Source organism: Canis lupus, chromosome 5, assembly GCF_048164855.1.
Source record: "Canis lupus baileyi chromosome 5, mCanLup2.hap1, whole genome shotgun sequence".
NCBI classification, from domain to species: Eukaryota; Metazoa; Chordata; class Mammalia; order Carnivora; family Canidae; genus Canis; species Canis lupus.
This window is the reverse complement of record NC_132842.1, coordinates 80,499,648-80,640,301: the sequence shown is the minus strand read 5'-3', so window position 1 is coordinate 80,640,301 and position 140,654 is coordinate 80,499,648. Positions and strand designations below refer to the sequence as shown.

Here is a 140,654-nt window from a genome sequence, read left to right as displayed (position 1 = left end):
TTAATGAAAAAATGGAGGTGGTTTTGAAGCTAGGCATGCTTGTGGGGTGCAGAGAAGGAAGGGGCTGGAAGGTATTTCTCTCGGGGGCTCCAAGGAGGCCCCACTCCATCAGGAGGGCTCGGGACCGGGGCACCGAGTCCCTTCCCACTTGCCGGGTGCACCGACCGCCAAGGTGTCACATCGGAGAGGAGTGTGCATGCAGGAGGAAGATCCTGACCCAAAAGACAAGTTGATGGGGGTTGGGGGGCCAGGGAGGAAGCGTGACTTCACTTCTCATCTCAATAAAATTTTACCAAAGGAGAAAGAAGCTTCAGGAAGCTTTGGGCTCCTTTTCTTTATTATTATTATTATTTTTGTAGGGTTTTGGAATTGTTTCCTGGGTTCGGAGTCTGTCAGCAGAATATTTATTGTACTTTATGGTGCATTAGTAACGAGATTGTCTTCCCTCTCCACAGCCGACTTCAACCCCCACCCACCCGACTCTCTGGAAGGAGAGTATATTAAGTAGGAGGATTTCTTTTTTGCCAAAGTCAGCAGCTGTGGCAGAGACGCCCCAAGTCCCGGAACTCCGGCTTCGGTGGCATCGCCCACGGGGCCTCGGGGAAGGGGGGGAGGCTCCCCGGCGGGGCCTGGCACCCACAGCCGCCCTCGTTCCTCTGGCCGCCACCCCCCAGCACCCCCACGGAGCACCCCCACCCGGATTCTTCAGAGAGCCACTGGGAACCCCAGCGCCCCCCCACCCCCAGCAGGGCACCACAGCCCACGATGGGCTCAGCACCGGTCACAAATTACAGCCCAGACGAGAGGATTTACCAGCAGCAGGATAGGGCCCAGAGGCGGGGAGGGCCGGGCTGGGGAGGTCACCCACCCAACCCCCTCCCGCAGAAGCCCAGGGACAAAGGGGCCCGAACAGAGAGGCTGGCCGCTCAGCCAGCTGCCCGGCCCTCACCGCTTCTCATACAGGTTTTACAGGTCTGCTCGAGAGGCGGGGAGAAACTGGCCACAAGCCATTAATTACAAATTGGTTCAGGGAGGGAAGGCCTGGAGAAGACCTTTCCACATCCCGGCTCCGATCTCCGATCTCCGGGGGCAGTTCCTGCTCTGTCCGCCGGGATGGGCCCCAGAGCCAGCGCTGGGCCAGCAGAGGGCCCGGCGCAAACCCGCGTTGGCTGGGGACGCTGCTCGGGCGGCCGCCTCTCGGGGCCTCGCTTTCCCCATCTGTCAGCCCAGGGGTTGGGCCCGGTCACCTCTAGGGATGTCCCGGATTCTGCTCATCACAATGACGACAACAAACAAGCACTAATGCGCCAGCTGCCGCGCACGCGACCTCGCGGAGTCCTCCCAGTGACAGCGTGGCCAGGACTATTATCCCCATGGGGCAGTGTGGGGCCAGGCCCCAGGAGGGGAGGCCGAGGAAGCCTCGCCAGCACCGGGCAGGTTAGCAGGTTAGTGGCGGTGCCCGGACCCCCGTCCCACCTGCTCCAGCTCCCCTCGGTGCCTCCATACCAACCACCTCGGACAGTTCCCCAGTCCTCGGATTATACATTCGTCTTCCAACTTTTCCTCATCAACTAAAAATAAAGAAATGTGTCTGGAATCCCAGGAGCTCCCGTACTGTGGCAATTCTCGTCTGGGCAGGGCCCGGCTGAAATGGGGAAAATCCAGGTCCGGGTCTTTATTCTAGGAGGTGGGCTGGGCCACCGAGCCCTGGTAGTAGAGGCCGCACCTGCCACAGACCGTATGATGGCACTCGCCGTCTTTCCTTTCCTGCCAGGACCCCTACCCCTGGGGGCTCCTCCCCTTCCACGGACCCCCTTCCCTCTCCCGGGCCCCCACCCCAGGGCAGGACTTCTCGGCCTCAGCATTGACACGGTGCACGGACAATTGTGGGCTGGAGCCATCCTGTGCTCTGTGGGCTGTTTAGCAGCAAACTAGGCCTCTGCCCACTACAGATGCCAGGAGCTCCCCACCCCACCCCAGCCGTGGAAAACCCCACGAGTATTTCCAGGTAGTGCCTAGGATTCTCTGGGGGACAAAAATCATCCCCAACTTGAGATCCACTGCTCTAGCAGTTAGAGGGACCAAATGTCCCCTCCTGCCACCTTTTTTTTTTAAAGATTTTATTTATTTATTCATGAGAGACAAGAGAGAGAGACAGAGACAGAGACAGAGGGAGACAGAGAGAGGCAGAGACACAGGCAGAGGGAGAGGCAGGCTCTATGCAGGGAGCCTGATGGGGACTTGATCCTGGGTCTTCAGGATTAAGCCCTGGGCCGAAGGCAGGCGCTAAACCACTGAGCCACCCAGGGATCCCCATTTTTCTAAAGGTTTTATTTATTTATTCATGAGAGACAAAGAGAGAGAGAGAGACCCTCCTGCCACTTGTAGTAGTATCATTAGGACACTGCTCAACTATCTAAGGTGCAGTCTCCACGCCTGTAAAATGCAGGTGATAGTGACATGCGAAGATACAATCCAGGGGTCCCATGAGGTGCACGTGAAGGGCTCAGCTGGCCCAGCATCCGGCAAATGTGTGCGACCAAAGGAAAAGGGAGTGAGTGGGGGGAACAGATGGTGTCACCTGGAGAAGAGGATCATCAATTTTGGAAGTCATTGGGGCTGGGGCCAATGTCTTCGTGAACTGAGCACATCAAAAGGTTAAGATTTACCTTTGGGATTTTGAGACCTGATCCCGAAGGCCCCGGTTGTCACGTGGTCCAGTCCTTTATCTGAAGATCCCACGTCAAGGTCTGTGTCCTTATATTAGGTCATCGGTTCTCAACCATGGGACAATTTTCACCCCCCGGTGGACATTTGACAATGTCTGGAAACATTTAGTATTTCTTTCTAATTTTTAGTTTTAGAGAAAGAAAGAGAGAGAGAGTAAAGGGGAGGGGCAGAGGGAGAGAGAGAATCTCAAGAAGATTGCACTGAGTGGAGAGCCCAATGTGGGCCCTATCCTGAAACCTTGAGATCATGGCCTGAGCTGAAATCAACTGTCGGACACTCCACTGACTGAGCCACCCAGGCTTCCCTGGAGATATCTTCGTCATAGCTGGGTGGAAGGCAGGTGACTCCGGGCAGGCTAAACACCTTACGGTGCACGGACAGCGCTCCACAGCAAAGAATTAGCCCAACATGTCAATGGTACCCAGGTTGAGAGACCCTGCATCAGATTGCTCAAACCCAGTTTGCTTTCCCTTTTTGCCTTGGCCACTAGGAAGCTCAGAGCAAAAAATTTTTTTTAAAGATTTTATTTATTTATTCATGAGAGACACAGAGAGAGGCAGAGACACAAGCAGAGGGTGAAGCAGGCTCCATGCAGGGAGCCCGACGTGGGACTCAATCCCAGGTCTCCAGGATCACGCCCTGGGCCAAAGGTGGCACTAAACCGCTGAGCCACCCAGGCTGCCCTCATTGCAAAATTTTATGTTCAACTGCCACAGCTTCTCTGGGATGAGGTTTCTGATTTAACTCTTATCCCCACTCCCATCTTTAATTATTCTATATCTTCTTTCAACTTTACTGAAATAGGCTTATAGATTTTTTTGTCTCATTTTAACCACGTTTTATTGTTATAGGAAGTGGGCATATAAACCGAATCAAAGCTTGTCCCTGTTGGGTTTTTTTTTTTAAGTGATTTTTTAAAAGACTTTTATGGCTTGCAGTTTCTTTTATAAGTTATACCATCCTCTCAACAGCCATAAACGGCAGGTGAGAGAGGAAACAGGCTCAGCCAAGTGTCTCTGTGAGTAAACGAAACTGGGACTTTCATGTGAATTAAACGAAATGGCAGCAACTAAGTGAATCCTATTGATGCGCCTCTGATAGGGAAGAGTAATAAGCCTTAGCACATTAACCAATGAATCCCTATGGCAACTCTTTCAAAAATGACACTATTTCCTTCTTAAAGATGGGAAACCTAACATTCCCAACCAGTGCGGATGACCCACTCCGTATCCTCATCCAGAAGCCAACTTGATTACTTCTGTGGTCTACACGGGCTAAGTTACCCAGATGGTTGGCACACTTGGTGCTCAGTGTCCACTGTCAGCCCGTCCCATCACCCCAGCAGCCCCTGCCCTCGGCTGCACCAGGTGCCTGATGGAGCCCTGAACTCAACACAGCAGAAGTGGTACAACCCAACGGTGGAACGTTATTCAGCCACAAAAAGGTGCGAAGAACTGAGTCATGCTACAACGTGGATGAACCAAGAAAACATCATGCCGAGTGAAAGAAGTCCGACACCCAAGGAAACATATTGTTGGAGTCCATTTGTAGGACCTAAAGACTCAGGATAGGTGGATCTAAAGACACAGGAGGTACATTAGTGGTTGCCTGGGGTTGGGGTCAGGGGCGGGAATGGGGAGTGGTTGCCGATGGGTGCGGCTCTCCTTTTGGACGGGCAAGAATGCGCTGGAAGTATGTGGTGTTGGGTGCACATGCCACTGTGCTGTACAGTGTAAGATGGTCAAACATGGTATATTTCATGTATGTGACTTTTACTATAATTTATTTATTATTTATTATTTTTTATTTATTTATTGGCAGATAAATTTATTTATAAATTTATAAATTTATTGACAGAGAGAGAGCGCAAGCAGGGGGAGCGGCAGGCAGAGGGGGAAAGAGAAGCAGGCTCTCCGCTGAGCAGGGAGCCTGTCTCGGGGGCTCAATCCCAGGACCCTGAGATCATGACCCCAAGAACTAAAGCAGATGCTTAACCAACTGAGCCACCCAGGCACCCCCACCACAATTTTTTTAAATGTATAAAGATAAATGAAAGAACATTTAAAAAGGGGGTAGGGGGGAAGGAGAGAGGGAGGGAGGGAGGGAGGATGGGTGGAACCAGTATGACTCTTCTGGGCTGGGAGTGTGCGAGCATCTTTTTCTTCTTTTCATTTCATCTCTAATATTGGGATATTGTTTGCCCAACAGACCAACCAAAAACAAAACAAAACAAAAAGAAGAAGAAGAAATAAACAAAACCCAGACCACTGGAACAGCTGAGTCTCGCTAACGTTGTGGAGAATCAACAGGTCAAAAAAGGTGATCTGATCGGTCTGTCAAAGGGTTATTTTGTCTACACAACACGGCACAGCTGGTTCGAAGTTTGGGGTTTTGTTTTCTTTTCCCTCGCTTTGACTGGCTGCTTTAACTTGGTGAATAAGCAATTTGAGAATGACTGGGGAAAAATAATATTTTTACTCAAGCCTGGGTTTCCAAATTGCCCAATTAATAGAAGAGGGAAAGTCCTTTCTTTGAAGGGTCTGGCCTCAGGGCATTTGGAGCTCACCAAAGGCAAGTGAGCTTTGGTCCCACTCCAAGCCATGGGAGAAAGGGCTCAGGGAGCCCACCGGGCTTCACTCCTCCCTGGGGTTGATGGGGGCGGGGGGACTTTTCTTCCACAAGTGTGCCGGAGACTCATCCCAGCATTTTTTATCCTGGGCAAGGGAAAAGCAAACACCAAGTCTCAAATGAGAGTCCTAAGGAAACTGCACTCTGTCCACACAATGGCATGTTATGTCGCTCTTAGGTCTGCCGCCTGCAAGCAAGCAAGCAAACAAAACACTAAGGACACAAAGATATATTTTCACACAAATTTGAGTAAAACCGCCCTCGAACCCACAGTATTATTGCAAATGTAGGTACAGAAGAACCACTCGAAGCAAATAGATGAAAATGCAAGGAATATTCCGTGATGGGCAGCCTTGACTTCCTTCTATATACTCTGCAAAGAACGAGTGTTGCTTTTATAATCCAAAAACTTTTCTTTCTTTCTTTCTTTTTTTCCAAACGTTTGCAGGGAATATCAAGGACCAGCCTTCCCTGAAATGGCTTCCAGCTTGCACATGGTCTAAACTCGGTCTTTGCTCTCTGGCTGTCACTGGCAGCTGCAGTGGGGGAAATCCAGATCACAGGCAAAGAAGCTTCTGGGCTGCGGGCTGCTCCTGGCCACCTCCCAAAGATGCAGCCTCGGCACAGAGTGATAGAGAAACCCAGCCAGAGAGAGAGGCAGTGGGGCTCTGGGGGACACACAGCCTCCCCTCTCCCCTCTCCCCTCTCCCCTTTTCTCCATCTCCTTGTTCTACCTGTGATGGGCTTCTTTCTCAGAGAAGGTGGGGAGCATCCTCTTAGATCTAAGATTGGACGGTGCTCCCTGACTTTTCCCTCCACTCCTGCCTCTGCCACTTAACTGGCTGTGTGTCCTTGGGCAAGTCATTTGAAGGGCAAGCCTCCTCAGAGGCTCCAACGAGCAAGTCCGCAGGGCCCTAATCCTATCTGTGACTTTAACCTTGTATTTAGGCCACTTGGGTCTGATTATTCGCCTACCCGGACAACCCTCTGAATCAGTGTCAACCTTATGCATGAGGAAACAGCAACCCAAAGTCACACAGCTGGAAAATGGAGACTCGGGATTTGAACTCAGATCCCTGGATGCAGGGCCCAAGCTCTTTTGAATGGTTTCTCTCTCTTTTTTTTTAAATATTTTACTTATTCATTTGAGAGAGAGAGAGAGAGCGCGCGCGCGTACAAGCAGGAGGCAGGGCACAGGGAGAGGGAGAAGCAGACTCCCCTCTGAGCAGGATGCAGAGCTCCCTCCCAAGACCCTGAGGTCATGACCTGAGCCAAAGGCAGACACTTAACCAACTGAGCCACCCAGGCATCCCACTGGCTTCACATTTTTTGTGTCCACATCGCTCCTCTGGTTACACAGCAGCTTGATCTGGTTCCGTAAATATTGGTGAAGAATCTAAAGAGTTGGGCAGCCCCAGTGGTGCAGCGGTTTAGCGCCACCTGCAGCCTGGGGTGTGATCCTGGGGACCCTGGATCGAGTCCCACGTCGGGTTCCCTGCGTGGAGTCTGCTTCTCCTTCTGCCTGTGTCTCTGCCTCTCTCTGTGTGTGTGTCTCTATGAATGGATAAATGAAATCTTAAAAAAAAAAAAAAGAATCTAAAGAGTAATCCTTCATCGGCAAACTACCGATTGTCAGCCACCGTGCTAAGTGCTTTTCACACATTATCTCATTTAATCCGTCAGCTTACCCTGAAAGGTAAGCATTGTTAATAACCCTCATCACACAGATGAAGAGATGAAGGCACTGCAAGGTAAATGGATTCACCCAATATCGCCTAGCTGGGAAATCGGAGGATCGAAACCCAAGAGCGTCTGCGGGGTTGGAGATTAAGATGACTGGCTCCGTGTCTTGGGAATTACCACTGGTATCTATATAGGACCAGGGGTAATGGATTCCGAACGGAGTGTGGGGGCTGGGGAGCCAATAGGGCTGCTGGCCATGGTGATCCCTGGCTCCGGCTTAGAGCGGGGCGGCAATGCCCAGGCCTAGAGCTGGTATCTGAGACGCCCAATACGAGGCGAGACTGCGTGGGCGCCAGCCAGCTGTGGACCGGCGGGCATCATAACCCAGCTGTCGGTCAGCAGATGCTAGCCAGCTGCAGGAGACCAGGTCAGATGCCCTTTTCCTTCCAGACCCTCGATGGGACTCCCTGAGAAAATGGAGGTGCTCACTCCCCAACCTCTTATACGTCATGGCACGCACAGAAACTGATCATAATAGGGATAAATAGGTGGCACCAGCCACTTGCAGCCAGGGGCAACTGGCTTAGGCCCCCACACCCCTGCACTCCCACCCCCAGATTTGGAGGGTGTCCAAAGCTTGGTACACAAAGTGGGAGGCCTGGTTCAGAAGGATCCCTCACTGCCTTCCCCCATCCCCACCCTTTATGATTTCCTTCTGCTTAGAAGCAAAAAAATTTGCTTCTAAAGGGTCTTTAAAGAATACACACACACACACACACACACACACACACACACAGCTCTTTCCAAGAGAGCTCTGCTTTAATGCAGATTCTCAGCTTTACGGTAAAACATTGGTGTCCGTGAGCACTTGAAAATATGTTTGACTTGATAATGAGCACGTTTGAACGGCCCATATTTTGCAATTCACAGCAACCTGGTCTCAGTCAACACTTTTCTGTGAACATGTCTTTCGAGGAATAAAGAAAACTAAAACCTATTCTTTTTATCAATATGCACCTTCCTTCCTGTGGTGTTGGGTGCAGACACACACACGTGCACACATATACACATACTCTTTACAACTCCGTGGGTTCCTTCCCTAAAATTAATCAATATGTGAGACACACTTCCATGAACTTTCTCTGGAAATTCAAGACGGAAGAAAATTTCCAGGTTTCAAATCACGGAAGCAAGTGTAAGGACCATCTGACCCCATAATTAAACAGAGAAGCACACTGAGACCCAGAGGGGAAGGGACTCGCCCAAGGTCATACAAGGAATCTGTGCTGGAGCCCAAGTGGGTACCCAGGCCCCCTGGCTCCCGGTCCAGCACTGCCCAGAGAGGTACAAGAATAGAAGTCATTGTCTAAATTAAAAGGAGACAAATACCACTTCTCCATCCCCGAGGAGAGCCAATGGAGGGAGTCTTTGCAGACACAATTGCCACAAAGTTTTCAAAGCCTTTCCTAACCTAATATATGTAAAGAAATCTTTGGAGAGTCATTCCCCATTAATCAGCTGTCAGCAGCGTTCTGAGGGAGGGGAGGGAGTGGGGAATGGAGAAGACGAACTCATTTTCCAGAGCCTGTCTCCAGGATTTCAAAAAACGAGTTTAGCAGAGCCAGTCACTTTGGGGGCGTCTGAGAAAATGAGAAACGGCTCTCACACCCTCGAACGCTCTAAACCTGCACGACAATCCTTCTGATCTGGTGACTCCCACGTTAGCGTGCCTCAGAGTCATCTGGAAGGCTTGTTTAAGCACAGATGGCTGCCCCCCACCCACCCAGATGCAGCGGGTCTGGTGTGGGGTCTGAGCAGTCGCATTGCGGGGCAACTTCCCCGTGATGCCCCTGCGGCTGGTCCAGTGACCACCCTAAGAATCCAGGCTCCGAGCCATCAAGACTATTTGCACGGCCCAGACAAAATGGTGAAAAAGAAAAAAAATTTAAAAACCAACTTTATTCATCTGGGGGCAGGATAACGTGGTGGTCAGGCGCGAGACCCAAAGCCGGACAGAGGTGACTGGCACCCAAGGGCACAGACTCCATCGGTGCTCATCGGTGCCTGGCTGGGGCCCACACAGCCCGGCGCTGCCCACTGTGGGCTTCCTGGTGCCCTGGGCTGTCGGGTGGAGGCAACTCACACCAGCGCCTGCCCATTGCCCAAGTGGAAAGAAAGAGACGGATGGCACAGGGTCTAGAGGAACCTCGAGAGTGACCCAGGAGACTCATTTCTCTGCCCTGATGTTGGGTTGGGGGGTAATTAGGTGCTGAGGCACGAACAGGGCCCCAAAGTCTGTTTCTTTTCATTGTAATATCTTCCATGTGGAAGCCTTCACTTTTTTAAAGGTATAATCCTCCTTAGACAACATGTAGAAAATGCCTGGAGGCAAACAGAAGAAAATCAGTTATCACCCATAATCTTACCCCATAGCAGCACTCAGCACTTGGCTATAGTCTTCTGGGGTTATTATTTTTTTTTAAGATTGTATTTATTTATTCATGAGACACAGAAAGAGAGACAGAGACACAAGCACAGGGAGAAGCAGGCTCCCTGCGGGGAGCCTGATGCGGGACTCGATCCCATGGCCCCAGGATCATGCCCTGAGCCAAAGGCAGGCGCTCAACCACTGAGCCACCCAGGTGCCCCTGGGGTTATTTTTCTACACATATGTATCATTTTGTGTTTTTAAGTAGGATCGTGCTGTTTTGGAAGCCTCCTATTTTTTTTTCACTCAATTTTCATGAACATTTAGCCAGATGATTAAAAATTCTGACATGTAGTATAGTTCACTGCAACTTCTACCCAGCACAGCATTCGGCAGAGACAGAAAAATGTCCTCCTGCAGGTCATTCAAGATGCACCTTCCTCTGCCCAGAATCATCTGTTCACTCAATTAAGAACACAGACCCTAGTGGCGCCCAGGTGGCTCAAGCATCTGACTCTTGATTTCAGCTCAGGTCATGATCTCATGGTCATGAGATTGAGCCCCATGCTGAGCGTGGAGCCTGCTTAAGATTCTCTCTCTCTCTCCCTCTGCCCTTCTCCCTACTCCCATTCTCTCTCTCTCTCTAAAAAAAAATAAAAATAAAAATAAAAAATATGGGATCCCTGGGTGGCTCAGTGGTTGAGCGCCTGCCTTTGGCCCAGGGCATGATCCTGGAGTCCTGGGATCGAGTCCCACATCAGGCTCCCTGCATGGAGCCTGCTTCTCCCTCTGCCTGTGTCTCTCATGAATGAATAAATAAATAAAATCTTTTAAATAAATAAATAATAAAAAAATAATTAGGAATGCCTGGGTGGCTCAGTGGTTGAGCATCTGCTTTTGGCTCAGGGTGTGATCCTGGGGTCCTGGGATCGAGTCCTACACTGGGACTCCCTGTAGGGAAACTGCTTCTCCCTCTGCCTGTGTCTCTGCCTCTCTCTGTGTGCGTCTCATGAATAAATAAATAAAATCTTTTTTAAGAACTAAAATAAAATAATTTTTTAAAAACTATATAGACTTGCAGCTAGATTGCCTGAGCTCACACCCTATGTGCCACTTACCAAGTAGGGAGCCAAGGACAAGCTACTGGACCTCTCAGTGGCTCACTTTCTTAGCCAATACAATAGAGGTGATAATATTAGTACAGATCTCAAACCGTCGTTGTGTGGATCAAATGAGCTAAGACGGTTGCTAGCACAGAGTAAAAGAAACATTACGCAAGTGTCACCTCTTACTATGTGTCCGTATGATGGTTCTAGAGGATTCCATTATATGCAGGTTTCATATTTGTCAATACTATATTGTTTGGGATTTTTTTCCCCCAATTTTCCTTGTTATAAAAAAATATTGTGATGAACATACTTATTTCTTTGCAGATGTGCGTGCTAAGTTCCCAGAAGTACAAAGTGATACCCCAAGGATGGTTCTAAACATTTCTAGAGCTTTTAAAACATACTTGGCAAGTCGCCCTTCAGAAAGCTGGCACCAGTTTACTCCACCACAAACAGTATATGAGAGTCCCAGCACCCAGAACCCTCAGCAACCCTGGATGGTATCGCCTTTCCCCTCACAAATGCCACTTTAATGGGTGAGCAAGCATGGCACCTCGTTGTCTTAATTTACTTTGCTTAGGTATCTGGTAAGATGGACAATTTTTCATATGCTTTTAGCCCTCGTGTATTAAAGATGTGTATCTTTAATAAATTGTCTATCCATGTCCTTTGGCCTAAAGATGGTGCATCATCCTTATTGATTTGCAAGAGCTCTTTATATAGCAAAGACATTGAAGTATTGTAAGTATTTTCTCCAAACTGTCATTTGCTTCTCAGTTTTAATTTGGGTGGGCTTTTTTCCTTGTGTGTCACTTTGTTCCCCCTCGGATCCACTAGTTAACCAACCAGAGGTGCCCCCACTGTGTCCCCATCGGTATCCTCCTAGCCCCATTCCATCAGCCTGAGGCCCTTTTAAGTTTGTAGCCTGGGGCAGTCCCTTTGATTTACTGCCCCCTACATAATGAAAAACTCAATTGGGAAGTGGTCTATCAGGTCTGTCCAGAAGTCCTAGACAACCCCAAATCTGCTGGGCTCCTACCCCTGCTGGCAGCCCAGGTCACAGGTCATCACGCCCCAGTGACCCCCAAAAAGGAATAAATCACGCCCCCTGGTGATAACCGCTGATGCCAGCCAACTGGTTTGGCTGCTTGCTTTCCTAAATTTCCCTGATAATTTCTGGAAGAATGCAGGTTATAGCCCAGGACCTCAAGAAGAAAAATAACACCAACCCAGGATAAGCCATAAAAACTGCTCCTTCCTGAGCCCTGCTAAGGGCGATCTCTCCAGCATTCCTCACAAGCTGAGTGCTACTGTGCCCATTTCCTAAATGGGGAAACAGAAGTTCAGTAGAGGTAGAGTCCCTTGGCCTAGGAAGCCCAACTTGTGAGGAAAGAAAGGGAGGGTTTCAAAGCCTGTGCCCTGTGATAGAGCCCCCCTCACTGGACCCACCTGGGTTTAACTCATGTGGCACCACCTGCTTGCTCTGGGACAGCAGGAAAACCACTTCACCACCCTAATTCCCATTTTCCTTCTTCTGGGGATGGCAATAGCCTGCCCGTGCACCGCACAATACGGAAGGGAGAATCGAGTTTGTAAAGACTGTTTTTAAAAGATGGTTTTAATTTATGTATTCATGAGAGACACACAGAGAGGCAGAGACACAGGCAGAGGGAGAAGCAGGCTCCCTGCGGGGAGCCTGACGTGGGACCCAATCCCAGGACCCCAGGATCACAACCTGGGCCGAAGGCAGATGCTCAACTGCTGAGCCCTCCCCCCCAAGGGCCCTGAAAATCCAGTTTTTATAAAGGACATGAAAATTCCATAACCTGTCAAAATGTCCAAAAAAGTTGACTTTGTATCAACTTGTACTTTCTTGTCCACTTGTATCAGCTTGTAGCAATCATCCAAAGCCTGGGACACCTCCAGGAGGATCACCAGCCCCTTGCCCACGCTCACAATCATGCTGCCACATTCAACCACACAGAATCCTGAGTTCACCTGGAACCAGGTCCCCACACCTCCCCCTGCCGTTCCCATGAGCCCCCACACATGGCAAATCCGTGTTCACAGAGTCCCTGTACCTGGGAACGCAGGGAGCACAAGTGCCGCAGAGCATGCAGCAGGGCGAAAGGAGACCCAGCAAGCCCCAGCTCTATCTGCCCCGCTAATTAGATCCTTTTTTCCCCCCTGCCTTTAAACCCACACTACCGGGGATGCCTGGGTAGCTCAGCAGTTGAGCCTCTGCCCTCGGCTCAGGGCGTGATCCCGGGGTCCGGGGATCAAGTCTCACATCGGGCTCCCCGCAGGGAGCCTGCTGCTCCCTCTGCCTGTGTCTCTGCCTCTCTCTGTGTCTCTCAAGAATAAATAAATAAAATCTTTAAATATATATAAATAAATAAATACACTCTAACACTTGGCTAAAACCAAGATGTCCCAGGACATGCTCTTGCCAGAGGCTCTATGGACAATCCGTTCCTCCTTCCAGCTTCTGGCCGCTGCCGGCATTCCTCGGCTTATGGCCACATCCCTCCAACCTCTGCCTCTGCAACCACAGCACCTTCTCCTCCTCTGTGTCAAATCTCCCCTCTTCTCCTCTCTTATTAAAGACATGTGTCATGGCATTTCGGGCCACCCAGATAATCCGGGATCATCTCTCCATCTCATGATCCTTCACTTGATCCCATTTGCAAAGATCCTATTACCTTGTGAGGTAATATTTACAGGCTCTCCAGACACTAGGACCCAGTGTCTCGGGAGGCATGATTCAGCCTACGACAGCATGTATAGAAGTGAAATGTGCCAAATTCGTGACTGTGGTGTCTTCTGGATGAAAAGAAAGGGAATGCTACAGGGGACGGGTGTGTCACAGTGTCAACTGTGTCTCAAAGGACCTATAATGCCTGTGTGAAATATTTAATAAGTTTAAAAAAAAAAAAAACCTTAAGCCCTCCCAACTCCTAGCTGTGTGACCTCGGGCAATTTATTTCACATTTATGGACTTCTGGCTTCTCATCTATATTATGAAGTTACTGGTGTCTACCTCATGGACGTGCACCGGCCCTCAATCAGAGACTGTATGCAAAGTGCCAGCAGGTGTCTGGCTCATAAGTACCGAGTCACCATTAATATTGATACTGTGTCTGTTTTTCTGAAACCGGGGAGCATTTTCTACAGCACACCCATGCACACGCGCGTGCGAGCACACACGCACACCCTTCTGCGCCACAGAAATAAGTTTTTCTGCTCCCAGCCCTGGTTTTGAAACTCAGCACTGGTAGGGGGTGGGGAGAACAGGCCAGCTGAAAACTACAATGGCAGAAGCGGGGGGGCGGGGGGGGCGCTTTGCAAAGGCACTTTTTTGATCTGCTCTAACTGCCACTATAGAGAATTAGATGGAATTCATTTTTATGATGAAGGAATTAATGGTTATGGAGAGAATCGGGTTCAGGTGGAAGACTTGAATCCAAAGAAGGGAATAAAGCCTTGAAATTCAAATGAAAAATTATTATATAAGCATAAAGGAAACCTATTTTACACCTGTAAGACTAAATGTATAAATATGAACCAACTGCTCCCTCTGGGAAATGGGGATTGTGCTTTTAATTCACCTAGACAAATATGCAGCGCACCCTCCCTTCTACCTATACATTTCAATGAAGACCTGGCACCTGCCAGGGGCTCCTGGGTACCCCCAGCCTGGCCACCTGCTCCCTCAGAGTGGGCACTTTCTAGGCAGGCAAAAGCCCTTCTGGCCTCCCCCAGAGCCCGCAGGAGGGAAGTGAGCTCCTGAGCAGAAAAGCCCTTGGCCAAGGTCATTTCAAAGTCTCCCTTACAGAGCCAGCATTCTCCAGTACTGCAGTCTCCCATCCCCACCCCCACAGACTCCCGAGGAGGCAGGACATCCAATCCTACGGTCATTAGAATGTTTCAGCTTCATTCATTCATTCATTCATTCATTCCATAGCATCTCTGAGCACCTGTCATGCGCCAGTCTCTGTGCTCTCTGCTGTGGACCACCTGGTTTATAAAAGGGGAAACTGAGGCAGCAAGCGACTCCAGGGGAGCAAGAAAGAGAGCAGACTTTGGAGCCAAGGAAACCGAAGTTAAAATCCCTTGCCTGCCACCTTGGACCAGTCTTGGTTTGACCTTGGACGTCCCCGAGTCCAGTTTCCGCCTCCGTAGAACAGAGATGCCGATTCCACCACACATGCGGGCCTCGAGATTAAACAGGCCTGCTGTTCAATGCCTGGCACAGGGTAGGCATTCAAAAATGTTAGTTATGAATGTTGGTGCTCAAGAGCACAAGGTAATATGATCATTCAACTTAGCTCTTTATCCAGCACCCTCTGTGTTCTTCCAGACACGGAGCTCAGCCCTAGAAATGTCTGCAGAGAGGAATGCAGGCAGGTCCCCAGTGCTGACTGCAGAGGGAGCGGGAAGCCAGGGAGCCAGCGAGCAAGAGCACTGAGCGCCCACTGCGGACCGAGGCTCACCCAGCTCTCTGCACATCAGCCGTGTTTGGGTTCCATCGGAGCACCTTTCACCCTGCTGCCATGGCTGGTCACCCCCCCCTTCCTCCGAGGGCTCCAGGAGATCTTAGCCACAGAGGCCACACCAGAGGTTCCATATCACTGCAGATCACCAGCCTCACAAGATTCAAGCCCAGGTCTCCCCGCTTTTCCCAAGTCCAGATACCCTGCTTGTGCTAGAATCATTCGTTCATTCAGTCCTTCACCCAATGAAGATTCACAGAGCATCTTCAGGCTTCAATTGCGAATACAAGAACCAAAGAAGGGGTCTTGTCCTAGGAGAGGAAAGACCCCTTCCTAGGGAGTAGGCCTCAGTAGAGGAGGGCGGTTCCCCAGGAGACCAGGAAGGAGGAGCCCAATTCCATCGGCCTCCCCTTAGCCATCAGGAGGTGGGGACCAGGCAGTCTTTGATTCTTTTGTCCTCATTCCCATCCCACCCCACCCCCCAAAAGCCTGGGGGCCTGGAGGGAAAGTTAGTCTGGGCTTGTGGGCTTCCCTGGAACTTGTGCGCAGCCAGGAGCTCCAGGCCAGCCGGAGCTGGGCGCCACCACCCCCCTTTGATTTGTTCAATGAAAATGCTTTGCCGGTTCCATAGATGCTCGGCTGTGATAAGGTAATTGTGCAAGGGCGCAGTCTACAACCCATTAACGCTGGACTCGGTACAAATTGATCTTGGAGTAGTGATCTAAAGGCGCCAGAGAAGGCAGCCCAGCGCCATCCATCGGACACTTGGTCTTTTGTTCAGGCAGCTGGGAGCCTGGGAGGAGACTTCCGTCCTCAGGCTCTCCGAGGGTTCCAGGAAACTCACATTCCTCGGTTGCACACACACCTCCAGCTCCTCCTATCTGCAGGTACGCAGGGCACTCTGGTGTGCACACCTGCGTACACGCACACGTCCATGCACAGGCATACTCACATATGCTCCTCTGCACTCTGACACGAGCACACACGTGCCCTGAGCCTCACATACGGCTGTGTGAACACTCACGCACATGGTCACGTCGTTCTCCCCTCCATCCCCTTCAGGCCCCTAGAGTGGAAGCAGCCTCCTCTCACTCCCACACCAGGAGTGAAAAGGAGACGGGGATGGCTGGGCAGAGGGGAAGGTTCCTACAGATATTAGGGAACACACTGTAAAGATGGCCTTGATTGCATTTCTGAAAACCCGTAGAAAGCAGCTGGCAAGAAAGGGGAGCCCAGAGGGTCAAGAGTAGGAGGAGGAAGAAGACAAGAGGAGGAAGAAGCAAAGAGAAGAGGAAGAGAGGGGAGCGGAGGAGGGTAGAAGAAGCAGGAGGAAGGGCAGAAAGAGGCTCAGGGACATCCTATTTAAAGGTGGGCCTGGGAAAAGCCTATTACTATTATTGTTGTTATTTACCTTGGGAACTGGAATCGAATGCGTTCTATTTCAGGACTGTTTTATTTTTCTGAGGAAAACAGAAATGTCAAGCCAGAAAATGTCCCAGTTTCCCTCTCCTTCCTATTCTGGTTTTGGACCGATATTTCAAGGCCGCTCTTCCAAGACTGGGACTCGTTAGGAGAGAAATCCTAATAGAGGACTGGGGGCGTGGGCGAAAGGTGTTCTTTTTCAAGGGTGCCCCTGCGCAGGCGGCTCTGAGGAATTCCAGCCTCCCAACCCGAACTGACTGGAGCCTCCAGAAGGTCCTTTGTTCATGGATATTCCATTTCTCTCCCCACCCCCACGCCCACCCCCTCCTCTCTCATTATCAAACATTTGAAGACTGAATCATTCCATTTGTTGACGTCTTTGGCCAGAGCCTCTGAAAACGCAAAAGAGCCCGCCGAAATTAAAACTCCTGGTTTTCAAGGTGGATTTATCACCCTTTAAAGGAAAATGCATTGGGTAATCGCTTTCACAAAGTGCTCATCGCACAGGGATCTAAAATAAAAAGAGTGTCCTGTCCCATGGGCTGGGGGAAGGGACCCCAGTCCCTGGGAGCAGGGAAAAGGAAGCCCCAGTTGTGGCCCTAAGTCTCTCACCCCCTAGACCCATCATCAATTCACAGGCTGGGGCGAGAACAGCCCGAGAAAGGCCACCTGCCCCAGCTGGTGTCAACCTGGGGTCTTTGCTCCTGATCCTTCAATGCCGCCCCCCCACCACCACCAAGTCTCTCTTTCCCATTTGGAGGGTTCATTCATTCAGGGGAACTTGGGAAGAAGAATTCCTATGAGCAGCGCTGTTGCCCTAGAAAAGGCGGAGTGGTGGGACAGAGGGTGGGAGACAGACAAGGATCTCAGAGCAGACAGGGAGAGGTGGACCTAGGGGACAGTCACCCAAGCCAGAGAGCAGGAGGACGGGAGTAATTTCTAGAGGGAGGGGGTACTAGAATCCAGCTGGGCTGGGCCTGAGGATGCTCCTTCAAGAGATAGCCCCAGGTGGATGCAAAGCAGAAGAGAGACCCTTCTGGAAGATCTTTGCCCAACCCCATCTGGGCCAAAGGAAGGGCTTTCGTGGGAAACAGGTCTGAGCTATAGCCTGGTGCACAACGGAGGCTCCTACATATTCCAGGACTCCATGAAGGGCGGGGGGGGGGGGGGCGGCAGTGCAGAGAGGAAGATCACAGGGGAGAAGTCAGAAAAGCATGGAGCAAAGGGGGGGGATAAAAAAGAGAGGAGCTCAGGAGACAGAAATGTGTGTGTGTCCATGCGTGTGCACATGCATATGCATAAGAGACAGAGACCCACAGAGACAGGCAGACCAGGCTGAGAGAAGAAGAGGGAGGGAGGAAGAAGCAGGGAGGGGGGGGTAGGGAGAGGGGCTGAAGGGAAACTTTCCAGGCCAAGTCCAGCCCACGACACACACAATGCAGACAGAGCCCCTCAGCGCTTCCACAGCGGCTGGAGGTCCTGGGAGTTGATGGATGTCTATGTGGGGAGTGGACGGGGGCAAGGGGCTTAGCCAGGGGAGCTGAGAAGAGAGGGAAAGAAGTTCCCCCCACCTCTGGCTGGGCCGCAGCCGCCCCAGTTCCCAGGTGAACCTCCCTTTACCCCCGCTGGATGTGAAATCGCCATTTCACCCTGCCACACTTCTTAATTGTTGCAAAAATCATTTGTGAAATTGGTCTCCAACAGGCGAGAACGGCCACGCTCATTCCGACAGACACCCCCCTCCCTCCACCTCTGCCTGCCCCGCGGGAGCCCACGGAATCCCCAAGCTTGGAAAGCTCAGGCTTGGTGCCTCCAGCAAGGGGTTCAGGGGGGGCTCCCTGGTGGCTGGACCTGCTGCTCCATCCTCTGCAGGACACAGGCAGCAGGCAGTGAGGACCAGGCCAAGGGGCTAGGTGCCTCCCCCCCAGACACCTGGGGCTCAATATTCCCAGGCACCAGCGGAACCCTGAATGGAGGGGTCTGGCTCTGCACTCGCCTCACTCAGCTCGGGAATCACAACAACGTCAATGGGGGAGGGTCTGAGTGTCCCCAGAGCTCTTTCCTGGTTGGGAACTGACCCAAACACACATTCACACCTTCCAATGGTGGCGCTGAGAGTTGCCCAAGGCAGCATGGAAGCGACCCCAAAACATAAACACAGACACAGACCCTTCCTTAGAAACCCATAGCTACTCAGACTGGCCCACAGAAGACCTCCCACAAACCCACCTTCACCCAGACACAGGCACAGATGCTCCCAGGTCCACCCACAAATACAGAGAATCGGTGCCTTAAATCCCTCCAAGCCAGGACGGAAATTACCGATGAATGAATGTACAACATCTTGTAACATATATGGGTATACATGTGTGTATTGTGTGCCTATCTGTAGGTGTACATGTGTATATTCATACATAAACATAAAATCCATAGCCACCTCTGGAGGTCAAGGCAGGCCAGACCCTCTAGCAAGACAAGATGTAAAGGGCCCCAAATCTAACTCATTCTCCCCAGACACACACACTGTGGCTTCAAACTTCATCTCCCTGTCCCTCTCTCAGGGCCTGTGGATACAGTGGGGTAGCACCTCCAATGAATAAAGGGACCCAGGAAAACTTGTAGGGCCCCTACAACTCAGGCTGCCTGGCACCCTGCCCTGGGCAAGGCACCCTGGTGTCCCGTGTCCAATTCCAAAGCGACGTGGCCCTCCCCACTTTTGAAGCCACCGGAGGGTGTGGGTTTAACTTGCTTTCCCATTGGCCCCCATTTCCAGAGGGCCTCCCCTCCAAGAGCCTGAGGAGCCCCTCCGGCTGGGAGTGAGGGGAGAGGAGGGAGTCGGTCACATGCTGAGAGGGGCAAAGGTCACAGGTGAGGAAAAGGGGAGGGGAAGGGGGCACACTAGGGCCAGCCCGAGGAGTGCCCCCCAGGCCAAGACGAGGCTGACCCCAGGACCCGGAGAGGGCGGGCAGGGGGCGGGCTGCGGGGTGGGGGCCGAGTTGGAGGGCTGGGTTTATTTTATTGTATTTTGCCTCCAGCACTGGGCCGGAGACACTCTTTCCCGGGGGAGACAAAAGGCCTGCTGTCCTGGCGTCCTGCCCCGCTGGGAGGGCGTTTCGCCCCCAGGACTCGTGTCCCGGGGCAGGGGCGTCTGGGGCAGGGGAGAGCGCAGAGTTGCCGGACCTCTGATCACTACCCCCCACTTCTGACCCTTTCAATGAGACACCCCCCGACCGCCCCCGCCCCTAAATTCTGAGCAGAGGAGCTCAGAACTGATGGGCTCAAGGTGGAACGAAGTGTCCACCCGCCTCCCTCCCAGGACACCCACTTGCTGTCAGCCTCAGGGCAGTGCACTGCCTGCTGGAAAGGGGTTCTGGGTGGTGGTCAGGGAGCCTGAAGAGGAAGATGAGTTTAAACCCGGCTGGAGAGATGGGTGAGGGGAAGAGGAAGAGGAGGGGAGAAGCGATAGTCCCTAACATTTGGCACACCCGGGTTTCTAAGCACTCGGGGCTTCTCAGGGCGGCAGGAGGCTGGGCAAGACCCGGACGCTGCGGCTCAGACATTATTTCACAGAGAAAGTCATAAACCTTTCCCTTGAAGTCACTCGAGGCCCATCTCTGCGGGCCCCGCTGGCAGAGATGTCAGAGTGCGCGAGGGACACGAAGGAGACATGCGACCAGCGGACTCTGACCCGGGGAGGCCAGAGAAAAGGCAAGAATCCAGAGGAGGCACCGACCGGAGGCAGACATTCCCCAGCAGCCGGGACTGCAGAGAGGGGCGGCCGGCGACCGGGGCCCGGGCACTCGGCAGATCTGGGCCATTCGTCAAAAGAAGACACTTGCACAAAGTTGGCCCCCTCCCCTCCTGCGCCCTCCCCCAGCCCTGGGCCTCGCTCCCTATGACTTAACGGGGCGGTTCAAATTCTCCCCCAAAAAACGAGGTCGAGCGGGGGGGGGGGGGGGATTAGAAAAGAGAGAGAGAGAGAGAGAGAGAACAAAATATTCGTTGGCGATTTCTTTTCGGGTATTGGTCCCCGCTCCTTCCGCCCTGGCCCTCTTCCCTCCTCATGAATAAAAGAAAAGTCGGAACCTATCAGATCTCGTGGGCTGCCTCCCCCCCCCCACCTCCCCGGACTCCAGTTGAGCACTTTTGCACAACTTACCCAGCGGATCACTCGCGCCCTCGCTTCCCCTCTTCTCCTCCCGACCCCGGGACCCCCCTGTCGCCTGCCCGCAAGCCCCGAAACTGGACCGCCACCTCCTCCCTCCCTCCCCAAGCCTCGCGGGGGGCGGGCGGGGGGCGCAGGCCGGTGCGCCGGGGAGGCGCGAGCGCGGCCCGGAGGGAGGCGTGGGGAGGGGTGCGGGGAGGGAGCGCGAGCAGCGGGCGCGAGGAGAAATATATAAATAAATACGGGAGAGGAGCCAGGCGGCGGCCTCTCGGCGCAGAAACTTTGGCCCGGAGCGCGCGGCTGGCAGCCCGAGCGGGGGCCCTGCTCCGGCCGCGACCAGCCCCCAGCCCTGCTCGGCCGCCCGGCCTCCCCTCCCGGTGCTTCCCGGTGCCTCGCGGTGCCTCCCGGCCTCCCCTCCCGGTGCCTCCCGGTGCCTCCCGGCCTCCCCTCCCGGTGCCTCCCGGTGCCTCCCGGTGCGTCCCGGTACCTCCCGACCTCCCCTCCCGGTGCCTCCCGGTGGCTCTCGGCTTCCCCTCCCGGCCTCTCCTCCCGGTGCCTCCCGCTGCGGCCCGGCCTCCCCTCCCGGTGCCTCCCGGTGGCTCTCGGCCTCTCCTCCCGGCCTCCGCTCCCGGTGCCTCCCTGTGTCTCCCGGCCTCCCGTCCCGGTGCCTCCCGCTGCTGCCCGGCCTCGCCTCCCGGTGCCTCCCGGTCCCTCCCGGTGCCTCCCGGTGGCGCCCAGCCTCGCCTCCCGGTGCCTCCCGGCCTCCCCTCCCGGCCTCGCCTCCCGGTGCCTCCCGGTGGCGCCCGGCGCATCCGCCCGCACAACTTCTGGCCCCGCGGAGCGCGCAGGGGCGGACTTGGGGTGGCCGCGTTTGTTTGCTTGAACTTCCTTGTCACCACCTTCCCTCCCCACCCACCCACCCACCCCAACCTCCGCCCCCACCTCGCCCCCCTCCCCAGCTTCTGGACGCGCCCGGCGGCCGCCGGGGGTGGGGGGGCGGGGGTAGGGCGCGTGTGTGCCGGGGAGGAGGGGGGGAGAGGTTAAAAAAAGAAGTGGAAGAAGCAGGCGAGGAGGAGAGAGCGGCGGGGGTGAAAGGGAGCGCACGGGAGCGATTTTGGCCGACTCTGGACCCGTCCCCGGCGTGCGCGAGCATGGCGGCCCTTCCCGGCACGGTCCCGAGGATGATGCGGCCGGCTCCGGGGCAGAACTACCCCCGCACGGGGTTCCCCCTGGAAGGTAAGAGCGCCCGGCGGGCCGCGCCCCCGCGCCCCCGCCGGGAGCCCCGGGTCTCCGCAGCGCCAGGGGCAGGGGCCGCGCCGGGGACCCAGGGTCCCTTCTCTTCTGGGTCCCATCCGGGCGCTGGAACTTTCCGGGACCCACTCTTGCCCCGCTTTTGCGCGGCTCCCCGGGACGGGCCACCCCGGGCTCCCCAGGGCTCCCCAGGGCTCCCCAGGGCTCGGGCCGAGCCTCCCCTCCTCCCCGCGCACCTCGACCCCTCGGAAATTTCAAGTCGGAGCCAATTTCAGCTCGTTCCCTATTTTCAGACACTTTCCCCCAGGTGGCCTTCCCGGCTCTCCGCGTTCCCCAGCTCTCGTTCTTGCACTATTCCTTTTTCCGCTCCCGGTAGGGTCCTCCGATCCCTTTTATTTCGAAATCCCGGCCGTGTGTGATAGTTCATCTGTCTGAACTAGGAAGGCTGTCCCTTTCTTCCAACGCACCAGTCAGAAACTCCTGCCTTTTGGTTTGGAAACAAACTGATTTGAAATAAATAAATAGCAACGATTTTCTCCCTCCCACCCCACGTCGCCCCCCCCCCACCACCACCAAAAAAAAAAAACTTTTCACTTGGGCCTGGGAACTCTGGAACTCTCCCCGGAGAGACGCTCCGGATGGGCAGACAAGGGGAGAGTGTTAATTCTGTAACGGGTCCTCCGTAAATATCCAGCACCGGGCTCCGCCGGGAGGACTGGCCGCGGACCGGGTCCCTGGGCTGGGGGAAAGGGTGGGAGCGCCCTGCCCAGACCCTCTCCTGCATTTTTGTTTTGTTTTGTTTTTAAACTAATGGAAGGCCTTCAACCTGTCAACCGAGGGATCACCGGCTTTCTGGGCTCTGGGCGTAGGTTAGCCCAGGGTGTCCTAAAGATAGAGTGGGAGATGGGTGCCACTTTCCTTTTTTTTTTTTTTTTTTTAAATCACTCTTCTTGGAATTGTATGAGCCCCCCGTGCCTGAGGAAGGGGAGAGAAGGCGGGAGGGGATGGATGGGCAGGCGGCCTGCGGCCTGGGGAGGGAGGGGTGCCTCTGGCAGCCAGGCGACGTGGGTCCCTGAATTAGACGGAGGCGAGGAGAGTGGCTCCGTGATCAAGTGCGCGCGAGCAGCCACGCAGGCGGGAGAGCGCCCAAGCCCGGGGATTTGCCGTAGCACTCTCCTGTAGCGAATGCAAGTAAAACAGGCGGCCGAGGACGCGCAGAGGATTAGAACAATATTTGCCCAACATGACGGAGAATACTGAGGAGAGCCGAGCGCCGGTCGCTAAAGAGGCTCTTGAATATAAAGTTGGGCGCTCGAGAGCTCTCCAGCGCTAATGGCATATCCCGCCACGGAGACCGAGTGACTCTGACTTGGCGACGCACGATTTCTGATTAAATCCGAGGGTGGCTTCAGACACCTACTTTTACAAAGAGAGGTGGGGGGGACCCGGAGCGCGAGGGAGGAGGCGGTAGGAACAGCTCGGCCAGCCGAGCCCCTTCTCGCCTCCTCCCTTCCAATTATCCCGGCAGCTCCCTCCACTCGGGCGGCTGTGAAATCGTTCTAATCTGGCACATCTCCGCAGCCGCCTGGTCCCCAAATTGGGGGGATGGAGGCCGGATTAGTGTACCGGGTGTCCCCCCCAACCTTCTGTGAGGAAATTGTGTAGACTTTGCATTAAGGCTTCTTGGGAGCTCTCCCCTCCCCAGCTTGCGGCAGGGGTGCCTCTCTCCCTGGTTCCCAAAGTCGCCCACCCTGGGAGACGGTGACCCATCTGTGTGCCACCCTCACAGAGCCTGCGGGGACAGATCGTGGATTTCTGAAGCCAAATAGGTATTTGCTATGGAAGCTCCCCGACCCCGGAGCGCCTCCCAGAATTGCCCCAAAACGAAATTAGAACTTGAAGGGGGGCTGGAAGCAAGGGAGGTCCCTCAAGGGACAGCCAGGTGACTCCAGAGGCAGCGACCAACAGCATCTTGTCACCAGCGCCTGGGCTGTTCAGTTATAAGCAGGACAGTTCTGCTGCCCAGGCCAGGGCTGTGAATACTGGGAATTGACCAGCCTTTTCTGGCCGCCCCCTCCCCCCCGCAAAATGGATCAGTCTCGACCACTTAGGGTATGGAACTGACCAGAGGGGCCACATCTCGCCCCCCATTGGCCTCTCTAAGAGGCTAGCAGACCTACATCCTGGGGGACAGAGCCGCTGGTCCCACAGACTCCAAGACTCCATCAGCCTCTTGCCCTCTCCCTCCCGTTCTCAGAAGCACCAGATCCTCCCAGGTGTGTCTTCCTTCCCCATAGAGTGACAGGAATGGGGGCACAGAGCATCTGGGTAGCTGTGGCAGCCAACCTGACTCCTCTCTCCATCCTTCCAGAACCCTCTCTCAGCTTTATGACGGTGTTTCCCCTGATCTCTGAACTGCCGCAGCTCCAAATGTGGGGAATTCGGAGACCCCCTGTTGGGAGTCTTGGGGCTCAAACACAACTGGAGTCAAGGGGTGTGCTCAGTGTCTCCTCCCCATCCTCACCCTGTGCCTCTCTCCTTCCTCCCCTCCCTTCTCCAGTGTCCACGCCACTTGGCCAAGGCCGGGTCAATCAGCTCGGTGGGGTCTTCATCAACGGGCGACCCCTGCCTAACCACATCCGCCACAAGATAGTAGAGATGGCCCACCACGGCATCCGGCCCTGTGTCATCTCCCGCCAGCTACGTGTCTCCCACGGCTGTGTCTCCAAGATTCTCTGCCGCTACCAGGAGACGGGGTCCATCCGGCCTGGGGCCATTGGCGGCAGCAAGCCCAGAGTGAGTGTCTTTGCTGCAGAGCTCGAAGTCGGCCTTCTCAGGGTTGGGGGATCCTGGCTGTGGCCCCTCTCACTACCCTGTGTCATCCAGTACCACTGGGCTGTCTATATGCTCCCTGTGGAAAGTACAAGAGGAGAGTGTCCTCACCCATAGATGTTCTCCTAATTATTTAGATTTCTAGGGGCTAGAGTAGCTGAGTTTCCAGGTTGTCCAGGACTCTGAAGCCAATGAGTCATCCCTGGGCTGTTGCTACATCTGTTCTGAGCCCCCAGCATCATCCCAGACCAGGGAAAGTCTTCCCTGTCTTGCCTGAAATAGTGAGGGAGGGAGTCCCAAGAGTCCTAACTAGGTCCTATCTTATTACCTGTCACTACCCTATGCACCCAGCTGCCTTCCTGGGAGCCAGGAATTAACCAGGTTTTATGAAAGAGTAAAGCCAATCTCGAAGGGGGTGGTGGGGGGGACATGGGAACCAGAGCCACCAGCCTGGCCCGGGGCTCTTGGGAGTTTGATATTAAAAGTGTCTCCCTCCCCCTACCCCATCTTTCCACTCCTGCTCTCCCACCTCCACCTCTGAAGCAGGTGGCGACTCCGGATGTAGAGAAAAAGATCGAGGAATACAAGAGGGAAAACCCAGGCATGTTCAGCTGGGAGATCCGAGACAGGCTGCTGAAGGACGGACACTGTGACCGCAGCACCGTGCCCTCAGGTGAGAAGGCAGCTGAGCCGGCCAACGCAGCAGAGTCTGGCTGGGACTTGGGGCTCCGGCTGTGCCGCTGTGCGGGGTGGGGGGCTGGAGGCCCGAGGGGACCGGAGGGGATGAAGAATGGGGAGCTCCAAGGAAAGTCGGGAGGAAAGGGAGCAGGAGTGTCAGGAGAGTTAGGGCAAAGGAGGGAATCAAAACCGAAAGGAAGATGGAGGGAGGGAAGAAGGAAAGAGAAGAGAGAAAGTTAAGAAAGAGGAGAAAGAGTGGAGAAAGGAGGGAGAGAAGGAAGGAGGGACAGAAGGAGCAAAAAGTTATCTGATAAGGCTGAGTGATAACCGGAGCTCCCTTGGTGCATTCTCAGAAAAGTGGCCCTAGAGAGATGGGTGCGTCCTAGGAGGGTTGATCTCCGTGACCCCCCTGGATCCCTTTCCCCAAGTCATTATTTTTTCTATTAGTGGCACCAGCCAGCAGTGGGTCCCAAATGTGGAGGCCTATGAGACAGAAAGCGGCCTGGGGTGGACGTGCACGTGTGCACGTGTGCATGGGCCTCCTGGCGTACGGGGCGGGGAGGCACACCTGGGTGTAGAGGGGACAGCCACAGGGGCTGGAGGGCCTCTGGAAAGGTGTGGGTGTGGGTGCATCTAGGGGAGGTGACGGTGTAAGGCACAAGTGTGTGCATGGAGGAGTATAGGAATGCTGCTGTCAGAGTGCCCCAGGTGAGTCGGCCTCCCTAGTGAGGACTGTACCTGGATGTAAATGCTTAAATGGGGCGGGGGGGGGGGGGTGTCAGTGTGCTGGGGGGGAGGGACTGCGTGGCTCTCTTCCCCGGGCCCAGGTGGCCGGGCTCCGCTGCCCCAACAACTTATACTTGCTCTTTTGCCTTTGAATTTCTGAGGTTTAGTGAGTTCGATTAGCCGCGTGCTCAGAATCAAGTTCGGGAAGAAAGAGGAGGAGGACGAAGCGGACAAGAAGGAGGAGGACGGCGAGAAGAAAGCCAAGCACAGCATCGATGGCATCCTGGGCGACAAAGGTAGGGAACCTCCGGTGGCGGGGGAGGGCGCCACTGCCGAGCTATGCATCCCCGCGGGAGCGCGCGGGCCGGTGGTTCGCTTCCGCCGTCCAAGGCTGGCGGTGGCACTTTTGCAGGGGGTGGGGGGACTCGTAGTGCTCCCCCCACCGCCCCCGGGGGGGCAGCCAGGAGCCCCTCCGGGTTTGCGATAGAGCGCCTCCTCCGTGCGCCCCGGAACCCGGGGCAGAGCTTGCCGAGCCGGGGCGCAGACAGCCTCCACGTCCCGGGGGAGCCGGTTGCAGGTTGGTGCACTGCGCGCCGCTGAGTGCGCAAGCCCTTCGCGCAGGGTCTGGCTGAGCCGTCAGGGGCGTGTGTCCTGCGGGGCTGGAGTCTTGGCTGGTCCCGGTGTGGATCTATTATTTATAGGACACTTGGACAAGGGGCGGGGGGGGCGAGGAAGGAGGAGCCGGCCCGCGGCTCCCTAAATGAATTTGTTAACCAGACCCGCACACGTTCTCTAAACGGTCCCTTGAAACCCTGCCTGACAGTTGACTGACCGCTGCAATCAATAAAAATTAGCAAGGGCCGCGTGGGCCGCCGCCTCACCCTCAGCCCCGGGTTGCCAGGGCTCGAGCGGAGACGGTACCGAGTGGGTGCAGTCGGGCGCACCAGTCAGGCACTTGCCTCTGGCGGGGCCAGCAGTTGAGGCCAAGTTCCCAGAGGCCCGGGATGGGAGGATCTCGGGCGGGGAGAAAGATTCCGACTGTACCCACACTCGGCCCACTTCTAGCGGCTGCCAGGCTGCTGGAGGCCGAGCCTTGCGCCCCGTTTCTCTCCTGGTCTGCTAGGGAAGGCATTTATCTTTCATGCGCCTGCACGCCCGCCCTGGAAAGGGGAACCTGCTTTTGTTTATTGACGGGGGAAGTTTCGGGAGAAGGGAGTCTTCCTCATTACCCCCTCCCCTAGTAGTTCTCTTTGAGACTTGGTGAATGTGTCCTAACTTAGTTGGGGGGGGGGGAGAAAAATAGAAATTGAAGGCCCAGAGTCACAAAGAGGGGCTGGGAAAAAGAAGCGAGCCCACAAACGGGCTGGCCTGCGGGGAGGCAGCAGGCAGACAGGAGGGACAGCGGTCACGCAAACCTGCACGGCGGTAGCTTTGGAAAAAGTGAGGGAGTGCCCGAGACCTGGAAACTTGTTAGCACATTTTGCTTGAATTTCTTTCCAGAGGTTTCTCGAGATACCCCACTCCTGGCCTCCCGTGAACTCCAGGCCCGGGTCCCTCTGCAGTTGTCTGTACTCTCTCCCAACCTTGAAGATGAACTTCACAGACAAAGCCCGCTTCCAAAGACAACACCCGGGGAGGCCCAGCCCCCACAGGCCCGGTGGAGGGGGAAGGTGGGAGGAGGGGCAGGGGCAGCCCCTTTGAGAGCGGCCTAGAGCTGGGGAAGGGGCGGGCTATTGACATTCAGGGCCCCGAGTGGAGCCCGGTCCCGCCGGGGACAAAAGGGAGAGGGAAGAAAGGGAGCGAGCGGTGCCTGGCACCCCGCTGTGCCGGGGCTGTCGCCGAGCCTCGGGTCTGCAGGGGGAAGCGCCGGTGCAGCTTGGGAGCCCCCGGCTGGGCCGAGGCAGCCAGAGCCCTGGGACCCCTGTGTGTGCGTGGGGGGGGGGGCCCACTCCTTACTTCAGTTCGTTTCAGAAAGGGACTTGGTTGGACTTGGTGGGGCACTTTGAACTTGAAATGATCTTTGCCGGTGAAATACCACACAGCAGACAGGGTTTCTGAGAAGTCTCCGGGAGAGGCAGGAGGAGGTTTGGTTTTATTTGGAGAGACTTTAGGGGTGTGTGTGTGTGTGCGTCTTCTGAGAAAGAAGGAGAAACGAGGAAGAGGCTAGAAAGTGCATTTTGGGGATCCCTTGGGCCCCAGGGAGTTCGGGTGCTTCTGGCGTTGGTCAGGGCTTGCGAAACCGGCTCACGGGCCACTTCGCTGCAGAGAGGATTTCCCTGCAGCAGAACCAGGAAGCTCCAAATCTCCAAGGGTTTGTGAGGAGCCTGGTGGTTCCAGATGGGGAGGCAGAGAGCACAGGAGTCTGGAGAAGAGCTGCAGAGACGAAATGGAATCCGTGGGTCTGGAATCCACAGAGCCTAGCAGTTTGGGGGTGACAGTGGGCACGTCCGGCGCTGAGACTGTGAGCTGGATGGCTGTGTAAGCGTATGTGACTCTCCGGGTGGCTGTTTGCCCAAGGGCCTTGGGATCACTGTGCCGTGGGTCGCATTCTGTGCGAGTGGGGTCCTGTGTGGGTGTGCAGGGGCACCCTACGTGCGTGTGAACGGGCAGGACAGTGGGGATGAGAGAGGGTTGCCTGTCCCTCTGGGGACAAATCATGTCAGCCCCCTGAATCCCAGGGCCAGGAGGCGGGCATCCCAGTGAACCACCCAGCTGGAACCTCTCCTCTCTCTCCCTGGGCCCCAGCCATCAGTTTCATGGCCAAGTTAAAGGTGAAAAGACCTCCTAACCTCCACCCAAGTCGGCCAGGTGGGGCGAGGCAGAGATGCCTCCAAGGACAGAGCGGGGGACGGGGCGGGGAGGGGGGTGCACACCCACAAACTTTGTTTTGGTTTCTTGCTCTCCACAAATGCTTTCTCCCGGGGGTTGCCCCTCTCATGGCGGGGAGCCTTCGAAGAAGGGGTTTAAGAGCTCTCCTCTTTAAGCGCTAAAGAGAGATCCCTCCCTGAGTCCGTTTTTCCCTATCGTCCGCTTGGCATTTAATAATGTTAAGACTTATTAGAGCTGGTAATGAAAACTGGGGCTGCTGAATAGGAAACTGTGTTGCAGAAGGGTGTTATAGCTCCCAGGCATGGTAAGAAACTATTTATCCCCAATCAGTCCTCACTCTCAGAGTTTGAAGCACAAACGTTAAGTTGAAGGGTTTTAAAGCAGATTAAATTGAGCTTTTATTTCTGTGCACTTTCATCTCTGAACAGCTCACTCCTGCTCCCCTTGGGCTGATATTCATGAGGCTGTTCATATTTTTTTTCTCTTATCCTTGTTAAGACTGAGTTATTAGGATTGTTGGTTGTGAGAATTTCAGACCACGGCGGATAGGGGCTCCAGCCGTGCTCTGCTCACCTGGAGAGGGAAATGGACAGTTCCTTGCCCTCATCCACTTGGACTCTCTTCTCCTCACCCCTTCTCCGAGGATCAAGGGAGAGACAGGCCAGAGACCCAACCGGGAAAGGATTTGAGGAGGGATAGGAGAGAGAAAGATTTTCCTAGCTGGAGCTCAGGGAGTCTCTGGTGGGAGATTTGATAGGGGGTTGCAAAAAGTCAAACCATTCCTCTGTGGGAGCTACGGGAGTGTAGAAAAAAGTAAGCAAAAAAAAAAAAAAAAAGGCAATAACAACAGCAATCAACAATAAGGACACCAAAGCCTCCTGCATCTGACAATGTGCAAACTTACGCTGAAACGGACCACATCGGGGTTCCACCTGGGTCTCTAGGGTACAACACCTACGTGAGGTCACAATTAACATGAAATAGGGAGGGGGGCCGCAAGATTTAAAAGAAGAGGAAGATCGTGCATTTCCTCTATGGGGAGGGAAAAAGTGCCCCGTTGTCCAAGTCTGAGAATTTGCCGACTTCCCTGGTATGAAAGATCCTCTGAGGTGGGGGCCGAAGGTGGGGTGTGTGTGTGTGTCTGTGTGTGTGTGTGTGTGTTTCTTTGCATTTTTCCTGAATTTGTCTTTAAAGCGGCAAACTTACAGGTGTGGAGTGGGAGAAGACGGAGAAGGCTCGGAAAGGAGGGGAGAGCCCGAAGTGTCGGTTTTAGACACTTGTAAAAGGAGGTGGGAAACAATTTAATTTGGCAGCGCCGCTAGCTGCTAATGCGGTTTTCGGTGGTTTGCTACACTGGAGGAAGCTGTTTTGATTGTGTGTACAAGGACCTGCCAAATTTAATTAGGCTCCGGGGGAGCGCATGAATAGGGGAAGGGGGGCACCGGCTCCCCTCAGCCCACACCGTTTTTTTTTTCCCCCCGGCTTCACACCTGGAAGGGGCATTGTTTACCGGATAGGCGAGAGCGGCAGAGGGAAGGGGAGGAGGCGCAGCGAGAGAGGGGCCTGGGAAGAGGGAGCGAGGGAGGGGACGAAGATAGTCCATTTATCAAGAAACAATCTGCATTGATTTAAACCAACAAGTTCCCTCCTCTGTAAATGTGTGTTTAGAGAAAGGTAATTGACACTCCACCAAATCAAAGGATTACCCCGGGTTGGCAATCTAATCAAACAGAGTCCAGGCGGGATTTGAGGCTGTTCAGAGTAGGATCAGCTTCGCATAATGGGGGCTCGGAGGAAGATGGGAGGGTGTCAGGCAATTCCCCGGCTTTAGGCTGCGCTCAGTGGTGGATGTGCAGGGAGACCAGAGGGGGAGAGAGAGGGAGGGGGCGAGGGCCCCGCCGCGCCCGGGTGGTGGGGGGATGGGGGCGAGCCCACACTGGGCCGACAAGGCTCCCCCTTTCTTCCCTCCGTGCCCCCCCAACCGAAGAAGAGAGAGGGGAAGGAGGGAGAGAACAACAATGAGATAAGTATTACAAAGGCAAACACTGGCGCTCGCTCGCTCGCTCGCAGCCCCGGAACCCGCGGTAAATAAACAAAGTCGGCAAACTGTTTGCCAGATAAACTCGTGCCTAAATCGAGTGTGACGGGCAAGGAGAGTAGAGACAGAAGGAGATAAGGTTGGAGGGGGAATGAACGAACATAATCTAATAGAAGACATTTAGCAAACAAACTTGAAACAAGGGAGAACAGGCGAGCGGAGGCTAATTATCCGCCCCGGAGAGCGAGGGAAGCCTTTGGAGGGCTGGGGGTGCGGTAGGGGGGCCCAGGAGCCGCCCAAGAGCTGCGTGTCCTCGGAGCAGGCGGGGAGGGGTGGGGGGTGCCTTTGGGACTCCACGGGAGACCGGGACAGGGTGCCCAGGGCGTGCAGGGGAAGGGCTCGGCTCCCCAGATCGCGCGCTTGCCGCGCAGCTCCGGTCTCCAGAACGCGTTTCCAAACGGGGTGGGGGTCCCCCCCCCCCGCCGCGAAGGCATGCGGGTTTTATGTTCACCTCCGGGCACGCACCGCCACACACCGGCTGTTTCGAGGCGTTTGTACCTAAAAGACTCGTGTGCGCGGCACAGCCGTGAAAGGAATTAGATATTTACCAGTTTGAAATAAGCCTGGCTAAGAAGAAGAGAGGAGAGAGAGAGAGAGGAGAGAGAGGGACGTTGAAAAGATGAGGCTGGGGGAAGACTTCAAACGAATTCATCATTTGGAATGGTGGAGGGGAGATTTACCAGACAGTATTGGGAAGTTATTTAGATATTAATAACACATTTTCCTGAGGCGCGACCACGGCAGCCATCTGCGCTGTTCTCCGAGCTATTTGGCTGGGTGAAATATGGGCGTCTCAAATGTTGGGAAGAGATAAGGCAATCAGGCTAACCCTGGTCCTAAGACGGCATCGCTCCGTTAAACCCGGATTAACCTCCCCCCACCCCCACCGCCCCCTCCCCTTTCACAGCTTTCCAAATTTTTCAGTGGAATTTACATGGAAGGATTTAAAAGCACATATAACAGTAGCCTTAAAGCAGTAAGGTGATTATTTGGGCTTTTTTTTTTTTTTAAAGAAAATGATAGTTGTCACACACTACATTTTATATACGTAATATTATATAAAAACGTATATGTTTTTACATAGGGAGAGAGGGCTGAGCAAAGGAGATTTCCTTCCAGGTTGCCTCTCTTTGGAGTTCCCCGTTGCCATCATCCCGCAAAGTTGATGAGGGCTTCCTTCCTAATGGGCACCTATAGAAATAGGAAGCGTGCAGGAGCCCCGGCTCTGGCCCCTGGCGGCTCACCTAAAGCCAGACAGGGCTCGCACCACAGAGGAGACTCCGAAGTGCCCGGTGAGGGGGGGCACGGAAGAGAAACCCCAAGGGGGAGATGCTCCAGGGGCTCTGGTCCTTGAAGGCCATGACTAAGATGGGGGGGGCACATTCCAGGAATTCCAGAAAAATAGCTCCTCTCCCTCTCCCCACCCCAGACTAATGAGGTAATTAGGAAACCCAGTTGGGGATGGGGATAAGAGGGGATTGGAAGGTTGGGCTGTCCCCCTCGGTTTTGGCTGTCCTACGCCTTCCTTCTTTTCCCCCCCCTCCCCCCAACTCTGGCTGAAAGAGGAAAAGGTGGAAGTGGGGTCAGCGCTTTCTGACCTGCTCTGGAGCGATTGGCCCCGGCTGGGGTCGGGCAGGGGGAGGGAGGGAACTTGCCTTCCCAAATCGAATCAAGGCAGAACGGTGACCTAAGGGGGAAACTTCGCCATTAGTAGATAGATCTCTCCAAAACTTCAAACAAAGTGGGGTGGGGGTGGGGGCGGGGTGGGGGGAAGGGAGCGGGGAAGCAGGGTAGGCAGAGGCCAGGCAGGGAAGGAGTCCGCAGAGAGCACAGAGGGGACCGGGAGCCCTCGAAGGGGAGGGGCGTGGAGGAGGAAGAGAAAGGGTCGAGGGCAAAGGGGAGGTGGGGGCCAAAGGAAGGGGTGTAGGGAAGGGGATGCCGGAGGGGGGTCGGCTGCACTTGGAGCTTCAGCCCCCGGGGAGAAGAAAGGCTTCCCGGCTGCAGCTTCGGTAGGGATGAGGGGAAGTGGTGTGAGCTCCAAGTCGTGCTGCGAGGAAGCCCCCAGGGCATTCCAGGGCACCTGGGGCACCCGTGCCTGGCCCTGTGTGGGGCAGCAGAGTGAGGGTGGGTTTCCAGCAAGCTCGCTGCTGAGGAAGGATCCATCTGGTTGCCCTGAGCCCGCGGGTCAGCCAACGGTGCAAGATTTGGTGGCTAGGCCCTGGCTGTGCGCTGGGCCTGAGCCCAGCCGGAGACCGAGGGATGGCCACACCGGGAAGGGGCCGCAGAACCACAGGGGTGGCATGAGAGAGAGTCAGCAAGGAGGAGGACAGCAACGGGGCGGGGTGCGGGGGAGAGAACACCGTCCGCTAGAAAACTGGAGAGTGAGGGACAGGAGCGCGGGCCAGGAGAACCTGCCCAGAGCGTGTGAGGACGCTGAGAAATGCGGAGGGGCCGAGGGAGGCGCCGAGAAAGACAAAGGGACGCAGAGTCACCGACGGGCTGGCCTGGGACGGGCCGCTGAGGAGAAGCGGCGGGACCTGGAGACAGCCCGCGGGAGAGCGCGGCGGAGAGGGCGAGCGCGCAGAGCCGGCGGCGGCGGGAGGCGGGCGAGCCGCTGTCGTCCTTTTGATCCTCCGCGGCTTCCCCTTATCAGAAGCGCTTTCGGTGACACTGGCACAAAGGCAGTTCATCATATTACAGCGCGGCCCGGCGGCTCGCTGCGATCCCGCCGCTTAATTAGAGGCGAGCGAGTCGGGCCGGCGGAGCGGGAGGGAGGCCGACCCCGAGGCGGGGGCCTGGGCTCCGCGCTCCGACCCCGGGCGCTCGGAAGGGGCCGGCCCGAGGGCCCAGCCCGGTCGGGCCTGGGATCGGAGGGTGGAGGGGGGCGGCGGGGACCCCTTATTCGGAGCGCCGCTAAATAAACAGGCCTGTGGGGGTTTCAGTGCTGGAGAGCAGGCCACTGCCTTCCGGGTTTTGGCAGCAACCCCTCCAAGTTCGCAGCTTTGGGAAGGGATGGGGTGCAGACCAGCGTCCCCATTCCCTGGCTTCCCACGCTGCAGAATGGAGGGTGAGTAAAGGTGAGGGTACAAGCCTGGAGAGGCGAGGGTTTGCACTGCTCTGGGCCCACTTCACACCCACAGGTTCCCTCCTCCTGAGGCATGCCCTGTCTCCATCTGAAGCCAGCTGCGCTAGGCAGGGGGAATGGGGAGGGGCAGAGTGCCGGGTGGTGGGCCTGGGAAGGAAGGATTCTAGTGTCCATCCCCCCCCCCCAACTCTGGGTCTCCGTTTTTCTCCCACGAAAGCCAGGGACCTGGACTGAATCAATGATTCTTGTCCTTTGGGGGAGACCTTAAACCCCTTGGAGAACTGGATAAAACCGGAGAAACTGGCCAATCACACAAATTCATACAGCCAGAATTTTGCCGACAGTATAAAAGGGTCTCTGGGCCTCTAGAGGCCACATCCCATTAGGAACCTCACATATGCGAGTTTCCTGGTGACTTTCCTATCCTCCTGGGAGCAGCTCATTCTGGGAGCAGGACCCCAAGAGCTCAGGATGAGGAGAGGGAATGGGGGGGCATGCACTTTGAGGCCGAAAGCCTGCCCCCTATCTGGCCCTTGCTGCTTCCACTCTTTCCAAAACAGAGGCAGCAGAGCACCCCCATCCCCATTCATTTGTTGGAAGGGTCCTTTTTGAGGATGAAATAAGGACAAATGCTGTGCTGCCCTTTCGTCTGTCCCACCAAAAAAAAAAAAAAAAAAAAAGAGGAATAAAGAAAAAAAAATTGTTTCCGAGGGTGAATTTCTTCAGTCTGTAGGATTTTGTTGCGCACCTACTATGTGCCAGGCATTGTGTTAAATGCCCAGAAGTACCTGAGACATCAAGAAGGTCCCTGCCCTCAGAGGGTTTTGAGCCGGGTGGTTGAGACAGAAAATAAACCAGCCTCCGATGAACAGACCTGCCTCAGTGCATGTGTTTCTGTGTTTCTGTGAGTGTTTAGCTGCCCTCTTGCCCGGGCTGCCGGTGTGTCCCGGTGTTTGTGAGTGCTGCCTCGGTGTGTCCGTGAGGGTCTGCGTGGGCGCGCAGCGGCAGGATACATTGGGGGGGGCAGAGCTGGATTTGGCAGGCGGCCCCCGCCCTGCATCCGGAGTCACAGGCACCCGACAGGGCCTGAAAGCGCCCTGGGTTCGAGTTGAGAGGAAGAGGATGGAGTAGCCGCTGGACTCCCGAGCCTCTCCCCTTCACGCTGCTCTTTGTCTGCCGCTGCACAAGATCAAACAGACCCTAGGACGGGACAGAAAAAGGGGTGGGGCGTAGGCCCAAGAAGAAGCTTGGAAGACTCCACCCTGAACTTTTCTGGGGTCTTTTCCATGGGGCCCAGAGCCAGTAGAGCCCCAGTTGAGGTGGTGGCTGCCATTCCGCAGGTCCCTCCCCAGGTCGCCAGCCTCTATGGAGTAACAGGTGGAGAGGGGCCACTCCTGGTTTGAATTACAGTTGTGGGTTTCCAGGCGACTGGGGAAGGTGGAAACAAGGCAACATTCAGGGAAGCTTTGTGGGGTGTCCTGTGTTTGGGTGATGCGTTGTGTACACTTTTGCGTGGAGATTGTGTGTCTGGGATCAAGCCCTTGGGTTCCCTGGAAACTTGTCCTACAGTCCACACCGGATTTATCTGGGTTGCTCAAGAATCAGAATCAGAGGTCGTCTCCAGAGCAACAACTTTGGGGTTGGTAGAGGTCAGGGGGAGCGCTAGGGAATCTTCTAGGATTCTCTCATTCCCAGTGGAAGCCTGCAAAAGAGCTTCTATCTCCGGGACTCATAACCACAGAACCAACTCCCACTGCTGGTCCAGCGGCAGAAGGAGGAACCTGGAACTTTCCAGCCTGATTTTGCATGAACCCCTCCCACCCCCTGTCCACCCCCTGTCCACCCCCTCCACCCCCCCCCCAGCTCCTCATCCTTGCCATTTCTTTCTCCTTACCTGGACTTCTTGAGCTCAGATGCACTCCTCAGAGAATCAAAAGTCCGGTAGGAAAAAAGAAATTCCAATGTATGTGTGTGCGAGAAAGGGCGCAGCTAGGAGATGCCCCTCTGCTTTCATCTACTGCTTTTTGCCCCCTGTGGCCGGGTCTAGACCCCTTCCTCTGTCATGGTCCCTCTGGCTGCCTGCACGCGCCCGCCCTCTCCCATCGTTGGTAATGGGGGAAGATTCTGAATTATCGCGCTCGCATTTCTGAGATTTATTGGAGGTGCTGGGAGTGAACCCTACGCAAAGAGGCTCTGGAACTTCCTTTAATAAATAGGGGGAGGGGGAACTTTCCTCCCTGGGGAGTCGAATGGTGCTCAGGGTAGGATTCCCCCTTGGACGGTGGGTACAGGTGACACCTTGACCTGTGGCCCGTGCTGGTGGCTCAGAGCTGCCTTTGCACGTTCGCCTCCTCCTGCTAAAAACAAACAAACAAAAACACCTTTTCTCCTCCGGGCTGCGTGGTAGGTAGGCGTGCAATGCAGGGAGCGCATCTTCTGCCCCAGAGCCGCACCTCGGTGGCTCCCGGGGCCCGGGCCTCAGTTTCCCCATCTGGTCAGTGGGGTGACAGCCCCGCCGCGGCCACCTCCTGGGGCAGGAGGAAACAGGGGCCGGGAAAGCTTCCTTGGAAACTGGTCAGCGGGTCGGAGGAGGCGGGGAGGGAGTCTCCCGGAGTTTCCCCTCCCCGGGCTGCACCCCCCTCCCTGGGCGCAGTCCCGGCTCGCGCCTCAATGGCCACTTTAGAAATACAAACAACTTTAGAAATAAAGTAACCAAACCCCCGAAAGGGGCTTTGAAGGGGCGAATGCCTGGTGGCGCTTTACTATGGTGTGGGCCGAGGCCCGGCCTAATCCCGCTTTCATTTTCACCGACGGCCGCGGGGGAAGCGCTCCCGGCCTCCCGGCCCCTCAGGAGGCTGATTAGGCCACAAAGAGCCCCCATTATCCCAAGAAGAAAACCGGGGGCGGCGCGGGGCGCAGGGGGGGGTCGGGGGGAGCGGGCCGCCCGCGCCCGGGCTATTGACTTAGTGGATGAAGTCAAGAGCGGGCACGCTGGGGGCTCCGGGGGGAGGGGAGGGGTGGGGATGGGGAGGGGAGGGGATGGGGAGGAGGAGGAGGGGGGTGGAGGGGATGGGGAGGACGAGAGGGGATGGGGAGGGAGGGAGGGGAGGTGACAGGCAGGGGGAGGAGAGGGAGGGGTGGGGGGTGGGGAGCGGCAGGGGGAGGGGCGTGGAGGGGCGCCCTGTGCTGGAAGGGGCGGGGAGACGGAACAAAACAGGACGCACAAAACCCCACAACAAAACCCACAAAAACCCACAACAAAACCCGGGCTGCAGGGCGAGGGAAGCTGGCGGCAGAGGGCTCCGGGTGCGGGGCCGAGAGGGCGTCGGTGGCCTTCTTGGGGTGGAGTGGGGGCATGTGCGGGGTCTGGGTCGCTGGGCACCTGGCGGTGGCCTGGGCACCAGGCTCTGGCTCCCAGGCAGCCCCTTCCTCCTCTGTGAACCTGGGGAGCAGGTGGGTCCCCGAGCAGGGACGTCTAGTGGGCAGAGGCCACTGCCCAGGGATGCTCTGGAAGAGGTGCCTGAGTTGGGGCTGCTGCGGGGAGGAGGGGGATGAAGGAGAAAGACAAGCCCTCTGCATAGCCTGAAAGACCTGGGTGACTTTCAGTAAAGTGCCTCCGGCTACAAAAACAGGTGCCCGGATGCTCCCGCCCCGCAAAGTGCCTTGGGAAGAGCGGGTGATGTAATTACATAAACTGGAGGGGAAATTAGGAGGCTGGGTAAAGGGTACTCTCTGGTCCCTTCCACCTTGTCCTCTCCGCCAAGGCTGCTCCTCTGTACTTGAGAAATAATAAGGGCTATAAATCTATAAGTAATCACCACATTTGGGCTGGGCTGGGCTGGGCTGGAGGCAGGTGCTGAGCCAGGCGCCTGTGAATGGCATCCCTCGGATCCAAGAGAAAGGAGTGGGCCCTGCGGGGCACCTCATTCAACAGAAGGCCAGTGGAGGAAGGCAGAAACAAAACAGAGCCAGTTCTTGGGACCCAGCAGCCACGGTTGGATGTGTGGAGGGTCATTCCTCCCCTGGGGAGCTCTGTCCCCCCTGGCTTTGCTGGGCAGGGTGGGGACAGTCAGGGTGAGCCCTATCTGGCGACTGCAGGAGGTGACAGAGACTTCCTCCAGGTGTAGAGGAGGCAGGACAGGGTATGAGACGCAGTCCCCCAGTCACATCCCCTCCCCAAATGTAGCTGCACACCCCACCCCATTCCTCCATTCCCCCATTCCCTTGAAATAGGGTTCGATCTAGGCACTAACTAGAAAGACTTGGAAGTGCTTTGGAGGCACCTTGGCTCTTCCTGCAGGCAGAGGCCCTGGGGGGTCCTACTCCTGGGGCCCAGGTGGTGGGCTCCTCCAGGCTGAGTTAAGAAGTTAGGACTTGTTCCAAGCACTGTCGGGGAGCTAAGGAAGGGACTTCAGTGATGGACAGTGCCCAGAGAAGGTCCTGGATGGATGGAGGCTGTGGGGAGGGCAACTAGGAGTTAGTGTTGTGAGGGGAGCAGGAGAGAGGTACAGGGGAAGGGGAGGGCAGAGGATGTTTGGGAGAGGTTGGAGGAGAGGGAGGAGCTGGAAGGGGGCACTGTTCCAAGACCCCCTGACCAGATGTCATGGGTTGCTGAGCCTGTGGCCGGCTCCTAGGACACTTGGAGTCACCTTGGCATTAGCAGACTCCAGACCGAGCTCCCGATGGCTGAGGCCTTAGAGCTCATCTGGTCATTTTACAGATGGAAAAGCTGAGGTCCAGAGAGTGTGGTATGAGTGAGCCCAAGGGGGAGGGGAGTAACTCTGGTTTGCTGCACCTATAGAAGAGCAAAATAAGGGGCTCCTGGGTGGCTCAGTAGGTTAAGGGTCTGCCTTCAGCTCAGGTCAGGATCCCAGGGACCTGCATCGGGCTCCTTGCTCAGCTTCTCCCTCTCCCTCTGCCTGCCGCTCCCCATGCTTATGCACTCGCTGGAGCTCGCTCTCTCACTTTCAAATAAATAAAATTTTAAAAAGAAGAAGAAGAGCACAATAAGCTGGTTGAAGTCTAGCTTCCAGGAGCTCAGAAGGCGCGGGGTGAGGGCATGGGAAATCTGGCACTTTTATCCATCCCTGCGCTCTGTCACCCTTCTTCTCGTGAGGCATGCTCCTTTTTCTTTTTTAAGTTCCATTTCACAGAGGGGGGAAACTGAGGCTCAGAGACATTCACTCAAGGAAGTAGGGAGAAGGAGATTTTCTCTTAGTAGCTTCTCTAAGACCCTGAGACCTTTGCCCTCAGAGGCCTGAAGGGCACAAGTCCAGCTGCTCTTCATGTGCCGTCTGCCTCCGCGCCCCCCCCCCGCTGCCCCCATCCTTCAGGAACCCTAGATCCACAACCTGGACGGGTGGGGACGGGCTGGGAGGGACTGTGGCTCCAGCCAACACCTGCTGCTACCACCCACACTCCCAGCACCAGGAGCACCTGCTGGGATCTTGAGACTTGACGGATGTCACAGACTTGGCCATCTTCTAGGGAGAGTCCTGGGAGCAAGCAAGGAAAGATCAAGGCCAGAGGGAAAGAAAGGGCTGGATGGGGTTAGGGGTGAGCTTCAGACCCCGTGTGGATGGTCCCCACGGAGAGACCGGGCTTTGGTGCTAACTGCTGCGTACCCCTGAACGAGCCACTGAATTTCTCTAGTCCTTGCCCCTCTGAACAGTGGCAAGGCCCGATCCGTCTAGTGGTTTTCAAAGTGAGTTCCACGGAGCCTTGGGTTTCCGAGCAGGAGCTTCTGGGCTGATGTAGCAGGAGAGGATCCTTGGGGCTCTGATCCTCTCTGGAAGGGGAGGAAGTCAAAACCCAGCCTGTTCCCCATTGACGGAGGGAACTCTGGTGAGGCAGGGCTTTGTCCCAGGGAGGAGCAGGGACTAGTCCAGCGGAGGCTCCTCTGGAGGAGGGGGAGGGCAAGAGAAGCTCTGTTACGCCTGGAATCAGAGCCCGGGGCTGTGGTTATTGGTCTTCAGAGATAAGCTGATATTGCTTATCTGGTGACAAATGATTCCCCTCCTCCTCTATTCCCTTCATTAGGGAACTTTCTCTCCTGGCTAGGAGGTCTCTTTGGGAGAACAGGCATGGCTGGTCTCCAGACACTGGAGTCTACCTTTCGAGTCCTTACCCAGCTTGCTGTGTAACTGAGGTGGGGGGGGGGGCAGTTACCCTCTCTGTGCTTCACCAGGGGGTACTGGTGGTGCAGCTGGATTGCAGTGCCATCCTGGCATGGTCCTGGAAGGAGGATTCAATGCAGATCCTTCCATAGACGGAAAGATCCATGAGCCAGGGTGGCTGAAGGGTGTGCCCCAGAGTCATCCTGGTGCTTCTGCAAAGCGTGCACACGTGGGCACTTTCTTGATGTGGGACATGGGAAGGGAGCAGCTTTTTGGGTGAGCGGTCCTGGTCCTTCTGATGGCCACCCCAGTTGAGAGTCACTGGTCCACTGCAACACCCTGTTTTACAGATGGAGAAACTGAGGCCCAGAGAGAGGAAGAAACTTGCTCCTCGTTGCACAGAAAGTGGGAACAGTCAGAACAGGGAGCGGGTCTCCAGAGTGTTAAAGCAGGCGCCATGAAGGGACCATTCTTCCCAAGTCGCTGGGTCCCTCGCCTTTTATTATTGTCACCTACCCCTGCTGAAGGTCTGACCGGCAAGGGCAGGATCAAGGGGGCTGTCAGGGCAAGACCCCTGCCTGTCCTGCTGTGCCAGACTCCTGCCCACACCATCACCATGGGCACAGCCTCGCAGACACTCCCTTTCATCTGGGCTCTGGGCCCCAGCCCCTACATCCAAAGGCAGCCGTGGCAACACAAACAGCACCGGACTCATGATCAGTCCCCGCTGCGGGTCCCCTGGGCACACTGCTCACCTCTCTGAGCCTTGGCGTGTGTTTTCACCCATCCACTGCAGATACAAACCACAAGAAGAGCACAGGAGTTGAAACACAGGCAAGGTGGCTGGCACCTAGGGAACGCGTGATCTAAAGGAGATGAAGGGCCTAAAAGCGGTCTGTATGGAACAGAGGACCCGTAGAGGTTTCTAAGATCAGAATTTCCCAAGTCAGGGGCTCTAAAATAAGCGTATTTTCTCATAAAGATTTATCATAGAAGCCATTTGTACTTGTAAAATTTCAAATTATAAAAAAAAAGCAGATTAAAAAAAAAAAAAAAAGGAGACTCTTTCTCCTTCCCCAGAGATGAGCTTGTAGAGTTGGTCTGGCTTCATGTATCTAGATCTGTATCTGTAGCTATGCATCCCACCGTGCATCTAGGTATAGGCGGGGACAGTTAAAATTAAAGTGGCATCGTAGCGACCGCCGCTGGGACTATAGAGGCTTCCGGGGTAGCGGTGAGACCCTAGAGTTAAATCCCGGTTGCAGCTATGTGTAGGTACACGTGCATTTCCCTCCGTGGGGGGATCCTTAACTTTCTTGGGTCTCCAGGGCTCAGGGCCCCCAAAAGGTTAAGCATCTCGAAGTAGGAGATTTGCAGGTGTTTGGCCTCTTTGAGGAGGGGCAGCAGAAGCTCCCACTCCCCCCACTCCCCCCCACGGCCCCTCCTCCTTCCCCTTGTGCACCTGCCTGGGCTTCCGGCCTCCTCTGCTTCAAAGCAGCAGGCTGGGCTTTACCTGCCTCACCTCCAAAGGGGAAGTGGCATTTCAGGCACTTAATTAGACCCAGGACAAGAATAGAGGCTGGCTGTCTGGTCAGGCCAGGGGGATTGTTGGGGGATTAACACCCAGGTAAACCCATCAAGGCTCACGGGCCCCTTGGCGGGAGGCAGACAGAGAATCCCAGGCCCCGAAGTGGAGAAAGGCTGGGCCAACAGCTGGGAATCACATTCCCAAGGTGGGTGTGTGACCCTTGGTGCAGGGATGGGAGGAGAAGAGGCCCCTTCCAGCTGCAGCCTCCACCATCATTCTTCCTCCCCTCCCTCCCTAGTGCCCCAGGAAGGCGGGGCTAGGCCTACCATTTTATTCTCATAGCAACAACGTCCTGAGCACCTACTGTGTGCCAGGCACTGTTCTAGGGGCCAGAAGTGCAGCCTGGAAATGCACAAGGCCCTGGGCTCGTGGAGCTGATGCCCCGGCCGGGGGTGAGGGGTGGGCAGGGAGACAGTGAGCAGGTACAGGGATCAGGGAATACAGAGGCTGGACAAGGATTTGTAACCCGGAGTCACCATAGAAAGTGGCCCCCTGGGGAAGTGATGGGTTATCACGGAGCCCCGCCCCAAGGAGGTGATATATGAGCTGAGATCTGGGTGGTAGGGCAGTGGCAGCCATTCACTAACATCTACTGCTCAGGAGCATAGCCCCGTGACAGCTGACTGAGTGCCAAGCATTGGGTTAAGCATTTTCATGAATCCATGAACTCCTCCCAAGGGCTGGATTTACAGATACAGAAACTGAGGCACAAGGAAGTGCCTAGGCCCTCTGAGCACAGACGGGCGGGTATGTCTCATTGGAAGCCTGTGTTCTCAACCTGCCCACCTCCTGCTACGGGTCCAGGAGCAGTGCCAGGTGCTCTATCCACTTCCTGTCACCAGACTCTCCACCCCCACCCCAGCCCTGCCCCACAGGGATCTAGTATCCCAATTTTGCAGATGAAAGCAGAATTCAGAGAGGTTTGCTCAGTCCCCCCAGAGTCACACCGTCAAGTAGCACAACCAGGCACTGAATCCAGGCACCGCAAACTCTTCCTGCCAGGACACAGCAGCTCTTTGGCAGGCCTCTGACTCTGGGATGCCCTGCTCAGATTCACAGGGTCTCGTGTTCCTGGGAAGTGGCCTCCCTACGTCTGGAGCAAAGGGCTTGTCATTAACCAAAGATTCAGCAGGAGGGCTTGCTGGTGTGTTTTCTTTCATGACTTGCGGTGGGGATTATGAGCTGAGGAATCCCAGTTGGCCTGCCTTGGGAGTGTGTTGGAAGGTAGACCTTGGGGCTCTGTTGAGGGAGTGTTCTTGTGTGTATTTTGTCCTTGCCCCTGTACTGGGTACGCGTGGCTGCTGATGGACCATAGATTGGAAGTCAGGAAGGAAGAGAGTGGGTCCTGGTTAGATTGGGTGGGGGGCTTTGTTGTCACTTGTTGATGCATGTGGGTATGTTCCTGTGACGTGAAGTGTGACAGCTGGGTGTGAACATGCTCAGGGGTGTGTGGGGCATGTGTCCCTTGGTGCCGTGGGGTGGATGGCCCCCGGGGCTGTCACTGGAGAGTCAGGAGTATGTGTGCTCGTGGGGCTGCCTCCGGTGGGCCATGCACCGGTGCGGGTCAGCGTGCTTGCCTGCGCTCTAAATGCATCTGCCCCCGCTTTGCTGATATGAAACCACTGAGGCCCAGGGGAGTCGAGTCGAGTCTGCCAGAAGTCACCAGCCAGTAAGTGGCTGAGCCAGGAAGGGAACCCAGGGCGGGGTCTGCCTTCCGAGTCCAGCCTCTTTCCCCTGCTCCCCAGGAAAGGTTTAAGTGACAACAAAAGGTTTCAAACGCCAGGGTGAGCCTGCAGACGGACAGACCCTGCTGGTCACATGCGCGTCCCCCTCCTCGTTCTGGTGTCTCAGCCTCTGCCTCTTCCCCAGGGCCCCCAGCCCAGCCCTGTTGCTCCGGGGCCTTTCTTTCTTGGGATTGCAAATACGTCAAAGATTAACACTGCAGCTGGCTGCAGCCCTGAACAATGGTGAGATCTAGGAAGTGAAGAAGTAGCCAGAGAGGCACGACAACCCCGTCCAGAGAGGCGGTTCACAGGGTCTGGCCGCTTGACTCGGAGTGACCCCCCGGCCCACCCCAGCTCCATGCTCCCAGCTGGAAAGGGAAGACAGAGTCTGCAAAGAAACTCTCCCTGGAGACAACACTTCTCACAAAAGTGCACTGCGCTGGACCAGAGGGTGGGGGAAACAGAGGGAGGCGGTGCCCCCTCCCCGGGAGAAATAGCCCACAAGTAGTAGAGAGAGAGAGAGAGAGAGAGAGAGAGAATGGAGCAGGAAGGGGGACTGGCTGGAATTGCACCCAGACACTGTGACCCAGCCCGAGATGGGTCGCCTCCAACTCCATGCTGAACGCAGACAACAAAACAAAACAAGGAAAACCAACATTGCACAGGGATGCGGTGGCTTTTTCCTTCACCCACGTCCTCCGGGGGAGCGGCAAGGGAGAAATGGGTTGCCCTGTTCCCCGGCTACCAGACGGCCTTGGGTGGGCTGCTTGCAAAGCTGCAATAACTAGAGATGAAGAGATCATGCTCCCGGTCAGCTGGGGCTGCAGCTCTGGGAAGCCCCCTCGGGACCGTGGACGATGCACCGTGTGAGGGGCACATCCCCCCCCGCCCCCCCCCCCCGTAAGCCCTGGAGTCCCGCCAATACCACAGGTCTTGCTAATCCCATTTTATAGAGCAGGCGACTCTTGGGCCCAGAGTTCCCAAGATCAGGACCAGAGAAAGAGGCGGAAGGAGTTTGAGCTGGGCCTCTCCTGCTCTGGGTCCAGGACTCAGGTCACCCCTCCTGGGTGGCTCAGGAGGGGCCGGTCAAGGGGGAGGGCTCATCTTGCTTTGAACATCCCTACCGAGCCCCGAGCTCCTAGGCCAGAAGTGCCTATGTGTCTCCCTTTATTTTTGGCAGAATTTTTATTATTTAATTTTGACTGTTATTTCCTCCGGAGCTGCTCGGGTTTCTGCAAGCTCCTTTCCAGTTCATCTCTCGGCAAAAAAATAAATACTCTTTTAAACAAAGACGACCTACTCCCTTCCTGCGGCCAGAAGCTGGTCTCCCTGGATTCCAGTTTCCACGGTCAGAAACAAGGGCTGCGGCCGGTCCCAGCCCAGGCCTGGGAAGCTTAGAAATGCAGGTGGCGCGTCCCCTCCGCAGATGAAGCCACTTAATTACCACGCAATCAATATGCAAACAAGTGCCAAACTGGGTTTGAATCAAATTTCTCATTGGGGACCCAGTGGGGGAGGAGAGTCCAGCAGAAGGGGGGGCCGGCAGGGGTGGGCTGGCAGGGAAGGGGGCTGCAGGATGAGAGATGGGCTTCGGCTGGGACCCAGGCACCCGAGGGCCGCTCAGAGGCCCCCGGAGCCCCCCAGTGTCTGGCGTGGGGCCCGGCTCCCATTGAGGGGAGCCAGGGTCCGTGGCCCAAGGCTGCTGTCGGCGGGAGGGTTTCCAGACCTGTCAGCTGAAGTCTGGCGGTCTCCACTAATTCATTTGACTCGGAAATCTCAAATTGACCAGGTTCCCCCTCCCCTCTTTAAAACAAACTCATTAAACTTGTCAACACTCATTAGGCCTGTAAAACATTGAACTAGAGCCACTGGGGATTCTTGCAGAGGGTGTGTGTGTGTGTGTGTGTGTGTGTGTGTGTGTGTCTGGGAGCATGCACTGCAAAGCTGAACCAGGCCCTGGGAGACCCACCTCTGAGGCTTGGCCGGGGCAGAAGTCCCGATTCCTTCATTCATCTACTTCCTTCCTCCGGCATCTGCCTTTCATCGGAGGTGGAACAGGGTGGGGGTGGAGGGACACTTCCAGAGTCAGCCTCCAGGTGGAATCTGCCCTTTCCCTCCTGCCCCTCTGACGTGGGCCGGTCCCGTGTCCCCTGTGCCTCAGTCTCCCCGTCCCGTAACATGGGGATCTTTAATTGGACCCGCCTCTCTGGGCAGCTGGGAAAATAATGTGTGTAAAGCGCCGGTACCGATGCCTGGCACATTCTTAAGAGCCACGGCCACTGCTAGCGGTTCCTGTTGGCGGCGTTGGTAATATTTTTAGCGATTACTATTAATAATACCTTCCGATGTGAGAGGCAGCTCGGTTGGGAACTCTGACATTTGGAGTTGCTAAGATTCGGGTCTGGACCTCAGCTTCCCGCTTTGGGACTCTGGGTCAGGGTTCATTTCTCTGAGGCTCAGTCTCCCCCAAGGAAGAGGAGTAAAGGGCAGCCCGGGTGGCTCAGCGGTTTAGCGTCGCCTTCGGCCCAGGGCCTGATCCTGGAGACCCGGGATCGAGTCCTGCGTCGGGCTCCCTGCATGGAGCCTGCTTCTCCGTCTGCCTGTGTCTCTGCCTCTCTCTCTCTCTCTCTCTGTGTGTGTCTCTCATGAATAAATAAATAAATAAAAAAAAGGAAGATGAGTAAAACGTGTGTCAGGACATGGGCTTGGGCTGAGAACGGACGTCACACGTAGGGAACCAGAGCCTGAGAGGCGTCCAGCACTGTAGGAATGTGAGCAGATACCCTATACCCTGCCTTCCTTGTCCGCCCCCCCCCCCCCAGTTCAAGCAGCATGGGATGCGGGGGGCATGTCTAGAGCTCACTCCTTTGGTGAGGACCATGCGAGTACTTTCTTACAACCCCAAGCAAAGCTGGGGGCAGGTCAGCTTCCAGGAGAGGATGCCAGCCGCCACCCCTCCTCTGCCCTTACACCTGAGGGTGGAGGTCCCCATGGCCTCAGAGGCAGAAGGAAAAAACCGCACCCACCCTGCCCTCAATTAAAAAAAAAAAAAGTCCACTTTATATAAAAAAAAAAAAAACACGCAATGGGAATGCAACCAGGTGACCCCAGATCTAAAACAGAAGCTGGAGGGCGGGCTCCTGCGGCCGCTCATAAGACACACTTTGCTTCTAAGAAATTCCTTCTCCGCGGCTCCCTACAGCTGTGAACTGAGCCTTCCGCACCTCTGCCAAGGGGACCCGGCTCGGGCAGGCCCAGAGACCCTCGGCGGCCGGAGGCCGGCTCTGGGGGGCCCCCCGATGAATAGCGGTTTTGTCTGGGCTCCCATTTAGGATTTGTGGCTGCAGTTGCGATGTGTTCTTTTTGCCTTTAAAGTGGGGTGTCTCCAGGCTTTCTCTGTTTCTCTCCTCCATTCACCTTCTTATTGAGAATGCCTCCTTAAAAAAAAAAAAAAAAAAGGGAAAAAAAAGAAGAAAAAAAAAAAAAACACGCCGGCCTTCTGCTACTTTTCTTCTCTCCCTGAAAATGAGAACATCAGCTATTGAAGTGGATTGATGAACTCTTCCCAAAAGTTTATTAAGGGAGAGTTAGACAAAAGCCCCAAGGCCCGCAGGCAACTGAGCAGTCAGTATATATACTGGGTCCTTTTGTCCCTCCAGGGCCGACGCATGAATACCTCTCAATGGCCCTCTTTAGAGTGACAAGATCAAGCCAGACAAGGGCTTGTTAAAAGGGACTTCGAGCTGTTTCTCTGTCCCCAGCCCGAAGCTCCGTCCCCCACTCCTCCTGCATTAATGTACATCTGCAGCCAGAATAATCGGCTGGAATTCTGTGGGTTTTGTGTGGGTTTTTCTTTTTTTCCCTAAATACACCCTTCCTCCTCCTCCTCCTCCTCCTTGCCCCTCCCCCCCAGCCCTGCCCGCCCCCTGGCCCAGCGGCCCTCCAGCCATATGTTGTGAGCGCAGCCTGCTGTGTCTTTGAGGGACCCCGGGGTGGGTATTTCTGGAGAAGAGCAGAGAATGGGGTTCTCAAGCCCCCCCTCCACCTTCATCGGCTCTGGCCGTCTGTCCTTGTGGTAAGAAGCACCCTTCCCGGATACTCGCCATGTCCCCCCCTGGGCTAGAGCATGACCTTTTTTTTCTCTTTTTAAGATTTTATTTATTTATTCATGAGAGACACTGAGAGAGAGGCAGAGACAGGCAGAGGGAGAAGCAGGTTCCCCGTGGGGAGCCCGATGCAGGACTCGATCCCAGGACCCCGGGATCACGCCCTGAACCAAAAGCAGATGCTCAACCACTGAGCCCCCCAGGCGCCCCTGGAGGAGGACTTGACTTTACGTGTGTCCTGGCTCACGTGGGCTTTTACAGCAACGTAGCTGTTTTTTCCCAAGTTACAATAGAGCAGTGGGTGGGACGGGCTGGTCTTTCTCAGGATGAGTTGGGGGGGACCACGGGCCTGCTGACTCTTGAGCCCTCCCCCCAGCCCCATATTTCAGAACAGGTTGAGACCAAAACCCTACATCAGCCCCAGTTATCCATCCCGTGGCTCAAGGACCGACTGGCTGGAGCCCAGGGGGCTCAGGGGGAATCTGGGTCCCCCCAGACGGAGGTTGTCCCAGAGAGGCCGGGACCCCAGCGTGCCAGGCGGGCGAGGCTGAGAGCCATCTGATGGGGATGTTGGGACATGAAGTGTCCCTGGGAGAGTCCTTTCCTGTCCATCACGGCCGAAGGAGAAGACTGCGGCTCCAATAAGCCCTGGTCCCTCTAACTGGGATGGGGAGTGCGTGTGAATATGCACGTGTGTGCACTGAGATTCGCTGTCCTAGTGAGGCTGGCTCTCTGCTCCTATGCGCGTGCCAGATTCGAATGTCCTTGGAGGGCTTTCTACCCAGTGCCTGCACCATGGGGAAGGCAGACTGGTGCCCGCTAAGTGCTCCCTAAATCTAGAACTTTCCTGAGACACATGAGCTGTTGGAGGGAGGAAGGACAGCCAGGCCTCTGTGAGGGTTGAGGTCTACCCTCTCCCTCACCTCCCTTTCCCCTGCCTCTCCTCCTTCTCCCCCGACCCCACACCTGTCTTAATTTGGGTTCCAAGGGAGCATCCCTAGTGATCATGGTTAGAGTCGGGGGCACCATGTACCTTCACCTCCTGAACAGCTCGCCTCCTAGCAGAGCCCGGGAAGGTGCGTGCACCCATCCTCCGCCGTGGTTTTTCCCTGGGGACAGGGATGGAGAGAAAGGGAAAGGGGCTTAGGCAGTTTTCTGGTGGCCTGGTATCGGTCCCCCTATCAACATCCTTCCCCCGTGGGGCGACCTACTGTCCCAGCCTGCCTGGGCCTGTCCTGGTTTTAGCGCTTACAGTCCCATGTCCCCGGAGACCCTCGGTCCTGGGCAAACTGGGTGGTTGGTCATCCTGTTCTCCGGCATGCAGGGACGGGCCCTGTAGGCTCAGCTCTTTCACCACCCAGGGGGCATCTCAGCCTCATGCCAGCTCTGTGATGGGGTGGGTGGGCAGGGAGAGGGCTGCAGAAGGACCTTGAAGAGCACGGGGTGCCCGGTGCTAGGAGGCATTCCCTCGGAGAAGCCTGTTGGGCATCTGTACTTTGTGCTGGGTTAGGGGGGGGTGTCCTCTGTGGCTGGAGCTTGGGGGAGTCTGTCAGGGGAAGGAGCTTGGCCCTTTGCTTTGGACTAACCGAGTTCCGGGCCTGCATCTGCCACTTGCTGGCCGGCTGGTGTCTGCAGACTCATCCTCGGGCCTGGGACACAGAAGTGACATGGTCCAAATCTCGGGCCTGGGACACGGAAGTGACACCATCCAAATCCAGATCTGCTCGCAACAACATGTGCCTCCAGCACGTGCTACATTCCTCCCTTCGTTTCTACTCTGCTCATCCCCCAGACCCCCTTATTTTCTTCTGGCTTAAGGACAGAATTAGAGGGAAGGAAACGGGAAATCCAGATGGGGAATCTATCCAGAGAGACTGAAAGGGGGCGGGGAGGGAGGGAGGCCCCGCGGGGCAGGGAGGTTGTTTGGGGCAGGGGTGGGGGGGGTGGGGGTGAGTGTAGAGCATGGGGTGGGGGGAGCAGTGGGGCAGGGGTGCGTGAGGCTCCGCGAGGTGAGGCGGGGAGGTTAAGAATCATCCTTATGTAAGAAATCTGCCTCTCCTCCCTCCCCGCAGATAAGAGTTGCCATTTCATGGATGATTCAAGTCGAACTTCCCCCAAGGAAGGGCTGTGACCCCTGACCCCTGTAACCCGCATTTAGCACGTTCAAAAGCCCCTACTAGCCCCAGAGAGTTGACCTGAGCTGGGACCAAGGCAACCGGGCAGGCAGGGCTATAAACAAGCCGGGCTCCTTAGGCTCAGGAATCCTGAACGAAAAACCAGAAGGGGGCCCGAGGTGGGGCCTGTGAGCACATGGGCGAGGAGAGGGTCGGGCAGGAGGACCATCGGGAGGTGGAAGGGGTGGGGGAGAAGGGGTAGCCGACCCCCCCCCCCATAAGAATGCCTTTTCTCTCTCTGGCCTTGTTTTCTCACCTGTAAAATGGAGCCAGAACTACCGTCCCTGTAGGGTTTTTGTAAGGCTCTGGTGACAAATGTGGGTGACTCCCCGGGAGCAGGAGCGGCTCTCTGGGGGCCTGGGGCATCGTAGAGGCTCAACAGAGCCAGAGGGGAAGGATGACAGGAAAAATGTGATCGCCTGGGGGCCCAGACTAGGGGTCGATCAAGGATGGACCCTGTTGTCAGAGGATCATCCTGTCTGTTTTGGGCACCGAGTAAACGCCAGGCGCTGGACAGAGGTGGACAGCAGTTCGGGAACGTGCCTGCCCTCGGGGACCCCCCTGTTGTTTCCTGGGGGAGACAGACCGGGAGACACACAGTCCCCTGTACTGTGTGAGAGGTCCTCGGGGAGGGACCCAGGCGCTGTGGGAGATCCCCACTTCGGGGTTCACGAGATCCAGATGCATTTGCCTTCATTTCTTCAAATTCACATTTCCCGTGTCTTTCTAGAAACTTTCTGATCTCTGCTCCCACCTGCCCCCCTTGCCCCCCGCCCCGCCCCCCACACCTGCCCAGAGACCCAAGAAGGGTAACTGTCCCGGCGGCTCTCCTTCCAGAACTTCTGGGAGCCCACGTCGGCTGGATCCCGGGTCACCGTGGCTCTTTCCCTGCTCTGTACCCTCAGGCAAGAGACACCCTCTCTGAGCCTCGGTCTCCTCGTCTGGCGGGGGGGGGGGGCGCAGCAAACGACCCCCAACTCTCAGAGGGGGAAGAGGCCAAGCGGCCGGTGCTGCATCCGCACACAGTAGGTCCTCAGAGGGTGGGTGCAGGTGCCAGGGGGAGCCCGGGGGAGCCGAGGAGGAGCCCAGGCTGGCTGCTGGCTGCAGCACAGGACCCCGGGCTCCGGCTCCCGTGGCCGGGCCTGGCCTTTGAAGCTTTGTGCGGCTCCTTATTACCGCAATTAATTACCCGGGACAATGGCTCTCAGCCCTGCCCTCTGCCCGCGCCTCCGAGTGGCAGGGGGTGGGCGGAGGGCACCGGGAGGAGGGAGGTGAAGCGGCTGCCTGTTTGTTTATGGGCCCAGGAAGCTTTATTGGTTTTACACTCCAGCCTGTTTTGAAATCAAAGAACGTTTCCAAGGAGGGGGTGGAAGCCAGCCTTCCTAGAGCCCGGGGAACAGCCTTATTTATATTTTTGGTCCCGGGTTGAGCACGGCCTGGCCCTCCGAGGTCTGCTCCGGGGCCGGACCGCGGGGGTTGGCGCTTGGGGCCAGGGACGGGGCCGGGCACTCAGGGGCCCGGGGAGCAGCAGCCTCTCTTCCACGAGCTTCTAGCAGGCTGGGGAGGACCCCGAACTGGAGGGGTGGGGGTGGGGGGGCTGTGGGAGACGGGGGCCTCCCTTCCCAAAGGCCAAAGCGAGCCCTTGTGCAGCATGTGGCCGGGGCCCTGGCCAAGTCACGCCTCGCCTCCTCTCTGAGCTTCGGTGATCTTGTCTTCGAGAGGGGCCCGAGGATGCTGACCCCTGCCCCGCCACCTCGGGAGACGCGCCGAGCGAGGCTCAGTGGTGTGATAACGCTAGGTAACCTTTGTCAAGGCCTGGCCTCCGCTCCTTTGTTCCCTCTTTCCTTCACTCGTTCCTTCCTTCGCGCCGTCGTTCACGCTCTTGCCCCGTGAGAGCAGCTGCAGCTTCAGGTCAGGCTTCTGCTTGGAATTAGGAAAAAAAAAAAAAAAGCTGCTTTCCAACGCTCAAAAATGTTTTATTGGTTCTTTATTATTTGAGGATGGCATGCTTGGTGTGGGGGGAGAAAAAAAAGTGTCAAGTGCTAGAAGGATGTAGAAAGTGAAAAGTTTGTCATCCTCCCCCTTCCACGCTCCCCCCGCGCCCCGACCCCCCCGAGCCCAGAGTTAAATATTGTGAATAATTTGGGAATCTGATCGCCTAGATATTTCTCCGCGGGGAAATGTGCGCAGGCCCACATGTGTTTGTCTTGGCAAAATGGGCTTTGCAACACGCACCGTGCTGGACGTCAGTGGTTAACAACACATCGGGGGCATCGTCTCCTGAGGCTGGTGCAAGGGGCCGCCTCTTCCTGCTGCCTCACCCACGAGGACTTTGGGAGGACTTTGGCCGACTGCTCTAGTCGCTGTCGACCTGACGGGGGAGGGCAGAGGTGCCTGCCCCCTTCACCTGTTACCCCTGGGAGCTGCTGCCGCCCCTGTTGTATAGGGGGTGAGACTGAGTCTCCGAGGGTTGGAATGGTCCCTTCAGGCCTCTCGCTAAGTTGCTGAGCTGGACTTTGAATTGGAGTTTTCTGAGTCTAAGTCCTCTGGAATATTCTGGGGTGTGTGGAGGGGTTGGCCCCATCCTAAAATACAACCGCTGCTGCCGCCGCTGCCACGTTCAACGGACAGACTCCAGATTAAGAACAGCAGCCGGGCTCCGAGGCGAAAAATTAGCAGCACTGACGTTGCCCTGACATAGCTCTCCTGATGGGAGCAAGGAGGTGGCTTTGACATGAGCTGGAAGCAAAGGTCAGCTGTGACCAGTTCGTCCAGGATGGGTCCTTACTACCCTCCTTCCCTCCCCCCAACCCTGGAGAGAGAACAGAGAGACAGGGAGGCTTAGTAAGCCCACACTGCACCTGCTGGCATTAAGAATGTGGGGTGGCCAGGGCACATGGGGGGCTCAGTCGGTGAGGCGTCTGCCTTGGGCTTGGGTTAGGATCCTGGGGTCCCCGGATTGAGCCCGGCATCCAGGCTGAGCAGGGAGCCTGCTTCTCCTTCTCCCTCTGCCCCTCCTCCTGCTTGTGAGCTCTCTCTCTCTCTCTCAATTAAATAAATAAAATCTTGGAAGGAAGGAAGGAAGGAAGGAAGGAAGGAAGGAAGGAAGGAAGGAAGGAAGGAAGGAAGGAAGGTGTCAGGGCTCTAGTTCTCTTTCCTGATGTGGGATCTTGAAACTCACAGTCGCCCCCAGATCGCTGTACTAAGCTTAGGATTTGGAGTAGAAAAAAAAAAAAAAAAGCTTCTCCTACATCAGAGCCTCCTCATATGTCAGCTCTGGAAGCATCTAGTCTGACCCTCTCACTTTCACAGATGGAGGGGCAGAGGCCCCAGAAAGGTTAAGTGACTTGCTCAAGGTCACACAGCTAATTAGTGGCAGGGCCTGGACAGATTCCCTCTTGCTGGAAAGACGATCTTATTCCTCTGAGGCAGTGGTGACCTCTCCTGTGGCCCCCGCGCTGCCTGTAGCCACATCTGGGTTTTTCCTTCCCGACTGTTGTCTTCTGAACCTGGAGGAGACCAGGAGGCATAACACATGGGGAGCTGGTGGCCTGGGGGTGGGGCGGTGAGGGCTGGAGGGAGGAGCTGCTCCCAGGGGCCAGGGCGAGGAGGCCCTGCTGGAAGTCCATTTACGGAGTTAGCACAGCCCTCCTGTTTGGCCAGCGCTCCACAGCTCACAGAGCTCTCCCAAGACTTCGATCCTTACAACCCTCTGTGCAGTAGCCTTGTCGCCCCTGGTCTATACATGGGGAAGTTGAGGCCCAAAGGGTGACACCAGCAGCTCAGAGTCACGCAGTAAGTGATGAGTGTCACACGTGGAGGAGGGGAGAGCTTGGGACTATCTGGTTTGATGCCCCCATTTTACAGATGCGGAAGGTGACACCTCTGGGTGACACTCCTTTCCCCGACACAGGCTGTCCCCTGGACACACGATAGGTGAACCCCAGATCCTGAGTGGAAATAGGACAATGCATTCCCTTTCACAGGGAACATCTAATAAGGCCCAGACAGAGACACCACCCTCTAGAGCTCCTAGTGATTCTAAATATGGCAGCATGGGATGGGAGCTAAGCTCTCAGGTCCTAGAGTCAGCTTGGAGGTCCCAGAGTCAGCTCAAAGTTCCCAGAGTCTGCTCCCAGGTCCCAGAGTCCACTCCCAGGTCCCAGAGTCAGCTCCCAGGTCCCAGGGTCAGTTCGCAGGTCCCAGGGTCAGTTTGCAGGTCCCAGGGTCAGTTTGCAGGTCCCAGAGTCTGCTCCCAGGTCCCAGAGTCACCTCCCGGGTCCTCAAATCAGCTCTCAGGTCCCAGAGTCCACTCCCAGGTCCTCAGGTCAGCTCCCAGGTCCCAGAGGCAGCTCCCAGGTCCCAGAGGCAACTAGACCCCAACGCCCATCCTGACTCTGCTCTGTGTCCTGGGCCTCAGCTTCCTCAGGTGCAGGGGATCCATATAGAGTGGCCATGCCCTTGGGATGACATAACGCACGTCCACACAGCTTAGCATACAGCCAGTTACCTTAAGTGCTTAAGAAATGTGGGCAGCTGGGATCCCTGGGTGGCGCAGTGGTTTGGCGCCTGCCTTTGGCCCAGGGCGCAATCCTGGAGACCCAGGATCGAATCCCACATCGGGCTCCCGGTGCATGGAGCCTGCTTCTCCCTCTGCCTGTGTCTCTGCCTCTCTCTCTCTCTCTGTGACTATCATAAATACATAAAAATTAAAAAAAAAAAAGAAATGTGGGCAGCTTTTTGGGTTTTTTTGTCAGAGCAGTCCTAGAGAGGTTGACAATGACCCGACTCTCAACCACAGTAGCCTTGACAACACTCTAGCATGTGGCCTTCATTGCCTCTGGCCAACACAGAGGAACAAGACTGTGCCCCTTAAACTCATCCCAACTCTGCACCCCAAACCTCAAACCTCTCCCTGCCCCTGCCCGTGCAGAGTGGCCCAGTTGTGGTCTAGGGGAGACCCCGGGTGCTCTGGCCTGTGGGAACTTCCTGGGCTCTCCAGAGAAGAAGCTGTTGGGTAGGAGCTGGCACATTCTCTGCCTCAAGCCCCACAAGGGCTAGTGGCACAGGTGAACACACCTGCATGTATCTCATCCTCTCTAATAGCTGCCGGGGGGAGGGGGCACCGGGGGCCTGCCTTCCCCATCTCAGCCCCTCATGCGATGCCAGCCAGCGACTAGGGGATAGGCTTCGGGGTGGGGGAAGGGGTTGGTGGGCCTAGAGGTGACCGTGGACGGCGGCTGGCCAATCACAGAGCCCAGGCACCTCCCCATTCATTCCCTGGCAAAGTCCTCGGGGGTTCAGCCCCTCGCCCAGGTGCTACATGGCAGCGTGCCACCTGAAGACAGGCTTTGAAAGTCAATTATTTGAAACCAGGGAAGCCAAGGCCTCAAGGGCCTCTCAGAGCAAACAAGCTTTTGGCACGTTTGGAGAAAAGGAAACAGGATTGAATTTCCCCTCCAACTCACCTGGGGAAAAATTCAGATTGCTCGGTGGTGGTGGTGGTGGTGGTGGTGGTGGTGGTGGTGGTGGTACTAGGGTGGGGGCATCTGGGAGCTTGACTCCAGTGCTACGCTCAAGGGGGCAGGGGTTCTTTGGGGTCAGCCAGTTTGTGCCGTGGCTGGGCTTCGCCTACATCCTTGAGGGAGCCGCAGGCAAGGAAGGATGCTTCCGTCTGCGCTGCACACAGCCCTGACATTGCAGCAGCCCCTCAAAGGGAGACCTCGTCCCAAGAAGCCAGAGCCTCGCACGACAAGGGAGCACAAGACAGACAAGCTCGAGCAGATGGCTTCCGGAGGCTGCAGTCGGAGGGGTTTGAGTTTAGATTTAAGGAAATGCACACCTGTAGTCTCCACAAGTCGTGAGGTCCTCGGGGTGAGGAGGGAGATTAGTCGGGGGTGGCGGGGTGGGGGGGTGTTGGCATTTGCTCTGAGAATGTGGCAGAGGCAGTTGAATGGTGGAAGGAGCCCCCTCCCCAGCCCCCAGCGCTTTCCCAGGAGCTGCCACCCACCTGTCAGCTCTGTCTGAGACCCCTGTCCTGCCCTTGCGCTGGCCCAAGAAGCATCAGGGTTCGGGGGAGGCTCCAGTCTTTTCTCTTTGCCCCAGCCAGGGCCAATGGGACACTGGCCGCCTCCCCAGGTCCTACTTCTCCCCCACCCCAGCCCCAAGATCTCCATGATTCTTCCTCCCACACCCTCTCTGAGCCGCGCTGCCTCTGGAGCTGAACAGCAGATGGGCAAATCCAGAGCAAAATCCAGGGGCCCAGAGCGGTGGCTCTCAGCCTCCTCGCACGTGAGACTCGCACGTGGGAGCTTTTAAAGATCCCGCTGCTCGGACTGCACCCCAGACCATATTCCGTGATTCCAGTGAGCAGCCCAGGCTGGGAACCCCTCGTCCAGAGTCAGAGCCGTGGGGGTTCCAGCCCTGGGGATGCCTGAGCCACACCCTCCTGGCTCCCCTGTCCTCACATGCGGGCACTTGGGGCCACCCGAACCCCCTCACAGAGCAGGAAGGCAGACAGAAGGGCGACCGTGAGTGAGAAAGCACCTGGTACCTAGTAGGTGCTCATTAAATGCTTGTTAAAGTAATAATGGTTTCCATTCACGGCCCGTGCTCCGAGCCAGGTATTTTGCATGCATTTACATAGGCTCTCCCCCGGACCTGGCTGATTCCTGGATTGGCACGTCTTTCCCCCAGAAGGAGGGTTGCCTTTGTCCTGGTTTTGGGCAGGCTGGTGTGTCGGGAGGCCCCGCAGGAGGACCCTGGCTGGTTCTTGTCTGGGCGCATGTTAGGTAACCTTCAGCAAACAGTGACTCAGCCTTAGTGGGGTCCCTTCCCAGGCCAGGCCCGTCGTCCTCAGGTTTCTTCCTGCGACATGTCAGGGCCCACGGGATACAGTTGTGTCGGGTTTTCCTTGGGGCCCTTGGGAGGGAGCAGGGGCCGAAGGACAGGGGTGTCTCTTTTGCCTGCCCTTCCTCAGACGCTGGCTTTGCCTGAGCACTCACCTGCCTCCTAGAAGCTAGGGCGCAGAGAGCCTGAGTGACCAGCTCGAGGCTGCCCAGGATTCAGATCCCCAGGGCTTCTAGGTCCCCAGCGCTCCAGCAACAAGGGAATGATGTTTCTGGATCCTCAGCCTGGCAGGATACGACTCCTTTCCCAGCACTTGGCTTTACTGTGCCTTCTCCTTGGTCCTCCTCCCGGGTCTGGAGCACCCTCAGCCCGGGGGTGGCAGCCCCTGGCATTGCTTCCAGCCTGACAGGGCAGGCCCGGGGGAAGCCAGAGCATCCTTAGGGCTCCAGGGCCTGTCCTGACTCAGTGGCCCCAGGCTTTAGCACCAAGTTACCGGCGGCAATCAGGGCGTTCCTGCCTGGGGAGGCCTGCTGTGGGCCACCCCTGCACCCTTTGCGGACATACCCTGAGAGTGTCTGCGGGTTTCTGAGCCACAGCAGGATGAGCCCTTCCACTGACCTGCTGTGTGGCCTCTGGCAAGTACACACCCTCTTTGGGCTCATCGGTACGACAATGAGAGGGGACTGAGTTACCCCCTAGGCTGCTTCTAGCTTGAACCTCTGGACTCCCCTGACACAGAGAGGAGGTCTCAAACGTTAGAGACCCAGTCCATCCAGAGAAGCCATCCTGGCTGGGGAAGCCAGTGCCTGCCCCAGACTGGAGATGCGCCCCACACTCTCTGCCTCTCTGAGCCTTGGTTTCTTTACCTGTAAGGGGAATAATAGTGTGACGTTGTTGCAGCCCTTGAGGACACTAATCTGCACAAAACCCTCTGCGGTGCCCTGCACGGCGGCGAGCGCTTCCTGTGACCTGTAGTGACCACCGGTGATGGCTTCTCTGCCTTCCAGGGCCCTTTTCCATGAAGTGGTGGCGCTAAGGCCGGGATCCATGAGACCATAACCGCGCAGGCCTTGGTGCCCCGCGAAAGGTCCCAGTTACCATGAGATCAGTTGTTTGCATGGGTGTGGCTGGATCCTTCTCCTGCTTCCAGCTCCCATTGTGGGAGCAGGGGCAGCAGATGCCAGGAAGTGGGCAGAGGCTGGCGGTGGACCCTGCTCGTGGTCCCGTTCTGCCCCCCACGTCCCGGGTGCCAGGCTCAGGGACCTTCGGCATCCCTCCCTGGCTCCAGCCCACGGCTGTGGCCTTTCTGGTAGCACCCTGTGCCCAGCCCCCACCCAGGCCTCATTCTCCAGCAAGCACCCCCTCCCCCCCTCTTGCTTCCCCTTGAGGGGGGGGGCTCTCAAACCCTAATTCATGAAACCTGCTGATGTGTAGCCCAGATCCGCAGTCGCCCGGGGTGTCCGTCTCTCCGTGCATCTGTCCATCTATCACACGTCACTTGCCAGTCTGGCCCCCGGGGTTGTGGGGAGCGGGTGCCAGCCGGCCGGCCGGGACTGCGGGCTGTGCGGACCCCAACCCACACCTGTGTGCCACCATCCACCTGGCTCCCCTTCCCATCAGGCACCGCTGTAGGGGATGTACCCACAAAGGTGGAGGGTGAAGGCAGGGCGGGAGATGCCTTCAGAAATGGAAATGGGACCCATTTGTTTGTAATTTACTCCCTGACACTTAACGGGAACCCGATGGGACCAATAAAGGCCCCTCACTCACCCAGCGCCTACCTCAAAAGTGCTGGACCCAGTCCAGTTCTCCGGAGGCAAATGCATCCCACAGCGGAGCGGACCGCTTTGCCCGCTTTGCCCCCCACCGCACGCCTCCCTCCCTCCCTCCGGCCCCTCTCTAAACTTTTGAAAGACGCCTCACTGTTCCCAAGATCAGTGGGGGCTGCCAGCCTTTCCAGGCTGTGGGGCAGGAAGGCGGTGGGGGGCGGGGGGGCTTGCTTGCAAGGTATAGAGGGGCCAAGGACTAGAATAGTCTGGGCACAAGATAGGCTAAGAGAGAGGGGCTGGTGATGGAGGAGAAATCCAGTTTTCAATTTTCCTTAAGAGAAAAATGAGTGCATGAGAGACAGAATAATTTTCCAGTGTGCAGGCTGTAAGTAAAACCTCCTTGAGACATTGCGAGTTATTAAGAGAAGGAAAGAAAAGAAATTGTGAAATCAGTTTGCCTTTAGCGGGACTGTACAATGCACTCTTATTTCCAGGGGAATCTAATTAGCGGGCAGGCGGCCGAGCCTGAGAGCGATGGAAGCTGGAGGTTGGGCTGGGGGGCCCCTGTGGCTGCGTGAGAGGGGGCTGGGAGGGTAAACACCGGGCTCCGGGGAGGCGTTGCCCCTCCCCGAATTGCGGGAGGCTCCGCTGGCGTGGATTCGAATCCTGCAGCTCGTCTCCGCTTTATGTCTTTGAGTTGGTGGCTTAACGTGAGCTTCTGTTAGAACGAGCAGGATACAAGTCCTTAAGGGTCGAGTCATCGAGGTGGAACGAGGGGACGTATGAGCTGGCCTCCGCAGACCCTGGGTGCTCAGGGTTGGCTTATTTCTCTCCTTCGGCAGCCAGGGAGGTTACCAGCCTCCCCACCTCCTACACCTTCCTCATTCCCAGGCGCGCTTGAGAATTCCCCTGACTCAGAATTTCTGAGCCTCTGAATCTTTTTTTTTTTTTTTTAAAGATTTTATTTATTTATCCATGAGAGACACAGAGAGAGAGAGGCAGAGACACAGGCAGAGGAAGAAGCAGGCTCCATGCAGGGAGCCCGATGCGGGACTCGATCCCAGGTCTCCAGGATGACACCGTCGGCTGAAGGCAGACGCTAAACCGCTGAGCCACCCAGGGATCCCCATGAGCCTCTGAATCTAATCCCTGGGTCCCCCCGGCTGGTATCACACAGGACTGGCATGCAGCCTGTGAGGCCGCCAAGCGGTCCCCCTCTTCTCCGTCCTCTTGCGGGACACATAAGCTTCTTTTACTAAAAGGTCATATTTTGTTGTCGATGCTGGTGTTGGAAATACATAACAGAAAGCAAAATTGCCCGGAATCATAAGCACATGCACGCACACAATAGGACCATGGCTAGAACAGTGGGATGTGTGTCCTTCCACGTTAATTCCCCAAAACGCAGGACCCAGCAGCTTCCCATGATATTTCTCCGGATCTCAGATGCCACGTCGTCTCCCACCACCTGCAGCCCCAGGCCAGAGGGTGGTGGCCTTTCCAGCTGCCCGGATCGGGGCTATTTGGAGTCAGCACAGTATGGCACCCGGGTGGAAGGGAAGGGCGAGAGGGAGGGTGGCGGGGGTCTGCACTCAGGCTCAGCGTCCCGAGAGACCTGAGTCCCAGTCCTGGCACGGCCACGGGCAACTGCGTGACCTTGGGTAAACCACTGCCTTTCCCGGGGTCTTCTCCTTGGAACTGCTCCAATATCCGTGCCCCCACCAGGTCTGAGTGTTGCGGGGTGACGCCTGTTACGCATGCCACGCACAGTACCTGGCAGCAGGTAAGAGCATCACTGTTTCATCTCTGAGGGGAGGACCCCAATCCCTCTCCCCCTCGAGGCCTGATTTTTGCCCTCTGAGAACCAGTGTGTTTTCAGATCCCCCCGCACCCACCCTCTACGCTGGTTTAACGTAACTAACCTATGGCTGGCCACATTTTGGAAAAATAACATTATTTATTCTATCAAGATTCAGCAAACGGGGCCCAGAGCAATAATTTGCCCCAGGGTGCGAGTAACAGATTTTATTTTTATTGATCAAAAAAAAAATTTTTTTTTTATCAAAAACACATCAAACTAGAAAAGGCGTAAGCAGCAGGATCAAATTGGATTTTAACTCCCTTAAAAACGGGCTCCCTCTGAGCAACCCACTTCCAAAGCCGTCTGACTGTTAGCGGTGAGATCCTGGCAGTCCGGGCGGGCTGAGGGATCACCCCAGTGGAGGCGATTCCGAAGCTTTCATTAAGACCCCACATTTGCTTCTGGGCCACCTCTGAGTGGACCAAACATCTGGATGCAGAAGGGAGAATTCAGCGGAGTCCCTGTATGTTGGTTTACAGAGCGTCAATCCCCCGGACCTCTTGGAGCCGTTCAGCTGGTTAGCTGGGGCTCTCAGCGTGGGGCCAGGTGTCTGGCGTCGCATAAATACATCTGTAATGAGGTGGTTGTGCGGGATGATCCTAACATCCTCACCAACAGTCACGTTGGCTTGAAGAGCAAACTGTCCCAGGCGTCTGCGGAAACGTTCCAAGTTCTTGCACGGATCTGGGCATATAGGAAGAGGCCACTCATTCATTCATTCATTCATTCATTGGACAAACATGTGTTGAGCTCTTCCCGTGAGCCAAGCCCTCTTCTGGGCATTGGGAATAAAAATGATGAACAAACCAGATAAAAGAAGAAAAAAAAAGTCATCATTCTCCTGCAACAGAAACATTGCCCCTCCAAATAATTCAAGCTAGGAGACGGGAAGATGGGTCACAGAGGAAGCAGGTGTCAGGTGCGGTCCCTGACGTCAGCCTTGGAAAAGTCAGCCTCCTGATACGGTGACAACTCTTTGTTAATATGGGGTAACAGAGTCTGATTGGTGAGCGTGGAGGGAAGGACGATGGAGGAAGGGAAAGAGGACCTAGGTAGGGAGCCAGGGTGGAGAGAAGGGGTGGAGAGAGGTAGATCCGGAGGCTGGGGTGGGGTGGGACAGGCTGGGTCCTGGTGAGGGCTCCAGGGATCCTGGGCTGTGGTCTGCCAAGAATCCGATGACCCAGGGGTGCCCGGGTGGCTCAGTCAGTTAAGCATCTGCCTTCAGCTCAGGTTGTGATCTCAGGGTCCTGGGATCGAACCCCACGTGGGCTCCCTGCTCAGAGGGGCGTCTGCTTCTCCCTCTCCTGCTGCCTCTCTGCCCACTCATGCTTGCTCTCTCTCCTTTTAAATACATAAATAAATAATCTTTAGAAAAAGAATAAAAAAAGAAAAAGGATCTGATGACCCAGACACCGTGGCAAGTGGCAGAAACAGGGCTACAGAGAAGGAAGTTCACCTGCCAAGCTTGCTCCCTGGCTGGGGCCACCTTGGGCTGAGTCTCCTCCCCGCCAACCCCAGGGGGAAGCACAGGTCCGGTTTGGGGTCCGCGGGTGGGAGCTGAGGGCTTGCCACTGTCTTTCAGTCCCTCCGTTCCGAGGAGAGGTAAGAAGCCCTGTATGGTTCTCCCTTTCCCCAGAGCAGCATGCTCTTTGTGGCTGCTGTCGCTATTTTTCTCCGAATTTCGGCAGAACTGTGGTTCTCAAAGTGTGGCGCCTCCCGTCCCGCTCCCGGCCCTCCCGCAGCATCAGCACCACCTGCCGACCTGGAAATGCACCCTCTTGGCTCCATCTCCCCAATCAGAAGCTCCCCTACCCCCCACCCCGGGACCTGTGTTTCAAGGTGCCCTCCAGGGGATTCTGATGCCCTGACGCTGGTCCAGAAGGTGCTAGGGACGTGGCTCGATTTACCTGAAATGTATTTGGTGACTTTTGGGACCTACCTGGGTTGAATGGAAGCTTCACCGCTCAGCATCTGAGAAAGTCTCCCCTCCTTTCTGAGCGTCTCCCGAGGAGCACTGGCCCCTGAGGTGACTGGGAGGGATTCCATGAGAGGACATCATGCACGCTGAGCTCCTCCTGGCGCACAGGACGCCCTCAGTAAGCCGTAACCCCCTTCTTCCTTCTGTTACTGCCTTACTTGGCAGCGGTGAACCCATAAGAGAAAAGTGTTCCACAGGGCAGGTGCCTGTCAAATCAACCTCGCTGGCTGTGAGAGCAAGAGAGTCCCAGCATCTTGGAATCCCGACCCAAAGGGGGATGATGTAGTCCCGCCCCCTTTTCTTACAGGTGAAGAAACAGAGGCTGGGTAGCAGGGGGCACAGCGGGTCACAGCCACCCCATCCTCCCCACACCGGCGCTCTTCTGACCACCCAGCCTGCCTCCCCCCACCCCCTGTCCTGACCCGAGTCATCCTGCACAGAGACCCACAGTGAGGAGGCCCAGATGAGCCCCTAGCTGCTTTCCATGAATATCTCTGGAAGCCAGACATTGCGTCTGTTTTGTTCTGTGCAGTCTCAGCCGTGGGTAGCTCAGAACCTGCACAAGCCCAACACCTGTGTGTGGGGTGATTGGATTCACACCTGGGGGGCAGGAGCCCGGGCCAGGAGGGAGGGCGGCAGGCCCCGGGGGGCCCCCTGCAATCAGTGGGTGCAGGTGATGGCCCTCCCACCGGCTGGCCAGCATCCTGGCCCCGGGGACCTGACTCGGAGCCGGTGGCTGCTTCAGGACCAAGTTTTCCAGGGTTGGGGCATCTGCCTGACATAATACGTAACAGTAATTAAGAAATAAGCCGCCTTGCCCAGCTTCACAGCGATCATTTGGCTAAGTAACTACCATGGTCCAGTGCCTCAAAAATCACCATTAGAGTACGCTCCTTATGGCCATAAAATTTCTCGTTTTCTGCCTTTCATCGGCCTCCCCCTGCAATCTTCGCCTTGCTTTATTTATACATTCGTCCTCAAACAATGGCAATAAACTCTTTCCCAGAGTGTTGCAAATCAGAAATTTGTCCACATTTTTCCACCACCTTCCACTGTGGACCTGCTCTGCCTGGGAACAGCCCGGCCAGGCCAGCTGGAGAGGCCCGGTTGCGGCAGATTGATGGGAGCATGACAGGGTGGAGTTGCTGGGGAGAGAGGGCGGGGAGGGGCGGCCGAGAATGCACCATGAAAGGCCTCCGGCTGCCCAGCGACCAGCCCAGCCCGAGACACGAGGGGCCCAGGACTGGCCTAGGGAGAGGCGGGGAGGGGTGGGGAGACATAAGCCTTCTTCCCTACCCCTGTCCCCTAAGAGAAGAAGAAGGGCCTGGGGACCACTGAGAAGCGGATGATGGTCGTGAAATCTGTCCTTCCCTGTCCCTACGAGAATCAGATGATTTCAGGGGGTCTTGAAGCCCGCCCTGCACCCCCAACTTAGAACCCCAGTCCCTTCTGGAGCTCCTCCTTGGCTTCATCAATCGATCACTATTTATCCAGCAACAGGCATTTATTGAAAGCCCTATTGTGTGCCAGGAATGGTACTAAACTCTGGGAGTGTGAAGTGGTGAATAAATCAGATATAGCCCAGGCCGCCTTCTCAGGGTTGTTCCTAAAGATCCAGGAGGATAGAGAAAATGATGCTCAGGAAGGAATTAAGACATGTGCCAAAGGCCATACAGCAAGTTGGAGGCAAAGTCAGGAGCAAGCTTCAGGGTTGTCGTCCAGAGCCCCTGGTCGTTCCAGCCAGCCCCCCTGGGGACCCGCCTCTGGGCAAGGTGACAGTTGCCTCATCTGGCGGGGTGGGGGGTGTGGGGAATGGGTGTCTGTAGCCAGTGTAGGGGGCACTTCTGCAGTGAGTATTTGCATTTTAATCTGGAGTTCTGGAGGCAGCAGTAGGTGGGGAAGTCACTCCAGTTGATGGCTTTGGTGTTGGTCTACAGAGGGGAAGCCTGTTCCATTAGGTGGGCTTCCCAGGTAGAGCTTTTAGATTCTTTTTTTTTTTTAAAAAACATTTTATTTATTTATTTATTCATGGGAGACACAGAGACAGAGGCAGAGACATAGGCAGAGGGAGAAGCAGGCTCCATGCAGGGAGCCTGATGTGGGACTCGATTCCGGATTCTGGGATCAGGACCTGAGACAAAGGCAGACGCTCAACCTCTGAACTATCTGGACGTCCTGAGCTTTTAGCTTCCAAGGAGGGAGGCTGGCCTCCATTAACGCCACTCGCCCCGGTGTCGGGGGAGGCCTGGCTTGCCTTTCCAGCGATCCTGCTCGACCTTCACATTCATGTTGTGGGCTCAGCCTGCACCTCTGCCCACTTTTAAGGGAGTGGTCCTCAGTCTAAAGGCAGGATTCTGAGATACCTGCTGGTTTCCCTAGTGGTGGGCATTCGTTGCGGGAGCTTTGCTCAGTGTGGGGCTGTGGGGCATCCAGTAGGTGTTTAATGAATACCTGTTGGGCACACGCTCCTCTGTGCTCCCTGACCTGGAACGTGACATTGGGTGTTGGAGCTTTCTGGGAGGCCCTATTTAAAGAAAGTGGAGGTGGGGATGGTTGGAAGTTGGATGGATAGAAATGACTCAGCACAGAGTCCTGAGACAGAATCTGTGGCTCTGGGGAAGCCTGAGTCATTCTTACTGTGTCTGTGATGACAAAGTGCAGGGTTTCTTTGTTAAACCGATGGCTGCAATTCCTACCAACGACTGTCATTAAGAACATTCTAGAGTGGGAGCACCCGGATGGCTCAGCGGTTGAGCATCTGCCTTCAGCTCAGGGCATGATCCCGGGGGTCCTGGGATCGAGTCCTGCATCGGGCTCCCCACATGGAGCCTGCTTCTCCCTCTGCCTATGTCTCTGCCTCTCTCTCTCTCTCTCTCTCTCTGTCTCTCATGAATAAATAAATAAAATCTTTTAAAAAAAAAAAAGAACATTCTAGAATGATAGGAACCACAGCGCCATTACCAGGGCAGGGTGATACCCAGCTGTAATAGAGAAATGAGTTTCCACCCTCAAGATTGTCCAGTCTTATCGGGAAGGCACAACCTCTGTCTCTGCCAGGGTGTCCTCAGTTCGATGGAGGGGACACCCAGTCCTCACACACAAGAAGTTCAGAGAAAGCTCTTACAAGCCGGAGGATCGGGTGTATTTGGCAAACAGAGCATATGGATTAAACGTTAACCGTCGGTCCCCAGCAGGAGTCGGTCGATGCCAAGTGCTGGCCGGGTGGCGCGGGTGGCGGATGCCCCGGGATTCAGGGAGGGCCTCGTGGTGGCACTGGGCTCTGGGTGCAGCTCTGCAGGATGGCGAACTAGGAACCAGGTGAGGGAGGCCGTCACCCCAGGCTGCAGCGAGGTCCTGGGCCAGCGCAGGGACCTCGGACGCCAGGCTCCTGTAGGCCTCCAGGGCCAGCTGCCCGGCTTTACCTGTCATTGGACCGTGGAGTTAGTGTCCCCCGTGTGCCTGTAGGACGGGGCTGCTGTGGGACTCTGAGTCACTGCAGGAAAGGCACGGGGTGCGGCCAGGACACATCAGCCACCTTGAGGTTTATTCCCCTGCCGCCTTCATGCCCAGTCCTGCCGTAGGAGACTTGGTGAGGCCACAGAGCCCCGTGTTCAGGGTCCGAGGGTCCAGCGAGCCCCAGGCTGCGGCCCTTCCTCGGGGCCGAGTCCAGAGGCAGGGGGTTTGATGGACGGACGGAGGCAGGACGGATGGAAGCAGCAGCCCGGGGGGCTGAGCCCTTTTCCGCCTCTGCCTCCTTGGATGACTTTGCAACTGGCTGAACCCCTGTGGCTCCCCGAGTTCCAGCAGGGAGGAGGCGTGAGGCGGTGGCGGGGACAGCCGGTCGGTCGGTCGGTCGGTCGGGCAGGCTTGGCTTCTCAGGGGTCTGGCCCTTTCACAGTGGCTTTGTGGGGCGCCGACGGGTGGCCAGCCTGCTGCTTCCTCGCCGCCACGCAGGGCAGCTTCATCTGGCCGCTGGGGCCCCAGCTGCTGGTTCCCCTTCGCTGACCTCGAGGCCTCGAGCCAGGCCTTCCCAGGCCCCGCTTCCTGAGGGCCTGGCTCCCTCTTTGGTCCTTGGGGCTGGTGAGCTCTTGTGCGCCAGCAGGTGCCTTACCTGAGCTCTGGGATGTCGTGTCCCCCGCCACCCCCCCAGCCCTGGGAGCAGGAGGGTGGGGGCCCGCCCAGGTCTGTGCCAAGCACTGGCCCTGGGATAAATAATTAAGGATGCCAAAGCGGTCACCATTCATTGAATCATTCATTCACACAAGCATTCATTCCTTTGTGCTTGCCTCTGGAGGGGGGGTGCAGAGGAAGGTTGAGTTCTCGCCGTATGCCACCCCCAATATTAACTGCAGAAGGAGGGGCGCCTGGCTGGCTCAGGCGGTAGAGCGTGCGACTCTTGATCTTGGGGTTGTGAGTTCGGGCCCCAGTCGGGGACAGAGATGACTTCAAAATAAAATTCTTAAAAAACCCCAGCAGTGGGACGCCTGGGTGGCTCAGTGGTTTAGCACCTGCCTTCAGCCCAGGGCGTGATCCTGGTGTCCCGGGATCGAGTCCCATGTTGGCCTCCCCAGAGGGAAGCTGCTCCTCCCTCTGCCTGTGTCTCTGCCTCTTCTCTGTGTGTCTCTCATGAATAAATAAATAAAATCTTTAAAAAAATAAATTAATTTTAAAAACCCCAGCAGCAATAATGATAATAGCTCGCGTATATTGAGCACTTACTGTATGCCTGGCACTGTTAGAAACCCTTGTCTTGTAGCAATTCATTTAATCTTCGTCCGTAATGGCTCTATTATTCCTTTCCTCGTTTTGCAGATGTAGAATCTGCGACCCAGAGGAGGGGAGTAAATTTCCCGAGAGAGTGTGGGGAGCAGGCTGTGATCACTGCATCAGAGGCACCATCTGATGTTTCTTGAGGTTCCCATTCTGCAGCCACGCGGCGCCCTGAGGAGGCGCCCGGAGCTCTTATTCCCAGGGAGGGTGGGGGAATGGGGAGCCCAGGAGGGCAGGTGACATGCTCAGGGTCACATGGCAGCTCAGGGCGTGAGCCTGGAGGGCCAGCTCCTCCCCCTGCCAGGCTGTATGAATGAGAGGAGAGACTGGGTCTGGAGGAGAGCCGCTGAGCCGGGGACCCCAGACCCCCTCCGCCCACCCCCACCTCCAAATCCCATTTTAGAAATGACGGGAATGAGGCTCAAATGTTGAACCACGCCACGCAGCATCTATAGCTTATTGGGAGCAAATGCAGACTCGAAGCCCAGGTCCATCTGACCCCACGGCTTCCCTCCCCGCACCTGCCCCTGGCCACCTGGGCCACGTGCCGTAAGATGGGACCCGACGGTGGCAGGCTTCCTTCGGGCGCTGACGTAGCAAGCTCTGCTGTCGCCCCAGCACCAAGCATCGCTCTTCCTGTCCTTACACGAGGTCGATGAGTAAGTGGCTGAAATCGTCCAACGAAGAAGTAAAAAAAAAAAACAAAAAAAAAAAACAAAAAAAACTGATGATTATTTTCAAGATTGTCTTAAAGCCGCAGGAAGGGTGTGAAAGGGGCTGGTGAGCCGAGCTCCTCCTGCCCCCAAGCCACCTCCCCTCCCCCCCACCTGCAGCTGCGGTCCCCTCTTTCAGAACTCCGGGTTTTCTGTGTATGAGGCCAGCGGGTTAAAGAGACCGAGTTGGAATGACCCTCTTGACGTCTTCAGTTTCCAGCTCTTGCTCAGGCAGGGAAACCTTAGTCTGGGATTCCCTGCACCCGGACGGTCCCAGCCCTCTGCGAACCCTCCCTTCTCTCCCACGTGGGGCTCGTGCTTAGGTTCACACAGATCCGTGCAGAACAGCTCCGGTTCCGTCGCGAGACAGCGTGGCTCTGAATTCCAGTGCAACTACACAGTACCGGCCCAGACAGTACTACCTCCTCCTTCCCAGGGTGCCCCTTCCTAGCAGGGTGTATGCAGAGTGCCCTCTAGCGCCTGAGGACGGTACTAGGCCATTAGCCGAGAAGCTGGGATCTGAGAACACCCCACTGGGTGGAGGGGGGCCCACATTTTGTAACGCACATTATGTACCTGCAGTTTCAAGGTTACAAAAAAAAAGGCCACCTGGTGGGGATGGAGGGGGGACTTCCTGGAGAAAGGAGAGTTTTGTCGGGTTTAGGTTGTGATAAAGTGAGATCCCGCCCCATTTTCTAAAGACACCCTCCTTGCTCCTTCCCATCCTTGATTCGGGAGAATGAAGTTGGGCCTGTTGACTCAGTGGCTGAGAAATCGCCTGGGGTGTGGAGTGGGAGGCCTCCCAGAAAGCAGGACTGACGTGAACCAAGTGTGGACGGTGTGGCTGAGCCCCAGCCCTCTGAGAGCACAGAGGTGGGCACCCCAGAGCCGGAGCGAGGGCGGCAGCCTCGGGAGGCCTCCTGGAGGAGTGATCCCAAGCTGATCAGGAAGGGCGAGGACCCGTGGAAGCTCACGTTTACCGAGCACTGTCTGTGACGCTGATACGTGTGCCTTAGTCTAGCCTCTTGTTTACTCATTCGTTCACTCATTCGTTCATTCGACAGATATTCGGGCATCCACTCTGTGCCAAACATTGGAGATTTATCAGTGAACAAAAAAGATGAAACCACCCATCGTCGTGGAGCGCCACAGATGGCCAGGATGATGGTTGGCTGCGGGGAGGGGGCAATAAAACAGAATAGTTAACCCATCTGATTGTGATACGTGGTGTGGGAAAAAAAGGGAAAGCAAGGAAGATGGGCGGTGGGGGTGGGGTGGGGGGATGCCTAATATTGTCCATGTTTTACGTGCATGGAATCCACAGAATCCAGGCAAACTGCATCAGAGGCCTGTGCCTGTAGACGCCCTGTTCGACTTTGGCCTGGACAGCTGCAAACTCAGGCCGAGGCGGGCACAGGGAGGGTGCTCCAGGCCGAGGGCACAGCCTATGCAAAGACCGGTGGTTGCTGGAGCAGGAGATGGTTGCTGGAGTCCAGGGAGAGAGGAGAGGGCAAACTGAGGCAGGATGAGGTGGGAGGGGGTTGGGCTATAGGGTGGGTTCAGAGCCAATGGGGATTCTGAATCTCCCGGCTCTGGTGCTGGCCTGGTGGCATGGAGGGGGCATGAAGAGAGAGGACGAGGCTGTAAGGGCTGAGCGCCAGGCCGTGCTGAGATGGGCACCCAAGAGGAGGGCAGGCAGAGGAGGTGGACAGGAGGAGCTGGCTTCCAGGGAGCTTTCACATGGGTCCATCCGAACCCCGCCTCTCCGCCACCCCCCGCCCCAGCCGGGCCTGAGCCTGGGACCCGGGTTGCCAGCCCTTGTGTGGGGCCGGGCTCCCACGGGCATCCCCAGCCTTGCGCACCGCGCGCTGGTTACAGCTGAGCGGTTCTGCGGAGGGGCCGGGAGGGGCTCCCGCCTGGGCCCCAGCCCCTCCCGGCCCCCAGCTGAGCTGTAAATGACTTTTCCATTTTCTGAGCCCTGCGCCCAGGCCTGTTTGGTATTCAGGGACGCCAGGTCCACACTCGCCAGCTCTCGGCTCTGCCCGAATTACTTGATTAAAACGCATATCAACTATTATGTGATTCGTTTCTCTGCCGCGGCTCGCGCGGGGCCTATGTTAAACTGTAATAAAGACTGGGTTAGGAGGCAGCAGGGAGGGGAGCGTGGGGCTGGGGTGGGGTGGGAGGGCGTCGCTGGGTGGTCGGGCAGCTGGGAGACCGACCCCAAACCTCAAGGCCACCGCTGGCTTCCTCAGATCCAGGATGACAGGGATCTGCAGCTGGCCAGCTGCCTCCTGCCTTCTGAGAAGTTGGTAGGCCCATCCCATTTCCAGGGTCTTCCTCTGGCCAAAAGGAGAGCTGGGAAGGTTGGGGGGCGGGGATGGAGAATGAGCCACCTCGGTTTTCATGCTCAGAAATGGAATGCTTCACCATCTGGAACTACTCCGGGGCAAAGGTGACTCTCCCTGGGCTGTGAGTCCTGAGTCCTGGGTTTGCTTCCCAGCCTCGCTGCCCCCGGGACTCCACCGATCATCTGTAAAATGGGGCTGATATTGCCTGCTCGCCCGTCAGCGTTATTGGGAGAGACTGTGGTAGACTGGGGACAGAGCTTGCAAACTGTAGGGTGCGGTGCACGTGCATAGGGTGATGACTGTTGCTGCGTGTCGGGGTTCAGGAGGAACTTTGTAATTGTTCTGTCAAGCCCTATGCATCTAAGAAGCCTTTGCTGAGCACCTGCTGTGTGCTGGGCACAGTGCCTGTTCCATCCAGGGATCTCCCAGCCCAATGGGGACCAAGAGACCCAGAAATAGGCAGGTTGGGTTCCCCTGAGGAGCTCTGAGGGCCCAAGAAGGGGCACGGAGACCAATATGGGTGTGCTCAGGAAGCCTTGCTGGGGAGGGGAGGCCCCCCCATGAACTGGGTTCTGCTGGATGAGCAGAGGGAGCCCAGCGAAGGGGGTGCGGTGTTCCGAGCAGAGGAAGCTCACGGTCAGAGGCACGGTGGTGCGAGGCAGCCTGGCTTGGTCATTTAAGGATGATGCCAAGAGCTGGCCGGGGAACCTGGAGGGTGACGGGGTGAGTCTGCGCACACGGGCAGGGCTGACGGTGTTGGGGCCTCACCGCGTAGCCGAGGCTTCCGGGGTCAGCGGCTGTGAGAACCCGCAGGCTGGGAAGGAGGGGTGGAGGCTGAGGTAGAGGCTGGAAAAGAGGCTCCCCGGTGATAATCTATCCACTTCCGTCAACCCGGCCTGGGCTGGACTCGGCCTGCGCACACCTCCATCCTGCCCACTCTTAAGCTTCGACAAACCCGGCAGCTCCCGTCCCCCTTGCTGTCCCTCATCCTGTTCTGTGTTCAGGGCGCTCTGAGGCGCTGTGAGTCCTGCAGCTGTCGGTGTTCTGACCCGGCCCCAACTCCTCCGGAAGCGAGGTTTCCTCCATCAGACCGGGAAATTCCCAGAAGAGGCGCGATACCTCCTCCATCAGATTGGGAGCTTCCTAAGACAGAGGCTGTTTTCCCCCCATACGGTTGGAGGGGGGGCTGTTTTATCCTTGCTCTGTATTGGACTCCCCACATCCCTGAGCAGAGACAGGACCCAGGAACCCAGAGAGAGGGTCCCTTGCCCTATCCCTCTGTGTTGGGGCCACCGCACCCCTGCACTGGCCCTGTCCCACCCCTTTTTGGGACCTTTCCATCTCACAGCTGCATGGGGGCAAAGTGGCTGCTCTCCCAGCACCCACCCCAAATCCTCTGTCTAATGAGCATGCTCCGTGTCCACTCTGCCCACGTGACCCCCCCCCCCCCCCCCCCAGGCTCCTCTGCGGACCGCAGTGAATTTCAGGATTGAATCCTTGGGGCTAGTCGTTTTTGGCTTTGAGCCCCAGATGTGCTGGGGAAGGTGCCCCAAGGGCGCCAGCTGTGCCAGCCTGGCCTCCCCTCAATGACAGGAAGCTGGGCAGCCGGAAACGGGAGAGGAGGGGGTCGGATCTGACCTCAGGTCTCTGCCTTTAGGGAACGGTGTAGACAATGAAGGGAACGTTCGCTTGCCATTGGTTCCCTTGTCATGTGGCGTCACAACCAGGGACGACCTGGCCATGGCCAGGAAATAGCAGGGATGACCACCCAAAGGCCGAGATGGGATGGAGGGAAGGGGACCGGGGCAGAGGGGCGTTCCTCCAGACCGGATGACGTCCCGCTGTGGACACGGCCCCATGACCACGTTGCCCATCATGCCCTTTGCTGTGCCAGGCCTCGGCACGTGCTCTGCCCCCGGCCCAGAACACGTAACACCTAAGAGTCCGTATTAGGTATTTTAGGGAGGGAGGAGGAGGTTGTCCCTTGTGGCAGAGGCCTAGACCTATTTGTATAACAGACACTTAAGGCAGTTGAAGAACGGGGGTGGGGACAGGCTGCAGATGTGGGTACTTCTGGGAGACTTTGGGCAGTTCACATTGCTTCTGTGTGACTCAGTTTCTCCCGGCTGTAGTGTGATCACATGATGTCTGAGGCCCTTCCAGCTTGACTCGGACCGTGTTGTGAGCACAGTGTACCCAGCCCGGGCAGGGCAGGAGGGGGGCAGCACCCAGCAGGTGCTCTCTTGATGCTCTGGTGGACCAATGAATGACAAAACATAGAAGTGCTTCCAGGAATTGCAAAGATGGAGGTGGGAGGGGAGGGGGAGAGAGCTTGAAGGCAAAGAGGAAAGAGGAAGGAAGCAGGAGTGGAAGATAATCTCTGACGGCCTGCTTCTTCTTTCCCTTCCCCTTCCTTGGCCCTCCTCTGAGCTACCCACAGTCCCCCAGGGGCCACGGAGGGTGCAGCTCCAGAGTCCTGGCTAGGCCACTCCTTGCTAGCATTCCCTCTGCTGGACCAAGACGGGTAAGAGGCACAGGATCAGTGGGGCCAGAAGCCAGTTCAGTCCCCAGGGTGTCTTCATCTCTGATGCCAAGGAGCTTGAGCAAGCCCTTCCTGCAGACCCCCCTGGCCTGGACCTGGCCTGCTAGCCCCATCCAGGGCTGAGAAGTAAGCTGGCTCCAGACAACTGGGCCCTTTCCACACAGGAAGCAGTGGCCTTCATCCACCCCCAGACTCCAGAGTGGAAATTAGTAAGGACCATCACGTAGAGACCATGGCCACAACCAAGGTAGTCAGGTAAGGTCTCCTCTTCCAGCCTGGAAGGTTCCTCAGAGATCCCGAAACATCCCAGCAAGGCCCTGTGTGTAGAAGTCACATAGTCCAAAACTTTCATGTTATAAACAAGGAAACTGAGGCCCAAGGAGGGAAGGTAGCCTTCCTAGGGTCATGGGTCTGGGGCATTTAGGGGTGGAGCCCGGTCTGGAATGGAAGCTTCCTGACTGCCAGCCCTGAGCACAGGCACATACCCGCTTTTCCCTCTCTCCCTTTCTTCCGGCCTTCCTGATTTATTTAGTTTTTGCGATATTTTCCCCGAATGCTATAGCATTGCTGTCTAAATGGTCATTTAAAAACTACTAAGTAGGGATCCCTGGGTGGCGCAGTGGTTTAGCGCCTGCCTTTGGCCCAGGGCGCGATCCTGGAGACCCGGAATCGAATCCCACGTCGGGTTCCCGGTACATGGAGCCTGCTTCTCCCTCTGCCTATGTCTCTGCCTCTCTCTCTCTCTCTGTGTGACTATCAATAAATAAATAAAAATTGAAAAAAAAAACTACTAAGTACAAACAAACATAAAGAAAAAAAAAAAAAAACTAAAGCTCTGTCACCGCGAAGGTTAATGTTGGTTAATCTTTCGAGTATAGTGTTCCATAGTGTGTCATGCATGCTTTCCCCAAAAGTGGGATTGATCTTTGCGCACTGGTTCAAACCTTGCCTTTTTCTTAAAGTTAGGTGTGTGGAGGAGTTCATGCACAGCAGAACTCTCTGATTTTGGAGAATATAGTCCTAGAAAATTTCAGCGAATGGATTTCATCATGAAACTACTCTGAGTCCTATGTCCTGGACATTCTTCCGTGCCAGTGGAGCTAATCTAAATACCCACCTATAGGGGATTGGAAAAAAAAAAAAAAAGGTCATGCCGTAAAGTATTTGACCAATCCCCTAAGGCTGGGCATGGAGGTTGCTTCCCACCCGTCAGTCTGGTAAACAGTGCTGTGGGAAGCACACTGTCTCCTTGTGTTCAAGAGGGATCTGATTGTCAACGCAGCGGTGGGTCAGAAGGTGGGCGCCAAGCACCTCTCCGTCTCACTAGCCCCCCCACCCTGTCCTTCCCTCTCGCTGGCTGCAGGGAACCGGCTGGACGAGGGCTCGGACGTGGAGTCGGAACCCGACCTCCCTCTGAAGCGCAAGCAGCGCCGTAGCCGGACCACCTTCACGGCCGAGCAGCTGGAAGAGCTGGAGAAGGCCTTCGAGAGGACTCACTACCCAGACATCTACACCCGCGAGGAGCTGGCTCAGAGAACCAAGCTGACCGAGGCGCGGGTCCAGGTGAGGCGGCCTCCTGGGGGTTTGCACCGCGGGCATGGTGAAGAGGGGGGAACCGAGGAGGTGGGGGTGGCCGGCATCCCAGGGCTCAGCGGGCCCCCAGCGGGTTCTGCGGCAGGTGGTCCAGGGACCTTGGAGGCAGTAATGCCACTGACACTTGATGCAGAGTAAGTGGGCGGCAAGCGTGGGTTGAGGGGCTGAGCAAGTGGCGGACGGCCCAGGGAAGCCAGGATGTGCAGTGGGGCCTGCTGGATCGCACTCATCCCTCCTCCAGAAGACAGGGTTCAGGAAGTGTGAACGTCTCTGACTCTCTGATGAGGGGAGGAAGTGATTAGGAGGAAGATTGCTGAAGGGCCCAGCTTCTTAAGACGGGTAAAGAGTTTCCCGTTGCAGGCAGCATGCGAGCACACGGAGTGGGCACGTCCCGGGGGGGTTAGGAGCATCAGAGGGAGGGTGTGCAGACCCGAACCCCTCCCCACGCCCTCAACTGTGTGGGTCCCCATCGGCGGGGCTGGGGGAAGGGAGGGTGGAGAGGGAGCAGAGCCTGCCTGGGCATGGCCTGCCCCTCACCTGCACCCTGGCCAGCAGCCTCCCATGCCAGGTGCAGGAGGGAGGCCCAGGGTCGTGACGCATAGCTCCTGTGGGAACCCATTCCTGGCCTGTCGTCTCCGTAAGCGAGCGAGGCGGGTCTGTAGGAGGGGCCGCCCTAAACTGCTCCCTGAGGCCTCCCAGATGAGGGGAACCAGCCTTTGCTGGGTGCCCGCTTTGTTCCCACCTCACACGTGACCTAGTGGAACCTCAGACCGTGAGGAAGGCGCCCACAGGTGGGCCACAGGTGCAGGAACAGCCTCAGGGGAGCGACAAGTCCAGGGGCACAGAGCTCAGCTGGGGCTGAACTGGGCCCGGAACTCGGCCTGGCCGATGCCAAAGCCCAAGTTCTTCCCGTGGGGAAGGAAGAAGTTGACTCAGAGCCTGGGATCTGAAAGCAGTAGGGAAAGTTCTAGAAGCAAGTTGGCGCGTAAGTGCTCCAGGAGCCGGGGCACCTCCCTCCACCCTCCCCACCCCCAACCCCTGGAGTGGGGGGTCCTTGGCTGCCTTTGAGGGAGACCCCAGGGGACGGGGGCAGGCGGCAGCAGCCAGCTCATCTCATTCCCTCCCCTCCTCTCCAGGCTGACATCTGAGCCTGCCCTGGGCTCCGGGCCTCCCTCCCCCGGCTCTGATCCTCCTGCAGCTGTTCTCCTGGGCACATTCCTGGGTGCTTTCTCATTCCCACGTCTGGCGGCCGCGGCTGCTTCCCACCACCTTGAAGCCTGACCGCTCCTTGTAAAATTTCCTGGCTGTCAGGGCAGTGCTTTTACTGGCCCAGGGGACCCAGAAACAGGTGTCACTCAAGGTCCAAGGAGGGAGGGGGGCTGGGAACAGGGGGCGCAGCCAGAGCCTGGGGAAACCCATAGCGAGGGGGCCGGGGCAGAGCTCTTGCACATGCTGACTCCTCTATCATCCTGTGGGCAGTGAGTCTTCCCAACCTTAGCCTGAGAACTTAGCTTGATCCCAGTAGAGGAGGGGCCGGGATATGTTGAATTTTTAAAGAATGAACAAAGGTTGACCAAAAAAACCCCACCACCAACAACAAATCAAGACAGGAATGATAGAACATTTGGCCTGGAGAAGAGATTTTGGAGGATGCAGCTAAGAGGCTCCAGAAGGTGGGACTGGGAGCCACAGGCTGGGGTGTCCATTGGTCTCTGACTCTGATCAGCTGTATCACCTTCCACAGATCAGTTTCCCCCCTGAGACCTCATTTCCCATCTATAAGTAAAGACAAGGATCTAAATGATCCCTAAGGCTCCTTAAAGTTCTAGGATCCTTATCTATTAACAATCAGAACTGCTTTTTGAGGTGATGAGATCCCCGTTACCAGCAGCATTCAAGCCAAAGTACACTGTCCAGGCGATCAGAAACCCTGGTGAGGGGGCTCCTGCTGTGGAGAGTAGGGCCGGGAACTCAGAGCCTCCCGAGTGCTGCCCAGATTCTATGGTTTGGGGGTCTTGGATCTGTTTCTAAGGGTCTGTGGTGTTTGGATTATGGATTTTGCAGTCCTGGGACGTGTCACCTCAGTGGCCCCGCGAGATGGTGGGAAAAGTAGAGCGTTTCCAAGCGGGCTCGGCTCAATTCCTGGCCTTAGTTCTCGCGTCTGCAGAGCAGAGGTGACGGCAATAGCCCTTCCTATTCTAGGGGCTGAATGCTTACATGTGAAAACACACACCCTCCAAGTCAGGAAGAGCCCGGCACACAGAAGCGCCGTCAGTGGGGTACATTCATGTTGAACTCCACCCGTTCTTGACGGGTGGCCTCTCTGGCTGCCCTGGAAACACCCAATTCATCCACCCGGCACTCACTTAGGAGCACCTGCTGGGTGCCAGGCGCTGTTCTAGGTGCTGGGGACTCGGGGGACAGAAATCCCCGCTGCCACGGAGCTGGCAGCCCAGAGAATGAGGCAAACAGGTAACATGCCAGGCGAGGCTCTGCTAACTCAAACGCGTTACCTCCCTCTGGCTCTGCTCCAGCCCCGCTTTTGAAGCCCACGGGGTGTTACTTGGCATCGCTGATGTCTGGGGGTGGGGGGAGACACCCCTGTCTCAGCTGGCAGCAAGCCACCAGGAAGCATGGGGATGGGGGTCAGGCAGGAGGACACATGCCTGGGGACCGAGAACTTTCTCTGGAAGCATCTTCCCTGTTAAACAATTAGGGGCCAACCGTACATCTTCCTTGGAGGTAAACGAATCCACTGTGTCCCAAGTGCCAGGATCTCCGAGCCTCTGTGTTCTCCTCCAGAAGCAGAAGCCACCCTGCCTGGGACCCCATTTAGGAAGCACCAGCAGGACTCACTGATTAACACCCGAGACCGAATCTTTCCATAACAGGAGATGATGAGTGTAGTGCTCCTACCCAGCTCCCAGGGTGCTCCCCCTCTGCTCTCAAAGGATGCAGCCCCGATCAGGGCTTCTGGGTGGGTGCTGGGGCTACCCCTGTCCCGACCCCCGCCCCGGAGCCCCCATCCCCTACCTGGGAATGGGCAGCTTGTGCCGGATGCTGGCTAAGAGCTCTTTCAGCGCAGCCATCAGCGGCTTTCCAGAGGAATGACACGCGTAGATGTTGCCGGCATTAACTCATTTGAGATCTGGGACTGCAGGAGGGGGAAGCCGTTATCAGGCAACAAAGAAATAAACGCATGGAGGGGATGACGGAATTTGCCCATCTCAGCTAGGAGTTAGAGGCAGGATTCAAGCCCAGGCTGTCCGGCTCCAGCGTCCCCGCTCTTAGCCAGGGGAGGAGGGAGGTGCCTGCTGGGATGCGATGGAGACTTCCCTGGGCAAGCAGGACAAGAAAGGAGGAGGAGGCAAGAGGATTGACAGCACAAAGGGCATGTCCTGTCCTCCAGGAAGTCCTCCCGGATTCTGAGAGGTGAAGTGGAAGCCCGTCCTCGGACCTCCTCCTGGAACCTGTATGTCCCCTGAGCTTACCACACAGGGAAGCGGCCGTCCCTGGCCTTGCCGGCCGTGTGCCCAAGCAGGGGGCAGCTTGCGGGCTACGACTATTCTGTCCAGCTCTCTTATCCTTAGCATCTGGCTTGGCACCGAGCAGAGTCCCGGCAGAGGCGTGAGATGAGAAGGCGGGACATAAGGAAGGAGGGAAGGAGAAGGAAAAGACGAGGAAGGATGGCAGGGGAGGACCCTTTTCACCTGCCTTTAGTATTCTTGATTCGAGGGAAGGGTGACCCACGCATAAAGAACAGCGAGGCGCAGGGTGCCGCGTGGGAGCGGGGGTCCCACACCCACTTCAAGATCATTGCTGCATATGCCTATTACCCGTAGCATTATTTACTATTTTTTTTAAGATTTTATTTATTTATTCATGAGAGACACAAAGAGAGAGAGAGAGGCAGAGACACAGAGGGAGAAGCAGGCTCCCTGCGGTTAGCCTGATGCGGGACCTGATGCCGGGGCCCCGGGATCACAACCTGAGCTAAAGGCAGATGCTCAACCACTGAGCCACCCAGGCGTCCCGGTGTTATTTTCTTTTAAAATAAAATCAGTATGTTTTAACATAAGTCACGTAAGGAAGGCAGCTGGAAACACGCACACCCGCTGGGGAGGACCGAAGTCTGGCGGGAGAACACCCCCCACAGGACTCCTCTCTGTGCTAGAAGGGAGCTTAGCAGGTGTTAGCCAGCACCCAGGATGCGTTAACACCAAGCCCCAACCTTGTCCTCCACACGCCCAGAGGCCTGGGGACAGGTAAAGTGGGTCAGGGCTCTTTCGTGTCTGCGTCGCTGCCGCCCGGGATGTCCCTCCGGCGTGGGCTGGTAGGAGGCCCACCATCTGGGAAACACTGAACAGAAACACGCATGAGCCCCCCACCCCCTCACTGTCCCCCAGGAGCAGAGAGCGAGGAAACACTGCCCACTCCTCACCAGTTCAGAAGACCCTCGGTCTGATGGGGGCATCCACCCCACCAGGACCCCCCGGGGGAGGCCCTCAGTGCCCCGGGGAGTGCGGAGAAGCCGAGACCTTCATTTCTATCCAGAGCCAGTTTCACTCCTGATTGGCCTCATCTCCTTTCTCTGCGCGTCCTGAACGCATCTGAGCCAGCTGCTGTGGTCATCTGGCTCGGAGAGCTAAACATAGCTTCCCTCCTGCAGAAGGATCTGGAAAACAAAAGGGGCACATGAGCACCCCCCACCACCACCCAGCTGAGACTGCTCTCCCCGGGTCTGCAGGCATGGGCTACAGGTTGGGAGGGGGGATGTCCGGGGATCCCGCGCCAGGAGAGGTCGAGGTCTTCATCCCACCGCGGTGGGGGGCTCCCAGCTGAGCCGGGTAGCACCAGCTCTGGGAAGACCCCCCAGAGCCATCTCTGCATTCCCTTGTTCATTCATTCATTCATTCATTCATTCATTCATTCATTCAACAAGCATTCTGTGAGCACCTAGGGAGCCATAAGCAGAGAGCAAGGAACGCATGGCCTCCACCCAAGGGGCCTGGAGCCTGAGGGGGAGACAAAAGCATCGCCAAGAAACAAATGCATAAATTAATTGCATGTGTGTGGAGGCTCATGGGGAAGCCGGAGGCCCCCGGAGAGGAGGCCCCACCTGCCTGAACTTGCCTTAGATGCAGTGATTAGGGAATCAGAGAGGAGGAGGCATTGCAGCTGAACCCGCTGGTTGAGGAATCGGCTGCGGGAAGAGTGTGTGGGTTGGAAGGAACAGCATGTGCAAAGCCCAGAGGTAGGAAAGGGCCCCCCTGAAGCAGCCCCAGGGTCCCACACTCATGGTCCTTTTCTGGCCCAGAACTCATCGCAAATCCAGACAAGCTGGTTTTAGAAACTCGGACTGATTTAAGATTGAACCTCAGCTTCATCACAGCGAGCTGCGCAGCCTTGGGCAAATTATTTGACCTCTGGGAGTCTCGGTTTCCCCTTCTGTAAAATGGGAAGAGGAGGGCAGGTCTCATGGGTCTCCCTATGGACAGACATGGGGCACTAGCACAGGGCCTGGAGCAGAGGAAGACTCGAACGTGTTAGGTTCTTTTTCCACGGATGCTTAATCAATGCCTGTTGTGTCCGTGTGAGGTGGGTTTTCTGATCAAGGCCCCGGCGGGTGAGCGAGGCAGGCCTCTGGCCCCACGGTGAACTAGCCGGCACATCTGAGTCTGGCGGGTAGGTCTCGCTCAGGCGGGTTCCAGACACGGGGCTTCCTGGAGGAGGTGAGGGCGAGTGTGTGTTAGAACAAGGACGCCCGTGGGGGCAGGAGCAGCGGCCGTGGAGAGGATGCCGCACCGAGAGGCACCCGGACTCACCCTGTCTCTTGGGCAAGTCGGCCCCTGTCTCCGCGTCTCCGTTTGCTCATCCGTAAAATGGGGACAACAATAATAACCCCCCGATGGGGCGGTGGAGAGGACAGGATGCGATCACGCCCGTGGACGTGCCCTGCCCGCTGGTCGGAGGGTGAGGGATGGCTCGGGGACCGTCCTCGCTGTGCCTCAGCTCCCCGCCCCGGGCCCGGCTGAGCCTCTCCACTCTCCCGCCCCCAGGTCTGGTTCAGCAACCGCCGCGCCCGTTGGCGTAAGCAGGCAGGAGCCAACCAGCTGGCGGCCTTCAACCACCTCCTGCCCGGGGGCTTCCCGCCCACCGGCATGCCCACGCTGCCCCCCTACCAGCTGCCGGACTCCACCTACCCCACCACCACCATCTCCCAAGGTGAGTACGCAGGCGTGTCCTGGCGCCTCGCCACGCCCTGTCTCCCCCACCCCAATTCCTCCCTTCACCAAGAAGGAATCATAAGGGCTATTTTTTACAGGTTTTATTTATTAATATGAAAGAGAGAGAGAGAGAGCACGGGGGGGGGGGGCTACAGGGAGGGCCAGACTCCCCTGAAGAGCGCCAAACCCTATGTAGGGTTTGAAGTGGGGCTTAACACGGGACTCGATCCCAGGACCCGGAGATCGTGACCTGAGCTGAAGTCAGACCTCAACCAACTGAGCCAACCCAGGTGTCCCAGGGCTTTTTTTTTTTTTTAAATGACCCTTCGTCTCTTTGCATATGGATGGACCATTAAGACAAAAAAAAAAAATGAGGTCCTGCCCTTGAATTTCTTGCTTCTGTCAAGGGAGCCGTGGAGCCTGAGGATGCACAGCAGCCCTTTGGATGGGGCTTCTCAAGCTGTAAAGTCACATGCAGAAGTGACATTCGAGGCTTCCCCCCTCCCTCGCTGGACCTTCCCTCCATCCTGCCCTCCCTCCCTCCCTCTGTCTTCCCGCCCCCACCCCCCGGCACACATTAGCAGTCCCACTACTTAACATCTGACTCATGAAGTCCCCCTCCACCTGCTTCCTCCATAAGGGCCGGCAGGCTGGAGTTCTGGAAGCCGAGGAGAGAGCCAGGGGACCCTCCCTAGGATTTTTCCCCCTCCCTATGATTTCTGATGAAAAATAGAGGATGATTGTCGCATGGCCTAGAAGGCTGCGAGGAGGAACCCTAACAGAGCAGAACAGCGGCCCCCCAGCTGGAAACAGAAGAGCAGCTCAGACGCTGGCCCCACCACTCACTGGCCTTGTCACCTTGCACCAGTGCCCCGACCCCACCAAGCCTCGGTTTCTTCGTCTGTAAAATGGGACTCGTATTCTTGCTTCATACCCTTATACTTGCAAAGGCCCCTGGCAAATGGTTGGTGGCCACAAAACGCTGGGCACAGGGACAGGCCTGGGTAGATTAAGAGAGTCCCCAGCAAGGTCTGACTTCGAGTCCAGGTGACGTTTATCGAGCACCTACTATGTGCCAGACGCAGAGCAACATGACTGGTGCCCAGTTGCCTCGAGCTTATGTGGAACGTTGGTTAGCCGTCGGCCAAGACTCGGCTGGTCCCTAGTGCCTGTCCTGCCCAGAAGCCAGCTTGTCCCGTCCTGAGCAGTGGGAGTAGCTGGTCCCCCCCTTCCCTCCACTGGATGGAAACTGGGAGGAGGAGGCTCGTGGCTCGTTCTCCAAGCAGGTGGCTCTTTCCCTGCCCCTTGATGCCCACCATCTGGGCTGGGGCCACCCGCTCAGGCCCTCTCCCGCGTCTCTCCGCAGACGGGGGCAGCACGGTGCACCGGCCCCAGCCCCTCCCGCCGTCCACCATGCACCAGGGGGGGCTGGCGGCGGCCGCCGCAGCCGCGGACACCAGCTCGGCCTACGGAGCCCGCCACAGCTTCTCCAGCTACTCGGACAGCTTCATGAACCCGGCGGCGTCCTCCAACCACATGAACCCCGTCAGCAACGGCCTGTCCCCCCAGGTAGGTGGCCTCACCAGACTGGTGTCCGGCAAGCCACGGGCTCTCGGGTACCTTGAGAGAGTTATAGTGGGAAGGGGGGTGCTCCTTCCACCCTCGCTGGTCAGTATCTGGGGTCCTATGCCCTGGGTTTATCTTCAGCAGGCTGCGGGCCTGGGTGACCCAGCAGGCAGATATGGAGAAAGGGTTTGTTCTGGAAACACGTACTGCATTATAGACGTGCCCCCTCAGAGCTTCTGAACCTGGCCCCCCACCCACCTCGGGGCTGTTCGGGCCGGGAGAGCCAGGCATTTTCAGACAGCGCATTGGGGGAAGCCTTGTTCCCTTTCCCACGGGATCCGGACTGTGGTTCGGGCTTTGTTCTAGAACCGGGAGTCCTTCCTGCCTGGGTTCCATCCTGGGCTCCATCTCTTGCCTTTCCCCCGGGACTGACCTCTGAGTGCAAGGCAGGACCGCATCCCGCCGGCGGAGGGAAACACAGCTGAGGTTCCAGGCTGGGAACTCTGCTCCCCGTGGGTCTTGGAGCTCCTTGACTCCTGCACCATTGGTTGCTGGTGGGGTCCCTCGCCTCCTGCCCCTGCTGTTAGAAGTCATGAGCCCCTCCCGCCCACTTAGATCAACTCAGAAAGACAGAGCCGAGGCCACTGGTGGGGACTGGTGGGCTTGGGGAGCAGGGCTCGGTGATCCTCGTGACTTTGAGGGTTCCTTTCTGTGGCTTCAGCAGACTCTAAATATCCAAGGAGGAAAGAATTAAATCCAAAGCTGGTTTCACCCTGCCTCCCACCTTCTGAGGGAACATGCGTGGTGCAAGCTCCTCGGAACAGCTGTAGCTCAGCAGGAAACGTGGAGGCTTGGGGGGTGGGGTGGGGGGCTCAAATCCCAGCTCCACTGCACAGGGCATTGGGAAGTTAGCATCTCTGAGCCTCTGTTTATCCATCGCCGAACTAAAGAGCCATTAAACTAGGTGTTGCTAACCTCCTAGGAAGGGTGTTCTCTGAATTCAGCACGCTGACGGGCCGAAGCCTTAGCACCGAGCCCGGCACGAAATAGGGGCCAAACAGACATCGGTCCTCTTGCCAACCACCCCCCCTCCATTGCCAGGATAATACAATTCGTATGAGAAACCTGTTACTTGAAGGAAAAAGAGAGTTAAAGGGAAGGTCAGCTACAGCACCCCCCCCCCCCCGGCCCGTATCCATTTAGCTTCCTGTTTTTGTCAATAAAGCTTTATTGATGCACAGCCATGCCCATTTATTTACATATTTATGGCAGCTCTGGGGGGTACAACACCAGAGCTGAGGGATTTCTAAACAGATCTCATGGCCCATGAGGCAAATAATATTTGCTGTCTGGCCCTGACAGAAAAAAAATCACCAAACCCTGTTCTAAAACCTTCCCAGGAATGTCAGTTCTCTGCGTGGTTTGGGTTCATCGCTGTTCACCTCTGTTAGGGAGCGTGGTTGAGAGCCAACTGCATGTTAGTGTCGTCATTTATTTATGGGGAAGATCCCTTTCCGTCTCTCTGCCTCGATTTTTCCCATCCGTGAAACGGGGATGACACCAGCTTCTATCTCATGGGGCTGTTGAGGATGGTACGAGCGGACGAGCATAAAGCACTTAGGCCAGGTCCGGGGCAGAGCTGAGGGCCAGGGAACAGGAGCTGCTGAGCGCAGAGCTCCTAACAGCGATGCTCCAAGTCCTCTCGGGCCCCGTGTTATGGGGCAGGGGTGACGCAGCCTGCCGAGCAGAATGTTGACCCGCTGGAACCTAGTTAGCCTCTTTGGGGTTCAAAGCCGCGGCTTCCATGTCGTTGGTACTGAGGACAAACTGGCTGAGCCAACCTTCCAGAGTCTGGAGACAGACAGGACAGGAACTCAGAGCTGGGTGACCACAACCATGGCCGTGGGGATGTGGTCCAGGCCTGGCCTCACGGTACGAAACAGGTTGGAGGAGCAGCACTTGGAAATCTGAAGCGGGATGCCGAGATCGTGTGGGCCCGCCTTCTCGCTCCATGGATGGGGGCCCGGGACACATTAGCCGAACCAGAGCCGAGAGTGCCGGCACCTGGCTCGCTGACTACGGTTCCTCGCAGCCCATTGACTCAGCGTGGGCTGAGGTTCCTCCCCCACAGAGGGGCAGTTTTGTCACAGGGCAGAGGAGAGGCAAGCAAATAAGGGGCCCCCGGCTTCTGGAGCGTGGCTCAGCGATGGGATAAAGAGTGAGGATGCCCCATGCACTGTTTGGGCCCAGAACAAGCCTCAGGGAGGGAGAGCGGAGGAAAGAACCCAGTCCTTGCTGTGAGCGGCCAGTAGCCCGACCTTCTCCCTGCCGGAGCTGGACCCTCACCTCTCCTCCCTGAGGCCCTGGGGAGGCTTCCTCCCCACGCTCCAGGCGGGGAGGTTATGAGGACATGATGGATTGGGCCAACTCCGGAGACTTGCCCAGAGGTTCCCACCAAAGGTGCGAAGACAGATGGAGGGTCTGACAGGGGCAGAGGGGACCAGGAGGTGAACAGCTGCTGGCAGGGAGAGGGGGCTGCGCGCGGGGCGGACCGGAGGGCAGGCTGGGTGTGCTTCTGTCCATGTGAACTGCCGGGGTTAAGCTTCTGACGCTTCCCCGAGGAAGGAGGCAGCAAGGGGGCGTTTCTGGGTCTGTACAAAAGTTCCTGCTGCTTGTGAGTCCTGGGATGCTCTGTCCTCCCTCGGAGCAGCTGCACTGCACATCTTCGGCACGTCTCTGTGGGCTCGGGAGGGGTGGGGAGAGGCCTTCTCCACCAGGACAGATCCTCTTCCTAGGGCCTGTCCCCCCGACAGCAGGGAGGTTCTCCAGAGCCCACCTGGGCAAGAGGGATGGGGTGGGCTCTGTCTGGGATGGGGCTTCCACCTGGCCTGTGGGGCTGGCACGTATCCCCTCACCCGGGACTGCTGGTCCCCACCCCTGCCACCCTTGGCCTTGGCCTTGGCCCTTGTTCTTACAAAAGCCCAGGAGGATTCTGTTGGGGGCTGAAGTTGGGGCTCTGCTGAGCACCTGCTCATCACACTGGCCAGTTTGCTGCTGCCTGGAGAAGTGCCCCTTCCCAGGGCCTGACCCAGGTCCTGGTCTCAGACCCAGCCTGGGAAGTGGGAGCTGTCAAGCCTCAGAGACTCCACGGAGAGAATGCCCAGCAGAATCCCACGGAAAAGCCATTTATTCAGCTCTGCCCTGGACCCTGGCTCTGGCATAACAGTTATGTATGGAGTGCCTGCTGTGTGCCAGGCACTGGGCTAGGCACAGTGAACGCAAGGGATGAAGCCCCTGCCCTAGCGGAGCTGGCGTGGAGCAGGACAGACAGGCAATACACGAAAAACCAGCAAGTTCGTGCAACGTGTCTAATACCGCTTTGACAAGGACAGCTAGACTTTCGAGCCCCCGTGACTCGGACCCTGTTCCGAGGGTTTCCTGTACACTCACTACTTGGGCAGCAAAAGCCAGGATTCGGCTCCCCCCTTGCTAGAGCCTGAGATCGTAACTGGCACTGCCCTCCTGCCTCAGGATCGTGCACGCTCCCCCTCTTTTTGGGAGGCTGGCTGGCAGCGAGAAGAAATCCTCTCCCCTCTGGCTTGGCGGAGGGGGAAGCTCATTCAACCCATGTCTTGGATGAGAAGACCGAGGCCAGGACCTCAGGCTAGTGGGCAACGGGCAGAGTTGAGTCCCACGCGCAGAGGCCTTCTGAGAGGTTCAGACACGGAGGAGGCTTGGTTTCCTCGTAGCCCAGCCCTGCAACCACCCGCAAAGCCCGCGATCCGGGACTAGGCTCTCAGCACGCGGACGTCCCCAGCTTTGTGCACGGGGTCCTCCTGAAGAGCTGCAAGGAAACCAGTGCAGTTGACCCTTGGACAACATGGGGATGAGGGGTGTCGACCACCCCCCCCCACTGTTGAAAATCCATCTATAATTTTTGACCCCCGCGAAAAAACTTCACAAATAACCTGCTGTTGCCCTGAAGCCTTACTGAGGAGACACACAGCGCACTGACACCTATTTTGTAGGTTCTTTTTTTTTTTTTTTAAGATTTATTTATTTATTCATGAGAGACACAGAGAGGCAGAGACACAGGCAGAGGGAGAAGCAGGCTCCCTCAGGGAGCCCGATGCGGGACTCGATCCCAGGACTCCAGGATCACGCCCTGGGCCAGAGGCAGACGCTCAACCCCTGAGCCACCCAGGCGTCCCTAGTTTATAGGCTCTGTTCCTTTTATCCTGTCTTCTTACACGGAAGCAAACTAGAGAAAATGTTACCAAGAGAAGCAAAAGGAAGAGAAAATACATTTCCCGCGCCGTCCCGTATTTGTTCATTAGAGCGCCCGGCACCGGGTGGGGTGGGCCCTCCCTCCCTAGCTATGTGTCGTGTGAGAGCCAGGATCCAGGGCAGAGTATATTAAATGGATCCATGAAGTCCAAACCCAAGTTGTTCGAGGGTCGGTTACTGCCCTCGAGATGTTGGGAACCAGGATCCACAGACCCCCTAGGCTGAGGTCCTTGGAAACCACTTCTAGAAGACAGCTCAGGACAGCTTAGGGCAACAGGAAGCTTCTGTGGCCCGAATGGCAGTGAGTAACGTGATGCTGGCACACCGGTAGGGTAGTGGGCTACAGAGGGGACACCTATGCACAGGTCCCTTGGGATGCCTGCCCTTAGGCATTGCCCAGTCTGATGGGGGAGACACAGCTCCTGCCCTGAGGGACCCCTGGTCCGAGAGAAGAAGGACTCCGTGCACTCCCATCCTCGGGAGCTCACAGTCAGAAGCGGAAAAAACTGTCCTTAGATGCCCTGGGGTGACCATAGCAGCCAGTGCTGTGCTGGAGAGCTCCCAGTTTGAGGGGAGACAGGCTCAGAAAGTCACTCACAGCTGCTCACCCTCCAAAGTCCCAGCAAAGACCCAGGAGAGGAGGGTGGTTGTGTCGTTTCGGGCAGGGTGCCCTGTGCCAGGGCTTCTTCAGGGTCCTCATGGGTATGGGGGTGCGGGGTGGGCAGCCCTTGGCCTGAGCTTCCTTCTTCCCCCAGGCCTTTTAGAGGCAGATTCTCTCAGAGTTGGAAGTGGAAACTGAGGCCCAGATGGGTGGCGGGGGGCGGGGGGAGAGAATACGGCCCTAAATCATAGTCGGGTTAGCGGCAGGGCCGGGACCAGGCCCCAGAGCCCCAAACCCCCAGCCAAGGGCTCCTGCCACTGCCTCTCAGAAAGGGGGTGTTCCTTTCTCACCACCTCCGCTCCTGTCACTCCTTTGTAACGTCCCATGTTCATCGCGTTCCGTGCTCCTGTCTGGGAGGAACCTGGAAGAGGGATCGTGACTATTTCCCCCCACGCTGAACTAACGAAGGGTCCTCCCTAAGTGTGGGGCGACTCACACGGCCGCGAACACAGTGAAACAAGCCTCTTTGTCCTTTTGGGCTCCTTAACGCTTTTTCCTCCTTTCCCTCTTCTGCCCGCACTACGGTGACAGTTAATGTGGAATAGATGCTTCTGGCAGGCGGGCCTGGGCGGAGCTACATGCTGTAGCCACTTTCACTCCCGGAGGCTTGGTCATATATTGTGACCTTCACTTTACAGATGAGACCGACTTGTCCAGGCTCATCCATCCATCCATCCATCCATGTGCCTACCCTGTGCCAGGCTCGGTGGTAGGTTCTGGAAAGTGGCAGAGCCAGGATTAGAAGGGTCTGCCTCCAGAGCCCGCTGTGCTCGCTGCTCCATCATATCTGCCCCCTGCCCCCCCCCCCCAGGTGGGTCCTGTGCTCCTTGCTGGTGACGCTCAGGTCTGCAGCCACGGGGCATAGGCAGGGTCAGGATCCGAATCATCACATGCTCAGCTTTCCCTTCTTCCTAAAACGGGCAGGAGTAAAGCTCGAGGCTTTATTTCAATTTCTTTACGAGCGGGGTGTCCCGATCGCTTCGCCACAGCAGATTGCCCCCCCGGCATCCTTGGAGGGCCCCGGGGGAGCCAAGCCAGCAAGGGGAGACCCTCCACCAGCTGAATACCTCCAGGGCGCCGCATCCCATGGGAGCACGTGGGCTCTACGAAGTCCCTCAAGCTCCGCAGACCCCCTCGGCCTGGGGATGCGGGCTCAGAGAGGGTCAGTAACCTGCTGCGGGCCACGGAGAGGCTGAGCGGCAGAGGCAGGACTCTAACACGGCCCCGCGCTGACCCTCAGCGGGATGCGTCCGCTGGCTCTGGGGACCCGAGCTGTGCCCCTCATGCGGTGGGCCCTGGAAGCTGCCTGTGTTTCTCTCCCCTCTCACTTCCTCTTGTGTTTTTTTTTTTTTCTCTTTATTGGCGACACTGCGTTTATAATAAGCATTTAAAATGAGTCTTGCTGGACCAGGGACGAGGAAGGAGGAGGGAGTGGGAGATTTGTAGGCAGGAAGACGGGGAGGGGGATGGTGGGGTGTTAAATAGCCCAGAATTTTTAAAAAACTGATGCAAATCACTGGTAGGAGAGAAAATTATGTGCAATTACGTCCCGATATTGGAAGGTTTTGCCTAGCCCAGGCAACAAGATCTCATTAACAAGCAGAAAATAAGATTGAAATGGTGTGTAAAAGAGCTGAAAAATGAATTTGAATGCTGCGTTTGTCCACAATTACCCCCTCCTTCACACGTATTTTATTGCAATTTTTTTATTATTCTTAATCTCTCCATTCCTCAAAGCAGATTGGGGACATCCTGGCATTACCGGGGCATCGGGAGGAGGTGTGGAGGATTTCCTGCTCCCCTGAAAGGAGACCCTTCTCTCGCACATTTTCCAAGGTTGGGTTTTGGAGGGATCAGAATTCATTTCTCCGGCTTAGTGGGTTGTAGGAACACGGGGCTTTAACCCCAGCCCCCAGCCGAGTGAGCAAGACTCTGCGCCCCGCCCAGCCCTTCCTTCTCCTCCCTTCTGGGCGCTGCTTCTGCCTCCGGCTTCCTTCCCCCGTCCTTCTCAGGATCCCTTCCAGGCTTGCTCTCTCCCCGGGGGTCTCTCCTGCAGCCCCCCACCCCCAAGCAGGAGGAAAGCGGGGAGGGCAAGAGAAACTACACGGCCGGCCCATCGCCAACAAGCAGCTCCGGGGTGGAGCTCTGGTTCTCCCGTTTCCTGAGTTGCTGTGTGGCTCTGGGGCAGCTTGCTTAACCTCTCTGGGCCTCATCTTTGTCATCTGAAAAACGGGAGTGATAGTCCCTACGTCTCAGGGGGTGCTGTGAGGACAAAGGGAGAATTTGACTAAAGTGCCTGGTCCATAGTAGATGCTTAATAAACGCTTATCCTTACCCCATCCCCCCAACCCCACATCTGGGCCCTGGCCTCCAACTCTACCTGACTCCCTTCCCGTCTCTTCCATCGCTTCCCTCCTCCCTCTCCTACCCTCCCTTCCATTCGTTGGAAAATGTCTGAGCTGGTTTCTAGTCCAGGACAGTGCAGTATGTCCCCCTGACCCCAGTCCTGGGAAGAGAGGATGCTGGGTGCAGGGAGCCCCCTTTTCTGCAGAAAAGACAGGAAAGGCTGTCTCCGCTCTCCCCTCCCTCGGGCCCCCGGAGAAGATGAGCAAGGGTGGAAGGAGTGACTGGCTCAGATTGGACGGACGTGGCTCTGAGCCCGAGTGGTTTTCCCCAGGATCAGGGAAGAGCTGACTCACCCCACCCACCCACATACCCACTTCTCACCATGAACGATGGTGACGGCGTGGGGTCAGGGCTCAGGGGTGAGAAGGGCCAGAGTCTTTGGCCACATTCTCTTGGCCTGGAAGCCAAATGCCATTTGGCAGCATCTGGCCTCCCCAACTGGTTTTCACCATACCCGGTTTCTCCCAGAGACCCCTGTGCCACAAGCCTCTCCTTGGAGCCCCGATGGTGTCCACTCGGCTCATCAGGCGACCTCACACCCCAAGTGCCCTTTCCCCTTGACTCCCAGCCAGAACGGCCCTGGAACAGGGATGAGCCATAAAGCTCAGAGAACCGGCCGTGGGGCCCTGGGCATCATTGAGCCCTGCCAGCCCCCGGAGGGACAGACCCTGCCAAGATCCTGCTCTCACATCCAGCTCTGCCTTTGTCCATGTTAACCTACCTCAGTGGGAAAAGCTGAGTTATTTCCCCCCTGGCAGCTCCTCGCCAAACAAAACCACCTGCTCACGTCAATCAGAGGCTCAGCTCCAGTCCACAGGGAGAGGCCTGGACAGAGCCTCATCTCCTGTGAAAACAGACCCCTGTTTATTTCTCTGCCTTTCGCGCCCCTTTTTCCTGGGTGGAGGGGATGGGGGCAGGGGAGGCGAGCTAGGATCAGGAACTTTCTAGACTGTGGTTGAGGGAGGCAGGTCATCCCTATGGAACTGCCAAGAACTTGGGGGGGTGTAGTGCTTCTGTAATAAGCAATGAACTGCCCCCCCCCAGGGTGACTGTAGGGTCTTTTTTTTTTTAAATCATCGAGGGCGATGTAGGAGGGTAACCCTGGCCCTTTCTTAGAGGACCAGGTGGGATTCTGGAAAGATAGCATCTTAGGTCCATGTCTCTGAGTCTGGACACGAGATGTGCATCGGGGGCCGCTCTCAGAGCTGCTATGGGCCTCTTTTTTGCCCACCATGGGAACATGCACAGCAACCTGGGCTTTACACCTTGAGAAGGTATGGGTGCAAACCTCCCACGGGCAGAGTGAGGCCTGGCACTACCAAGTGGCGAAGGGGAGCCTGGATGCTCCCATGGACCGACCTGATGGCAGGGACCATGCTCTTCAGTAGGGCCTCAGGCGAGGCAGCAGTGTCCAGTGCCTGGTGATTCATTTTGGTGTCAGAACTCGGCGTCTGGCACGTAGTAGGCCTCCAGCCGCCGCTGGTGAGCCCCCAGCCGTGTGCACCCTGATTACACGCAGCTGCGCTTTCTTTCCAAAAGGCTTTTGAGGCAGCTGATCCTTTCGGTTGGTACTTGGATGTCATTACCTACGACTCCCTTCAAGTTTGTTTCCCTAGCTCCTGTGATTAACGCAGCATACAGGGAGGCTCAAAAAAGACATGTCCACGGCTGTCTCTCTCTAACCAAGTCCATTTCAGGGGAGACAGTACCCCTCGGGGAAGGGGTAAGAGCTGGTGCTGACCGGACAGCAGCAAATCCTGCCGCGAGTCCTAACCCAGTGTCTGATGCAGATGCAGCGTGGGCAAGGGGAAGGATCATACAGCCCGGGGTTCAGATACCAGGTTCTCTACTTGCTTGCTGTGTGACCACAGGCAAGTTACACGAGCTCTCTGAGCCTCGGTTTCCTCAGCTAGAAGATGGGGCCGCTACTACTCACCTTGCAGGGAGGGATCAGAATTCATTTCTCCGGCTTAGTGGGTTGTAGGAACACGGGGCCATGTGTATGCGCAATAATGAGACCTTGCTCGTGGGAAACACCTAGCCCCATGCCGGGCATATAGTAAGAGCTTAGTAAGTGACAGCTTTCTCCTCTCTGCTCCTCCCTGCCCTCCTTAGAAACTGAATGAGAGATGTCCATCCTCTGCGTTGGCCATTTCCTTTCTGGGACTGGAGGTCTGGCTTAGCCAATTGGGGAATTCAGGAGATCCGAGCTCCCTGCGGGCTCTGCTTCTCACCCACTGTGTGACCTTGGTAGATGCCTCCCCTCTGGGCCTCAGTATCCCTATCTGTGCCACGAAAGACATGGACCACTTGTTAGTAAGGAACCGTCCTGCTCAGAGTCTGTGATTTCTGTGGATTCTTTGTACGGGCATGTGAGTCCCAGCCTCTAGATCTGAGGGCAGGGGCTGGCCCTCCTCTGTGTCCTGCACCTCCTCCTCATCCTCGTGGGGCCCCAGCCTGGGCCTTCTGGGCTTCCCAGCAGGCCAGGGCTTTAGCCTCCCAGAGCAGCCTGGTTCGGTGGGAAAGAATGCAGATAGCGGATTTGTCCTTCTTTCTGATTAGCACGGGGGCTTGGAATGAGATAGTCCCGGCAGAGAGAGGGGAAGAAAATGAGGGAGATTAGCAATTAATACAGTGGGCAGACGTGCCGAGCAGCTCAGGCCAGTCCCTGGGGTCCCCAGCGGGAGGGAGGCCGCCGGTATGGCCAGCGACGGGACCTGGGAGGCCGGATAGCACCCCAACCAGGACAGGCAGGGTGACTTTGAGGGTCCCCCGCTCTCCCCTGCCCCTGGGATGTCTTGCCCGCTGCTCCCTCTGCCGGGACTCCTTCTCCAGCACCTCGTCTTCTCAAAACCACTCCTGCTTATTCCTTAAGACTTGGCCACCTTCCGGGATGCCTTTGCTCACGCATGGTGGGTTAGTTGTGCTTTCTCTGGGCATTTATCACATTTGATCGGTGTATTAGAAGTGCTTGTGTTACTAGACAAATACTACATAAAATATAATTGCTCTCTTTTTCGGAGCACTTAACCACAGGCCAGATGCCATGCTAAGCCCGTCATGTGAACCAGCTCATTTAATCTTTGCACCGTCTCCTTTGGGAGGGGAGGGCTTCACAAATGGGGGGGACAGAGGGACCAAGCAGTTTAAATCGTTTGCCTGAGATAAATCACTAACATGTGGCAGGCCCCGGACTTGAACCCAGCCTGCCTGGCCCCAGAGACCATGCTCTCACCCAGCCCATGGCATGAAAAGTGGCCTGTTTTCCCCTTGCTGGTGAGATTTTGACGGCCCTCAATGTGACTCTTTGATCTCAGCTAATCCCAGTGCCCTAAGAGGCCAGAGAGCGGGGGTGTCAGGACGTGGGCTCTGGGGTCCCTGCACCTGGTCCCAATCTCTAGCACCGTCACTTCCTATCTGTGTGATTCCAAAGAGGTTCTGCTCTGCCTCAGCTTCCCCCGCCGTCAAGTGGAGCTAGCAAGGGTTCCCATCTCACAGAGTGGTCTGAGGAATGAGCGCGTTGAGATACGTAAAGCATGTTGGCATCTGGCACACTTCGGGGTAGCTATTTGCAGATGGGAGCTCCAAGGCCACGTGGTGAGTTGAGGCAGGGCCAGACCTCAGATCTCCTGTTGCAGAATTAATGATCCCCCCCACCCTTGCATTCCCCTCCTCCCTCCTGGCCCTCTCCCCAGCTGTGAACTTTTCTCCAGCACCTTTGGGAATGGGGACAGGTGCTCTGAGCCACCCCAGGGAGTTGGGCTGCAGGATACTGGCTGATGGGGGAGGAAACAAGTGGAGGACGTTCCTCCCCTGGGGCTCCTGGGAGCATCTGAGATCTTGACCAGCGTCCCCCAAGCACTGCGGGTGACCTTTGGAAGGTCAGGCCTCAGTGCCACCCCCATTCCTATGCAGCCTGGGCCAGTCACTTCCACTCGGCACCTGTTTCCTTGTGAGTGATGAAGCCCAGCGCTTTCTTTAGAGGGAGGACAGACTCCCTGGCACCCCAGCCCAGCCAGCCAAGCCCCCCACTTCCCTCATCCTCCAGCCAGTCTTGTCTCCGTGTCTTGCTACTCAGCCCAGAACTTTCCCTTGGTCCCAGCTGATGGGAAATTAACCTGGGATGTCTTCTGGGCACCTCCCTCAGCTTCCTAATTCTCTGCCTTCCTGTGCTCCTCCCTCCGCACCCCATGTCTCCCCACCCCTTATCTGTCACCCCACAGGTACCAAGGCTGTTCTCAGACCCCTTTCCTTCCTTCTCTCTGCAAATCCAACCCTGCGCCCCATTCCCTTCCCCTAATCTCTCATCCTTCTCCACTCTTCCTCTCATTTCCGGATGTCTCGCCCCCTCTCTGACCAGGGGCTCCGGGCCGGGTGGGGGGCTGGGCGCGGTTCCGGGGCTTGGGGTGGGGGTGGGGGTGGGGGAGTGGTGGGGGGATCGCTGGCCGATCCTGCGCGGGGGGCCCTCCCCGCTCCGCTGCCACCGCCGCCGCTGACGCCGCTGCCGCGCCTTTGATCCATGGCCCGAGGCCGCCTGACAGTGGAAAATGCGGGGAGACAAAACCACTCAGTCAAAGTGATTCCCAACAACTGTCTCCCCGAGATAAGGACGCTCGGGCTCGGCGGCCTGCTTAATTCCCGCTGCCCGGGACCAGGACGGGGAGCAGCGCGAGCCTGGTCGCCCCCCGAACGCAGCCGCCCGCCCGGCCCCGACCCGACAGTCCAGGTGAACACGGAGGCGAGGCGGTGACTCGGGGGCACAAGGTGGGGACACAGAGGCCCAGGCAGGACCTCCCTTCCTCGGAGGGGCCAGGGCTCCTCCCCCACTCCCCTTGCATCCATTCTGTCCATCCCGTCCCCTTCCACCAATGCCCTTGCCCGTCCCTCCGCCTAGAACTCGCTCCCCCACCCTCTCTAGGCCCAGCCAAGCCCATCCATCTCTCTGGTCTCCGCCCAGAAGGCCACTTTCTCCAAGAAGCCTTCCTGACCGGCTGGGTGGCCACACCCCCTCCCAGCATAGCAGTTTGGGCTCTGAATTCTAACTTTCTGAATATTGCTCTCACCCCCTAAAGCCAGGACCAGGTTATGCTGTGGCCTGTAGTCTCTGCCACCAAACCTAGCCCATAGTAGGGATCCAATATGGACACGTTTGGACACCGCGAGCATCCCTTCCCTGCGTTCAGGGACCTTCCTCCCAGGTAGTTCTGCAAGAGGCAAGCAAGCAAACCAGGAGCCAAAAGCCTCCAGAGAAGAGGGGGTGCCCCTGACAAGGAGAGGGATGGGGTGTGAGGGTATCAGTGACGACCCCCCAGCCCAGAACCCTCCTCCAAGGGAAACCCCTTTCTCAGGGCTGGCCTGGCTGAGCTGGACTGACCACCTGCTCCAGCCGTGCTTTCCAACCACGTTCCCTGGCAAGTTGCAGTCCGACTTGGGAGCTCAGGGGGTCGGATTTTGTACAGTAGGCCCAAAGGGAACCTCTGCCGTCCCACCGGAAACCTCTGCAGAGCTGTCTCCTGGGGGCGGAGAGAGCCAGCACGTTCCTGTTGGTGGCAGGGGGGTGGTCGTGGGGAGACAGAACTCAGCTCAGGACGTCCACATCCAGGCTGGCATGGAAGGGGTGGTCTTGTGAAGCACGGAGCACCCCGCTTCTGGGGGGGCAGCAGCAGAATCCGGGTTTGCCGGGACTGTTGGAGAGCCGGTTCTCTCCGCGGTGCAGGCGATTTGGTAGAGACCGTGATTCCTAAGCCTGTGCATCTGAATGATCTGGAATGCCTGTTAAAAATCTAACTCGCAGGCTCCACCCTGACTGGCTGATGCTGTGGGTCTGCAGGGGCACCAGGAGAATCCATATTTTAAAGAAGACCCCGTCCGAGGCAGCCTGGATTATCAAAGCACTGGATTAGCGAGCTTTCACCTCGTCAGCCTCACAAGAGCCCCCTGACCTCCCCTTTCTTTGGGAAGGGATCTCAGGGCCTGTTTTTTTTTTTTTTTTTTTTTAATTATTTTTTGGGTAGGGTCTGTTTGACCTGAACTGAGATCCCTTCTCCAGCAATGTTCCAGGCAGGAGGCATCCTAGAAAGAGTTAACCCAGCGTCTCCTTTTACTAGGAAGGACACCCGCAATGGCACACTTTTCACTGCCTAGAAGGGCTCAGGGATTAACAGCGCTTTTCCCAGGGCACGAGCGGGTGTGGCGGTGGCCGGATGGACGGCCTCTACCTTCATCTCTGCCTCTGCTCCCACGGCAGGGGCAATGCCCGCTTTGACACAGAGCCCTGGGACCTCTTCTCAAGCATCGAGCACCAGAAAAAGAGACCCGGGTGGGATGCGTGAGGAAGACCCACCCCTGCCCAGCTCCGTCCCTCCATCCTGCTGGCCTCTTGGGGACCAGCAGAGCGTGAGGGCTCAGCACGCACGCGACACTCTCTCCAGACAGTGGGTCTGACCTCCGGGCTCGGAGGATTAAGGTCCTGGAAGGGCCCCTGTCAAGTGTCTTAGACAAAGGGGCACATCCAGGCTGAAATTGAGAAGTGATGCCCCGAGCCTCCCTCAGGGCCTGCCTTCCCTTCCCCACCGCAGATTATGCTCCTCCCTGAGCTCCCCTAACCCCCCTGTCCTTCCTGACCCCCCCCCCCCCGGTGCCGACCTGGACCCCAGCTGATCCCACACTCCCTCTCAAGGGAGGAAGCAGCTGTCCCAACTGGGGTCCTGCCCTGCTTTGGCCCCAGAAGGAGCAGGACCAGGGTTGCGCTTTCAGCAGCACAGATAACTGTCCGTAAGCGTGGCAATGACGTCGTCCATTTGTTTAGAGCCTGGGGTTCCACGAGGCACTTTTGCCCTGTTCCGTGATTTGATCTTCGCCGAGTCCTGAGGGTGTGGAATCGCCATGGCCGTCTTGCAAACTCAGAAAGGCAAAGCTCAAGAGCAGCGGCAGGGGATGGTGTTGGCATCCAACCGAAACCCAGGTCTGCCGGGCGGCAGGGATTAAACTGTCCTCCGTGCCGGGCTGCCAGGACAGGCAGAGGCGGGACGAGACCCTGGCTGGCTGCTCTGGGTCTGGTCTGGACTTGAGATTCCCAGGGGATTCACGTGTGCAGGAACGTTTGAGAGGCACTGGCTGAAGGGCCCTCCCCGACTGCCCAGCTCTCAGAATCCCCGCGAGCTCCCGGCAGTGACTCAGTGGACTCCCTGGTCAGCAGAGGGAGGCCTACGGGAGGGGTCTTGGGGGAAAGGCCCAGAGGAGAAGCAGGGGGCCAGCGGAGGTGGGCTGAGGGTTCCTCTGGCCAGGGGCAGTCCTGAGCTATGGTGACAGCCAGCTGGACCAGGGTGTGAGCCTGGCACCCGGGGGGCGTGGAGGGCTCAGGCCCGCAAGAAACTCCAGGGTTGATTCGGGAGGCACCTCCTGCTGGAGGTATGCAGGGGTGATGGGCAGAGAGGCAGGGAGGTGCACGGACAGGCTGACGGGCCACAGAGAGAGCCTCTCTAAGATGCTGGTGTAGACAACCCCGGGGAAAGGGAGCAGCAGGGGCTGGGGAGAGAGGGAGACAAGTAGGGGAGGTAGAGAGAGTCTGGGGGAGAAGTGCATGGAGGGATAGAAACAGCAAGAGAGAGACACCCAGAGAGTGGGAGAGGCAAACAGGAGGAGAGAGAAGGAGAGACAGAGCCACACAGAGGGGTGCGCAGGCAGGGACAGGGACAAGGATGGGGGACAAAGAGCAAACACAGGAGGCCAGGGAGCAAGGCGTGATGGGGACTCAGGGACACGAACTTACAGGAGGGGGTGGGGATAGGGAGCTGGAGGGAGACGCAGCAGCCCCGCAGCGTGAATCCAGCCCGCCGCCTCCCAGCTGCGTGCCCGTGGCTTCCTCCTGGTGCAGGAAGGTGCCTTCAGCCCCGGCCGCCGGAGCCTGCCGCTCTGTGCCTCCCCCCGCCTCCTGCGGTCCAGGTGTCCGTGGCACGGCCTTTTCCCAAGCAAAGGGGGCTTCCTGGGCTGAACCCCAGATGCCCCGCTCCCAGCCCTGGCCTCCTGGCGGGGCAGTGGCTGGTCTCAGAGCCCCGGGAGCCTGGGGTGAGAAGTCCTGCCCTTCTGACGAGTGTTTCCCTTTAGTTCCAGATGCCACCCTGACAGGTGCTCCCTGTGATTAATGTCCCCTGGGCCTGAGACCAGCCCCTCCCCCCCAGGCCGAGCTGGTGGCCGGGTGGGCAGCACAGGGACCGAGCCTTCCGGAATCCCCTCCAGTTCCTCCCTGTTCCTGGACCTTCTCCAGCCCCTAAGAGCAGAGAAAAGACCCCTCCTCAAAGCCACCCTCAGATGGGCAGGCTGACCCTGGCTGGGTGGTTGGGGGTTTTTGTTTGGTTGGCTTTTATTTATTTATTTGACGGAGAGAGAGCACAAGCAATGGGGGTAGCAGGCAGAGGGAGAGGGAAAAGCAGGCTCCTCGATCCCAGGACCCCGGGATCACCACCTGAGCCGAAGGCAGACGCCCAACCGACTGAGCCACCAGGTTCCCCACCTGGCTGAGCCGAGCGGGCATATGGCTTTCAGCAACCTGAAGACTGTGCAGTGGGAGGGAAGGGGCCGTGAACCGTTGGGGGGCAGGGCCAGGTGGTCGGGGGACTGCAGTCAGCCGGGGTTGGGGACCATGGCTGGAGTCGCAGGTTGAGTTGGGATTGGCCAGGGTCGAATGGGAGCGTTTTCGATAATTAACTCTCCAGCTGGGGGCAGGGGCTACGCGCTGTGTGACCCTGAGCAAGTGCCTTGACCTCTCTGTGCCTCCGTTTTGTGATCTATACAGCAGGGATGGCAGGGGGACCGATGTCACAGGGCTGTAGCGAGGAGCGAAGCAGTTACGCACGCAAGGCTAGGAACGCTGCCCGGCACGGAGCGGGCCCTGGAGAGCCCCGGTAGCCGGGATGCCGGGTGGTCAGGTCTGGAGGTATGCGAGGCACGCGGGCAGGGAGTCGGGCTGTCCTGGGAGCTGGGGCCCCGGGCTGGCGGCGGGGCGCGCGCAGTGTCGGGTGGAGCCAGGACCCCATCCCAGCTCCTTCCCCACCTTGCCCGGCTCCCTTCCCCGAATAACCCCTGGCATCAACTGCGCAGCCTGCGGCGCCAGTGAAAGAGCTGCTATCTCTTCCCGCATCTCTCGGGGCCCCGGGGACCCAGGAGAGACAACATCTCTCCGCAGCCATCCCCAGCCTCTTGTTTGTTTGGTACTTCGGAGCCGTGGGCACATTTTTGCTAATTTTGTGACTGCTTTTATCAAATGGGGATTCACAGGCGCTTTATCCTCGATAAGTGGATTAGTCGATGAACTAAATAAGACGGTGTGGGACGAGGGGGCTGCTCTGGAGAAGGTATTTGTTTTGCGAAGAATGGAGCCTGCGTTCCGTGCCCTGTGCAGGCAAGGCAGGCCGGGCAGCCACGTAGCTGGAGGCCACCCCCCCCCCCCCACTCCTCCTCCTGGGGCAGCTCGTGGGAACTCGGTGCGGTGCAGACAGGAAGTGAGACGGAGGCTGGGTCCCTGGAGGACAGGCCCCTGGTCCCTCTGGAGGAGGGGGTGGGGGTGGGAATGCAACCTTGGATTACATCCAGCCACCGCAGTACACCTGGGCTCATCTGAAGAGCATCACCTGCCTGGGCAGCAGCTTCGTCCTCCCACCTCTCATCTCCCACCGCCCTGCGCCCTTCCCTTCCTTCCTCCCCATCCTCCTAGCCCTTCCACTTTCTTTGTGTTTCTCTTCCTGGTCCCTCAAACACGTCCAGAGGCCTGTGGCTAAGTACTGTGAATGCACGCACGGGGAGGACCTGGTCCTCACTTTTGCAGACAAAGGCCCAGCAGCAAACCAGGAGGCCCCCAAACGTGGTGTAGCAAGAGGCGAGACTCTGGTTGTCCACCGGGCTTCTCAACTTCTCTCCAAAGCACCCCTGCTGCTGGTCGAGTGTGTTCCCTTGGGGCCGTGGGGACACAGACGTGGAACCCAGACACGCACGCTCGCTTGGTGTTCTTACCACCGTGCTGCCGTGTTTGACCATCAGGTGACGTCAGGCCGCACCGCGTCAGGTTGACCCACTGGGGAAGTTGCACCCCGTTCAGCTGGTGACTTTGCAGGGCGTGCAATGTGGTGCGGCGGCGCGGGTGTCGGGACCGGCCGGGGAGGTGAAGATGACGGGGCTGTGTGGGGTCTGGGAGGCTGAGAGGGTGACAGGCTCACAGGAGCAGAGAGGGCAGGAGGAGGACCTGGATGGGGGCAGCCGCGTGGAGGCCAAGGCCAGGAGGCGGCCAGCAGGGTGCCCGGGATAGAGGTCAGGGCAGAGACGTGGATTTCAGAGGCGAGCGTCTCTAAAGGCCCCGCAGGTGGAACAACATGCTTAGGGAGGGAGGAGAGGAAGAGGCAGGGAGGCTGCACGTTCCAGCCGTTCCCCTACAGCTGGATGAGAAGCGGGGACAAGGGGGGGGCACCCAAATGTTTTCTTTTTCCCCTTCCGTTTTTAATATGAGCGGCCGGGCAGCTTGAGGTCCCCGTTCTGGGCTGCGGCAAGACTCTGGCTGAGGGTGAGGGGGGAGCAGAGACTCTAAGAGGGAAAGAAAAGGCTGGAGCAGAGCATTCGGGTCCCCAGCTGGTCTGTCCTCCCCAAGCTGCCTCCAGCTGAGTGTGATTTTGCTATTTATTTACATGTAATTATTGCTATGAGGTGCAGATATTAACGCTGTCAAGAGCAATTTGCTCTGACATTTTTCACTCGTTCAGTGCCCCCGCCACTGTCGATGGAGCCCAGGGCTCTCTCGGCTCAGGCCGCTGCGCGCTCGGTGGCCCGGCCGGGAACCACCCAGCCGGCAAGGAGCGGCGTCAGCGAGCTCACCCGGCTCCTCTGCAAACTCATTAAGCTTTGAAATTGAATTTGGTCCAGGAGAGGGCTGGCTGGGCCCTGCTCCACCCGGCCTGGGCTGGCTCCAAGCCTCCGTGCCCCGCCTTCCCCGGAGGAAAGGGGCCGGGGCCGGGGCTGGTGGCTGAGGCTGAGGCTGGCAGAGGGTGGCCGCCGGAGACGGTGGAGGGTCACTGTCAGAGTGGTGGGTGCGCGCCCAGCCCCGGGGCGGCCCGGCGCCAAGGTAAGGGGCCCGGCCGCAGGAACCACCCTCGACTCTGAGACCCGGGCCTCCTCCGGGACAACCGGGCAGCTCTGGCCGTGCAGGAGCGGTTGACAGCTGGACGCACCCAACAGAGAGGCTTTCCGAGGGAGTCAGGCCAGCATCTGAGCCCGCCTGCAGGGGAAGGCACCACGGGGGCGGGAAAGGCAGCGCGCTGGCCCTGCCGGGGGTCCCTTAGGTAGGTGCTAGGGGGAGAATGGCCTGCGGAATTATACCTTCTGAGTTCAGATCCCAGCCCAGCACTTACTGACTGTATAGACTGGGGCGGATTATTTAGCTTCCCCGAGCCTCAGTTTCCTGACCAGTGACACGGAACAGCCAATACCCCTATTTCCCTGAACCTGAGACGACTGGCTGCCGGTCCGTCCTTGATCTCATCAGAAGCTGTCAAGAAACGCCTTGCGTGCGGCTCTGCCGTCACTGCTACGAGACACGGATCTACCCGGTGGCCACGCAGCTGCAGCCGGGCATTACGGGTGGCAAAGTGCATGCCACCCCCGGGAAGATGCAGACACGCATCCTTGTGCCCGCGGCCGGGAGGGGCGAATGGCAGCGCTGCCTGCCCATAGTAGGTGCTTGGCACACAGTGGGCGCTTACCTGTGATCAGTTTTCCTTTTGAGCCTCTCAGAGTAACCGGGGGGCCACTCATGCATTCTGCTCAAGGGACTCGGCCCCGTGGAGAGGGGAGCGGAGCCTGAGCTATCACGGCTGGGAGCCCTTAACGCATTGTGATATGTGCCAGCTTGTCTGCCCAGGTACTAACGAGGCCTCCCTGCCACCACTCAGTCCCTGCCACGGCCAATCTGCGTCCTCGTCTCCGGCAATTACTAACGGGGAGCATCCCCCCCACGTGGGGGGGCCTCCCCTCCTCCTCCTTTCCCAACCTGGGCCAAGAGTCCAGGAAGCGCCCCTCGCCCCCCTCCCCAGCCCTCCCACCACCCCCCTCCCCTCGGCTCAGCCAATTAGGCCCCTGACACCTGGAGCCGCTGACAAACTGTTTCTGTCACTTGCTCTCTGTCTTTCATTAGGGGCCTCGGAGGAGGGGGAGCAGGAGGGGAGGGGGAGGAGATGGGATCTTTCATGCTTAGTAAGGCCAGATACATTAATTACAAAACGGCCATTTGCCGCGTGAAAGTGTGCTAATTAAATTTATGCAATCATTATCTTTAAATAGTCATATCTTTCCCGGCGATCGGCCCCTTCCTCCTCCAGCCCCGCCGCCGCCGCTCAGAGCGGTCGCTCTCATCCCCCTCCGCCATCCATTATCGCGCCATCGGAGATGGTCCCCAAATCCCACTGCACCCCACTAGTGCCAGCCCCTGCCAGGGCCCGGGCGTCCTTGGACTCGTCCTGGCGCAGACATCTAACCCGGGAGCCCAGGGAGGGGATGCCAAAGCCAGCCCCTCTCTAGTGCTTCCAGATAATTCTAGATGGTTCCAGATTTGGGAGATTGACATCTCACAGAGCAAACACTGGAAATGTGCATGTGTGTGTTTGCATATGTGTGTGTGTGAGAGGGAGAGAGAGAAATAACTTCTTACACGATGAGTGGGAGTCATTTTGTCCACCAACCCCCCCACCCCCCACTTTCAGACAGTCTTTAGCTAGGCCTCAAGGACTCCCAGGAAGGGGAGGGGGCTCTGAAATCCGTGAGTTGAGGGCCCTGTGTGAGTGTGCCGCAAGACCCCTCCATTTTTTCTTTTCATTCACCCAACTCTATGCCAGGCCCTGTGCTGGGGATGACAGATAAATTCCTTCCTTCCTTCCTTCCTTCTTTCCTTCCTTCCTTCCTTCCTTCACTCACTCAACCAATATTAGTTGCACACCTACTATCTCCAGGCACTGGGACTAGGATGGGAAGTCTGCCCCCTAGCAGCTCCTGGCCAAGCCCCGGGTCAGGGTCAGGGTCAGGGTCAGTGGGTAGAGCCACAGCAGGGCTGATAGCATCCTCTGGGTGAGGCCCAAGCCCAAGAATAAACAGCGTTTTGCAGCTTAGGCTTCCTGGGTATTCGTCCACATGCTGGGAGTTCTTACCTGAGTCAAGGCTGAAGCCTTTCTCTGCAGAGATTACCGCCCTCGATGCCCCCTCCCCGCCCCGCCTCCCTCTGTATTTAGGCAAAGCCTGTGTCCTGAGTCTTTTCAGGTCAGCTGTGTAGGACCCCCTGGTGGAAGGGAACAATAGCCTGAAGGAGTTTGGGGCTGGGGAGTCCCCCCAGTCAGCGATAGCAGTCTGTGACCATCTGGCCCCCGGTTCCAGGGGGTACCCATGGGGAGACCAGCAAAAGGGGCAGACAGGGCACGTACCCATACACATGTGCAGTCCTTGCATGCACACACATGCTAAGACTCACACACAAAGTTCATATATTGTCACGTGATACTCTCATGTGCACATGCATGTGTGCACACATAGTGCTCTTACACACATGCAATAGTCCCACCTGTGATACTCCCACGTGCACCCACACAGCACGCACACACACACACACGCACACACACACATGCACACATGCATGAACCTAAGAATGACCCAGAGCTGTCTATGGTAAATGAAGACCACAGGCAGGTGCAGGACCAAGAACATTGGACTAGAAGCCAGGGGTCGAGGGTTCTTGCCCCACTGATGCTGCTCATTCCTTAGGTGACTCTGGGGGAGCCCCTTAGTCTGTCCGTCATCTGCAAAGGTTTGAGGCTTGAGGGGAAATGCTTTGGAAACTGTAAGGCACTGTGCTGGGCAAGAAAATGGCAGTAGCCAGGCTTAGGAGAGCATTCTCGGAAGGCTGGTGGTGGCGTCTGAGAGAGGCTGGGGTCAGGGGGTGGGTGGAGGAGGAAGGGGAGCTTGCTCTCCTGGTTGAGATGTGGACAGGGGAGGGAGGAGGAGGGCCATAAGCAGAGGGATGGAAGGCAAAGGGGGGCGAGGCCGGGGAGACCTGCAGGAAATCTTGTTTGGAAGCTCAAAGTCAGCACCCGAAGCCCATTACTGCTGTCCACAGGGGGCAGGGAGAGGGGAGGGGGCCGATCCTCTTAGCAAGTCGGCAGGAGCAGGAGAGAGGGGGAGCGGGGGTGGTGCATGGCTGCCTGGGTGGGTGATTTCTCGCTTGCACTAATCCCAGTGTGGAGCTGGGGACAGGCAGTGGGACAGGCGGGGGTGTGTGTCTGTGTGATGTGCGTCTGGGTGTCCGTCAGGGGCTGGAGCTGGGTGAACAGGGGCTCATGGGCTCCCATCAGTGAGCTGGCGATTGTGGGGTTGTGAGGTTGCAGTGCGTGTGAACATGTGTGTGTGCTCACCGGGGTGTGCGCGTCTGTGAGGCACGCGATGGCCTGTGGCCTAGCTGTGTGGGTACGCGCACTTTATCGTGTGTATCAGTCTTTGTGTGCTCGTGTCGGCCCGTCTCCCTAATGCTGTGTGCCGCCGCTACGAGTGTCCGTGTGTTTTGTGTGTGCGCGCCCGCGTCTTCATCCATGTGGGTGAGGACTTGGGGTCGTTAGCATGAGTGTGGAGCAATAACAACGATGATTTGAAAGCCGTGGCTTGCAAACTCAGCTGCACATTAGAACCACCTCGGGGGAGCAGGCTTTACAAACACTCCTGATGCCCAGACCCTCAGAATCCACAGGGTGTGAGGCCCAGGGTGTGAAGCCCTGGCATTGGCATTTTATTTATTTATTTTTTAAGATTGTATTTATGTATTTGAGAGAGAGAGAGCAAGTGAGCACAAGCAGGGGGAGGAGCAGAGGCAGAGGGAGAAGCGGACTCCCCGCTGAGCACGAAGCACAACGTGAGGCTCCATCCCAAGACCCCGAGATCATGACCTGAGCCGAAGGTGGATGCTCAACTGACTGAGCCACTCAGGTGCCCCAGGCATTGGGATTTTATTTTATTTTTTAAATGTTTAAATTTTTTTTTAAGAGTTTATTTATTTATTCATGAGAGACACACAGAGAGAGGCAGGGACACAGGCAGAGGGAGAAGCAGGCTCCACGCAGGGAGCCTGATGTGGGACTCGATCCTGGGACTCCAGGATCATGCTCTGGGCTGAAGGCAGTGGTAAACTACTAAGCCATCGGGGCTGCCCCAAATTTTTAAATTTTTAAAAATTGTTATTTAATTTATTTATTCCTGAGAGACACAGACAGAGAGGCAGGAACATAGATAGAGGGAGAAGCAGACTCCCTGTGGGGTGCTCGACGCAGGGCTTGATCCCCCAACCCCTGATCATGCCCTGAGCCAAAGGCAGATGCTCAACCGACTGAGCCACCCGGGTGCCCCAGGCATCTGCATTTTGAATGACTCCCCAGGGGATGCCAATGGGGAGGCGGTGCCTGAGCAGAGCCCAGTGGAGCAGCCAGGTCTCTCCTCCCCTGCCCTCAGCCTGCCCCCGGGAGCTCCATCTGCACACAGCGAGGGGGTCCCAGCCCCAGACCTTGAGGGGCCAGGGCACATCGTCCCCGTGAGCTAGGCTGCCCCAGGTAATCCCCAGCCCACAGAGACGTAGATCATGGAGTCCCAGCATTGTGTCCCATCCCCGGCGATCTGTGCCCTGGCCTTCCGCCCTGACAGCGGGCACAGGCTGGCCTCCGATCCTGCCCCCCATCACCTGTTGAGGAAGTAGGAGAATGAGCTAGTGAGGTGGGGAACCCGGCTGGAGGCGGGGAGATAGAAGTGCTCAGTGCGCCATTCCAGCCTGTCCTTTAGGAGGCCACCAACCCGAGGCTGAAGGCAGGAGGGAGCGACAGTAAGCCCAGGGATGGGCGACCCTGCTGGTAGCTGGTGGTGACTCTCTCCCGGAGTGCAAGTCACTGCCATCCTTGGGGTCTCCGTTTCCGCTGGAGGCGTCACAGACTCGCCATCAGGGCCCCAGCTTCTGCGTGGGGGTAGGGAGTCTCCCTTCAGAAAGCTCCCACTGTGTGCCAGGCTCCCGGGGAAGAAGAGAGGACAAAGGCACAGTCAGGCCTCCAGTCTGCCCGCAGGTGATGGTTTCGAGCTCAGGCCAGGTCCCTTCTCCTCCAGGTGAGAGCGGAGGGGCGACAGCGAGCACGTGCTGAGAACAGGCCGTGGGCGCGTTCACCGTGCTCCGACTCCTTTATTTCTTACAGTGACCCCATAGGGAGCTACGGTTGTTGCCAGGCCCGTTATACAGACGAGAAAGCTGAGGCAGAGAAGGTTAAAGAGATGGCCCAGGGTCACAGCTCCCCGGGGGGAGCCTGGATGCAGGGGCTGATTCTCTGGCTCAAGGCGCCGCAGAGAAGCCCCTGGAAGCCCTGAATGGGTGAGTCTCGGGGGTGGAAGTGCTGTCCCTCGGGGGCCTCGGGGTCCCCTGCGGACGTGCGAGCTGGGGCTCCCTGACCTGTCCACTGGTCCAGGTGGTCCTGGGCCTCCTTCCAGCCCTGGTCCCATCCCCGGGGCCCTCCGGGCTTGATCCCTGCCCTGCCTCGTCTCCTCTCCGTCCCTCCGCGGCCCCCGCCTGCCGCCCCCCACCCCGCCACGGAGCCCCGGTGATGGCGATCCCCTCCTAATTGCAGCCTTGCTCCCGAAGCGCGCTCGGTTATCACAGAGGGTGCAGATCCCACCGCTCAGCCTCCTCGGTCCCAGGCCCTGGGGCCAGCTCAGGAGCGGAGGGAATTAATTACATTTTTCCCATCCCCTCCTTTTCAGGGAGGGGAGCGCGCCACCGCGTCCCGGGGAGGGGGTGGCGAGCGGAGGATGTGGAAGGAGGGCTGGCACGGGGGCTCCCGCGGCCCCCCGCCCCCCAAACCTGCCAGCCTCTCCCCCAGCGGCGGAAGGGGGGATGAGGCCGCCCCTTATTGATTTAGTCTGGTGGAGGCTGGGACTGATTTAGAGCCCAGGGAGAGGAAGGGGCTGGGGGCGGGCGGGGGCCCGAGGAAGGGACGGCTGTCACTCAGCCTGACGGACAGCCCGGAGATTTGCCTTCAGATAAAACCTTACAGATGTGGAGGTCGGTATTGATTTTGAGTTAGTAACGGTAACGTACCAAGAAGTAATACATTAGCCAAAGCAAGGTCACCGGGAAGAAAGTAAAACCCACCGGGGGAGAGGCCTTAGCATTCTTGAGGGGGGGGGGAATTACCGCATCAGACTGGGACTTCCTCAAGTTCAAAAGTTTGCAGGCCCCACACTCTTGGGCTGGGCCCGTAACCCTGGGCAAGGCTTCCTGCCTCTGCGGCCGGAGGAGGGGGCTCCCGGGGGTGCAGGGGCCAACCGGAGGCCATGGAGGGCCACTTGGGTCCGCGGGACTCCCCGCCGCGGGGCTGCCCCTGGCCCCTCTCCCCAGCATCTCTCCAGCACAGGCTGCTGGGGTCAGGGAGACGTGGGTTCGAATCCCAACCCCGCCGCGTCCTGGCTGTGTGACCTCGACTGTGCCTTTCCATGTCTCTGTGTCTCGGTTTCCTTGTCTGCATAAGAGGGGTGATCATCACCCATGGGCCCTAGGAGGGAGCGCGCCCACCTCCCTCTTCAGCGGGGTCCTGTCCCACTTGCTTGGAAACTGCTGTGCCTGGAGCCGGGGTGGGATGAAATGGAAGCTCTTTGATCCGCAGGCCGCCAGGGACTCCGGGAGAGAGTAAGCAGCCTCCTCACGTCCCCATTCACACCTATCCCAGATGTGGATTTGATTTGATGTTCCAGGGCAAATCCCATTGAACAAATCCCATTACTGAAAAATCTCCCCGGGCCTGAGCTGTATCTGAGGCCTCTCGAGCCACCGGGCACCACACGAGCCCCTTCTGACGAACTCCGGGAGGTCTTGCAGCTCTCAGGATTTTCACTCTCAACACTGACCTTCTTGCTATTTCCTAAACCTGCTGTGTGTGTTCCCACCCCAGGCCCTTTGCACTGGCTGGCTCCTCTGCCTGCAAAGCTCTTCCGCGATATCCTCCCATCGCTGGCTCTTTTTGCTCTTGCTGGATGGGGACGTATTCCCTTTGTGTATCCGCCGCTACAAACACTTCTCGGTATCTGAAATTATATTGTGTATTTGTTTGTCATCAGCCTCCTTCACGAGGGGCTGGCTCCAGGCGGGCACGGAGTTGCTGGTGCTCGCTGCTGCACCCTCAGTGCCCCGCTCAGTGTCGGCACATAACAGGTGCTCACTAAAGATTTGTTAAGTGAGGTCCGTGAATCCAACCGGGTTTTCCTGGGCTCGTGGTATGCAACAGGCGCGGTGTCGGTGCTGGGGCGGCCAAAGCTGGGTGAGCCGCAGTTGCCCTCCTGCCCTCGAAGGGCTCACAGTCCAGCCCTGTCTGCAGCCTGGCACATGGCTGCAGGCTGTGAAATGTGTTGAGTGCGGAAATGAATGAATGACAGGTGTCTTCGGGAGACACTGTATCGCTCACTCGGTGGAGCTGGGACCCAAAGCGTAAGGCGGGGAGTGGGGGAGGAGTTGGGACAGGTAGGTAGGTAGGTAGTGGTCTGAGCACAAGAGGCCCAGGGAGAAGCAGGCTCCCCACTAAGCAGGGAGCCCCATGTGAGGCTTCACCTGAGCCAAAGGCAGACGCTTAACCGACTGAGCCACCCGGGCACCCGCCACCCATAATTCCTGAGAGCTGGGGTCAGATTTGTGGCAGTTCTCGGTGGGTCTGTGCCCTGCAGGGTGAGTGTGTTCTGTGCAGAGCTCCCAGGCCATCCCCGAATGTGCTCCTCCTCCTCCTAGCCCCTTCCCCTCCCTCCCCTCCCATTCCCTTGTCTCTTGCAGCTCGGCCTCTTGGCCTGTGCACAGGAGGGAAGGATGAGACCAGGGTCTCTCCAGAGCGGACCGACCCTCCCGAGAGTCTCCCCACCCCGACAATTAGCCTCCTGAAGGAAGGGGGACCGGGCCTGTGGATTTTCCCTGAGCCTCTGAGTCTGATCTTGGGGTCCAGACCTCCTTCGAGGGGAGACCAGGGTTAATGTTTAGGTTAATGTTTATGGGATTGGGGTGGGGGATATGGGATGGGTGATGATTTTCTTAATTTAGATGGAAAGTGGAGTCTAGATGGGGAAACTGAGAGGCAATTGGGAAGAGAATCAAGTCCCCTAACCCCCTGGCAAGTGCTAGATTCCTGAATTTGCCCTGAGATCCCCCCGCCCTCCTCCCCAGACCACAGACCTACACACACCAAATTCCCTAGGCCCAGGAGAACCCATCTGCACAGCCAGAAAGCAACACACGGGGCCCAACAGTGGCAGGCGTCCTCACAGACCACCCCCTTGCTGGGGTCCCTCTTGCCACCCCCACTCGGACCTCTACATGGACCCTCCCGTGAAAGAGGGTGGGTTGGTAGATCCCATGGGTCAGGCCTGCCCAGACTCTCCCCTTCTCACACACTCATCCCCTTGTGGCTTTGCCATGTCCATGGGGCTGACACACCATTAAGTCCTTCCTAAGCCCTGTCAGCTGCAGTGGAGGCAAAGACCAGCCTCCCCACCCCCAGCCCCAGGCCTAGTGCCCTTGATTCTGGCTCTGGGGGAGGGGGAGTGAAAGGACCCAGGAGGGTGACCCCAAGGTGAGGGGATTGTGTTGGGAGCATCCAGGGAAGGGGCTGGGAGGGGCTGTGGGAGGGGCTGTGCCCATGCTCCAGCCACAAGGGGCCCCAGCCTCACTCACCCCGGCCAGCGACTGTCCAGGCGGCCGGCCCCTGGAGTGAGAACCTCTGAAGGGGTCAGATGCCCAAACTCACCCCTTGAGAGTCAGTCCCGACCCTACCAAGCGAGCAGGCCCCGAGCTGCTCCCTGCACACTTGCAGTGAGGTCTGGAGAAGCCACAGCCTGTCACTTCGTCTGAGGAAGGGGCACCCCGGCCTGGCCTCGCACACCTCTTTAGGGATCTGGATTGGGGGAGTCGCATGAGTTCACACCAGGACGATGGAGTGGAAAGAGAAAGGGGAAGAGGGGCCCTGGGGGAGGCGGGGCCCGAGCTCTCGGCACGCAGACCCCGCCTCACACCCGCAGCCACCCTCTGGGTTGGGGACGGTCACGGAAGCTAAGGGACATCTCACGGGTCTGCGGAGAAGCCCAGGGGCTGTCCCCGGCCTGAGGATTCCACATCCATGCCCTCCGCGCCCCCATGCCTCAGTGCCTACGGTGAGGACAGGTCATAGGAGAAGGTCACAGTTTCCAGAAGTATCCGGTCTTCAAGTAGATGGTTTGCTCCCATGCCCCTAGCCTGACTTCTCTCAGGGGAATCCGAGAACACAGCCGTGTCCCCAGCACGGACCCCAGCTGCTGCTTCGGGCAGGTGAGCGGCACAGCTTCCCCCCGGCACTGCGGCCTCCCTCCCATAAGGGGTGGCATCGCCGGGAGGTCGCCAGGGTCCTGGGCCCTGCAGGCCCGCTGCACTAGGACCTGCCTCTCCGTCGTCTCCCTGGGCTGGCTGCGACACCCGTGCTCCCACACTGAGGGACTCCTGCTGTCGGCACCACTTTCCCTCGCCCTCTCTGCTGGAGAGCTGGACAGCAGCTGTCACCTCCTCCAGAAGCCTTCCTGGACCACCAGACTGGCTGAGCTCCCTTCCCTGGGTTCCCACGGCCCCCCTGAGCGGCCTCTGACGTGCCCCACACTGCTTCATATCTTGACGATCTGCTCCCTGCTGCCTCCCCAACCAGACTCAGACATTCCCTCCCCGCCCCCCGCCAAGGGCAGGGACCATGGCTGTCCCACCTCTGAAGACCCAGCGCCCCGCCTGAGTCACCACCAATGCATGTTTGTTGAATGAATAAGTGAATGCACCAGTGAACCAACACCAGGCTCTCTAAGCTGGGTGTCTAGGGGTGAGCCTCACCCCGGCCGTCTGGGCCGCCAGCCCTATGGGGAGCCCCTGCTGGCTGTCCCGGCCAGGCAGGGGGGTGATGATCACAGGTACCTGAATGCTACCGGCGTCAGAGAAAGGTGCCCGCAAGGCTCTCTGAAAGCGTTGGCCGTGGATGTCGGTGTGTTAGGGGCAGAACCTCAAAGTCAAGAGCACAGCAGGCCTAACGCAGGACCAGGTGTGAGGCCAGACAGATCAGAGTCCTGTTCTAGCCTCTGTAGGGGGGGATGGGGGCATCTGAGCCTGACGGGGGAGGCGCAGATTCCTGCCCTGGAGGAGCCCCTGTCTGCTGGGAGGCCTCATTAGTCCGTTCGTCCGTGCGTTCGTTCGTCAGACAGGCACCAGGTGCCCCTTAGAGCCAGACCTGGGGATATGCAGAGGTGGGGGAGGCCCTGCCCTGCCCCCTGGAGCGCTCGGTCAGGGGAGATCCCGTGGGTTGGGACCTGACCAGGAGACACCACTAACCGTCTTACCCCCGGGGCGAGCAAACCAGGTAAACTGAGGCTCTCGGTGCTACACAGGCATCTCAGGGGAGCAACCCCAGCCAAGGCCTGTCTGGAGCCAGCCTGGCCTCACCCCCTCCAACCCCGTATCTGTGGGGTCCGTGCTCTGAGCCCCAGGTGCCCGCTGCTCGCCCGCTGCTCGGGCCGCACTGATCGTCTCTCCCCCGCAGGTGATGAGCATTCTGAGCAACCCCAGCGCCGTGCCGCCACAGCCACAGGCCGACTTCTCCATCTCCCCGCTGCACGGCGGGCTGGACTCGGCCACCTCCATCTCGGCCAGCTGCAGCCAGCGGGCCGACTCCATCAAGCCGGGAGACAGCCTGCCCACCTCCCAGTCCTACTGCCCGCCCACCTACAGCACCACCGGCTACAGCGTGGACCCCGTGGCTGGCTACCAGTACGGCCAGTACGGCCAGAGTGAGTGCCTGGCGCCCCAGCTGTCCCCTTCCCCACCCCTGCCCTGCTGCAAGCATGTTCTGGGTGTTTAGAGAACCTCTGTTCAGTTACAGAGAGCTGCAGGGTGGTGTTGGGGTGGGGGCGCCCATTTCACAGATGAGAAAATCGAGGCCCGGTTGTCCTAAGATGATACTGAGCCAGGCCCCTGCACCCCCGCTACTGTGATCTCGGAGCAGTGCTGTCCCACAGAAGCGTAATACAAGCCACGAATGGCATTTAAAATTTAAATTAAATTAATTTAAATTTTTAAAATTTAAGCCACGGCTTACAACGTAAGAGGAAACAAGCGGACTTCTTTTTACTAACGTGTTGTTTGACCCGGTATATCTGAAATGATGACCATCTGACACGAATCCACGCAGAGTTACGAACGAGATATTTCGCATTCTTCTTTTTCACGCGCTATCTTTGAAATCCAGCCCATTTTAGTTCAGACGCTAGGTTTTCATTGGAACTGCTTGATCTGTATTTAAATTTCATAAAATTACAGCTGAGAAGGGGGATTTACACACCCAACTTGTTCCAAATATACTGTAGAGTTTCCCAACCACTAAGCTAAATCGAATTTCAGTTTTCACATTTAAATTAGATAGAATTAAATTAAAATGTAAAATCCGGTTCCTCGGTTGTGTGGCCACATTGCAGGGGCTCGATGGCCGCGTGTGGCTGCCGTGTTGGACGGCGCGGTACTAGAGACCCTGCCCTGTCCTGCCCCTCTGGATACGGGGGACAGCTGGATTTTCGACTCTCTCCTGAACCTGCCTCCCATCCTCAGCCTCGATCGTCCCCCGGGCACCTCGCCTAGATGCGGGGGACAGCGGACGCCCGGCCCCGTGGCTGCCAAAGGCAGGCCCGGCCACAGCCTCCAGCCGCCAGATGGGGCAGCGTCGGGGCAGGCCGAGAGGCACCGGGAGCCGAGGTCACGGGGCCCCCCTCCTGCCCCCCTCCTGGCAAAGGCCTCACCTGCTGGTGTCAAACTAATCAGAAGGGCGTGTGGTGCGAGGCCGAGGTCCCAGCCCCAGGGCATCCTCTGCCCTCCTCCGCCGCCGCCCTGGCCCGGCCTCACTGACCTCTGCTTCCTGCCCCACACCAGCCGCTCCTCCCGCTCGGCCTTGGCCTCCACCGCTAAATGAGGGCCAGCTGTGCTGCGTTCACGGCCCCTGGCCCACGTATGCGTGTGCTCCGTTTATATGTGTGTGAGTGAGAATACGCGTGTCCTGGACTCGTACGATTCGTGAGTCTGTGTGTGTCGTGTAGTTCAGCGTACATGTGTTCGTGCACGCGTCCTGTGTGTAGGCGTGTGTTTGCATGTGTGAATGTGTGAGGGGCACGCATGAGCATATGCACGTGACCATTCACGTCTCTTAGCTTACGCGAGCATATTGTGTCCACGTGATATGCATATGAGTTTGTGAACATACCAAGGTGCACGCATTTGGTCCTGCGAGTGTGTCCGTCGTACATACACACGTGTGTTTAAATGTACGTTCAGGTGTATACACGTGGCTGAGTGTGCCCGTGTGTTTGACATATGTGACGGGCATGTGTCACTCTGTGGACAAGTAGAGCAAACAGGTGTGCGTGTGTACAGATGCATGTAAGAGTGTGTAGATGTGCGTGGTTATACGTACGCTTCTATGCATGTGCACTCCGACGTGCACAGATGCTTGGATGTGTCCGTGGATGTGTAGATATTTTGGAGTGCATGTGTATGGAGTGGTATGCTCCGTGTGCAGTGTGTAAATATGGAGGGGGGTGTGCTAGGTGTGCACGTAGGTGTGGCTGTGAGTCCCCGTGTGTAGCTGCGCATCTGGGCCTGGACGCACGGTGTTGCCTGTGTGTATAACGGTGCCTGCGTACGGAGTCGTGTGCGCAAGGAGCAAGGGTGTGAGGGGGCACAGCACGTGTGTGCAGGTACGGCTCAGGGCGGGGCGCACACATGTGCACACAAGTGTCTCCAGAGGGGCCCGGGGGCGATCCCCTGCCCCGGCCCGGGTTCCCGGGCAGAGCGGGACACACATGCTCTTGATAAAGAGTTTAGAGCAGCTCCGCGGCGGCAGCGGCCCGGCCTGGGGCGGGCGTTAGTCACACCCGGGCCCCGTGCCCTGCTCCGGGGGTGCCTGCCCAAGTCGGAAATAAAATTAACCCCAAAGTCAGCACGGGGGCTGCAAGGGAGGGGGGATCAAAAGAGAAAGGGCCCAGGAGGCGAGAAAGGAGCGTTTGTTCCCCCAGAAGCTGGCCAGAGCCAGCTGCCCTCCCCACCTCCCTCCCTCCTTCCCCTTCTCCTCACTCACCCCTGCCAGCTCCAGCCCTGCCCTCCCCGGCTCCTCCAGGGCTGGCTCAGAGCGCTCCTGAGCTGACCCTCCAGCCCTATCCAGAGGGAACCCCACATAGGTTCTAGGGTCTGGCTGGGAGGGGCCCTACTCCCACTGATTCCACCACGTCACCCTGCCTCTGAGCCTCGGTTTTACCATCTGGGAGGTGGGAGTCCAGAGAGTAGACACCCAGAGTTTTTCCATTGTGTCGTCTTCCTCACCCTTAACGTTCTGGGACAGCCAGGGTCAGGGACACACCCCCTGTCACGGGCGACTGAATACACCTATGACCGGGCTCCCAGTTCACCTGCAAAGGTGCACCTCCCACACAGCCTCTGTGTGCACCTCGGTCCACCCGTCACCTGCTCCCACCAGTCCCGTGCGTGAGTTCAGCCCACCAGGCACTGGGCAAGTTGCATGTTCCTCATTTCACGCCATCGTCAAAGCCCCACGTGCAGCAGGTTATCACTTGTCCTCAGGTTATAGATGCAAGGCTAAGGCTGAGGGGCTAGGGACCTTCCCCAGGTCACACAGCAGGTGAACGGTGGACTCCAGGTCCCCGAACTTCCCTCCTGACTTCCAACCTGGTTCTCTTTTGGCCAAACCACAAACTCGTGTAAGACACTCAGTAATACTACGCACCTCGGCCCACCGTTGTGCGGGTTCACGTTCAGGGCCTCGCAGGCACCTGTGCGTGAAGAGCCGCACGCACACAGATTTGTTCCTGAGCGTTCCCGGATGTGTGACTCTGTACGTGGCTTCGGGGTTTATTGAGCATCTACTGTGGGCCAGGCCCTTGTGGCTGCCCTGTGTGGTGTCCAGGTTATTCCTCCTGGACAGACCAGGCCATGGACCCCAGAGAGGTTATTTGCCTGAGATCCCGCGTGGACGTGAACACAGCCACGCCTATGGCCTCGCCCTCAGAGAGGCTCCCTCGCAGGTGTGCGGGGAGCATGCATGTGGCCAGACTCCTCCGCAGGAGAGTCCTCCCCTCTCCCCGGGCCTCTTGTCTTTCCCAGGGACACCTCTACACCTTCTCTTGTTCCTGGCCATCATCTGTCCATCTGTCTGTCTCTCCTGTCCCTGGAGGGGGTGAGGGCAGGGGGCAGGAACGGGGCACACGGCAGATTAATACGGCCCCGGTGTTCCCAGAGGCCAGGGCCGTACTAATGATGGGGCTGATAGAACGCAGAAGTGTGAAAAGAATTTTAATAGATCTGACAAGTCTAATAAGAATTTGTGTCTAGAAGGGTCCTCCTCTGGGGCCGCAGGCTGACGAGGCGCTGACGGCTGAGATTTGTTTACTGGTTGGCATCTCCTGCCAACTCCCGATTAATCTAATTTGAGACATTTCGAGCCCAGGCGCGGGCACCAGGCAGAGGAGGGACGCGGAGAGACAGAGGGACAGGCGGGGCCATTGACAGAGGCTGTAATGAGAAATGTCACAGCCCTGCCCTCGCCGGCCCCTGGCTCGACCCCAGGGAGAGGCAGGCTCTGCGGCACGAAGGGTGCCCTTGAAGTTGGCTGGTCATCAGTAGAGTTGGGCTTCTTGGTGTCTCTTTGCCCACCTTGACGGGGCCTGGGGCCCACTGTGCGCTGGGCCCTGGCCGGAAACCCGGAGATGCTAAAAAGGATGACACCGAGTGACCAGAGGCACAAGCGGGACGAATTCGGGTTCCTCCGTCTCATGTGCTGTGCCTGCCTGTGAGTCGGCGATCTTGCTGTGCCTCAGTTTCCACCTTGGTAAAGTGGGAACGGCTGTACCCTAATGCATGAGACTGTTGAGAGGTTGAGACTGCGGCCGCCTTGCCACCACCCCCGCCCCAGGAAGAGCTGCAGAGGCTGGCACAGAGTTTGGTGAGAGGTAGAATCAGGGGGATGAGGGGGATGTAGGCGGAGCCTCCGGTGAGTTGGGAAGGTCACCTGACTTGGTCATGTGCAGCAGGTTATCATTTCCTGGGGTGGAAAATGGGGCCAGTGTGGGATTTGGTGCAGAGTAGCCTCTAAAGTACGCTGCATATGCCAGGGGTTGTTCTGTAGGAGGCTGCAGGTGAAGTGTGCATGGAGGAGGCTGGGACTTGGCATCAGACCCCCCCGGCTTCAATCCCAGCTCCACCACCTAACAACCAAGTGACCTTTCAAGTTACACGGCACCTTAGGGCGCAGCCTCGGCCCTATCCCCCGTAAAATGGGATCGCAGAACTGAGCTAGAGCACGGGTAGTGCTTGCACCAGGAGGGCCAGAGCACCAGCTGGGTGGGTGGTAGCTCCTCCCTCTCCTCCTGCTGCCACTCTGCGCATTAGCTTCCTCAAAGCTGAGGGCAAGGCTCGATCGAGGTCAGGTCGGGGCCCTGGGACCCACATAAGACCTGCTCCAAGTAGCAGAGATGAGACACCTGAGTTGCAGGCTCCCCCTGAGGTCAGGGATCCGGCCTTCTTACACTTCCACCTGAAGCAAGGGGCAGACCCACGGCAGGGCAAGGCTGGCCACCACTGCCTCTGTGCTACCCGCTGGAAGCCTGAAAGCTGACTAACCTCAGGGGCAGCACCCAGGGGCTCAGCTCCAGCCTTAGAGCCTGGAAAACAGGAACACAGGGCCCAGCCAGGCACTCCAAAAACCCCAGGACATTTGCATATCCTTTGGGAATCTGGATGCAATCCCTGAGCCCTCTGTGCCCAGCATCCAAAAACATATCATCTCATTTGATCCTCATAAGAGCCCTTGAGGAGGCTGGGATTTGTTCTACCCATTTTACAGACAAGGAAATGGGCCTGGAGAGGCAGCATGATTTGCCCAAAGCCACATGAACAAGAGATAGTTGGACTCTGAGTTGTTCCATTTGCTGTTCCTTTCCTCCCTGCCGCCATCAAAGGTCCCATCTGCTCAGTGAATCCCAATCCTATGAGAGCCCAAGGCCCTTGAGCTCACCGTGTACCAGACGCAGCGCTGACTAACCTCTTCATATGCATTTTCTCACCTCGTCCCCACAATTCTTTGACCTAGGCGCTATCATCATCCCCATTCTACAGACAAGGAAACTGAGGCTTGGATAGGCGAGCTGGTGTGCCCCAGATCATACACTGAAAGTTGGTGGGTGTGGGATCTGAACCCCTAGGGGATATGGCCTCAATTACTGATACTGCCCACCATGCCTCCCTGGGCCTTGCCCACTGGCCATTCCCACACCTCCTGGCTCTACCCATGGGGCCCCTCAGGGGGCAGGTGACCAGGAGAATATTGGGCCAGGCCTCGTGATTCCAAGGCAGCACTCTTTACATTTCTTGTCACCTCTGGATCCAACAGATCCTAGGAGTTGGATTGGCCACAGCCACGGGTTCCAGTGTAGGAGGTAGCATCTCTGCAGTTCGTAGAGTCAAGACAGAACACATGCACACACAGACCTAGCAGTCACGCCTGCACACACACATGTATCGACACGTGTCCCTGGCTTAGGTGCAGCTCACGTGTACCTGGCTACCCATGCTTGCGCAGGCATTCCCACTGTTGTACTCACACAGGTACACACAGCTGCCCGCATCTATCCGCATGTACACGTGTGAGCATCATTCACGTGTGAATGTTCACATTAGTGCCCCTTACAGAGACTTTTGTTTCCACTGTGCACAAGTACACACCCTCAGACTCATCTCTCTCCTCTGGATGGTCAGAACTTCGAGGCTAAAGGTCTCAGCTCCCTGCACATTAGGGTCCTGGCTCCTCCTTCCACATGAACCCCATCAGCTCAACTGTGAAAGCAGCTTTGCTTTTGAGTAAGGGATATCGCTTTGCCTCATCCGTGACTGGGCTCAGGGCCTGAAGAAGGCAGAAGGACCTTGCCCTCGTTACTACCTGGGCTCCAGGGGATTCATGGACGTCCCCCATAGCAGATGTAGGTACAGGCATGTTGGAACTAAGTCTTTGCTCAGCAACATGGATCCTCCCTATAGAACCTACAAGAGAGCTGGGCAAATAATAAGGGTTAAGTAAATATTTGCTGAATGGTTTGAGAGGAGGTAAGAGAAAGAGCTTCATGAAGAGATGGATGGATGGATGGATGGATGGATGGATGGAAGAAGCATGGCTAGATGGACAGAAGGGTGAACAGATGAATCAATGAATGGATATATGGATGGATGGATAGATGGATGGAAGATCAAATGGACAGATGGACAGAAGAGTGAACAGATGAATTGGTGAATGGATGGTTGGATGGATGGATGGATGGATGGATGGATGGATGGATGGATGGACAGATGGATAGGTGAACAGAAGGGTGAATGGGTGAATCAATGAATTATGTACATATGGATGGATGGATGTGTAACAAATGGAAGAATAGGCAAAAAGAACCTGTTTCTAGGAGTTTCTGTCTCTCTTTTTTTTTTCCAGCTGCTGTTGATTACCTGGCCAAAAACGTGAGCCTCTCCACACAGCGCCGTATGAAGCTCGGGGAGCATTCTGCTGTGCTGGGACTCCTGCCTGTGGAAACTGGCCAGGCCTACTAGGGCCCCTGGGGCGACTTGCCCCAGACCAAGTCCCAGCCCAACCCTTACTGGTCCCCAAGCCTCCCAGCCTCAGTCCTTTCATCGCCCTGGGGTCCCACGAGGCCAGGAAAGGAGCCCATTCCCTCCTCATAGCCAGCCCTCTGGAGATGTGCAGCCAGTCTACCATTCACCTATGTTTAGGCACCCAGAGTGACCCCCTTGGAGTCTCCCCCTCTACTCTCTCCCCAGGAGGGTTTCTGGTCAGCCTGCAGTCCTCCCCCCTCCCAGTCAAATCCTGTCGTGGCCTCTGTGCTATCTCAGGCACAGAAATGGAAGCTCACCCTGAATAGAGCACCTTGGGCACCCAAAGGAGGAAGGTGTCTGGGATGAGGTACTGGAGCCCTTTGGACCCAACTCCAGTGAGTACCCTGGCCAGAGGTGGGGGTGGAGCTCGCAGGGCCACTCTCAGCTGGAAGTGCTGGGAGCCAGCCCTCCCAGCTGGATCTCTGACCCAGGGCCAGAAGCATAGCCCGTTCCTCCTCTGGATGCTGGGGTGCCAGCAGAGAGGGGACCCTCGCCCTGGGGTTTTCCCAGGAGGATCACCCAGGAATTCTGAGGACTCCAGGACCCTCCATACACACCTCTGGTGGGTGTAGGGGAGGAATCTAGCCCAGGTAGGGGTACCAGAAAAAGCAGGAAGAGGTACCCAGGGGGCAGGGCTCATCAGCAGTGGGCCGCCAAGGGTGCAAGGACCCAACACAGGCACCCAGAGGCAGCAGGCTTCTAGACTGAAGGCCAAATTCCAACCTTGCCCAGCCTGTGCGGGGCCTGTGGAGCCCATAGGCCCTTCAGTTTTCTCATTCTCTGAATCACATGGGAGGGGAAGGAGACCAAGTCTTGCGTAAAGAGGTATAGGGCAGGCTCAGAAGGGGGCTTCGTAGCTGGGGTCCCTCTGTTTGTGGGCAGCAGACCTTTGTTGCCAAAGGCTTCCGTGCTCTGCCTTCAAGTCCACAATCCATGGAGCTGCAGTTTCTCACAAAGCCTCCCTCAGAGACCTGAGCCTGTCCCCTGCATGCCCAACCCTCTGTGAGGGGGACCTCCATCCACCCTTTAAGCTGCTGGGGTGCAGAGAACTTCCCTTGGAGCTCTGGAGGAGGGTTCTTGGACCAGCAAGGACAGCTTACCTAAGACAAGGCCACCAATTCCCCTTAACGTTTGGGGGGAGGGGGCATGTCCCCGTCCCACTGATAGTGGCACCTTTCAGTGTTGATCCACTCTAGGCTGAGAGGGCCCTGTCTACTCATCCAGAACAGTGAGGTGGGGACACATGTGGCCAGTCTTCAGGCCACCACTCCTGGAGAGGTTGGGGATGCCAAAGCTTCCAAAGAATCGGGGAAAGCCACCTTCCTTGGCCATGCCCATGGCTTCCTCATATCCCTTCTCTTTAAAAGTTGAGATCTTTGGGGAATGGTTCAAGCCCCTGACTATGCCTCCCTTGGGACTTTTCACCACCTTCACCTACTTATCAGAATTATATTCATCTTCACCATCACCATCATTATAATCTACACTTGGATCACCTTTATCAAGTGCTGCTAGGTTAAAGGCACTTGTGAGGGAGACACAGCCCTAAATCCACAGAGACTGGGCCAGATTGCTTGTCCCCGCCTGGGCACGTGAGGCCACCTCTTTGCTCAACCCATGCCGCTTGCTCTCAGCCGACAAGACATTCCTGGAGGGAAGGGCTGCTGCTTTGGGAGTCAACCTGAGTTCCTCCCTACTGGGGAACTGGACTGGCAAGATGCTAGGACACTTTCCTGCATAGATGCCACTTCTGTGACAAATGCTTACCTGTTTCTCATCTTCAGACTTGGTAGTATCAAGCCTGTCCTGGACCGTGGCCAGGGTGGCTCATATCTCTGGTTTAGAAGAACCTATACATATATGGGGACAAATAAACTCTTTGGTAGTAGCAGATACCTGGACATGTGTAGCCCATGGACTTCAACCAAGATTTCAACTGGAGCATCTACTGCAGGAGACTTTTGGTTCTTCAAGCTCTGGACAGAAAGGAAGACTGTGTCGTCCCTCGGTGACCCAGTCCCTATGTTTGTAACCATCACAGCCAGGAAGCAGCTCTTAAGATCAACCACGGTCTTCATCTACATTCCTTGAATGGTCAATCCTCCCCCTGGAGGCCTGGCTCAGAAATCATCTGAGTCCCCTTCTATACCCAGGAGCAGGGCTCTCAGGCAGGTGACATCAAAACAGCCAAGCCTCACCCTCAGGAGGTGACATTCCTATGCTAGGACCAATCCTAAATATCTGCCCCCTGTGATGAAATGAGAATAAACCAAGTGGCTTCTCATTATGTCCATCTTCTCTGGAGTTCTCCCAAGTCGCCATCTTGGTAGAAAATGGGACTCATTCCCCCTGGAGCCCCACCCCCCTCAGAAAGAGACCCTGACCCTAGCAGGTTTTCCCTAAAACCTTGTGTACTAGTGTGTCTAGCCAACTCAGTCCATAAAACTAAGTCTTTGTGCTGGCAGCTCACAACTTCAACCAGAGAGAGAACATGGGACAAGAGGTACAAGGCTTCAAATTCTTGAGGATTGACCACAGCCTGAGAAGAAGGCCTGAATCCCAGTGGCCAGACCCAGTGGCCCAGAAACAATCCCCATCCATTCCTGTAAATAGAATCCGTAGCAAAATAAGAGATGTTTCCTCCAACTTATCACGAGTAGCTGTTGGTCCTACCTATTGGGGGGGGGGGTCCCTCTTCTGAGCTCATTGTACATTAGTTGGAAATGTGGTGATGTGCTGTTCGTTTATAGGAAGTTGACTTTTATATAAATATATATATATATATACTAAAAAAGGAAAGAAAACCCCCACAGTGTGTGTCGTGCTAGTGCCAGGGACCATCTGTAGGGATATATCTGCATATTGTGTGTTTCAGATTATACATTCCAGGCTCTGTTGGGTTCTTTCATTTTTATTGCTTTGTTTTCTCATTTGGTATTTCTCTCTTGCTATGAAAAAAAAAAAGTGATGTGTAAGAACCAAGCTATGCTTTATACTCTTATTTTTTACTTGATTTACCTTTGCCATTCTTTTGCCAGAAGAACATGAAGAAGAGAGATAGAGGAATGAGAGAGAAGGAAAGAAGGATGAAGAGGGAGGTTTGCCCAGAAGAAAAAATGAGAAGGTCAGATTTCCAATCTGACTATGGCTTGAGAGCAGAACAGGTCCCAGAATTTGCCCAGACTCCACCGAGATCCAACGTTGTTTTCGATGGAGCTGGTGAAGCATTCTGAGATTTGGATCCTGGAACTTGGTGAAATTCCATGACTGCCCAAAAAAGACATTCTCTGGGGCCTCTCTCAGGTTGACGTTCTCGCCAAGCTCCCAATGTGCCCTTCACTACTGGACGCTTTTTGAGGTTGACAGCTCTGTCCTGCAAAGGCACCTAACCAAGACCAAATGGGGAGGGGGGTTACTCTGGCCGCCTTCTTGAAATGCTCAGAGACAACTGTGTATCGAATGCTTTTTCTGTCAACTCTAACATGGCCAATTCCCCCACCTGGGAAATATCTACATAGCACTCTAGATCATTCCTTCTTCCTAGTAATTGCAACTTGGTTGCTTCCGTGTTTGACTCACAGCCATATTCCTCCATCTGGAAGTGAGCGCGTGTGCATGAGAGTGTGAGTGGGGTGTGTGCGTGGGCCTGTGGGCACAAGGGTGTGTGTTTAACTATAATCGCACCATAATTTATTCAGCTATATGGAGTAGTAGACTAGAAAGAGAAACTGGCATTTGCTTTAACTACCTGCTTGTAAGCGCTTCCTCTGTAACTCAGGCGTAACTGTTATACATTAAAAGAAATTAAAGCATTTCCAAGGTTCCGTGTACTCAATTGATTGTCATTCGGCAGCTGCCCTAAAAGGAACCGAGGGGTGGTTGAGAACCCTAATTTAGAGGGTCAGGATAGGACCACCAGGTTCTCCAGTGCCAAGCAGCTGTTAGGCATGTAGAGGATGCCTACTCAATATTGATCAATGAATGCTGTTGCTTAAGCATCACTCTGATGAAATCTCAGTTCTGTTCAGTGGGCCAGACTTCCTGCTGCTAAGCTTAGAGCCCTCTGTGGCCCTCTCCCGGTACATCGAACTTGGAAGGTAGGAGAATGCTCAGAAGCTTCCATGCTTCAAAGGAAGAAGAAGCAGCTTCCACGTTTCCTAAAGAAGCAGAACCTGCTGTGGGGAATCAGGGGCAGGTGGATTTATGGAGGGGGAGCCCTCAAGAGAAATGCACGAGGAAGTGAAAAATGACGTAGGACAGAAGAAGGAGCTAAGCAAAGAGGGGGCTTTTTTTTGTTTTGTTTTTTTGTTTTTTTTATAAATTTTTATTTATTTATGATAGTCACAGAGAGAGAGAGAGAGGCAGAGACATAGGCAGAGGGAGAAGCAGGCTCCATGCACCGGGAGCCCAACGTGGGACTCGATCCTGGGTCTCCAGGATCGCGCCCTGGGCCAAAGGCAGGCGCCAAACCGCTGCGCCACCTAGGGATCCCCAAAGAGGGGGCTTTAAGTGGAGTCTCATTCCAACCTGATAGTCTAGGGAACTCTGGAGCATGAGTAGCGCAGAGTTAGTCTCACTTGGGGACTGGAGGATTGGCTTTTGCTCTAGAATGTCAGTCATTGGTTGGCTGCTGGCTGCCCCTGGGGATGTGGGTAGGTCAGTAAAGGCTAATGTGCTCAAGCAACTCTGGTCCGAGTAGGTCCTATGAGGTGAGAGCAGTTCTCCAGAGGAAGGTTCAGCAATGCACCCTTAGCAGCAACATCACATCCATTAGGGGACAGGTAAACTGGCCCAGTAAAGGGGATCTGGGCAAGAAACAAGTCCACATATGTTTCCCGGGCTCTAAACCGGGAAACCCATGTCATTCTAGGGCACTGGTTTAGGAAGGGGTGAAGTGGAGGAGTTGCTGGGAGAAACTGTACATGAAGGATTGGTAAGGTGTTTTGATGGACCTGAGTCCACCTAACCCAGCCAAGCGCTCCAGGGCAGGACTGAGGGAGATTGGGTCTTCCCTCCACCACTTACTATCCCCACAGGGTGACGAGCTTTGTACCAGCTCCCTAGGAATCCAGGTAGCTTATGTCAGAATCAGGGCTCCCAGCCACCTTTCCTACCGTCTCACCCTAACTGTGTAGTTATTCAGTAAGTCAGAAAGATATGGGGGAGAGTCAAGAACTGGTCAAGTTCTGCTCTTAGCCCTGCATTATGACTCGGTGTGGGTCCTGAGATAATTTTCTCCCTGTCTCAGACCCTAGTTCCATAAATTTTTTAAAAAGCAGGTTAGATAATCCCTAAGGATCTTTCAGGCTACCCTGATAATAAACTGAGCTGAAAGCTGGTCTGGAAGGTGACCCAGAGAGTACCCCGAGGGCTCAGAGCTGTCCACTACCAGTGCTGGGAAAGCAACACAGTGCTAGGTGCTGAGTGATGCTAATTTGCTCCCAGACATAAACTTGCCCTTGGGGGCCCTAAGAGAACTCTCTGTCCCCCGCTTCTTAGGGACCATTTCTAAGAGTCCCATCCAACAGACCAAGGATGGCTGAGAAATGTGATCTCCTGCCCAGACACAGTACGCCCCAGAATAAAATCAGGTTTCTGTGTCTAAAGGAAAAGGAGGGGGATCCCTGGGTGGTGCAGCGGTTTAGCGCCTGCCTTTGGCCCAGGGCGCGATCCTGGAGACCCGGGATCGAATCCCACGTCGGGCTCCCGGGGCATGGAGCCTGTTTCTCCCTCTGCCTATGTCTCTGCCTCTCTCTCTCTCTCTCTGTGTGACTATCATAAATAAATTTAAAAAATAATAATAAAGGAAAAGGAGGGACGTCTGGGTGGCTCAGCAGTTGGGCATCTGCCTTCGGTTCAGGATGTGATCCTGGGGACCCAGGATCGAGTCCTAGTCCTGCATCGGGCTCCCTGCATGGAGCCTGCTTCTCCCTCTGCCTATGTCTCTGCATCTCTGTGTGTGACTCTCATGAATAAATAAATTTTTTTAAAAAAATAAAGGAAAAGGAAAGAATGACTATTGGATAGATGAGTGTATCAGTCAGCTGTTGCTGCAGTGATGCTGTGTAACATAGCAGCCTCTTCCTGGTCTCATTGCTCATGCACATCTTATATGAATGAGTTCCACAGTCTTTCCTGGAGTAAGATTTACTAATGAAGGAAAGAAATTCCTGAGACAGGAGATGTATGAGCCCTGAGACTCTGTTGTGGAGTTGAGTCTAGAACACCTGGTCCTCCTGAGAGCACAACGTTCAGAACCCAGTTCCCTCCACTCACCAGGCTGCCACAATCTATCTCCTAGCCTTGCTGATGTAAACACCTATTGCAGGGAGTGCCTCGCTTCCCTGGTGCAGGGAGGCACCAGGGAGAGTATGTTCAGGGTTCCGGTTACCTCTACTCTCTCTCTCTCTCTCTCTCCCCTCTGGAAAGAATCAAAATGCTCCCTCAGATAAAGCCTTGTCCTTGGTCCCAGGAACCCTCTGTGTGACTGTACACAAGCCACTTCTCCTGATCCTTCAAATGGGAATAAAGTCTGTCCCATTGCATCAGGCTAGAATGCAGTAGCCAACAACTTCAAATCTCTGTGGCTTAAAACACCAAAGGTGTAATTTTTTTCTCATTCATATTTGTGACTGCTACTCATCACAGTCAGCCTGAAGGAGAATGGGCATTGCCTCAAGCATTGCTGGCTGCTGGTATCAGAACAAAAGAGAGATGTGATAAAGTGTGTACTGGCTCTTAAAGTGCCCACCTGAAGTGACTGGCATCAGACACTTCTGTTCACCCTCCATTGGCCAAAGCAAGTCACGCTGGCCTTGAGAGTGTGGCCACACTGACCTTGAGAGGGAGAAAGAAAGTGTAATCCATCCTGTACCTGGGAGATGGGGGGTGGGACTATCAGGAACAGCACTTGGGGCCACCATGCCCACCCAGGCAGGGGGTTTTCTTGAGGATCGAGTGAGGCTAATGATATGGAAACAAACATTTCTATAAGGACTTGCTCTGTGCTCCCTGCCAGGGTGGACCCTGGAGGTAGGGTAGAGCAGAGAGTGGCACTAAAAGAACCACAGAAAAATGGCCTCTTCTCTGAGGAAAGGGGAACACTGACTACAAAGCTCCTGTGGTGTGCTCATGCACGCACTTTTAGTCCTATCATTGGCATAACAACATTGTGAGGGGGGCGGATTTTACCGTTAGTGTACAGGGAAGGAAGCCAAGAGTCAGAAAGTTAAAGTCACTTGCACAAGATCACACAGCTAGTGACTGGTAGGGACTGAGCTCTCCCAAACACGGAGATGTTTCCAAGTCAAATCCCAATATTGAAATGCTGGAGACATGGAGCAGCGGTCTCGTTTGAGGGTGGGTGCCGATGATCCGTACCCCATAGAAACCAAGCAGAGCTGTCTTCCACAATCTGGTTCAGGATCAGAGAGCTCTGCAGGCCACCCTCATCATCTGATGAGGAGACACCAGCTAGATAACCCACAGGTATCAGCACTGCGGTGACCCCTCCCAGAATTCGTACCACATTCATTCTTGGAAGACAAGGGCATGCTGGCTAGAAATATGAGCTTTAGAGAGAAAAGACACTAACATTTATGGTGCCTTCTGTGTACCAGGTGATCCTCATCCATTGTTTTAGTTAACACGCCCAACATCTGGAGGTGACAAGCATCGTGGACCCTCCAATACAATTGAGAATATGGACCCAGAGAAGTGAAGCAACTGGCTCCAGGCCCCCAACCAGGGGGTGGAGGAGGAGAGATTCAGACCCATGACTTGTCCCAGTGTCCTGTCCATCATAGCAGGCTGCCTCCCCAAAGTGCAGATGGGACACTGTGTGAACCAGGAGGACAATACTTCTTGAAGCGTATCAGTCAGCCGTTGCCATAGTAATGCTGCATAATAAGCCACCACAAAACTCTGGCTTACAATAAACACTAATTCTCACTTCCACAGTTTTGTAGGCCAACCATGGTTTGGCTAATAATCTAGGCTTGGATGTTTTGGTAGGCAGATCATCTGTAGAAGGTCCAGCAAGATTCCTATTCTTTGATATATGTGTTCTTGAGTATGGGTGGGATCTGTGAGTATAATGGGATGGTCACTACCTCAACATGGTTACACAATCTGGCAAAGGTGACAGTACAGTCACTCTTGTGATCACATTACATTACACAAGACTCCATCATAATAGACTAGAGTGACATTCTCCTGCTGTCTTTAGGAAGCAAGCTGCTGTATTATGACAGGGTCATTGCTAGGATATTAGGGTACCCTCTAGGAGCTGAGAGTGACCCATGCAACAGCCAGCAAGAAAGTGGGGAGTCAGTCTTACCCAAGGAACTGAGTTCTATCAACACCCTGAATGGATTTGGAAATAGATTCTTCCACAATCGAGCCTCCTGATGAGTTCATAGCCCCCACTGACACCTTGATTTCAGCCTGTTGAGATCCTGATTAGAGAGCCCAGTTATGTTGTACCCAGACTTCTGACCTACAGCAACTGTAAGGGGGGGTGGGGTTGTGTTAAACCACTAAGTTTGTGATCATTGGTTAGGCAGCAATAGAAAGCTAACATAGATGGGCAGCACAACTTTAGACTCTAGATCTGATGATATTTGTTCTGGGGAGCCCATGAAAAAGGTTGCTACTGGACCATGAGTACAGATCATCAGAGTTCAAAGGGCATTGTGGAGATCCCATGTTGAACCCCATTTCAAGTTTCTTCTCTTGTCAGATCCACTAACATCCCATTGGCCAAGCAAATCTCATGGTCAAGCCCAAGATCAAGGGACTGGAAGTCCGTTCCACTCACCCAGAGGCCTGAAAAGTCTAGATATCTATTACCAGGGAGTTAAGAATTAGGATCCATTACTTGGGAAATTTAGCACACATGCACAAAATCCCTCTGGCTGGTTTTACCTCCTCCACGTCCATCAGTACACAGCTGAGCATAAGCAGTTACCTCCATCATACATTTGAAGCTCATGAAGCCTCCCTCACCAGTGCTGCAAATTGGTCCATGGAGAGCGGACATCCAAGAAAGGAAAGTGGGAACTGGGAGAAGTCAGGGTGAGGACCAGGTACCAGTATGAAATTTGTGGGTTATCAGAAACAGTTTTGGGTAAAACTGACATGAACAGAAGTATTCCCAGGCAGAAGGGCTTAGGTAAGTGTTGGGGTATGGGTGGCTGGGTTCCTTGATTCTTTGGGCTGGGCCACATCCACCTGACCCTATAGAACTGCCTCCTTTTGTGAATCTAGCCCTTAAGGCCAGCTCCTTAGCTGCCTATATTATATGGATAAATATTTCCTTTTGCCAGGTATTTCATATACATGATTTGCTTATGGTTTTAAGATGGAAGTCAAACAGCATGTTCTAATCCTAACACCACTACTCGAGCAAGTAGTCTCTCTGAGGACTCAGTGTTCACATCATCTTATAAAAATGGCATAAACAACGGTACCAACCTCTGAGGCAATTGTGAGGATTACACGAGCTCACAGAATAAAGAAACCAATTTCACTTTCTTTAGCCCTGCGTTTCACAAACATAGTGACCATTGGATCTTTTATTATAGGGATGTTTATTAACATGAGAGAGAGATGCCTGGAGTTTCCTAGCAGCCAATGGAAAATAGGAAAACCAATGAGTTACACAAGTACTGATGTCAATGAGAAAATAAGAAACTTGCTAAAGGATAGTTCTCCCTGGTGTCTTCCTAAACAGGACAGTGTGATGTCAAAAATAAGAACTCAGGAATAAACTCCTGAAATATATAAAGATGTGCTGTGAAGGATTATTTTTTTCCCTTTTTAAAAAATTTTATTTTATTTAAATTCAATTAATTAACATATATAAAGCATACTAGCTTTAGAGATAGAGTTCGTTGATTTATCAGTTGTATATAATACCCAGTGCTCATGACATAACATGCCCTCCTGAATGCCCATCCCTCAGCTACCCTATCCCCCCACCCGCCTCCCCTCCAGCAACCTTGGTTTGGTTCCTATAGTTAAGAGTCTCTAAAAAAAATTGTTTTTTTTTTAAAGTCTCTTCTCCCTCTCCCTTCGTCTTATTTTATTTTCCCCTCTCTTCCACTATGCTCCTCTGTTTTGTTTTTTAAATTCCATATATGAGTGAAATTACATGATAATGTCTTTCTCTGATTGACTTATTTTGCTTAGCATAATACCCTCTAGTTCCATCCATGTCGTTGAAAATGGCAAGATATCATTTTTTTGAGGGCTGTAATATTCTATTGTCTATATATACACCACATTTTCTTTATCCATTCCTCTGTCGATAGCCATCTAGGCTCTTTCCATAGTTTGGCTATTGTGGACATTGCTGTTATAAATATTGGGGTGCAGATGCCCCCTTTCAGATCACTACATTTGGATCTTTGGGGTAAATACCTAGTAGCGCAATTGCTGGGTCATAGGGTAGCTCTATTTTTAACTTTTTGAGGAATTGCCATAATCTTTTCCAGAGTGGCTGTACCAGTGTGCATTTCCACCAGCGGTGTAGGAGGGTTCTCTTTTCTCCACATCCCCACCAACATTTATTGTTTCCTGACAGTTTTCCTTAAAATTTAATTTTAGCCATTCTGACTGGTGTGGTTTTGATTTATTTGTACTTGAGGAACTGTTTCTTATAAAGGTCTTCAATACAGATTGAGGATAATTCAGTAAAAGTAACCCTGATGGCAGGTGAGGAGAGATAAGAACAGGATGTGATCTAGACACTGGATTCCCTGACGTCTTCATTTGACCCCAGGATCATTTGGAATTCCTAAAGAGGGAACGTAAGCTCACCCCCCCAAAAAAAAAAAATCACACTTATCATGACTTCTTTTTTTTCCCAACTGAGCTTTTGATAAATATTGAATGGAAAAGAGTTGGACAGTAAACATCCTGGAGAATTTTTAAAGTATACAGATACTGAAACAGTTTTCTTGTAGACGGACGGCATTGTCAGAATCTGACAATCTCTGTCCTTAAAGGTCCTATGTTTAGAGCTTTTACACTTACCGTATGATTGATGTCATTGGATTTAGGTCTACCATTTTATTATTTCTTTGTCTGTAATCTCCTTTTCAAATTTCCCTCTTCTTTCTTCCTGCCTTGTTTTGGATTGTTTTAGTACATTTTAACATTCCATTTTAGTTTATCTGTTGGCTTTTCAGCATATACTTTAATATTTTTTTAGTGATTGGTCTAGCTATTATTATATATCTACCATCCATCGTCTACTTAGAGTTAATATTTTATAATTTCAAATAAAATACAGAAACTTAAAACCCTTGATGTTATAGCTGACATGTGTATTACATGTACACACATTGAACACTCCCAAACAATATTATACTTTTTCCTTGAACAATCATATATTTTAAAGAACTTAAGAGGAGAAAAATAGTCTATTCTATCTTCCCAGATATCTCCCATTTCTGTTGCCTATTCTCTATTCCTGAATTCCCAAGTTTTCCTCTGGTATCAGTTCCCTTCAGCTAGAACTTCCTTTACTCTTTTTTTTAGAGATTGTCTGCTGGTTAACAATTCTCTCCCTCATCCAAAAGTATATGTATTTCCAACTTCACTTACAAAGGATTCTTTTTCTTTTTTCTTTCTTTCTTTCTTTCTTTCTTTCTTTCTTTCTTTCTTTCTTTCTTTCTTTCTTTCTTTTTTAGAGATTATCTTTTTGCTAGGTATTAAATTCTGGGTCAACAGTTTATTTCCTTTCAGAAAAGATGTTCCAATGTCTTCTGAAGTCTGTGGTTGCTGAGGAAATATCCACAGGTACTTGAACTGTTGCTTCCTTTTGTATAAATGTGATTTTTCTCAGAATGCTTTAAAACCTTTACTTTACCTTTTATTTGCAGAAGTTTGATTAGATTGTGTTTAGGCGCGGTTTTCTTTGAGCTTATCCTCTCTGGGACTCACTGACCTCTTGAATCTGTAAAGTTACTTTTTTTCACTTACATTTGGAAAACCTTCAGCCATCATGTTTTTATTTAATATTTTTCCTGTATCTATCTCCTACTTGCCTTATTCAAGGATTTTGATGATGGAAATACTAGAGCTTTTATTATTGTCCAACAGTTCTCTGAAGCTCTGTTCATTTTTTTCAATCCTTCTTTCTCTGTTTTTCAGATTAAATCATTTCTCAAATTCAGTGACTATTTTCTGTTATCTCCATCCTGCTATTAAATGCACCCAGTGATTTTTATATTTTTTCTGATACTATTTTGATAGAAAAAAATTTAGTTAGTCCTTTTTTTGTAGTTATCTATTTCATTGCTGTGAATTTCTATATTTCCACTCATTTCAAGAATGTTCACTTTACCTCATGGAGTGCAGTTATAAAAGCTACATTAAAATCTTTAATAACTCCAATTTCTGAGTCATATCAGGGTTAGCATCTATTGATTGTTCTTCCCCTTGAGAATTGGCTGAGTTTGCTGGTTCTTGATACATCAAGTAATTTTGGACTTTTGAAACATCAGGTTGTGAGACTCTGGATTCTGTTAAAATCCTTTGGAGAATGGGGATTTTGTTTGTTTTGTTGCTGTTTTAATTTAGCAGAAAATCAACCCATTTAAGTCCAGATTTCAAGATCTGGTGGGAAAGATGGGATTATGTCGGTGTTTAGCTTCCCACACTGTCACAGTTGCATGTGACTGCACCTGCCTTCAGGGAGGCAACACAGAGAGAAATATATATATATATATATACATTTTTAAACTCTGGGATTCCTTCCACATTCTTTACAACATGGGGCCCCTTTGCCTTGTTTCTGTATCCAGATGGACAGGTTTTCTCTCTGTGTTTTAGATGCCCCACTTGCCACCATTGCCATCATCTCAATGTAGCTCCACCATAGGGGTTCATCTCGGGGCAAGGCACAGGTTGAAAAAACAACTTTAGAACCCCAGAGATTTCTCACACTCTCTGGCTGACATGAACTTTTTTTTCCCGATACCTGTGGCCAGAAATACAAGGTCCCACTTGCAGATAAATGGGTTCCATATGACCAGTGGTCCTGGAGTTCTCCATAAACTCTCTGCCTGCTGACCTCAAGGTTCTGTCCATTCTTGGGCCCCTGGTTCTGCAGGAAGTCTTAATGCTTGGAGGTGCCTAAAATTACCAAAAGAAGCTGATACGAATAGTTTTCTATCAATGATACATTTTATAAGTGCTAGGTAGTGCTCTAAGCATTCTGCACCTACAATCTCTTTCCGTTCTCAAGTCAGCCTATTTTTATAGTGAGCAATTCATGCCCTGCTTTGGATCTCACACATAGGGAGCATCGAACTCTGGTTCAAATGAACCCAGAGCCTGCCTTTACCTGCTGGGTTTCGTGCCTCAAACTCAGGGACTCTACATAAGGCAGCGGCCTCAGAGCCAAGGAAGTGGATCCCAGCTATTTAAAACGTACCAAAAAAAAAAAAAAAAAAAAAGATGATTTTTTCCCCCTCTGTAGGAGGTCCAGGATCCAAGCGGGAATTAAGAGCTGAACCTGGCAATGGCTGAAAAAAAATTCTATATGATTGTAGCACCAGGCTGAACTGAATAAGATGTGTGTAACTCATCTGTTCGAACAGTTTTCAAACAGTTCATCTCAAAGAAACATTCCCCTGAGAGGCCAGTCTATGCCAGGTCCTGTTCAAGGTGTTTTAGAAAGAGCTGAGTTGGGGAGAGACACATAGATGATGTCAGTGGCACAAGAGTGGGCTCTGACTGAGGGAAGCCTGGATGAGGAGCATCCACCCCAGGGGTTCCCACCAATGGGTGCAAGCTGGGGCCACTTATAGGGCCGGTGCCAGACCCCACCCCAAACAACTGAATCAGCATTGTGGTGTCAGCGAAGGGTGATTTTTAAGCATCCCAAGTGATTCTAAGCTGCAATCAGGACTGAGACCCCTTGACTAAGCTAGAAGGAGGCATCAAGATCTACCCACCGTCTGGCTGGGCTCATGGGATGCTGAAGACAGGTAGAAAGCATAAGGTACAAGAAATAAAAGGAACTTTATCAAAATCGATGCTAACCAGTGCACTCACTTGAGATGAAGGCCAGAAGAGGGGGCAGCCCACGGCAAAGACTTCCCAAAAGAGACCAGACAAGTGGGCCCCAGTTTTGCTAGTAATTTTGTAATCTATGGTACCCCCCCCTTACCTCTGTAAGCTCTGATCAAATGTAATTGTCGTGGTCTTATCTTGTTGATCACTTTCTTCATCCATCAGCATCCTGCATGTTGAATGTACATCCTTAGATTCCTGAAAAATACCTTTGTGTGGGTGGAGAATTTACACAAATATCTTTGTGCTGTGGATTTCCTTCTGTTTCTTCTCACGTTCGGGTGACACTGAACTCTCCCCATGGGACTATATCAGATTTCGCCTCTGCCTCCACTCTCGTAAATGCTGCTGGCTGAACACCCTCGCACCAGCCCCCTTACGGGATGGCCTGAACGCCTGAGGGTGGATGGAGAGGACAACAAGCGCTGCTGGACAACACCGTGCTCTCGAGGGGTGACCTTCATCACCTCTTTCCTCATCTGTGGTCGTGTCCCCAGAGACAGATTGGCCCTCAAATCACACCTCCGGGATCCATGGGTCCATTAGCCTGGCACACATTTGGGTATAGTTCTTTCATGACAGAAGAGGGCAAAGACAGTGTGTGTGTGGGGTGTGGTCCCCAGGACCACCGTCACCACTGACACCCATATCTTTCAGAGTTTGGGGGTTCCCAAGACCACCTTCCCAAGGTTTGGTAATTTGCTAGAAGGACTCATAGGGCTCATTGAAAGCTGTTACAACCGTGGTTATGGTTTAGGACAGCACAAGGGCACAGAGATAAATCAGCCTGGAGTGGAGAGGCATGGTGGAAACTAGGGGCCAGGGGAGCCCCAAACACTGAGCTTCTTGCCCTGTGGAGTCAAAGCCAGTGACAACTCCTCGTGATAGCAATGTGTGTGTACAACAATACGTGCAAACTGTCACCAGGAAAGCTCATCTGAGCCTTGATATGCAGAGATCTTATTGGGGAGACATGTCTGATTGCCCATGTAGCTCACCTTTAGTGTACAGACCCTCTGGAGGTGGAGCTGACCCCTTTAAAGGCCCTAGGATATTAGCCAGGTGAGGCTTGACTCTGCTGCAGAGACAGATAAACCCCAAGTCTCAGTGGGCCTACACAGTAAAGTTTTGTTTTCTCCTTTGAGCTCCTGTACCACTTGGAATGCGTGGCCTCCCCGGTCCCTATAGCTGGGGAAGAGGAGGGCGACCAGGGCATGCTGGCTCTTAGCTGCCTCAGCTCAGAGGTTACACTGTCATTTTCTCGAATGGAATTGGCCACATGGCTCCAACTTGCTAGTGCAAGGCCTTCTGGGAAATGAAAGGCAATCCATGGAATACTTGTTGGCTGGAGACTCATTTCCCAAGCAGCAGCCCTGTGAGCATGAGCAGATCCCCAGGGGAAGCGGAGGGGGGCCAAGGGGAGCGGTTCACATGGTGTGCCCACCCATGCTCCATCCCCAACCAGAATTCCTGGAGGAATCTGAGTGCTTCATGCCAACTCCAGAGAGTCTGGGAACATGGGAATAATTCAAGTGGCCCAGAGAGCTGATGGGGGAAAGAAGCCAGCTCCAAGGGAGAACAGAGGAAGCGAGGGCAGAGGGCTGGATGGGAGGGAGGGTGGCACTTAGGCCACCAGGAATTCCGGATGAGGCAGGCCTCCTCATGCTGGGGCCAAAGGGGATGGACTTGCACTGAGTCAGGGTTCTTCACGGGGATTAGGAGCTTTGTCTCCTCTTTGCTCTGTGGGTAACTCAGGGTTATGGCCCTTGCAGGGCCATCACAGGGCTTAGCACTCTCACTAGATGAGCTCTGTGATGAGACTGGCTCTCCACTTCCCCCTGTAGACAGTGAAGGAGGACCTGCTATGACCCCCAGGGAGCCCAGCTATTGACCAGACCCTGGCCCCTCTCAAGAGCTGGCTCGCGCTCTCTGTACTCCCTCATTTAATCCTCACAAAGACCCTGCGAGCTACAAATTACGGTCCCCTCACTTCACAGATGAGAAAACCAAGGTCTAGGGGGGCAAAGACAAATACTCAAGATTACACCATAGATAGTGAAGCTGGGGTTTGAACCCAAACAAGGAATCAGCGTCCACACTGCTAAATGCATTCTGCAATGGAAAATTTCATGAGAGTAGATGGCGAGATGTAGCCATTCGCTGGCTGCAGCAATTATCCACCCCCCACCGAGCTCATCTCATCTGTACCCCCGCCCACCTCCCCTCCACATCTGGGGCTACTTCGGAGCAAATTCCAGACTCCCATCATTTCACCCTTTGATATGTCAGCACTTGTCTCTAAAAGATAGAGAAGAGCCCACATTCTTAACCACAGGGTCTGGTGTAGAGTAAACATCAACAAATATCTGTTGAATAAGTGAACGATCTCCAAGCGCCTGCCAAGTTGGAAGCATATTTATGAGTCTAAAAGGCCGCCGGGAGTGGTGGGACAATAACGGGCTTTACCATAAGGTTGGGGTTCAAACTCTGACTCTGCCAGTTGCCATGACCATGGGGCACCGGGTGAGCTCGTGGAAACTGCATGAACTGCAGGTTCCTCCTCTGGAATTCGGGCAACAGGATGCCACGACTTGCAAAGGTGCCAGGACTGGGTGAGAACGTGGCTGTGGGCATGCGCCGTCAACGGGAACAGAGCTCCGTCAGTGACTCACCCAATGTCCCTGTGCCTGTGTCTCTCCATCTGGAAAATGGGATAATAGCACTGCCCCCAGATGGCTGCTGTGAGGAATATGTGTGTTCATCTGTGTTGGATGCGTAACGCCTGGCGCTCTGCAGGTGCTCCACATGCGTCTTTGAGCATTAGAAGCCTGCAGCGTGGCAAGGTATGATCTAGGATAGCAGTTACTACCCCATAAGCTAGGACAGATAAGGACCAGGCTACACTCAGGATTAGAGACCCGCTTCTCAACGAAGGGCAGTTTGGCGGCCCAGGGGGTTCAGCAGCCTGGAGGTCATTATGGTTGTCACAAGTGGGTGAGTGGATTGCTCCTGGCATCCAGGAAGTAGAGACCAGGGGTGCTGCTACACCCCCTACAATGCACAACACAGCCCCCAACAAGGAGTGATCTGACCCTAAATGTCAATAGTGCCGAGGCTTAGAAACTCTGGATTGGAGGGGGTTCAGGAGGGTCAGCTCCGTCGCTCAGAAGCTGGGAGGCAGAGGCCTCGGCCATCCTACACTGTGTCCAGACTCAGTAAGTTAATGGATTTTTTCCATCTTTGCCAGTGTAGCAGTTGAGCTGGTCTTCCCGGAAGACAGCTGGATGTGGCCACGCGGTACCCTCTGGTTTACTGAGTGTCCTCTCCAAGCCTGCACAGCTGGTCTGAGAGCGGCCAAGTCCTGGGGGATGGAGGGCTCTCCCGCGTGAGGGTTCCTGCTCCCACCCAGAGTACAAGGTCAGGTGGGGCGGTTCCAGCACCAGCTGGATGTGCCTCTGGCCCCCATCTGGAGACCAGGAGAGGGATCTGGGGTGGGAGGCACAGTCAGAGGGGAAGCGCAGTGGAAAGTGTGTGGGCTTTTGGAGCCTCAGGGGCCTGTGGTCAAATCTCACCCCTTTTTAGTTACCAGCGGGTGACCTTGGCATGAAACTGAACCCCTCCAAGAGTCCTCTTTTCCATCTATAAAATGGGTAACAGCGCGTACTCACAGGAGATTTTGTTGCAATGAATATTGAGAGCAAGGGGAATAGTCCAAAGTTCCCAAGTGACCAGGGCTTATGTACATGCCTCTCAGTTCCCAGCCCAGGCCCTTCCCAGGATATTCATTCATTCATCTGTTTTTTTTTGGACAGTCAATCAGTCATTCATCTGCGGTAGGAGACGGAAGGGTGAAACAGGCAGGGGCCTTGCAGACCCTGGCGAAGAGGCTGGGTTTTATTTCCAGAGTGAATGACAGCCACAGGGGCGTCTTGCATGGCACGATCTGCTGTATATCTAGGAAAGGTTGTCCGACTGTTGCATGGAGAGGAGCCCGTGGGTGGGCAAGATCCGGCCCCAAGAAGCCAGGGACCTGCGACGTGTGTCCAGCCCAGCGACTGTGGTGGCTGGGACCCAGTGGTGGCCATGGTGGTAGAGAGGACAGATTCAGGACTGATTTGGAAAGAGGGGCCTGTGAGTCTTGCTCATGACCTGGGACGTAGCTGAGAGTAAGAAGGGACGAGTGGGAAGTAACCCTAGAACTTTGGCCTGAAAAGTAAGTGGCAGAGAGGCCACTTACAGAGATGGGAGAGTGGGGAGGAGCCAGGGGAGGGCTGGACAGGGGTTCCACAGTCCTGATCAGCCAAAGTGGGAGCACAGAACCTCCTAGGGGGCCCCCACAGTGGAGATGGCACTGCCTGCCCATTGTGGGGCAGCAGGAGAGGAGGGGGCCCCAGGGCCGATGCAGGAAATTTGGTTGGTATTTCAATTCAGCTGAGATCACTTGGGGAGTGAGTGAGGTAGAGCCAGAGGAAGAAAATCGAGCTGAGAGGCCTCAGACACCCCAGCCTTCTGAGATCAAAGGGAGAGGAATCCAGTGAAGGGTCGTGCAAAGGAGCAGAGGGGGCAAAAAAAAAAAAAAAAAAAAACACACAGAGAATGGCACCCAAAGCCAGGATGGGACGCGAGGCGCTCAAATGTCTAGGCCCACAGGAAATGGTAAATGCCCCTATGAACACTGAGCCATGCTTGGAAAATGGCCAGGAGAGTGCCCCACCTGCATAGACTGTTCTTGAATGGGATTCCAGCTCCCCAGCCCCCAGATCCACCCCTTTTGAACTATTCCCATGTTCCCAGCTTCCCCAGAGTTGGCAGGGAACGTAGGGAGCCCTCCAGGGATTGGGGATGGGGCATGGGTGGACACACCACAGGAACCGCTCCCCTCGGCACCTGCCCACTTCCCTGGGGCTCTTGGGAAGGGCTGGGGTGGCCTCAGGCTCACGGGACTGCTATGTGGGGATGGGCCTCCACCCGACAAACCTTCTGTGTGGAATCACAGGGGGACAAGGGCAGGGGAGGGGCCCTGAACACACTGGGGTCCAGGCCCCTCCCAGCCCCATAAATGAGACCCTCTAGGAACTGCGCACAGGCGTGGATCTTATTTTTGTCATTGTTATTGTTGTTTTAGGTCCCCTGATGATCTGTCACACAGGTGGTATTGACAAAAAATGGGGAAACTGAGGCCCCGGAGTCCCACCCCGGACTCTCTCATCCCCCCATTCCTCCGGGCTACACAGCAAGGCTGGCATTCTCATCCCCTCATAAAATACCTCCAGGGAGGAAGTGGGGTGGGGGGCTGCTGGGGCTCTATAACAAATTACCTTAAACAACAAATGATTATTTTCTCACGGTCCTGGAGGCTGGAAGTCTACGATCAGGGTGCAGCGTGGTTGGGTTCTGGTGAAAGCTCTCTGCCGGTTTGCAAACACTTCCAGCTGTGCTCTCGCGTGGCCTCTCCTGGCACGTGAGCATGGAGAGGACTTGGCATCTTTCCACTTCTTAGAAGGGCACTAATCCCATCGTGGGGGCCCACCCTCAGGACCTCGTCTAACCCCCACTTACCTGCCAAAGGCCACATCTCCAATCACCATCACAGTGGCATGAGGGCTTCCACGTAGGAATGGGGCCAGGGGTGGGGCACAAATATTCAGTCTGTAACACCAAGCACTGGTCTTACACTCCACTGGGTTACTTTCTCCCCCGTGTGGCCTTGAGCAAGTCATCCCCAACCTGACTCCTGGGGAAGGCAAATCCTTAAATAACAATTGCATGGCTCTCTGTGGTTTCTGAGGCATTTGAAACACACCATCTCTGACACCTCCACCACCACCCTCCCCCTCATGACCTTTTGAGGGAGAAGGTAGTGATTTTCAGGTTGGGGAAATGAAGCTCAGAGATGAAATCACTCACCAAAGGACACCCAGCTTGTGTTTGAGAGCAGATTTTCTTTCTCCTTTGCCCAAGGTTGCCTGGAATTGAGAGACACCACAATGGAGGCTCCTTCAAGACAATGCCTGGGACGTAGGAGATGCTTGGAAATTGTCAGATCGATGGACGAATGGATGGATAGATGGACAGATGGGTGGATGGATGGATGGATGGATGGATGGATGGACAGATGGGTAGATGGATGGACAGATGGGTGGATGGATGGATGGATGGATGGATGGATGGATGGATGGACAGATGGATGGATGAATGGATGGTTGGATGGATGGATGGGTGGATGGATAGATGGATAGACAGATGACGGATGGACGGGTGGGTGGATGGACAAATGGATGTACAGATGGATGGACAGATGGATGGATGAATGGGTGGTTGGATGGATGGATGGACAGATGGATAGACAGATGACAGATGGATGGACGGGTGGGTGGATAGACAAATGGATGGACAGACAGATGGATGGACAGAAGGGTGGACAGATGGACAGATGGGTGGATAGATGGGTGGATGGATAGATGGATGGACAGATGGATGGACGGATGGACTAAAAGATGGGTAATTGGTGCTCCTGAACAGGGTCCTGCAGGGACCATGGAACCCCCAGTGAAAGGAGAGGAAGAAATGAACCACCTGAACAGCTGCCAGATGTCGAGAACATGCTAACCCTTTACATGTGGCATGAGGCACTTGCCGCTGGATATTTTGCTGGAAGGATTCCTTTTTTTAACCTTTTATTTATTGATTATGAGAGAGAGATCACATGCAGAGGGAGGGGCAGAGGGAGAAGAAAAGAGAATCTCAAGAAGTCTCCATGCTGAGTGTGGGACCCCACACGGGGCTTGACCCTGAGATCATGACCTGAGCAGAAATCAAGACTCGGTGCCTAAGCCACCCAGGTGCTCCTGGAAGGGCCCCATTTTACAGGTGGGAAACTAAGCCCCAGAGTAATGGATGGATAGAGTATCTAACTCTTGGCCCAGAACCCCTTCTGGCATCCCAGCGTTTAAATAAAGTCATAGAATTTTCAAAAAAAAAAAAACTCTCGATGACATTCCTCTGGGAAAACAAGGTCCCCATTTCCAATTTTTGCCCCAGAAAGAAACTCTGTATCTGTGACCAGTACATACCGGGTAGCGCTGGGCTGATGGTAACGGTGGCCACAGAGATACCGGTTGGTTGATTTTCCTCTGGACACTCGAACATCCTTAAACCCCCTTCCTGTAGCAGGTGCCGAGGAGGATGGACACCTCACACGCTGGGCTCAGCACTTCACTTATGTTATTCCAGGAATGGGCAAACTTTGTCTATAAAGACGTATTTTCTGTTTTGTGGGCCATACGGTCTCTGTCACAAGTCGTCAGCTCTGATGCGGCGTCAGCTCTGATGAGGGCGGCCGTGCGTAAACACACGAGCATGTCTGTGTTCCAGTAAAACTTTATTTACACACTTAAATTTGAATTTCAGCTAATTTCCTATCATTTCTTTTGATATTTTTCAACTACTAAAAAATGTAAGAGCCACTCTCAGCTGGCAGGTCGTTTAAGACAGGCAGCAGGTGGATTTGGCCCACCGGCCGCGGCTCGCTCACAACAACCAGAAGATGTAGGTTTTGTTGTTCCCCCCATTTTAAAGGCGAAGAAACCAAGTCCCAGAGCTCTTTGGGAATCTGCGTAAGGACCCACAGCTAGCCAGGGGCAGAATCATGGTTCAGAGTCCGGCAGTCAGGCCCCAGAGTAGGGATGGAGGGGACAAGCTGCCCAGGGAAGGGCACGCAGCAAGGGGGAGACGCAGCCCTGCTCCAGGCCCCGAACTCGGTCCGGGGCTTGCTCTTCCACACCGTGCATTTATTCCTCATTTATTCCAACTAATGCTCATTTGCTAAGTAGATCTGGAAATCCTGACATGAGAGTCAGAGGTGGGGGTGGCGGACAGGGGACGAGAAGGCGGGAGTGAGAGATGGGTGAGAGGGGCCACCGCGTCCACACGCATCCACACGCATCCACACGCACGCACACACAACGGCTTCCATTTCCTGAGATGTCCACCTGCTTTTATGAATATAAGTGGATTTGTAACAAGCATTGCAGCTGCATATAAGGCATTCAGACATGGAGACAATTTTACTAGATAATAGACTATCATGCAGGATACAATTTAAATTAAAAAATGCAATTTTCACCTTGAAATGAACAAATGATTACAATTTCTATACAAATTAAGGCATTCAGCCTCTCTTTCAGTAGTGGCACCAGCCCATGAAATATGACATAATTACCATGAAATACATTTTCAAATATTTTGATTTTTGTCCGCCGCTTTTTAAAAAACATAGGCCGCCTTCTAGGTCTCCGAGTGTGTGTTGGCATTTCCCACCTTCTGGGAAAAACACATTA

The 140,654-nt window shown here is 55.7% G+C and overlaps 1 protein-coding gene and 1 long non-coding RNA gene across 2 annotated transcripts; both read left to right on the top strand.

Annotated features, from left to right (window-relative positions):
• The first annotated feature begins 21,696 nt into the window (after positions 1–21,696).
• PAX7 (paired box 7) lies at positions 21,697–122,004 on the top strand. The gene is made up of 11 exons (XM_072828453.1): positions 21,697–21,894; positions 24,470–24,705; positions 25,285–25,414; positions 26,313–26,441; positions 74,062–74,261; positions 80,351–80,516; positions 81,885–82,087; positions 99,547–99,725; positions 100,966–101,152; positions 111,062–111,308; positions 118,052–122,004. Exons 1-11 carry the CDS (start codon positions 21,810–21,812, stop codon positions 118,165–118,167), a joined length of 1,878 nt encoding a protein of 625 aa, XP_072684554.1. The 5' UTR covers positions 21,697–21,809; the 3' UTR covers positions 118,168–122,004.
• A 4,492-nt stretch (positions 122,005–126,496) lies between these two features.
• Positions 126,497–127,763, top strand: LOC140633070 (uncharacterized). Its single transcript, XR_012030708.1, has 2 exons — positions 126,497–127,316; positions 127,557–127,763. It is a non-coding gene; the product is annotated as an uncharacterized lncRNA (long non-coding RNA).
• The last annotated feature ends 12,891 nt before the right edge of the window (positions 127,764–140,654 follow it).

Coding starts and splice junctions, on each gene's coding strand:
- PAX7 (XM_072828453.1), top strand. CDS start 21,810: ATGGCGGCCCTTCCCGGCACGGTCCCGAGGATGATGCGGCCGGCTCCG. Junction 21,895..24,469: donor CACGGGGTTCCCCCTGGAAG/GTAAGAGCGCCC, acceptor TCCCTTCTCCAG/TGTCCACGCCACTTGGCCAA. Junction 74,262..80,350: donor TGACCGAGGCGCGGGTCCAG/GTGAGGCGGCCT, acceptor TCCCGCCCCCAG/GTCTGGTTCAGCAACCGCCG.